This window comes from Melanerpes formicivorus, unplaced genomic scaffold (genome assembly GCF_026170545.1).
Source record: "Melanerpes formicivorus ecotype bairdi unplaced genomic scaffold, bMelFor1.0.p_v2 SCAF_135, whole genome shotgun sequence".
Taxonomy (NCBI): domain Eukaryota; kingdom Metazoa; phylum Chordata; class Aves; order Piciformes; family Picidae; genus Melanerpes; species Melanerpes formicivorus.
This window is the reverse complement of record NW_027142487.1, coordinates 522,430-652,910: the sequence shown is the minus strand read 5'-3', so window position 1 is coordinate 652,910 and position 130,481 is coordinate 522,430. Positions and strand designations below refer to the sequence as shown.

Here is a 130,481-nt window from a genome sequence, read left to right as displayed (position 1 = left end):
CTCCATCTGAAACTCCGGGAGGAATTTCAAGCAGGGGAATGCAATTTGCAGCCTGGAGCGCAGCCAGCAGCGCCCGGGCGAGATGTTGCTTAATATGGCTCTGCAGAGCTAGGGAGAGTTGCCCAGAGCTGTGGCAGCACCAGGAGCTCCAGGAAGGGAAGGCTTTGCACGGCACCAGGCCTCAGGAAAAGGTGGGTTGGGTGCTGTGGAAGTGGCAGAGTGCCCAGGGGTCCCGCTGGCAGCAGCTCTGCCTTCCCCGGGCAGGCAGGGAGCGAGGTCTGAGGCTCCACCTCGTTGTCAGCCTCCCTGACAGCCTCTCTGACACTCCTCACACCCCTTGCAGTAATTCCTGCATCTCTGCTCCATCCATCTGCAGGTCAAGTGATGGAGGGACCAGCCAGGGTGATCCTGACAGCTCCTTACCTGCTCTTTACACCGAGGTGATGCTGCAGTTAATGACCTGCCAAGCACAGCTCTCTGATTTGCTTGGAGGCAGCCCGGTACAGGCCCTGAGCACCCATCAGGATCTACCTGAGCACAGCTCTTCCTTCTGCCCAAGTCAGCTGGGAAGGGCAGAGAGCTGCTCCCAGATGGAGGAGTGAGCACTGCCTCACCGCCTGCTGGAGGTTCTGTACAGCGAGGGTGGTGAGGCACTGGAAGGGGCTGCCCAGAGAAGCTGTGGACACCATCCCTGGAATGTTTAAGACCAGGCTGGTGAGGCCCTGAGCAACCTGAATCAGTGAGAGGTGTCCCTGCCCACGGCAGGAGGCTGAAACTGGATGATCTTCAAGGTCCCTTCCAAGTGAAGCCATTCTGTGACTCCAGGCCCAGCCAGGGAGCTCCACAAGCTCTGCAGGAACCATTTTCCCCCCAAAAAAAACCCAGTTACAAAATTTCTCTTGCATAAAAACCACCCAAAAAGAGTCCAAAGCCAAGCCCAAGAGCATTTGGGGCAGGAGGTGCTGTGCTTGTTTGCCTTCAGAGCCCTAGTGTCAGCAGGGCCACACTTATGAGTCCCTGAGGCTCTGCTGGTTCCATGCACGGGCAGGGGCAGCTGGTCTCTGGCTCAGCCTTGCATTTGGTGGCCAAAGGGAGAGGGTGCTGTGGGATCAGGAACTCAAACACCTGGAGCAGGGCTGAGCAATCAGGCAAAGCAAAGTTTGAAAGCAAAGCTCTCAAAAGGGATGGAGAGGGAGGGAAAGTGGAGTGCAAAGGGCTGCCCACAAGGAGGGAGGCAGGCTCCTGAGTGTCCTTCTCTCAGGCATCTGGGTTTGGAGACAGGGAAAACATGTGGTGTTGAAAAAGGAGGTGAAAGCAAGGGCTGGGGGAGCCCCTGGGCAGTGCACCCCCAGCAAGGCTGCTCTGAGCTGGAGCAGTGTGGAGTTCGGAGCTCAGTGGCACAAAGCCTGCACTCCCCAAGCTGGTTGGGCAGTAGCAGAGGAATCAGGCTGTGACTTTGGGGCAGAATCCTGACTTTAACCCCTATGAGATCGGGAGGGTCCCTGGGCCAGCCCAGGTCTCTCCCTGCACCCCATGGGTGATGCTGGGCAGCCCCTGGTGGGGCGCAGTGGGTGCCGGTGCCCCCTTCAGACGGGCTCCCGAAGGGCACCCCCGAGGCTGTTGAAGTCCCTCTGGGGGTGATGCATTTTCCTTGTCTCCTGTCGTGATCAGTTCCAGCCTCAGCTCCGCAGAACCCTAACGCCAGCGCAATGTTGCACCATTAAGAGCAGCTAATGAGCAGCTAATGAATCGGGTAACGACCACAAGCAGCTAATGCTCTCATTCCCCCCAACCCCCAAGCGCTTCACCTTGGCTCTTCCAGCTGCCCGAAGCAAAGCCTGGGCTGCCGGCAGGACGCTGCTGGGGGCGGGGGGGCTGCGTGTCACAGGTGCTTCAGGGGTGAAAACCAAACCTAAGCAGGACACCCAAAACATTTTCCAGGTAAAGACAAAACAAATAAACGAAGAAAAACCCAAACCACCACCAACAAAACCAACCCCACAGCACAAATCCAAACAAACGCCAAACAACAAACCCAAACCAGGCAAACCCACAACACTTCCTAGGGGTAAATATAGACAGAAACCACTAAGCTTTTTTTTTCCAGGTGAAAGTGACCAAACCGAACCAGCAGCAACAAAAGGCAAGAGCAAACCCAGACCAAATCACAAAAACGACCAAACAAAACCAAACAAGAAACAAACAGCCCCAAACCAACCCAAAACAAAAGCCAAAGCAACCAAAACCTGCAACATTTGCCACATGAAACCAAAACCAACTACCCAGAGCCCCCCGAGTGCTGCAGGTGAAGCTGTTCCTTTTCCCTGGGGGCCAAACCCGAGCCCCAGCGCTTCCAGGGGACAGCCAGACCCCAGCCCCCTGCAGGGCAGCTTTGGGGGCAAGGATATTTCTGGGTGAAAAAAATCCATTTTCCAGAGAGGTTGCTAGGAGCAGGGAGAGGGGAGGGGAGGGGAGCGGAGTGGAGCTTTCTGGGTGACGATTCCCTGTTTTCCAGGGGGATTTGTGGGGCTAGCAGAGCGCAGCAAAGCCATGGGGAGCACTGCTGCCTGCCAGGAGCTGCTGCCGCTGCACGGGCAGGGTCCAGCCCGGGCTGCCCTGCCCTGCCGATCCTCATCTCCCTGCCTCGCCCAGCAGGCAGGGCTTGATCCTCATCTCTCAGCAGGTGTGATGCACATCTTGCAGTGATCGGTGGGGAAAGGCTGGAAAGGCTCCAAGCTGGGAGAGGGTGCAGGGTACAGCTCCAGGGCTGCAGTACCTCCCACCCCGGTGCAGTGCAGGTGCTGGGGCACTGTGAGCGCTTGCCTCACGCCTCCCAGGGGGCTTGGATCTCGTCTCCCAGCGCCTCAGCCCCTTCCCAGCTCACACACAGCAGGAGCCTGGAGTCACCATCCTCGGAGATGTTTGAGAGGCACTTGGATGAGGAGCTTGGGGACATGGTCTAAGAGCTGTGTAAAGGTTGTGGTTGGACTCGATGAACTTAAGGGCTTCTCCAAGCAGGCAGCTGTGTGATTCTGTGGGCAACAGAAGCCGACAGTGCCCCAAGAACACTCAGTTTGAAGAGCTGATGGATGAAGCACGGAGGAGCACGTTGCTGCAGAGGACAGAGTGTGTCCCGAGGCACAGGCGGTGGGGGTTGGTCTGCAGGGCCAAGCAGCAGGTGACAGAGCAAGAGGGAATGGCCTCGGGTTGCACCAGGAGGGGTCCAGGTTGGGTGTGAGGAACAATTTCTTCACTGAAGGAGAAATCGAATGAAGCAACTCAGGAGGAGGCTGCCGGCTCCAGCCTGGCTGTGCCTTCCCTGCATCCCTGCTGCCATCCCCACCTCTGACTCCTGCACTGTTGGAGCTTCTCAGAAGCTGGGGAGCACTTGGGTGCTGGGAGCCCTGATGGTACTCCCCCACCCCACGCAGAGCAGATACAGAGCCAAGCCATGAGGCCAGGTCCTCCCTCCAGCCCCTCTCCCACTGCCCCCCGCAGCAGGACCAGCCCCCAGGACCCAGCACCCCGCGGTCATCCTTAACCTCAGATCTCTGGCATCATTAATAACATCCATGTGGATCTGGCTTCCCCTCTGGGATAACATCTGGGGGATATTCATCAGGGCCACCGCGGGCTGCAGCCCCCCACCCTCCCCACGGAGCAGGATGGGTCACATCTGAGCAGAGAGCTGCTTGATGTGGAATCATTAGCATGCAGAGGCTTCCAGCCCAATTACTTGACAGATGAAATCAAGATCCGTTGGCCTTATTGTTTGCATCTGGAGAGCTGCATCCACACACTCCTCCTTCTCCTTCTCCTTCCCTGCCTGCCTGTGGTCTGTGCCAGCCTTGGCTGCATCTGCATGCTGCTTGCCATGGCTTGGTGCATGGGAAGGCATCAAACGCCCCGGGGCAGCCAGCCCTGCACAAGAGCCGTCAGCCACAGCTCCTTCCGCGGGGAAGGGATGCACCAGGTCCTGACCTCCCTTTCCCTGGAGCAGGGAAGGAGCAAAGCTGAGCACCACAGCCACAAATCTTCTCAATACCTCCAGGGATGAGGACTCCAGCACCGCCCCGGGCAGCCTGCTCCAGCGCTGGGCAACCCTTCTGGGGAAGAAAACGTTCCTCACATCCAACCTAAACCTTCCCTGGGGCAACTCCTCTCCCACAGGAGGTGGTTTGCTGTCCCAGGAGAAGGAAGGTCACACCCCAGCCCGTCTGCAGTTCCCATTTGGCAGCCAAGCTGCTGCTCTTCTCACACAAAGGACCAATTATGCTTCATCTCTGCCCATTAACATGTTCGGCAGCCTCCAGCTTGCTCAGGGAAAAAAGTTGCATCAGAGCTCTGCGAGGTGCTGAAGTCAGCACCAGGTGTTGGGGCTGACGTGGTACCCGGCTCGGCGCCAGCACCAGCCCGAGCAGAACACTCCCAGCCCATAACCGTGGGGCTGGGGCTCACAGCCCGGGCTGCGGGGTTTGGCTTCACCCTGCAGCCTCTCAGAGGCAGAGGAGGTTAATTCTGGCCGCGTGTCCCCCACTGCCCTTTGCTCTTCGAGGATGCTTCACTGAGGGCTCTGCTCTGCTGCAGGGTGCTGTGGTAGTTTTAGCCTCTCCAGAGGGATTACAGAAGGGATTGAGTTGGGAGGGACCTTTAAAGCCCCCCACAGTCAGCAGGGACATCTGCAAGTAGAGCCCCAAACAAACCTGATCCTTGGCCTCCTCTGGCCCTGCTCCAGCAGGTCCACGTCTCTCCTGTGCTGAGGACTCCAGAGCTGGCCCCAGCACAGCAGGAGGGTCCAGCTCTGGAGTCCTCAGCTCAGGAGAGGCAAAGAAGCCTCAAGTCTCCCCGGATCATCACCAGGAAGCAGCAAGAGTCAGCTTCAGCTGTGGGGATGGCCCTGGGTGCTGCAGGAGCACCATCCTCAGGGAGAGGTACAGCACTGGCACCACAGAGGCTCTGCCAGCAGGCAGGAGGATGCCCAGCCAGCACTCTGGGCAGCAGAGAGCCACAGCAGCAATGAGGAGCTGCCTCAGAGGCAGGGACTGAGCAGCAGAAGGAATTTGGGCTTCTTTTCCCCCCCTGTAACCCATCTGTCCTTAATTTCTTTGGGGGTTTCACTCCAAATTCTTCAGATTCTACAGCAAATGCTTTGCAGTCCTGGGCTCAGCAGCTCAGGGCTGTCTGCAACCAGAGCAGTGGGAAGAGGAAACATCAGCTCTGCAAAGCCCCCAACCCACCTCACCAAACCCCCAGCCCCATCAACCCACCCCTGACCAGCAGCAAAGCACTGGGAGCCCTTACTGGGGGCTGTGCCAGCCCCTCACTCCGTGCCTGGGACAGGAGGTTTTGTGCCAGCAGCCCACATCCATCCCCACACATGGAGCAAGAGCCCTGAGACCTGGGCTGGGTTTTGCCAGCTGCTGGAGCAGGGACGTGGCCACGCTCCTGCCCTGCATCCCTTCCTCTCCTGCAAAGCACAGCACCGGGAGGCAGAGGTCCTGCTGTGCCAGAGCTCTGCTGGGAGCTGTTTCCATCTGCTCTCATCGTTTGCAGCAACAAATCACTCGGGTTGCCCTAATTTTGCAGTTCCAAGACAGTAGCTCTGGGCTGCAAGCAGTAAGTCTGGGGCTGGGGAGCAAACCAGCGCCACACATGCACCCAGCCCTGCAGCCTGGCAGGATGTGCACTGCTGGGGGCTGCTAATTAGCTGCTAATTTCATAGACTTCTTTATGGCTGGCAGTGATTTCACCTTCCTCATGGGCTGGAGCCCTGCAGGCAGAGCTCTCCCGGTGGGCACCAGGATGGCTCTGCAGGAGATCCCACGGGAAAGCCAAGCAGCAGGGCTGGAGGTGGAGCAGGACACCTGGCGCCAGCCCTGGACGCTGGGGACAGCCTGGGAAGCGTCACAGCAGCACTTGCAGCCTGCATGAGGTCAGGCTCTGGGAGGTCACAGCTTCCCTGGGCTGCTCCCACCTCCCCAGGACACTGGGACCTGGAATTTCCCCCAGAGGTGTCACACAGGGCAGGAATCCAAGAGCAGCCTGCCCAAAGCCACACAGAGAGTCTCAGACTGGTTTGGGTGGGAGCCTAAAGGTCATCTCGCTGCAGCATCCCAGCCAGAGCAGGCTGCTCACAGCCCCAGACAGCCTGGCCTGGGATGGTGCCAGGGATGGGGCAGCTGCCTCCTCCCTGGGCAGCCTGGGCCAGGCTCTCACCACCCTCAGTGTAACAGATTCCTTCCTTCTGTCCCCTCTGACTCTCCTGCTCTTAGCTGAGGTTCAGTCTGGGCTCGGTTTGGGGGATTTCAGCAGTGTCTTGGCTAGACAGAGGCTGTCTGCAGGAGCAGGCTCCCTCCCCTGAGCCTGCATCCAAGCCAGGGGGTTGATAAGCATCAGGACAGGCGCTGGGCTGGGCTGGGGGAATCAGAGGAATGCTTTGCATATTTTGGCGACCAGCACAGGTGAGCAGCTGGAGCTGAGGGCAGGATCTGTCTCGCCTCTCAGCCCCTGGTGGCAGCTACAGCCTCCAGGTGCTCCTCCCAGTCTAAGCTGTGCTGCAGCAGAGGAGTCCACCCAGCTCCCAGCACATCCCTCAGAAACAAGAAGTGCTGCAAGCTTCCTGAACTGTTTTGGTTGGAAGAGACCTTCAAGATCAAGGACTCCAAGCCTGACCCCAGCACTGCCAGGGCAGCACCACCCCATGGCCCTCAGCACCACAGCCCCAGGGCTCTGAAACCCCTCCAGGCATGGGCACTGCACCACTGCCCTGGGCAGCCTGGGCCAGGCCTTGACAGCCCTCAAGGGGAAGAAATTGTTCCTGATGCCCAACCCAAACACCCCTTGGGGCAACTCGAGGCCATTTCCTCTTGTCCTGTCCCTTGACACCAAGGAGAAGAGCCCAACCCCCACCTGGCCCCAGCCTCTTTTCAGAGAGCTCCAACAAAGAGGTCTCCCAACAAGGTCCTGCCCAGGCTAACAGCTCTCTGGAAGTCTCTGTAGCCACAACCCACTGCAGGTGCAGCCCAGGCAGGCTGTGCAGGAGCCCTGCTGAGAGGCTTCACCATGGAATCCACCAGCCAGACCCAGCACCCATCATGGGACCAACCATCGTGTGCCATGGGTGCCAGGACAGACAGATGGGTGCATGGCCATGGCCAGGGGATCCAGCACCTCCTGCTCTGTCATGACCTTGCTGCTCCAGCCCTTGGAGCCAGGGGCTTCAGTTCATCCAAGATTAACTCATTTGATCCCTTCCTTGGAGTTTTCTGCCTGGGAGGTGGTTTGGAAGCCCAGAGCAGTGAAATTCCAGCGGAGCTGGAGGGCTGCTGGCAGGCACAGCCACGGCTGGAGAGCAGCAGCCCCGACCCAAGACGTCAGAGAGGAACAAAGGCAGCCTGTGGTGCAGAGCTGCAAGGGGGAATCAGCTCCCAGGAATGCAGCACAGCCTGGGCATGGCCACAGTGTCCCCCCCAGCTGATCTCCTCTTTAAACAGCCTGCTCTGCCTGTGCCCTCCTGGGGGCTTTCCAGGCTTTCCTACCCCAGAATCCCAGCATGGGATGGGGGCTGGAAGGGACCTCTGGGGATCACCCAGTCCAAGCCCTGCTCCAGCAGGGCAGCCACAGCAGCTTGCCCAGGGGCACAGTGCCCAGGGGGGTTGGAAGCTCTCCAGAGGAGACTCCACAACCTCTCTGGGCAGCCTGCTCCAGGCCTCCAGCAGCCTCACACCAAACAACTTTCTCCTCCTGCTCAGATGGAACCTCCTGGGTTGGATATTAGGAAAGATTTCTTCCCCCAGATGGTCACAGGGCACTGGCCCAGGCTGCCCAGGGCAGTGGTGGAGTCTTCATCCCTTGAGGTGTTTAAGAGATGTTTGGATGAGGAGCTTGGGGACATGATCCAAGAACTGTGTGCAGGGAGCTGGGAGGTTCTGGCCTGGCTCAGTCATCCTAAGGTGTTCTCCAGCCAAGCAGTTCTGTGTGAGGTGACAGGACAGAGGTGTTGGTGGAGGAGGAGAAGGAAGCTCAGCCCTAACACCATGGAGATGAGATGAGATAGGAAACACTCCAGCAGGAGGCTTCACTAAGCCCAAAGGGCTGTGCCAAGAGCCACACTTCCTACCTCGAGGCTGGGCATGGGAGACACGAAGAGAGCACTGTCAGGGTAGGCCAGAGCCAGCCAGCAGATACAGAGCAGTGAGAACATGAAATATTAATCACCAGTGCATAAAACAATAGGAAAAAGCTGCCTTTGGAGGCAGCCATCAATCCTCACTCAGCAGGGAACATCAAGAGACACTAATTCCACACAGGTTGTGCTCAAACATTCGCCTTGCTGAATGCTCAGGCAAGAAGCCTTTGCTTTGAAGTGGAGAATGGACTGTAAATGTCTTGTGTGAGAGATGAAACATGATAAGACATGAAACCAGGAGGCTAAACTGTGCTTAATCATGGAGGGGTTACAAGCAACAAATCATTCTGGAGACAGCAACAGGGAGAGCTTGGAAGAGCACTTCAGGAGGAGTGCTGAGGAGAGACCTGGCCAAGCATCGCCCACCACGGGCTGCGGCCCCTTGGGGTGGCCACAGGAGCTGCTGTGGGGCTGGAGCGGTGCTGACAGGGCTGGAGCAGTGCTGGTGCAGTGTGAGGGAAGGCAAGGATGGAAGTGGGGCTGATGAACAAACCAACCCTCACCAACTGCCTTTAAAACCTCAGATCTCAACAGCCAGGGAAGAGGAGGGGGAAAGGGAAGATTTGGCTTTTCCTTGGGCTAAACATTTTCCTGCTGTGCCCAGACTTGCCCTGAACCGTGGCAATCATTATCTGCCTCATTAACACCCCCCACAAACCAACAACAGATCTCCCCACCTGGTGCCAATGGAATAAACCAACCCCAGGCAGAAGGTCAATGACTGCTGCCCCCCCTGCGTGGTGTCCAGGGTGGGATGCAGCCTGCAGTGGGGGAGATGAAGCTTTTACTGCTGACTGAAGTGGAATAAGCCTTTAATTTCCTCCAGCTGCTGGTGGATGTGCTGAGGGACAGGTGAGCTCCTGGGGATGGAGGAGATGATGGGGAGGGACCTCATCCCCTGCATCCTGGGCAAGCTGGGGGCATGGAGCTGTTATTTAATTAGCATCACTTCTTTATTTTGTTTGCAGCTGGCACAAAAGCACTGCAGAAATGAACCAAACAGTCCCTTGCAAGCAAACTGCTGCTCCAGAGCCCCTGGCACAGCTAGGGCTGAAGGCACTCCCCTGCTGCAGGCAGACGCTGCAAGGACCAGCAGCACAAAGCAGGCTGTGCCCCCTGGGATAAAACCTCACAAAGTGCTGCTTTGGTGTCTTGGGGCATGGACAGGGAACTGCTGGAGGGAGCCCAGGGGAGGCTGCAGAGCTGCTGAGGGGCCTGGAGCAGCTCTGGGAGGAGCAGCAGAGGCTGAGAGCCCTGGGGCTGAGAGCCTGCAGCAGAGCAGCCCCAGAGGGGAGCTGAGCAATGCTCAGCAAGAGCTAAAGGCTGGGGGGCAAGAGGCTGGGGCCAGGCTCTGCCCAGTGGTGCCCAGGGACAGGACCAGGGGCAAGGGGCACAGCCTGGAACCCAGGACGTTGTGGAGTCTCCTCTGGAGAGCTTCCAACCCCCCCTGGGCACTGTGCCCCTGGGCAAGCTGCTGGGGGAGCCCTGCTGGAGCAGGGCTTGGGCTGGGTGATTTCTTCACTGCAGGAGAGGTCAGGGATTGGAACAGGCTGCCCAGAGAGGTGATGGAGACATCATCCCTGGAGGTATTCAGGAAATGTGTGGGCCATGACAGCTGGGGACAGGGTTTGATGGCTGTGGTGGTGCTGGGCTGATGGTTGGACTCAGTGATCCTGGAGGCCTTTTCCAGCCAAGGCAGTGCTGTGCTTCTGCAGCTCTGTGGATGAGGATTGCCCTCCTGGCTCTCCAGCTTGCTCTCCCCTCAGCACCAGCTCCAAGTAGTGCACTGATCCCAGCTCCCTGGTGCCTCCAGGACGTTTGCTGCTTTCCCCTTGCCACAACACGATTTCCCCAGGGCTGTCGTCTTTATGAGGAGAATTAGTCTAAATCCAGTGGCTGGAGCCATCCTGGGGAGGGTCAAAGAGGCAGCTCTGCCTGGTGGCATGCAAATAAAAACATTAAAAAAGGGAAAGAAGAGGTCAGCTGGAGGCTGGGGGCGGAAATGAAGGGGTTTGGAAGGAGCCTGGGAAGGCTGCGTCGGCCTGGAAACATAATCCAATTGCTGCCATTAAATCCATGGGGCTGGTGTGGGGCTGGCTCTGCACAGCTAAGCAAAATCCTCTCATCAAGGCAGGATTGTCATTAGTGGAGTCATCAGCTGAGGATGGATGGAGGGATGGGAGGGTGGGAGGAGGTGGTGGGGATGCCCAGCGCCACGGGGAGCAGGCTGCGTCCTGCCTGCAGTCTTGGACCTCTCACTACAAGAAGGACTTTGAGGGGCTGGAGTGTGTCCAGGGGGCAGCCAAGCTGGGGAGGGCCTTGGGTACAGGCCTTTGAGGAGCACCTTAAGGAACTGGGGGTGTTCAGTCCTCAGGAGGCTGAGGGGAGACCTTCTCACCCCCTACTGAAAGCAGGTCGGAGCCAGGTGGGGCTTGGTCTCTTCTCACATGCAACAAGTGGCAGACAAGAGGAAAGAGCCTCAGGCTGCACCAGGGGAGGCTCAGGCTGGATGTCAGGAACAATTCCTTCCCAGGAAGGGCTCTCAGGCACTGGCCCAGGCTGCCCAGGGAGGTGCTGAGTGCCCATCCCTGGAGGGGTTTAAAAGCTGCCTGGATGTGGTGCTGAGGGAGGTGGCTTCCTGGTGGCAGCTCAGCAGCTTGCTGCTGCCGGGGTGGACCCACAGGAAGGTGAGGACCACACCATGCCCCCCCGGCAGCCTCCTTCCCTCCCGGCAGCGCCTGCAGGAGGGTTAGGCAAAGCTCTTGCACCCTCCTGTGCCTGCATCCACGAACTGCAAGGCAGCGTGGGAGTGAGGCTGGGGGATGCTGCACAGCCCCCCAGGGGGAGGGACCACCACCCTCCCCTCACCCCTGGCACTCTCAAGGAGGTTTCCTTCCAGCCCAGCATCCCAGGGACAACCACCACCAAACCACCTTTCTCCCCAGCTCTGTGTGAGGGGCAGCAGGGCAGGAGGTGTCCCAGGGATGGGTGGGCCTGTGGTGCTCCAAGGTGGGATGCAAAGGAGCAGCTCCTGCTCTGCTGGGCTGGTGTGGAGGTCATCAGAGCAGAGGCACAGCAGCAGATCAAGGGATTAAGTGGTGGGAAAGCAGCTTGAGCCTTCAGGCTGGAGCCTGCTCAGTAATCAGAGCCAAAGGTCAACCTGCCCATGCATGGGGCAGGGTCATGCCATGGGGCAAGAGCCAGCAGCAGGGCAGAGACGTGGTGCAGGCTCCCATGCTCCAAAGGGGACTTTACCCCCTGGAGGAGGCAGCTGGAGCCCAGCAAAGTCCAGCTCCAGGCTCCAGCCTCTGTGAACACAGCTCCCAACCCTGCCAGGGCAAAGTACTCCCTGGGAGGCAGACAAGGGCTGCTTGCAGCAGCTTTGTGAGAGGCAAACTACAGGGAGACACTGAGGGACTGAGATCTCTTCTGCTCAGAGACCCCTGCCAGCCCTGAAGGTGCCAACAGCACTTCATGGAACAAGCCAAGCCCAGCTTCAGCTGGGCAGGACACAAGACATATGGCTGTGGTGCTGAAGGACGTGGTGCTGGGTTGTGAGCTCTAGGCAAGGGCTTGGACTTGATCTCAAGCATCTCTTCCAGCCTTAAGAGTTCTCTGATTCTGTGACTAAAAGTAGCCCTAGGAATGCCCAGGGGCCTCCAAGGCACCAGCATGGCAAAACCTGGGGCAAGAGAACAGATGGAGTTCAAGCTCCACACACCAAGCCCAGGCCAGGCCCTGTGAGGCTGTGCAGGACACTCTGCAGCCACATCTCAGGAGACAAAGACATCAGCTGAGATCTGCTCTCAGCATTCTGGCCAGGGCTTGGGAGACACAGACACCCACCCTAGCACCCTCACACACAGCCAGCCAGAGCAGCCTCCCCTCGCTCACATCCACAACCAGGAGGACCAAGCAGAGAAGGAATCCCAGGGCTGAGGGCCCCAGGTGCCAGCACCAGGGCTGTAAAGAAGAGGCTCTTTGTTTCTCCAGCACAGTGACTCAGTGCTTTATTCTCAGCATTGGGAGAGGTACCAGAGCAGCAGTGAGCTCCAGGCACCCAGCTGGTGCATGGCACTTTGGGTTGGTGTCCTCACACTGCTGGGGCTGAGGCAGAGAAAAGCCTCCACCAGCAGCAGACTCTGCCCCCCGGTGCCTTGCACCATCACCCAAAAGCCCTGTGGGGGTGGTTTGTGAGGGGATTTGGTGTGTGGGACAGAGGGAAGGCCACAGATCAGATGGTGAGTTGAGAGGACATCAGTGTCAGAGCCCTTTGGAGCGTGGAGGGAACGCAGCAGTGGCTCCTGAAGTCTGGGAGCTGTGCAAGGTGCAGCCCAGGGGCCTGAGCTGACCACCCTGCACCGGCCCAGAGCCAGCAGGAGCCACTGCTGCATTTACAGCACAGTGACAGCTCTGGTGTAAGGCCAAGTCAGAATCAAGCCCAGAGGGAAGTCCAGAACTGTGTCTGCTGCGTGCAAGGAAGGGCAGAGAGAGGAAACTCCTGGAGGCTGCCCACGGGGATCACAACAGCATCGTCGCCCTAGCGCCCAGCAGGGTTTGTGTAGGACAATTCATACCATGAGCCCAGAGCAGCCCCAGGCACTAGCCCAGGCTCTGACCCCAGCTAATCCAGCACTGCTGCCTGCAAATGCCAGCACAGGGACTCTGGGTGGCACCAGCACCGTGCCAGAGCCACCCTCCCTTGGCTGCCATCCGGAGGCTGCTCTGCCTCCTGCCTCAGCTGAGTCGACAGCGAAGCCACCTCAGAGCTCAGCAGAGGCAGGGCCACAGGGAAGGGCAAACCCAGCTCAGAAGCAGCTGCTCCCAGCAGGAGGATGCTGGGGAGAAGAGCTGGTTGGGGAGGGGGCGAGGGGGGGTGAGACAGCCCCAGGCACAGGTCACACAAGCCCCCAGCAGGCACACACCTGCAGCACCCCTGTTCTCCCCTCGCCTCCCCTGTCCTCCTGCTAGCATCCCAAACCAGAGCAGCCCTGAGAGGGAACCAGCCCAGGGGAACCAGGAGCTTCTTTGGGGTTTCTCTTGCTCCTGGTGCCCCTTTGACCAGAGGTGGTGCAGCCCAAGGTGTGAAGGCAGGATGAGGCCAAGGGCAGTGTGCCAAGTCGAGCAGCTCGCTTACTTCTCCTTCAGGTCTGTGTCTGCTTTGCCTAAAGGGGGAAGGAAAAGTCAGGGCTTGTGTTTCACATTCCAGAACCCCTCCAAGCCCCTCTCCTGGGCTCATTCTGCCATGTGCAAAGGTCTCACAACCACTGCAGTCCAGCAAGTGGGACAGCAAGCCATGGTTGGGGCCCTGCTCTGAATCTGCCCTCAGGAAGCCTTTGGCTGCATACCAAGGACAGGAGGATGCCTTTCCCCACAGACCTGCTCCCAGGGCAGCTGCAATATCCACAGCTCCCATGCAGCTCCTCCATGGAATGAAGCAGCTCCATTTATGCCAGCAGGAGAGCTGCCAGCTCTCACTTTGCACCGCCAGCCCCCGACACTCATCCCTCCTGGGTCAACAATTGCACCTGAGGACCTTCAAGGTCTTTTCCAACCCAAACAATTCCATGATTCTGTGCTTTCCAGACCTAAGGATGCATCCAGGAGCTCCAGCACACTCCCAGTCTCACTGTGGGAGGGCAGGGAGCTGCCAGCAAGCCAGCAGCTGAGCAGATTGCTGCAGGTTGAGATTTATTTAGGCTGCAAGTGGCTTATCTGCAGGGCCAGCTCTGCCCCACCCAGAGCAGCTCAGCACACCCAGCCCGGGGGGGCTGCCAGCTGCTTCCCCACAGCAACCACTCAGGCTGAAACAACCAGAGTCAAAAAGGCTGGAAGGGAACTCACTGAGTGCCAACCACCAACCAACACCACCACAGCCACTGAACCCTGTGCCCAGGTGCCATGGCCACAGGCTTTGCCAGGGCTGGGGACTCCACCACCTCCCTGGGCAGCCTCTGCCAGCCCCTGACCACTCTGGCAGTGAAGAAAACCTTCCCCAGGTGCAAGCTCACCCTCCCCTGGTGCAACTTGAGGTGCAAGGAGCTGCAGTGTACCTTTGGGGATGAACTTGAGCGAGCTGCTGAATATTCAGAAGCGGGACTGCCCCCTCTGGGGCCCGTCGTTGAGGAACTCGTGGCCCAGGCCATTGCCACACTTGCCACAAGTCACCTGGAAGGGCGAGAAGAGAGGGCTCAGGAGGCCTCCCTCAGCACAGGCTGAGGGAATGAATGCCTGGAGGAGTGCTTTGGGGTGTGCTGCTCCCCGAAGGCTCCAGCACCATCACCTTGAGAGCCCCGGGGCGCTCCTGGCGCTTGGCCACGCTGTCCTGGCGCAGGGTCTCGGTGAACGCCGGCCACGGCGAGGAGTGCTCGTACTTGGCACGGCTGGAGAACAGCTCATGGCCACACTTGGCACACACGTAGATGCCTGGGGAGGGCAGGGGAAGGGTCAGTGCGGGGGGCACCCCTCCGGACGGCCGCCAGCAGACGTGGGGATGTCAGCAGCGTGACGTGGGACATCCGCCCGCGCCGGACTCGGTGCCAATTGGCCGCTGCCAGCCGCTGCTGCCAGACCTGCAGGGCCAGGCAGGCGAGCAGGAGCTTTAGGGACGTGGGGCAGGACCCACACATCCTCTGCAGCCCAGCCCCAGCGGACACAACCCCTCCAAGGGGACGCTATGCAGACCCCACGCCCCAGCCCCACCGTTGCTGGTGGGATCCTTCCCCGACCCTCTCAGCAGGAGGATTCCCTAACTGGGATCCCAGATGCAGGATCCCAGGAAGGAGATCCCCGCAGGACCCCAGGGAAGCACCACCAGAGAGAGAATCTCCAGATAAGGACCCCAGAGAGGGGATCCTCAAGAAGGGGAGCCCCCAGCAGGGACCCCAGAGGGAGGTCCCCAGCCCGGTCGCCGCGGCTGGAGCTCGCCCCGCATGACGAACACTTCCTCCCCCCCCATTCCCTACCCAGCACGGGGAATTCCGGTTCTTCGGGAGACACCCCCTGCCCACCCACCCCCGACCCGACCCCCCGGCTACCCACAGCCCCTTCCCGGGCCCCCCTCGGTCCCGCTCACCCGGTTTGAAGTGATCCTTGAACACCTCGCCCCCGAAGAACGAGCAGAAGGACATGGCCGCACCGCCGCCCCGGCCCCGTTCCGCTCCCACCGCTCCCCCTCCGCTCCGCCTCCCGTTCCGCCTCCCGTTCCGCCCCTGCCCCGGTACCGCCCCCGGGAAGCCGCTCCGTGGCCGGCAGGGGGCGCTGTGGGGCAGCCGGTACCGGGCTGTGGGGGGGTCCCGGTACCAGAGGAAGGGGGAGTGGGACGACGGGACACGGGGGATGGACACACACGGACCCCACCCCCGTGGGACACCCCGGGCTTGTCCTCGCAGCCCCCACCCCGGATGATGTCCCCCCGGTAAAGGCAGGGGGGAGGCGGCGGGGACAGCCCCGGTGCGCTGCGGGAGAAGGGGGAGGAGCGGGGGGGCCGGCACCGTGCTGCGGATGCTCCGGCAGCTCCGGGTAGAACGGGGTGAGCTACACCCTCCCCTCCCGGCAGCGGATAGCCACAGCCGGTACCGGCATCAGGACGAAGCCGCTGCCTCCAGCACCGACTCTTCACCACCGCCCCCGAATCCGACCCTTCTCTCCCGGCACCGGCATCAGCCCTTGGATACCGGCACGGGTCGGCCTCCTTCAGCACGGGTACCGGCTCCTCTTCCGCGGCACCGGCACCGACCCTCTGATCCCTGCTTGGATCCCAGCACAGCCTCTCTGCCAGCGCAAGATCCGCTCCTCCCCCGGTACCGGGACCGCCCCTCCTGTCATCCCCCCAGCAGTTGCTCCCCGGCACGGGGACCGGTCCGTCTCCCCGGTAGCACCGGCACCGCTCGTCCTTCTCCAGCACCAGGACCCAGCGTTCCCCGGTGCCCCCGGAGCGCTCCCCTGGCCCAGGTACCAGCACTGCGGGAACAGCGCGGGGAGGACCCCGGCAGCTGCCCGGGGTGGGCTGATGGAGGCTGGGCAGCTCCGGGGTGAACTGCGGGAGGGGAGGGGGTCCCCAGCATGCCCAAACCTGGGCTCAGTGGGGACCACACACCCCAGCACGGCAGCGATGGGATGAGGACATCCGTGGGGATCCCCTCCATGGATCCATCGTGTGGGAAGGTGATGTGGGGTCTGAGCCCTGTCCTTCTTGGGGTGTGAGGGGCTGGGGGGAGGAGGGGGCAGCAGCTTGGCATGTGGCAAGCTAAGAGCTTTGAAGGTGAGCTGCAGGCTGGCAGTTCCTTGGCAGCTCCAGGAGGAGAGGAGCTGCATGCAGCTTCTGCCTTCCAAAACTCCAGGCACTGAGTTGCCCCAGGGCAAGATCAGGTTGGACATGAGAAACGATTCCATCCCCAGAAGGGTTGCCAAGGCCTGGCCCAGGCTGCCCAGGGCAGTGGTGCAGTGCCCATGCCTGGAGGGGTTTCAGAGCCCTGGAGCTGTGGTGCTGAGGGCCATGGGGTGGTGGAGCCCTGGCAGTGCTGGGGTAAGGCTTGCATTGGATGACCTTAAAGGTCTCTTCCAGCCCAACTGATTTTGTGATCCTTCTTCCCCAGTTTCATCTGAGGACCCTTGGATGAGTCCTCAAACAATTGGATCTGCCAGGAATTGGCCAGAGCAAAAAAGCCTTCTGAGCAGAAGCTGGGGACTGTCCCACAGCAGAGCCCTTGGCCTGTCCCTGCTGCCCCTCAGCCAGGAGCTCAGCCCGGGGCTGTGCCCAGTGGGGCACCCCTGGAGCTGGCAGTGCTCCTGCCCGCTGGATGCTGCCACTGAGAATTAGGTCAGGATTTCATCCTGGGCAGGGCTGAGCTCCGGCCCCAGGCCTGGGGATTGATGATCTGCAGCAGGCACCCAGGCACGGGGGGAGGAGGAGGAGGAGGAGGAGGAGGAGGAGAGGACACACCTGTGCCACCCTGGGGTGTCCCCATGTGGTGGTGTCCCTTGTGACCCAACAGGATCGTCAAGTGGGGTGTCAGGAAGGGCTCCAGAGAGACTCCAGCTGCTTGCTCTCCCAGTGGCAGGAAACCTGGCCCCAGGGTCCCCTGGTACCCCCTCGGAGAAGCATCAGTGTGGAGGATGGGGCTGGGATCCCATTTGTGGCCAATGCTCTCCTGGGGTGTGTGAAGAGTGTGGGCAGCAGGCTGAGGGAGGTTCTCCTTCCCTTCTGCTCTGCCCCAGGGAGGCCACAGCTGGAGTCCTGGGTCCAGCTCTGGGCTCCCCAGCTCAGTACAGACAGGGAGAGGCCATCAGAGCCTACAAAGCTGCTGAGGGGCAAAGGCTGAGAGCCTGCAGCAGAGCAGCCCCAGAGGGCAGCTGAGCAATGCTCAGCAAGAGCTAAAGGCTGGGGGGCAAGAGGCTGGGGCCAGGCTCTGCCCAGTGGTGCCCAGGGACAGCACAAGGGGCAGGGGGCACAAACTGGAGCCCAGGAGGTTCCATCTGAGCAGGAGGAGAAACTTCTTTGTTGTGAGGCTGCTGGAGGCCTGGAGCAGGCTGCCCAGAGAGGTTGTGGAGTCTCCTGGTCTGGAGAGCTTCCAACCCCCCCTGGGCACTGTGCCCCTGGGCAAGCTGCTGTGGGTGCCCTGCTGGAGCAGGGCTTGGACTGGGTGATGCCCAGAGGTCCCTTCCAGCCCCCCCATGCTGCCCTGCCCATCATCCAAAGCTACATTTGGGGATCACAGTGAGACTTCCTTCCAGGCCAGGTGCTCCTCAATCCCAGTCTGTGCCAGAGCTCTCCAGCTCCTGTGCCAGTAACCAGCACTTGGGTTTCTGTGGCAGTCCCTTGGCAGGTCGCTGGATGAGGGATTCCCAGCTCCTCTGGCTGGGTGAGGAGAGCCTCTTCTGCCCCTGGCAGAGCCATGCCAGTCCTGCCAGCAGTGCCAGCCCTCCACCACCCCCTAATTAACTGGAGAGGGCTGCTGGATCATTACTTTGCCAATGGCCTCTCCCTCATCCTACAACAAAAGCCAGGAGCAGAGGGGTGGTGCCCAGCTGGCACTCGGCCCCTGGCACAGCAACATTTCCTCTCTAAGGGGTCTGTAGGTGCTGCCCCTGGGGGAGCTCACCCCACACCGTGCAGGCTCCAGCTGCCCCCAGAGCACTTTGGGGAAAGAGCCTCCAAGGCAGCAGCCTGGCCCAGCCCACAGCTTGCCCCTGGGCCAGGTCAGCTCCAAGCCCCGAGTCTGACCCTGAGCTGAGAGCAAGGAGAGGGCACTGGGAGCCTGGCTGAGGATGAGAGCCACTGAATCCCTTTGGCTGGGAAAGCCTTTGGAGATCAGCGAGTTCAGCTAACTCTGCTGCTGAACCATGGCCCTCAGCACCACGGCTCTGTGCCCTCTGAACAGCCCCAGGGGTGGGGATTCCACCACCTCCCCAGGCAGCCTGGGCCAGGTGCTGAGCACCCTTTCAGTGACGAAGCTTCTGCTGATGTCCAACCAAACCTCCCCTGGGGCAACTCGAGGCTGTTTCCCCTTGTCCCCAGGCCCCTTAGCTGCTCCTCAGCTCTTCTGCAGGCCCTTGGCTCTGGTGTCTGCAAGAGCAGCACTCAGCAGGCACCTCATGCCCCCTTGCCAGGCCTCCATCCCCTGTGCTCAGAGGCACATCCCACCCAGCACTGGTCCCTTCTGGGTGCTCCTGGGGCTGTGTGGAGGCTGTGAGCTCAGAGCTCTGCCATCCCCCTTGCTCCATCACTGGGCCATGCCCCCCCAGCTACTTGATGAAGGGATTTGCAAGGACCTTCACACTCAATTCACCCTGTACAGAGTGGGAGGATGCCCCCAGCCCTGACTGCCCCCATGGTCACAGGCTGGGCACGAGCTTTGGGCTGGAAGGTTCATGCTGATGCTGAGCAGCCACCTCGGGGCCACCTTCAGCCTGGAGATTTGCTCTCTGAAGCTTGACTCAGCCACAGAGCCCTCAGCAGGGCTGCTCTGTGGGGAGATGGAGATCTTGGCAGGCTGGTGGCACCCAGCAGGGTCCCTCCTTGGTGCTTCCCTGGCACCCACGCTCCCAGAGGTGCTGGCTGAGGTTTCAGCAGCATCTCCCAAGCCCCTGCTGCTCCTGACATCCCTGCCAGGAGCAATCCCCCACGAGGCCCAGGCTATTCTTGTCTCTGTCTCCCACCCTGCTCACGGTCTCTCAGGAAACAGACTCCTGGGTGGTTCTTTTTCCCTTCTTTTGCTTTTATCTTTTTTGTAGCTGTCAAACCCCAGGAATCCCAGAGAGGTGGTGAGGCACAGGCAGGCACAGCAGAGCCCTAAGCCCTCACCAAGCACTGGGGAGCTGGGATCCTCCCAACCCAGCCGGGGTGGGGAGCGGCAGCCAGGCAGGACCGGCCCCAGGGCTTGGAGGGCAGCACTGGGGGTACTGGGAATGGCTGTGAGCTGGGGCCACTGAGAAAGCCACATGAGGGCCAAGCAGGGGTCCTGGCTGCCATCACAGAGTGGTTTGGGTTGGAGGGGACCTTAAGGATCACCTAAATCCATCCTCCTGCCAGGCTGGGCTGGGGGTGTTGGGGAAGGGCTCTCACCTCAGGCTCAGTTCTGTTGCTCATCTCCATTTTGCTCTGGGGGTGCTCTGCCTGCTGCAGGGTGCCAGCAGCCCTGCCCACAGGCTGGATGACACCGGGGGGGCTGCTGTGGGCTGGGTATCCCCTGGGCTAGTCTGGGGCTGGGAAGTGGCTCCTGTGACAGAAGCAGAGGGGGAGGCAGGGAAGGTGCCTGGCACTATGTAAAGGGAGCTGGTGGCAGCTGCAGCACTGCCAGTGCCGAGCCCAGAGCAGAGCTCCTGGAGGGAAGCCCTCTGAAGACCCAGGGCACAGCCTGAGGAGCAGCACCCACTGCAGGCAGGGTCCTGCCCAGCCAGGGATCCCCTGGGGAGGTGTTCCTGCTCCAGCCACAGAGACACTGTGAGGGGAAGAGGGTGCTTCAGCCCCCCACCCCCACCCCAAACCTGCTAGGTGCTGAGCTCAGCTCTTCATTGGCCCTGCAGAGCCTCTCCTGCAGCCTCCATCCTCCCTCCCCGGATCCTGCAGCCCTGCTGCATCGGCAGCAGAGCAGCCAGAGGGCTCAGGGGGGCTGCTGGGGACAGGACAGCACTTTGCCACGGCCAGGAGCAGGGTTGGGGGAGCTTGGTGTGATCAGAAAGCTTCTGTGCTCCTCCAGTAGAGACAGAAGTTGCCAAGCCCCTGCCTGCAGAGCATCCTCACTGGGGCTGCTGCACTCCAGCTTCAGGCAAGGCAGGAGGAGAGGGTCAGGCCACAGTTGGTTAAGTAAGCAACGTTCAGAGGAGTCAGAGCCCTGCCCAGTGGCTTTACACAGCATGGGGGGGCTGGAAGGGACCTCTGGGCATCACCCAGCCCAAGCCCTGCTCCAGCAGGGCACCCACAGCAGCTTGCCCAGGGGCACAGTGCCCAGGGGGGGTTGGAAGCTCTCCAGAGGAGACTCCACAACCTCTCTGGGCAGCCTGCTCCAGGCTCCAGCAGCCTCACACCAAAGAAGTTTCCTCCTGCTCAGATGGAGCCTCCTAGGTTCCAGTTTGTGCCCCCTGCCCCTTGTGCTGTCCCTGGGCACCACTGAGTCTCTTGCCCCCCAGCCCTGATCAGATCCCTCCTCACACCCCCACCCTGCCCTGGGACCAGCACCAGGTCCTGCTGTGGGAAGATGCTCCCTGCTTTGCTGCAGGCCTGGCTCACAGCTCCAGGGTCCTGGAGCCAGCACTGCCAACAGCCTGGCTGAGGCTCACCCTCCTCACAGGGTGGTTTCCCAGATGCTGTCACTGAGTTCATCTCTGTGGTGACTTCTCCCTCCCACCCTGCCAGAAAGGGGCTGGAGAGCCAGGAGGCTGCTGGCAGCTCAGGGCCCCAAAGGCAGCCTGAAGCTGGCTGGGAGGTGCCCAGCAGAGGGTGATGAGGTCCTTGGGGTCACCCTGCTCCTGCTCAGTGGCTCATCCAGGCCAACCCTTCTCTAACTCTGCCAAGGCTGGTGCTCAGCACCACGGCCCTCAGCACCACATCTCTGCCTCCTGGCAACACCCCTGGGGGTGGGGATGCCTCCCTGGGCAGCCTGTGCCAGCGTCTGAGAACCCCTTCAGGGAAGAACTTTCCTCTAATGTCCAACCTAAACCTCTCCTGCTGCAGCTCGAGGCCACTTCTCATCCCATCACTTGTGAGGGAGCAGAGCCCACTCCCCACCTGGCTCAACTCTCCTCTCAGGGAGCTGCAGAGAGCAGTGAGGTCTCCCTCAGCCTCTCCTCCATACTAAACACCCCCAGCTCCTCCTCCCCAGCCCTGCTCTCCAGACCCTTGCCCAGCTCTGTTGCCCTTCTCTGGCCCTGCTGGAGTGCCTCACTCACAGAGCCATGGCTGCAGGCTGACCTCCTGCAGGGAGCCTCAGGGAAGAAAGAAACTTCCAGTTCATGGAAGAAGAGGTTTGTCCCTTGGGAGCACTACAGGGAAGCTGTCAGGGCAGGTAGGAAGGCAACAGGGAAGGGCCAAAGCCCTCTTGGAGCTGAGCCTGGCAAAGGAAGGAGAGAGAGCAAGAAGAGCTGCTTCAAACCCATCAGTAGGAAGGAGAGGGAAGGTGTGGGGGCAGTGCCACTCCTGGCATCCTCTTCCTAGCTAACCGGGGGGCCACCAGGCCCCCCGGCCTTTTGTCACCACCACCATCACCCAGTGCACACCATGGGGAGGCCATGGGTACTCACCAGAGATGAGAGGAGGATCCTCCAGCCCCGAGGGGCTCAGCTTAGGGCTGCTGCCCTTCCTGGTGGGATTAAATAGGGGAGTGGGTGGGGAGGGCCAAGTGACCACAGCTGGGGAGGGAGGAGACTGCAGCAGAGCCCAGGTGCTGTGGGTCTGAGGGGGAAAAGGGGGAAAATGGGGCAGGTGGGGTGGCAAAGGGGCAGAGTGGAAGCAGTGCTGTGAGGAGGAATGGGGATGAAAATAACACTCAAACGTGAGTGGCTGAGCTTTAGGTGCCAGGTGCTGGCCAGGGCTGCTTCCAGCTTGTCCTCTGCCCCTGGGTGTTAGGCGATCTCTTGGCCGGGTGCTGGGCGCAGTGCCCCCGGCGGTGTGTAAGGGAAGCCTGCATGAGGCACTCGGTGCCGCGGTCTGGTTGGTGAGATGGTGTTGGGTGAGCAGTGGGACTTGAGCTCTCTTGCAGCCTGGTTGACTCTGTGATGCCTGCGTGCAGAGGCTGATGCCGAGGGGGAAGGCAGGGCAGGGCAGGGGCAGGGGCAGGACCGGGGCAGGACCGGGGCAGGGGCAGGGCCGGGGCAGGGCCGGGGCAGGAGCAGGACCGGGGCAGGGGCAGGACCGGGGCAGGGGCAGGACCGGGGCAGGACCGGGGCAGGGCCGGGGCAGGGGCAGGGCCGGGGCAGGAGCAGGACCGGGGCAGGAGCAGGACCGGGGCAGGGGCAGGGCCGGGGCAGGGGCAGGACCGGGGCAGGACCGGGGCAGGGCCGGGGCAGGGGCAGGGCCGGGGCAGGGGCAGGACCGGGGCAGGACCGGGGCAGGGGCGGGGCAGGGGCAGGACCGGGGCAGGAGCAGGACCGGGGCAGGGGCAGGGCCGGGGCAAGGGCAGGACCGGGGCAGGGGCGGGGCAGGGGCAGGGCCGGGGCAGGGCCGGGGCAGGGGCAGGACCGGGGCAGGAGCAGGACCGGGGCAGGGGCAGGGCCGGGGCAGGGCCGGGGCAGGGGCAGGGCCGGGGCAGGGGCAGGACCGGGGCAGGGGCAGGGGCAGGGCCGGGGCAAGGGCAGGACCGGGGCAGGACCGGGGCAGGAGCAGGACCGGGGCAGGACCGGGGCAGGGCCGGGGCAGGGGCAGGACCGGGGCAGGACCGGGGCAGGGCCGGGGCAAGGGCAGGGCCGGGGCAGGACCGGGGCAGGAGCAGGACCGGGGCAGGACCGGGGCAGGAGCAGGACCGGGGCAGGACCGGGGCAGGACCGTGCTGAGCTGAGCTGCCGCCTCGCGTTCCCTCCGCAGCCGCAGCCCCGCGGGCGATGCGAGCCATGGCAGACCAGGCTGCGGCGGCAGCAGAGGCATCTCCAGCCCTGGCACCGTCGCCAGGCTCACCGCAGCGGGGGCACAACGATGGCACAACGTCCCCTCCCACCGGCAGCCGGGAGGACAGCGGCGGCAGGGATGGCTGCGGACTCATTGCCACCACGGATGGGGACACGGAGCGTCCCCCCTCGCCCCCACCCGGGGGGATGCTCCTGGCTGACCTCCCGCGGGCCCCCCCGCCCCGGCTGAGCCCGGCCAAGTCCCGCACGGCGCCGTCCTCCCCCAGCGTGTCCCCCTCCGAGAGCCGAGCAGCCCTGCTCCGGCTGCGGGAGGCCAGGCTGGAGGACACCCGGAGGAGGCTCTCGGAGGCTGTGCAGGAGCCCCTGAGCCGCCTCAGCCGCCTCATGGCCGAGGAGAGCAGCCCGGCGCCCTGGGCGAGGGCGGGCACCGGCGGGCAGGAGCTGGGGGGCAGCCCCGGGCAGATGGGGAGCCGTGGGGCTGGGGGACACCAGGCACGGGACTGGAGCCCCTGGGAGCCCACCCAGAACTGCCGCTACGAGATCTGCTCTTACGGGGACGTGATCCAGGTGGTGGAGGTGGCACAGCAGGATGCTGAACCTCCACCGCCATCCCCTGAGGAGCCGCCGCCGGCACGGCCAGGGGGCACAGTGCCAGGCAGAGCCCTCACCTCCATCGCCCTCCTCGCCTATGGCTACTTCATCCTGCCGCTGCCACCCTACGCCGCTGGCCTCTGCCTGGGGCTCATCTGTGGGCTGGTGCTGGGCTTCCTCGCCATCCTCCTCCTCCTGCCAAAGGCTCCACCAGTGCCACGAGGACCATGGGGCCACCTCCGGCCCAAGCTGCTCCTGGGGGAGCCCCTGGAAACTCACCACCTGCAGGTAGGAGAGGGCTGAGGGGGCTGGGGGCAGCTGGATGAGGTGCTGGGGGGCAGCAGGAGTGGAGCCCCAAGTTTGGGCAGCACCGAGGAGGTGCTGAGCCCACCGTGGGAGCTGAGCCAGCTCCATCCCTCTCCCCCAGGGCTGGATGAACCAGCTGCACACCTACGACCCCGAGCTCTTCCACCCCTCGCTCACACACTCGGTGCTGGCCACGCTGGACGGGGCCACCCTGAAGCTCTCCTACCCCAAGAGCAACGTCCCACGCCAGGCCACCCGCGACGAGGAGCCCCTCGAGACCACCTTCGTCAGCCACCGCTGCTACGACCTGACCGACGCCGAGGTGAGGCTGGCGGCGCCGGGGGGAGGCAGCTCTCCTCTGGCAGAGCCTCGGCCTCACCAGGGCTCTCGCTGCCGCAGGTCCTGCTCTGCCCGCCCAGCCTGGCCCGCAAGCGGACGTGGAACAAGAAGTACCCGATCTGCGTGCGGCTCGCCGAGCCGGCAGCGCTGCGGCAGGGCGGCCAGGAGCAGGACCCCGAGCTGCAGGGGGAGGAGGGCAGGAAGGCTCCACCGGCAGGGCAGGAGGCGGCGGCGGGCTGCAGGGAGAGCTGTCTGTACCTCTTCGGGAGGACAGGCAGGGAGAAGGAGGAGTGGTACCAGCACCTTGTGCGAGCCTCCCGTGGGGCACCCAGCAGCAGCCACGGTGATGCCAGGACGGGTGAGAAGCAGCTCCTGTGGGCCCTGCTCTGCCAGGGCTGATCTAGGGGGGAGCTGAGTGTGTGCCAGGAGGACAAGCCCTTGGTAGGCAGCAGGGAACGTGGCAGGAGATGGAGAGCCAAGAGCAGAGCTTGGGGGATGTCCCCTTCCCCAGGGTGCTCAAGGCCAGGCTGGGTGAGGCCTCGAGCAGCCTGGGGGTGGTGGGAGGTGTCCCTGCCCACGGCAGGGGCTTGGCACTGGGTGGTCTTCAATGCCCCTTCCAACCCAAAACATTCTATGATCTATGTCCCTTGCCAGCAGCGGGTGGGTGGCACAGCACTGCCATCGTGCCACCCTGACCCACTCGTGTCCCCAGGCACAGGACCAGCTCTGCAGAGCAGTGGCAGCAGCACTGGAGGGAGCACTGAGGACATCCCCTCTGCTGTGCCACCCAAGGACCTGGCAGGAAGCATCCAGCAGGAGGTCTTCCTGGATTACAGCAGCTACATGGCCCGGTTCGTGCCAGCGCGGGCAGGGAGCAGCCCAGAGCAGAGCCCCTCTCACAGAGCCCTGGGCAGCCCCACGCCCACTAAGGTGAGTGGGACAAAGCCAGCAGTGGGAGGGGGACACAGGAGCTCAGCAGAGGCCGATGGACCTTGTGTGCAGCCCCCCCCAGTCCTGTGGCTCCCCTCTTGGCAGCCAGCACCGTGGGCTCACAGCCACAGCAGGGTGGAGGGGAGCCCCCAGCCAGCAGGTCCCAGCACTGGTGGGGGCCCTGGCTCCTGTGCCCCCACAGGTCAGCGAGGACAGGCTGGGGCACAGCCAGGCCTGCGTGGCCTGGGTGAACGCCCTGGCAGGACGCATCTGCTGGGACTTCCTCCGGGAGCCCTACTGGGCCCAGCAAGTGGCCAGCAAGATCCAGAAGAAGCTGAGCAAGATCAAGGTGAGGCAGGAGCAGCACAGCTGCCAGTGCAGCCCCTTCCCCCAGGCCCCAGGGCAGGGGCAGGCTGTGCTGAGCATCCCTTTGTGGCTCCAGCTGCCGTACTTCATGAACGAGCTGGCGCTGGCGGAGCTGGACATGGGCACAGCCATCCCCTCGGTGCTCAGCGCCTCCAGCCCCACCATGGACGACCGAGGTGAGAGCCCTGCACAGCAGCAGGGACCCCGGGGCTGCCTCCCCAGCAGCTGTTAGCAAGGTGCCAGCCTGGTGCCTGAAGCAGGGAGGCTTTGGCAGCCCTGTGGTGCTGACAGGCTTTGTCCTCTCCCTCTCCCTGGCAGGGCTCTGGGTGGACATGGAGGTCACCTACAGTGGCTCACTGCAGATGACGCTGGAGACCAAGATGAACCTCTGCAAGCTGGGCAAGGAAGGTGCTGCAGAGGAGAGCAGCCCAGCAGATGCAGGCAGAGAGGGGTGAGGAGACTGTGCCCGGATGGGTTCCATCCTCCTCCTCCTCTTGCCTGAGCGAGGTGAGCGGGTGCTGGCCCCGGGCAGCCCTGACGCCGCTGGGTGCTGGCAGGGCCAGGCCCCGGCTGCTGCTGCTGGCAGACAGCGACGCTGAGTCCTCCAGCGCCGGCTCCTCCGAGGAGGAAGAGGTCTCTGCTGCAGAGCCCATGGGAGCCCTGGGGGAGAGGGTCCCACCCCCCGGCACCGAGGGGTAAGAGGCTGTTTGGGGTCTACCATGGGGTGCGGGGAGGTCACAGAATGGCTTCAGTTGGAGGGGACCTTAAAGACCATCCAGTTCCAGCCCTCTGCCCTGTACAGGGACCCCTCCCACCAGCCCAGGCTGCTCAAGGCCTCATCCAGCCTGGCCCTGGACACCTCCAGGGGTGAGGTGCCCACAGCTTCTCTGGGCAAGCTGTGTCTCCCCCCCCGAGTGCAGAGCTTCTCCCTCATGGCCAATCTCACTCTCCCTGGCTCTAGTTGCAAGCCATGCTGTGGGAGGTGCCCCCAGAGCAGGGCCTTGGGGACAGCTCCCTCAGGGAGACACAGACAGGAAGGACAGGCAGGTGGTGATCGACCCTCAGGGGGGACCCCAGTCCCTGCTGGGTGCCGTGGCAGGGGGCCGGGGGGCAGCAGACCCGGCGAGGGCTGAGGCTCCTCTGGCTTTAGCCACGGCAGCAGCACGAGCAGGAGGCTCCTGCGCTTGGTGGACAAGATCGCCAAGTCCAAGTACTTCCAGAAGGCCACCGAGAATGAGTTCATCAAGAAGAAGATCGAGGAGGTCTCCAACACTCCCCTGCTGCTGACGGTGGAGGTGCAGGAGCTGGCCGGCACCTTGGCCGTCAACATCCCCCCGCCGCCCACCGACCGCCTCTGGTACCGGCCCCGCTCCCCTGCGCCTCCTGCCGCAGCTGCTCTGCGGCTCAGCCAGCCCTGGGCGCTCAGGGCGTGAAGCTTTCTGCCTCCCTCCTGCTCCCCACAGGTACAGCTTCCGCGGGCCCCCCCGGCTGGAGCTGAAGGTGCGGCCGAAGCTGGGCGAGCGGGAGGTGACCTTCCTGCACGTCACCGAGTGGATCGAGAGGAGGCTGCAGCACGAGTTCCAGGTGCCTGCCCTGCCCGGGGCTGCCCCGGGGGCTCCCCACGACCACCACCCACCTGGGGTCCTCTCTGCTAAAAGCCAGCACCCGGTCTGGTCTGTCCAGCTGTGCACAGCTAAGGAACACAGCCTAAGGAAGCACTTGTGAGGGCTCTGGGCAGGGGGCAGGAGTGGTCTCCTGGCACTGAGTGCGGCCCCAAGCAGGGCAGGAGGAGCATCAGCAAGCCTGGGAGAAGCACCACCCCCAGGCAGCTGCTGCTTTGTTTTCTGCCTCTCATCTCTGAGCATCCCAAGAGCAGAAATGTCCTCACAGAGACTTAGGAACCCAACCCCCAGCTCGAGCCTGCTCCCTGCCCTCTGCCATGAGCACTCTGAAGCCACACACAGGCAGGGCACAGGAAAGCTGCTCCTGCCTGTCCCCACCCAGAGCTATCCAGAGCTGCTCATCCTCTAAGACCAGGTGCAGTCAGCTGCTGCTCAGAGGATGGGAGCTCAGAACCTTCCCCTCACAATCCTGACCCGAGTCCAGCTCCTGTGGCTCCTGCCAAGGCCACTGCCAGCAGCTGTGGCAGGGGCAGGCAGTGGCATCCCCAAACCCCTCCCTTGTGATTCTTCTTCCCAGAAAATCTTGGTGATGCCCAACATGGATGACCTGATCATTCCCATCATGAGCTCCAGCCTGGATCCTCAGCCACCCACGGGGGCACTGCCAGCCAGAGGAGAGAAGAGGCTCTGAAATGCAGCCCCAGGGGCAGGGCAGAGACACTGCAGAGAGCTCAGGGACCTCGCTGGGACATGGGGACAGCCAGGGCCTGGCCACCAGATGCACCCAGGGCCATCAGTGGGATCTCAGCTTCCTGGCTCCTCTCAGCCTCAGCACCTCTGTGGAGGAGCCTCCTCCTGACATACTGCAAGAGCAGAACCAGGCCCAGGGCAAGGGCTTTGCTGGAGCCCACCAGGCCCTCAGGACTCCTGGTCAGGGGAAGCAGCTCTGGACCAGTGGAGGGCTGGGCTTCCCCTGCCTGATTCCCAAAGAAGGTGCAGGACACCCAGGTGGGTTCTGCACTGGAGGAGTCATGATCCCAGCTCCAGGACACAGCACAGACTCCCCCCAGGCAGCTGGACTGCAAGGAGCAGCTGGGTGGGAAGGAGTGCAAAGTGAATAAATCCATCCCTGGCCAGCCTTACCTAGCAGCCACCTTCTGTACAGCAGCTCCCACGCTGCTGGGGGCAGGGTCAGGAGCCTCGGGGCAGAGAGAAGCCCACAGGTCACACCACCAGCTCAAGACAAGGAGTGTCTGGCTGAGAGAGGTGGAGAGCAGACAGAGGTGGTAAGGCTGGGCAGAGGCAGGGCACTGGGAGGTCCTCTGTTCCCAGTGGGAACTGGGGCAGAAGCCCTGAGCAGCACCTCCTCTGGAAGGGGATTCACTGGAGCTGGGCTGAATGCAGGCAGGGGTGGGGAAATCCCTGAGCAAAGGGAGGATGCAGAGGACAGAGCAGATGTGGCTGTCCCAGTCGGTCCCACGTGGGCCAGGCCCAAGTGCTGCTTGTCTCAGGAGCCTCAGGGACAGGCTGCTGTGCACAGGCAGCAGTGAGCACAGGCAGGACACCCTGCAGAAGGAAGAGAGGCAGCAGAGACAGCTTGGAGCCCTTTATTGAGGGTGCCCAGGTGGGTGCCATCCTTACAGCTCTTCCTGGGCCCCTGGCTTTGCTTTCACCAAGTGCTTCTTCTGAGGGCCCTGGAAGAGAGCAGAGAGGAGAGGTCTCAGCCAAAGCACAGATCCTCATCAGCCAACTCCACAGAGCCTGAGGGGTCTCCAACAGCTAAGGAGTGAGGTCCTGTGGGAGCAGATGAGAGTTACTTCCCTCCCTCTGCTCCCAGACACAGCACAGAGAGGGTAAACTCAGCCTGCAGTAGGAGATGGCAAAGAGAAGAGCTGCAAGCAGGTGAAACCTCCTCCTGCCACTAAGCTCCACCTCACAGCTCCTCAGGCCCTGCAGTGACAGCCAGAGCAGAAGACAGTTCAAGCTGCTCAGAGGCAATCAGCTTAACCTCCCAAGAGCTCTGCAGAGGCACTGCAGAGCCAATCCCCCTGCCTGGGGCTAAGGAGGCTTAGCCACTTCCACGTGGGATTCCTGGCTGACAGGCCAGACCCAGCCCCACTTTAGGCCTGCCTGGGGCCCAGGCAGTTGATTCTTCCCAAATGAAGCCTTGGCATGCTCAGTGCTTCCTCCATGTCACCTCCAGGCTGAGGCACCAGCCTGCTGGAGCTGCCAAGCTGTTCAAGGAGCCCTGCTGGGGCTGGGTTTATCTGAGTGTATTTATACCCTGGATTAAAGACAAATATCCTGCTTGGCCTCTCTGAAAGCTTCCTGATGGCAGAACCAGCAGCTTCTGGCTGCATTTGACCCAAACTTTCCTTCTGAGGAACAGGAAAGTTCCAAACCACCCCAAGGAAAGCCAAGCAGCCATGCAGGCCAGGGGGAGGAACCATATGTCCCCAGGCAGCTCCTGCCAAGTGCTGGTGGAAAGCATCCCATGGGGAGTGGGAGCTGGTTGGCCATCTGCAGGTTATGTGCTGGTTGGGTTGTCCTGGGTCACTCACACAACCACCAGCTAGCACCAGGACAGACAGGGGCTGAGCTGCTGGAAAGCAGCTCCCAGGAGAAGGTCCTTGGAGTCCTGGGGGACAAAAGTCATCCACGGGACAGCACTGTGCCCTTGTGGCCAAGAAGGCCACTGGGGGCATTGAGAGTGTGGCCAGCAGGCCAAGGGAAGGTCTCCTCCCCCTCTGCCTTGGTGAGACCCCCTCTGGAGCACTGGGTTCAGTTCTGGGCTCCCCAGTTCAAGGGGGACAGGGAACTACCAGAGAGGGTCCAGTGGAGGCCACATGGATGGTGAGGGGCCTGGGACTTGCGTGGTGAAGAAAGGCTGAGTGCCCTGGGATGGCCTGAGGGAGACCCTGCTGATGTTTAGAAGCACCTGAAGGGGTGGGGGGCAGGGAGAAGGGGCCAGGCTCTGCTCAGTGGTGTCCTGTGGGAGGAGGAGGGGCAGTGGACACAAACTGGAACCCAATTAGTTCCACCCCAGGCTGCTGGAGGCCTGGAGCAGGCTCCCCAGGGAGGCTGTGGAGTCTCCTTGTCTGGAGACTTCCCAGACCCATCTGGATGCCTTCCTGTGAGCTCTGCCCTGGGTGATGCTGCTCTGGCAGGGCTTGGTCTGGGTGATCCCCAGAGGTCCCTTCCAGCCCCTGGCTCTCTGTGGCTGGATCCTGCCTGTCCCTCCTGCAGGGTGCTCCTGCCCCTCCGCTGGGCTGTGCTGGAGCCAGGGGGCAGGTGCCTGGCTGGAGTGGGCCAGAGCTGCCCTGTCTCAGCTGGGGGCATGGCCTGGGGCTGGAGCAGAGCAGAACTCACCATGAAGGCTCTCTTCTCCTGAGCTGTCTGGAAGCGGCCGTGGCCGAACTTGGAGGTGGTGTCGACGAACTTGAGCTCGATGGCCTCCTGGGAGCGGCGGCTGGTGTGCACCAGCAGGGACTGGGGGAGCAAAGGCACCCTGCAGCAGCCTCACCCCCCAGAAAGGCCACACAGGCACCCAGAGAACAGGAGCAGAGCAGCACCTCGCTTGGAAAGGACCTTGAAGGTCTCTGGCCCAACCCTTAGAACTAGCCAGCCTGCTGCTAAGCTGTGTCCTTCCTGCAGTCGCTGGAGTCAGGAAAGGCCTCCAAGAGCCTGGAGTCCAACTCCCCCCAGCACTGCCAGGGCACCACCAAGCCTCAGCACCACAGCCCCAGGGCCTTGAGACCCTTCCAGGGGTGGGCACTGCACCACTGCCCTGGGCAGCCTGGGCCTCATGTCCAGCCTGCACCAGCTGGTCCCACTGAGCACCACACTCATGGCCACGAGTGAGAAGGAGCCAGGCAGCCTCCCTGGCCAGAGCCTGGGGGCACTGCCCGGGGGGGAGCTGAGCCCAGCCCTGCCCAGCTCAGCAGCACTCTCACCTTGCGCAGGGTCAGCACTCGCTTCCTGGTGCCCATCACACAGCCCTTCAGCATCAGGAAGTCGTTGTTGACCTCCCCATAGTGAGGAAAGCCACCCTGCGAGGGGAGACAGAGAGGGCTGGCAGGCAGGAGAGCTGGCAGCAGATGTGCCCTCAGGTGGCATTTGCTAAGGAAGGAGACCACCACCAAAGCTCTGCACCCCTGGGGCTGCCTTCTGAGGACCACCAGAGCACAGCAACCACACTGAGTGCATGACCCCAGCTCAGGAGCACCCCAAGAGCTGGGAAAGCAGGAAGCCTGGAACCCCTTCCCTGCAGGACATGGGAGACAGGAGCTGGCTGGATGCCTGAGTCAGCAGCTTTTGGTGAGCAAAAGGGAATCCTTCAGGCAAGCATTTATCTGGGCCAGGTTTCTAACACACTTTAGGCTTCCTTTGCTTTTCAGAGCTCTCAGCTGCTGCCCAAGTTACCAACTGGAGGTTAACTCTTTGGGCCTAAAAACCACCTGAGGCAGGAGGCCTTCCCTGTCCCAGGCATCAGGAAACTTCTCACTGCTTTCAGTGGATTTCCTTCAGACCATTTCCTGTGCAGCTGTCTCCAAGCCAAGGAACTCCTTGCCTGGTCTCCTCAGCCCTTACCAGAGGTGTGATGGTCTTCTCTGTCAGGTCATAGTTGGTTGAGGCATTGTTCCTCACCACCTTCCCATCCTCCACGTGGACCCCACGCCCGATGCGGTAAATCTGGGAGCAGAGAGCACAGGGAGCTGGAGCTGGCCCTCTGAGGCAGGTCACAGGGGTGAGTTGGGTTCCAGACTGAGTCCTGTGGCCAGCTCTGGGGCACTCAGCACAGGAAGGACCTGGAGCTGATGGAGCAGGGCCAGAGCAGGGCCAGGAAAGTGCTCAGGGGGTTGGAGCAGCTCTGCCTGCAAGGCCAGGCTGAGGGAGTTGGGGCTGTGCAGCCTGCAGGAGAGAAGGCTCCAGGCAGAGCTCACAGCAGCCTGCCAGGACCTGAAGGGCTCCAGGAAGGCTGCAGAGGGACTGCTCCCAAAGGGCTGCAGGGCCAGGAGCAGAGGCAATGGTTTGAAATGAGAGCAGAGCAGATTGGGATTGGAGGTGAGGAACAAGTTGTGCCCCAGGAGGCTGCTGGAGCACTGCAGCAGGCTGCCCAGGGAGGTGGTTGAGGCTCCCTGCCTGGAGCTGTTCAAGGTGAGGCTGGAGAGGGCTCTGAGCAACCTGCTCCAGGGGAGGATGTCCCTGCTGCCTGCAGGGCTTGGCTGGGTGAGCTCTGGAGCTCCCTCCCAGCCCAAAGCCTTCCATAAGCTGTGACCTCTGTGATGTGTCCCTCGAGCAGGGAAGCACCAGGAGAGGCAGGGAGCACAGCAGCGCTGGGAAAGAGCTGGGAAGCTGTGGGGAAGAGAGCAGCCTGCAGAGGACGCAGCCAGGGCAGGCAGGAGGTGCAGCAGCGCTGCCAGGGCCAGCCGGGCCATACCTTCTTGTTGAGCTCGGTGCGGTGCTGGTAGCCCTTCTGGCCGGCGCGGGCGATGGAGTAGCCGACCCGGGACGGGTGCCAGGCCCCGATGCAGGCCACCTTGCGCAGCCCCTTGTGAGTCTTCCTGGGCAGCTTCTTGGTGTGCCAGCGGCTGGTCACCCCTGCAGGTCACCGCAGAGGCCGCTGAGCGCGGCGCGGGCGGGAGGCTGCCGCCCCCCGGCACGGCGCCAGGCGAGGAGGGGAGGCCCCAGCCCCGGGGAGGGTCTCCTGCCCTGCACCTTTCATGCCGTGCCCCTTGGTGACGCCGATGACATCGATCATCTCGTCCTGGCTGAAGACGCTGTGCACCGGCACCGGCTGCTCCAGCCGCTCCCGCGCCCAGTCGACCTTCTCGGCCACGCTGCCGCCGTTCAGCTGCACCTCCACCACGTGAGCCTTCTTCTGCCGCAGCGGCAGCAGCCTCATCTGCAAGGCACGGCAGCCCCGCTGCAGCCCCACCGCAGCCCCACCGCCAGCCTCATCTGCAAGGCACGGCAGCCCCGCCTGCAGCCCCACCGCAGCCCCACCGGCAGCCCCGCCTGCAGCCCCACCGCAGCCCCACCGGCAGCCCCGCCTGCAGCCCCACCGCAGCCCCACCTGCAGCCTCATCTGCAAGGCACGGCAGCCCCACCGCAGCCCCACCTGCAGCCCCACCGCAGCCCCACCTGCAGCCTCATCTGCAAGGCACGGCAGCCCCACCGCAGCCCCACCGGCAGCCTCATCTGCAAGGCACGGCAGCCCCGCCTGCAGCCCCACCGCAGCCCCACCTGCAGCCTCATCTGCAAGGCACGGCAGCCCCGCCTGCAGCCCCACGGCAGCCCCGCCTGCAGCCCCACCGCAGCCCCACCGCAGCCCCACCGGCAGCCTCATCTGCAAGGCACGGCAGCCCCGCCTGCAGCCCCACCGCAGCCCCACCGGCAGGGCACGGCAGCCCCACCTGCAGCCCCACCGCAGCCCCACCGCAGCCCCACCTGCAGCCCCGCCTGCAGCCCCACCGCAGCCCCACCGGCAGGGCACGGCAGCCCCGCCTGCAGCCCCACCGCAGCCCCACCGGCAGGGCACGGCAGCCCCGCCTGCAGCCCCACCGCAGCCCCACCTGCAGCCCCACCTGCAGCCCCACCTGCAGCCTCATCTGCAAGGCACGGCAGCCCCACCGCAGCCCCACCGGCAGCCCTGCCCGGGGCCGGCCCTGCGCCCCCCAGCCCCCTTCACAACCAGCTGCTCAGGCAGCCCAGCCAGCAGGCTGCACATCCGCTGGAGCCAGCTCCTGGCTGTGCCCTCTCCCAGGGCTCTGCCCTCTCCCGGGGCTCTGCCCTCACCCGGGGCTGCACCGCGGCTGGAGCACTCCCTGCCCCCCGGGGCACAGGCACAGATCAGCCTCAGCCCCCCAGAGCTCGGCAGAGTGGTTGGCAGCCCTGGCAAACGCTCCAGGGGAATCCATCACCAGAGCACTGCTGAGGCCTTTGCCTGTGCTCCACCCCTGCTTCCAGACTGAGCAGCCCAGGGGTGCCTCTGCCCTCTCCCAGCCCCAGCTCCCTCTCAAACCACCACAGCAGAGCTTGGAGGGCCTGTGCCAGCTGCAAGTGAAGCCTGAGCTCTGCTCCAGGCTCCAAAGCAGCCCTTAACTGCAGGGGCCAGCATGCAAAGGAGCCCTGTGCCACCGGCAAGCAGCATCTGGCAACCCTGTGCCTGCCCCTGGGTTATTTTTACCCCAAACATTTGACACCAGTTGCTAATTCGAGGTGGTCATGAGGCCTGAGGGCCCTTGCTGGCACAGGGCTCACCACCTGCTGAGGCTCTGGGCAGTCTGCTCTCCTCCATGGCTCTGTGGCCTCCTCAGTCTGCTGGAGCCACAGCCCCCTGCAGCAATCCCCCAGCCCCAAGGGACAGGGCTGGTGGCAGGAGGTAGCTGGAAAGGTCAGGCAGCACCTCCCACCCCCTGTGCAGCCTCTGGCAAGCATCTGCCACCAGGGCACCCCTGTGATGCCACCAGGGCACCCCTGTGATGCCAGCTCCCAGCAGGTGCTCCCCAGGCTGCCAGCAGAGCGCCACCCTGAGGCCAGCCCTGCCCGGTGAGGCTCTGACCTGCGTGTGCATGATGGCTCGGATCACCTTGCAGTACTTCTTCATGGCTGCAAAGTCCTTCTCCAGCTGCCTTTTGCCATCCTCATCCTGCCATTTCTTGCAGTACTTGCTGAAGGCCTTCTTCTTGCTCTTGTGCCTGCAGCAGTTGGGTGGGGAGAGCCTGGCACAGCTGCCCAGGGAGGCTGTGGCTGCCTCCTCCCTGCAGCTGGAGGAGGCCCTGAGCAGCTCGGTCCAGAGGAAGCTGTCCCTGCTCAGGGCAGGGAGCTGGAGCTGGATGACCTCTAAGGTCCCTCCCAGCCCATGCTGTGAATCTGCAGAGCTCTGAAAGATTCAGCAGAGCTGAGTGCTGCTGAGCTCTGCTCCTCACTGTGCCCCAAGACAGGGCAGAGGTGACCCCACCAGGAACCTCCCTGCAGGCACAAGGAACCTGTGGGTGCCTGAACCTTGCCTGCTCCAGGGCCAGGACAGAGGTTTGATGTGAGAGGAGGAATCACAGAATGCCAGGCTGGAGAGGAGCTCGAGGGCCCAGCCTCTGCTCCAGCCTTTGCAGGTGACAGTGAGGTGGAAATGAGCTGGCTCAGCACCCTGCCTGCAAGCTGTCTGTGCAGGGGGATCTCCACTTCCCTGGGGAGGCTGCTCCAGTGCCCACCTGCTCTGGCTGCCAGCACAACCTGTCCCCATCACCCCTTGTCTCCCCCAGGGGACTCCCTGTACAAAGGCAACCTCCCTCCTCGTGGCAGCCACCCTCTGTGTGCTGGGGCACGGTGAGAAGGTCTCCCCTAAGCCTTCCCTTCTCCAGGCTGAGCAAGCTCAGCTCTCCCAACCCTTCTTCAACTGAAATCTTTCAGTGTGAGGAATCCATTTGTCTCCCACTGGCTGGCCAAGAGCCATCCAAAACACCAGCACCAAACCAGAGCTGAAGAGAGAAAGGAGGAGCAGGCTGCAGCAGGGCTCAGGGAGGGTGGTGGCAGGAGAGGACTCCTGCAGCTGTGCAACTCATCTCTGCACTTCCCTCCCCACCTGATGGGCTTTGGGCTGCTGATGGTCAAAGGTCACATTCTGCACCAGCCTGGGTTTAGCCTCTTGGTGCCTCAGCTCCAGCACTGCAGCTGAGTGGAGAGCCTGCCCTGCCCCATGGGAAATGAACCCTGCCCGGTGAGGCCCTGGGAGTGCTGCCTTAGCTCAGCCATTAGAGTAAGCCTGCACATGCAGGGTGCTGCTTCCCAGCCCCAAGCTGCTTGCAGCATCCCTGTGTGAGACGGAAGCAGCAGCAGCCTCACCCCACGGCCAGCTGCTGGCAGCTGAGCTGTTGGCAGCAGCTGGGGGAAAGATCTGAGAGGAACCCTGAAGCAGGTTACCCAAGGAGGCTGTGGAGGACCCTCCCCTGCAGGTGTTGAAGGCCAGGTTGGAGAGGGTCCAGTGGAAGATGTCCCTGCCTGTGGCAGGGGGGTTGGAGCTAGATGGTCTCTGAGGGCCCTTGGAACCCAAACCAGTGTCCCCAGCCTGCAGACCCCTACAGACCACCACAGACCCCTCCAATCCCCTGCAGACCCCTACAGACCCCTCCAATCCCCTGCAGACCCCTACAGACCACCACAGACCCCTCCAATCCCCTGCAGACCCCTACAGACCCCTCCAATCCCCTGCAGACCCCTACAGACCCTTCCAATCCCCTACAGACCCCTCCAATCCCCTGCAGACCCTGGCAGACCCCTCCAATCCCCTGCAGACCCTGGCAGACCGCCACAGCCCCCTGCAGCCCCCTGCCCACCCCCAGGCCGCACCAGTTCCTGTAGAAGCGCCGCCGGCACTCCTCGCTGATGTGCTCAGCAAACACAGTCTTGAAGTTCCTCAAGCCCTTGGGGGTCTCTATGTACCCCACCACCCCCACCACCACCATTGGGGGGGTCTCAATGATGGTCACAGCCTCCACCTCCTCCCTCTTGGAGATCTCTGCAAGACAGTGAGGGGAAAGGTGCTCAGCATGGCTGCCTGGAGGCTCTCCCGGAGCCGAGTCACAGCCAGCAGGCAGCGTGCCGGGGGCAAGGCCAGGCTCTGCTCACAGCCAGCCTCTGCTCACAGCCAGCCTCAGCCTCTCCACAGGCTCAGAGACTCACTCAGGTTGGAAAAGGCCTCTGAGGCAATCAAGTCAAACCAGCACTGCCAGAGCACCACTGAACCCTGCCCCCGAGCACCACAGCTTTGAACCCCTCCAGGGGTGGAGGCTCTGCCATCCCCACCAGCTGGAGGGTTTGACCCCCCAGGCACTGCTCAGCCAGTAGCCTTCAACCCAACCTCCCCAGCCCAGGGGATGGTTCTTGCCCCAGAGTTTGGCTCTAATCCTGTGGGCACCACAGAGGGTAACGCTCTAAGCCTGCCCAGCAAGATGCCCCAAGCCTAGGAGGTGTGGGGTAGCTGCCCTGCAGGACCCAGCCACCACCAGGCACTGCATCAGTGCTTCCCAGGCAGCCCAGCGCCAGCTCTGCCCCCCCGGCCCAGCAGCGCCCCCCCGCGGCCAGCCTTACTGAGGCCAGGGCGGTGCACCTCCCGCAGCGTGTGTGTCATCCCCGCCTTGTAGCCCAGGAACGCCGTCAGGTGCACCGGCTGCCGGGGGTCGTCCCTGGGCCAGGACTTCACCTTGCCGCGGTGGCGCCGGCTCCTCCGGCGGGGCAGGAAGCCCAGGTGGCCGTGCCGGGGGGCGGAGAACTTGCGGTGGGACTGCGGGGAGCGAGAGCCGCGGAGAGCAGAGTCACTGCCACGTCCCAGCGGCTGGGACCCTCGGCAGATGCCCACTTGGAGCACCAGTGACCGACGGGGAAATGCTGCACCGCGGCTGCCAGGGAATCCTGCAGAGGCTTGGGCTGGAAGGGACCTTCAGGATGATCCAGTTCCAGCCCCCTGCCACGGGCAGGGACCCCTCTACCAGCCCGGGCCGCTCAAGGTCCCCCCCGGCCTGGGGAGGAGGAGTCCACAGCAGCTCTGGGCAGCCTGCTCCAGGGTCTCACCACCCTCATGGCAAAGAGCTTCTTCCTAATGTCCAATCTAAGCCTCCCCTGCTCTGGTTGCCAACCATGGCCCCTTGAGTTCCAGCCCAGGGGGAGCCCAGGGGGGTGGGGGCTGTTGGAGCCTCCATCCTGGGCATGGAACAGTTCAGCCAGGTTTTGGACAAAGTATGCCAGTTAAAAACCCAACAACCCTTGGGCAAGATCTTCCTCCTTCTGCTGGAGGACTCTGAAGGAGAAAGATGTCCTTTACCAGGCCTGCCCCTCTGTGACCTCTATTGTAAAGCCTCTTTTGTGTTCTGCCTGCTCAAGTCCCATGGGCTTTGGTTTGCCCAGGCCACTGGCCCCAGACAAGCACAGGAGTGGGAAGGAATGCCCAAAGGACTCACTAAGAGGAGCATGGGCAGGTTAGAAATGCACCTTGCAAACCAAATTAGAAGAGCTAAATATCCAAACCCCCACTGCAAGGTCATGCTGAGCCAGGCAGGGAACAGCAACAGCTCTCCAGAGACATGGGACAAGACCTCACACAGCTGGCATCGAGGCAGGGGGAGCTGGGGCTCAGCACAAGCAGCAGAGTTAGACCTACACCCACCACAACTTCCTTGCTAAGCTCAGTCCCAGCACCTGCTTACACTCTCCAGCAAGCTCTCTGCTCAGCCCAGGCGGAGCTGTGCTGAGCTCCAGCCCGCTGCAGCTGCAGTTCGGCTCACCCAGCCCTGCTGCGTCCCTCTGCACACAAGGGAAAGGTAGCAGAGCTGTACAAACCATGGGCTGCTTCCCCGGGGTCAGCTGCAGGAGGCTGTCACCCAGTGCCTCTCCTGCCTCTTAAGGTCAGGCTGAAGACACAAATTTAGCTGCTAGCTTCACCCGTTGCTATATCCACGCCCGAGTCAGCCAGGCTGGCAGGCTGTGGTGTGGTAAAGGTCAGGGGCCTGTGGCTCTCGGCTTACCCTCTCCCTCCTGGGCACAGCGAAGGCGAAAGGCAGCACTGGGGATCGCCTCCTGCCAGGGCACACCGCAGCCAGGGCTGTGAGCCTGGCAGCCAGCAGCCCAGGCTCAGGACGCTGCTCTGCACACGACAAGCCTGCCTGCATCACAGGGTGAGACCTGGGCAATCCTGTCCAACCCTCACCCAGCACCAAACCGTGGCCCTCAGCACCACAGCTCTGAAACCCTTCCAGGGGACTCCACCACTGCCCTGAGCAGCCTGGGCCAGGCTTGACAACCCTCTGGGGGAAGAAATTGATCCTCATGTCCCATCTTAACCTCCCCTGGCACAGCTTCAGGCCATTGCCTCTTGTCCTGTCCCTTGTTCCTAGGGAGCAGAGCCCACCCCCAGCTGGCTCCAGCCTCCTCCCAGGGAGCTGCAGAGAGCAGTGAGGTCTCCCTCAGCTTCTCCAGGCTGAACATCCCCGGCCCCCTCGGCCGCTCCCCCCCGGCCCCCTCGGCCGCTCCCCCCCGGCCCCCTCGGCCGCTCCCCCCCGGCCCCCTCGGCCGCTCCCCCCCGGCCCCCTCGGCCGCTCCCCCCCGGCCCCCTCGGCCGCTCCCCCCCGGCCCCCTCGGCCGCTCCTCCCCTGCCCTCTCGGGCACCTGGGCTCGCTCCGGCTGCTCTGCAGCCGCGCTCAACCAACAGCCCCCAGGGCTTTTCCCACCAGGCCACTCTGCCCCCAGCCTGGAGCCTTCAGGGGCTGCTGCGCCGCAAGCGCAGGAGCCAGCACCTGGCCCTGCTGCCCTCATCCCACCGGCCCCGGCCGCCCTGGGAAGCGCAGGGCAGCAGCCCAGGCAAGGACTGGGAGAGCCCCGGGAGGGGCACGGGAGCGCGGCTCCCAGCATGCACCGCGGCGGCAGAGCATGCGCAGAGCGCCGCCGCCGCCTGACCCTGCCGCTGGGCGCCGCCATCTTGTCCGTGCCTGCCGCCCGCAGCCGCCGCCATGCCCGAGGACTCGGTCCGGGAGGCCTACAAGCTGCCCCCGACCCGCACCCCCGAATCCGACAGGATCACATCGGTGCCCAACCCGGTCCAGTTCTTTCAGACCGTCTTCAACTATGTCGTGGACGCGCCCATCACCTTCGTCCGAGGTACCGGCGGCCCGGGCGGGGCCCTCTGTAGCGCCGGTCCGCGGCGGCCGCGGGAGCCGAGCCCCGGCATGGCACGGGAGCACTGGGGGGGTCGGGAACCGGGACGGTAACGTGCGAGTGGGGCACGGCCCCGGGGCTGGCCCGGGGGGAGGCGGGGGCGGCACACAGCCTGGACACCGGCACAGGGACGCAGGACGCAGCCAGCGCCGCACACAGGGATGTGGGGGAGAGCAGGGGAGGTGGGGCAGGGGACAGACAGCAGGGCACGGCGAGACCCCAGCGCGGGCACCAGGGCAGGCGCAGGGCCGTGAGGCGAGGGCGGAGTGCGCGGGGCCGCGGGGGGCAGCATCGCCTCGGGGAGGGGGCGGGGGGGGCAGGAGAGGGCAGGAGGGGGCCGGGTGCGAGGGGTAGGAGGGGGCCGGAGGGGGCCGGGTGCGCGGGGCAGGAGGGAGCCGGAGGGGGCTGGAGGGGGGCAGGAGGGGGCCGGGTGCGCGGGGCAGGAGGGGGCCGGAGGGGGCCGGGTGCGAGGGGCCGGAGGGGGCCGGGTGCGGGGGGCAGGAGGGGGCCGGGTGCGGGGGGCCGGGCGGGTGTGACCCTGGCGCCCCCGCTGCAGAGTGGATCGAGCGCCAGCACGCCAAGAACAAGTTCTACTACTACCACCAGAAGTTCCGCCGTGTGCCCGACCTGAGCGAGTGTCTGGAGGGGGATTACCTCTGCTACTTCGAGGCTGAAGCACAGTGGAGGAGGGACAGGTAGGGCTGTCACAGGGCTGTCCCCAGGCCAGGCCCTGCTGCTCCTCCCCTGGGCTTGAGGGGCACGGAGCCTGGGGTGCTGCAGCAGCACCTCCTGCCCACCCTGTTAGAGTCCTGCTGTGCCCTGCAGCACGCTTGGGCTGAGCAGGGTGGCACTGGAACGCGACCTTGCTGCACTGCTGGAGGGCCAGGTCCTGCAAAATCCCAGAGCTGACCTTGGCCAGGGCATCCCCAGCCCTTGCTCAGCTCCTCCAGCACCCCTTGGCTGTGCTCATGCCTCACCCTCCCCCCAGGATGGTCGACCAGGAGATCGTGGAGATCATCCGGGAGAGGCTGGGTGCCTGCAAGCACAGGGAAGGGCCCAACCAGTTCCAGAACTGTGCCAAGGAGATGGAGCTGCTGGCACAGGTCACCAAGGCCTACCAGGACAGATGTGAGTAGCACAGCAGCCCACACAGCCCTGACAGCAGGCAGGGACAGGAGGCTTTGAGCCTCATCCCAGACCCCCTCTGGAAACAGAAGGACTTTGGACCTTTATTTTCTGCCTAGATGGGGATCTTGGTGTCCATGGAAACGCAAGGACATGCCTGATGAAGCAGAAGCAGAGGATGATGGAGGAGAGGAAGGCACAAGCAAATGCCTCCCAGTAGGTGGAAGGGGCCAGCACCTCTGTCCACGGTGTCTGCCCAGTGCTGCATGTGGGACCTCAATAAACCTGCAGCCCCACGTTCTGCCATGCAGCCAGGCTCCAGAGTCATTCTTGGCAGAGTTCCTTTCCCACCTGTGAATTCCATCCTCTGAGCCAAGGTCAGCCCCTTGCCTCGCTCCAGGAACCAGGATTCTCCCTGTTCCTCTCCCCCAGCTCAGTAAACCAACACAAAGACCCTGCCCAGCCCCAGCAGGGACCCCCTCAGTCAGGGTGGAGGTGGCAGCACATCATCTTCAGAGCTGCTTCTGCACCCCCTCGGTAGTGACGAAGGCTCTCCATGAGACACAGGGGGGCTGGCCTGATGACCCCTAGAGGCCCCTTCCAGCCCAGTGTTTTCTGTGACTGTTTCACTCAGATGCTCAGACTCTGAGCCTAGCCAAGCCCCCAGCAGACTGCATCCCAGCACAGCAGTTTCTTGTTCACTGATCCTTTTATTCCCCTGCACAAACCCCGCTCATGTCGCCACGGCAGCCGCCTGGGTTCTCTGCACAGAGACTCTGGTGTGGGTCTTGGCCAGGTGATCAGTGAATTCCTGGAAGGCAACAACAAGGATGCTGGTTTCCCTTCCCAGCCCCTAGCAGAGGTCCCCAGCGCTCCTGTCCCAGCTCACGGGGGCTGCAGTTCAGACACAACTCATTCCCAAAGCTTTCTTCTCTGCTTTGCCCTCCAAGTGCCCTTCTCAAGCAGCACTCCGAACGATGCCCTGCAGAGTGCCCTCTGCCCCGGCCTGCTCTGACTGCAAATGCTTTGGCAGCAGCTGAGCTTTAACCACGAGGAAGGGGAAGGCCTGGGCTGCAGGTGGCAGCAATGCTCTTACCTGGTAAGGAGACTTGGTGAACACAGTCTCTTTCCAGAGGTCTGGGGTCAGGTAACTGTAGGTCTTGGAGATGGCATCGAAGGTGGCTTTAGCTGCGGGCAGAGGTCAGACGTTCACACCCCGGCTCTGCAGACCCACTCGGGACCCCCCAGGCAGCTCCAGGAGTGTAGAGCTCAGGCTGGCACAGGGAGGCCACGGCAGGTCTCTCTGATTCGCCCCCAGAGCTCCAGCTGCTCTCTCTCACCAGTTACGACAGTTGCACTACGGCCGCAAGGGCAACCGCGCAGATCGAGAGAGGTGCGGCACACCGCGCAGCCCTGCAGCAGCAGCACACCGCGCAGCACACCGCACAGCACACCGCGCGGCCCTGCAGCAGCGGCACACCGCGCGGCACACCACGCAGATCGGGAGAGGTGCGGCACACCGCGCGGCACACCGCGCAGCCCTGCAGCAGCAGCACACCGCGCAGCACACCGCACAGCACACCGCACAGCACACCGCACAGCACACCGCACAGCCCTGCAGCAGCAGCCCACCGCGCGGGCACACCGCGCAGCCCTGCAGCAGCGGCACACCACGCAGCCCTGCAGCAGGCAGCCCTGCAGCCCTGGCAAGGGGCAGCTCCCAGGCTGGTTTGGCTGGGAAGGGGCCTTGGAAGCTCCTCCAGTGCAGCCCCCTGCAGCCAGCAGGGACAGCCCCAGCCACAGCAGGCTGCTCACAGCCCCACACAACCTGGCCTGGGAAGGTGCCAGGGATGGGGCAGCTCCCACCAGTCTGGGCACCCTCAGAATAAACCAGTTCTGTATCTCCAGCTCAATCTCCCTCTTTCAGTTCAAGCCATCACCCCTCAGCCTATCACAGCAGGTCCTGCTCTGAAATCCATCCCCAGCCTTCCCATCAGCCTCTTGAAGCCCTGAAAGGCCACCAGAAGGTCTCCCTAGAGCCTTCTCTTCTCCAGGCTGAACAACTCTGACTCTCTCAGCAGAGAGCTTCCTGCCCTCCCATCACAGCTCTGGGCATCCTCTGGCCCCTCTCCAACAGCTCCCTCTCTCCTGTCTCCTCAGGACACCAGAGCTGGCCCCAGCACTGCAGGTCTGGTCTCAGCTGCCCTCCCTCCACCTGCACAAACCAAGCTACCAACCCAGGGCCTACATCTCCAGGCTGCAAGCCCAGCTCACCGAAGTTGCCGAGGGTGGCAGTGCAGCCCCGGGCCGAGGTGTAGCAGTCATCAATACCAGCCATCATCAGCAGCTTCTTGGGGACGGGGGCTGACACGATCCCGGTGCCACGGGGGGCCGGGATCAGGCGCACCAGGACGGACCCACAGCGGCCGGTGACCTGCAGGGACACAGCACCAGCTGGCGGCCGCCGAGCAGCGCGGCAGGGCCGGGCAGCGCCGCGGCTGGGCACGGAGCTGCGCTCACCTTGCAGGGCACGGTGTGGGGCTTGCCGATCTTGTTGCCCCAGTAGCCTCTCCGCACCGGCACGATGGAGAGCTTGGCCAGAATGATGGCCCCGCGGATGGCAGTGGCGACCTCCTTGGAGCACTTCACGCCCAGCCCCACGTGGCCGTTGTAGTCCCCGATGGCGACGAAAGCCTGGGGCCGAGGGAGAAGCTCAGGGGCTGCCTGTGGAACCCTCTCAGCACATCACCCTCCCGGGTCTCAGCAAGGACCCACGGCACCGAACAGACCCCGGCCAAGAAACCCACTTTCCAGAGCTCACCTTTCCGTCCAGCCAACGATGCCTCGGGCTGCTCTCCAGCCCTGCTGATCCCCAAGCACAACTCCTGGACACCCCAAGCTTCTCTTTCCACCATCACCCCCGAAGAGCCAACTGCTGCCCAAGCAAAACTTCCCTTTGCTAGGACACAAACCGACCCCTCCCCCCCGCCTCCAGGGGATTTATTGCGCCCTATGCTTCTAGACGTCTTTCTCATGTGACACCCAGAAGGAGCAGCAGGCCTGAGGGAGCAGAGGAGGATGAGGATGGCTACCTTAAAGCGGGTGCGCTGACCGGCACGAGTCTGCTTCTGCACGGGCATGATCTTCAACACCTCATCCTTCAGGGACGAGCCCAGGAAGAAGTCGATGATCTCCGACTCCTGCAGAGGTCAGCGGGCTGGTTACCCACCCGCGGCCACTCGCTGCAGCCAGAGCCACGCAGCCCAGGGGCCTCCTCCACCTCAACGAGCCCACACACATCTGTTTGCAGCAGGACGTATTTAAACGGTCAGGGACCCATTTCTTCGAGCTGACTCCGCAACCCAACCCAGCAAGTGGGAGCCCAGCAAGTGGGAGCCCAGCAAGTGGGAGCCCAGCAAGTGGGAGCCCAGCAAGTGGGAGCCCAGCAAGTGGGAGCCCAGCAAGTGGGAGCCCAGCAAGTGGGAGCCCAGCAAGTGGGAGCCCAGCAAGTGGGAGCCCAGCAAGTGGGAGCCCAGCAAGTGGGAGCCCAGCAAGTGGGAGCCCAGCAAGTGGGAGCCCAGCAAGTGGGAGCCCAGCAAGTGGGAGCCCAGCAAGTGGGAGCCCAGCAAGTGGGAGCCCAGCAAGTGGGAGCCCAGCAAGTGGGAGCCCAGCAAGTGGGAGCCCAGCTCTCCCCCGGCACTGAGAGGCACTGCCGCACCAACTCCTGCAGAGCCTGCTGCCACCTCCACGGGACGCAGGCAGCCTCCCCCCCCACTGCAGGCAGCTTCATGCGCCTCAGCGTCTGCTAGCGAGGGACCCGAGCTCAGGCAGGCGCAACCGGAGCACTTCCAGCGGCTCAGCCCAGGGCTCTGCGGCACGCCCCCCCGCACGGCCGCTCACCTTGATGGGAAGGGAAAAGAGATAGATCTCCTCCAGAGACTTGATCTTCATATCCTTCACCAGGCGACCAAGTTTGGTGACAGGAATCCACTAGGGAGGAAGCCACGACGCAGGGTCACGGGCAGCAGGGTCCCGGGCGGCAGGGTCCGGCAGCTCCGCCGGGAGCCAGCTCCCTGCCCAGCCCAGCTGCCAGCACGGAGCACAGCCCCGGCACTTACTTCCTTATCTTCGGCCTTGCCTCCACGGGCCCCGCGACCTCTCCCGCGGCCCCTACCGCGGCCACGCCCGCGGCCCCGCAGCCCGGTCCCGAAGCCGCCGCGGAAGCCCCCTCGGGCCGCTCCTGCACCTCCCGCAGCACCGGCGTCGTCCGCCATTTGCTAGAGCGAAGAGGGGCGCGTTAGGCAGGACGGCACCGTCGCTGCCAACGCGGCGGCGACCGATACGGCCGAGAACGGCTGTCCGCGGGCCACCGGCAGCCCCGATGGGCACGGATGCGGCGTAGGCCGCACCGCTCCGCCGCGGCTCCCTCCCGCCTCACTTACGTGATCTCGTATAGTAAAAGGCCGCGCAGCCCCCGCGCTCGCCTTTTATAGTGCGCGAGTATCGCGAGAGTTCATCTCCGAGGGCCCTGCGCGCTGGATGCCGAATACCCAGCGGCGCGGGCAAGGCCTCCTGCCTGCCCATACAGGTTGCGGGGCACGCACGCCGCCGGCAGCGCCGCCTGCGCTATTAAGCGGAGCGCAGCGGCGTGGCTGTGTCTGAGGCGCGGCGGCGGCAGGTGAGGACGCGCGGCGCTGCGGGGAGCCTGGTGTCTCTGCCTCATGCTCTCTGAGCTTTTAAAGATCGTTGTTGGGGAGCTCTGTTGTTCGAGGAGCGGAGACGAGCGTCTCGGGAAGTGGCCTAGGGCGGTGTTTCGGGGGTCTCGTTACTTGCGGGCACCAGGCGCAGTCTGAAAATCACTTGGGGTCTCCTGTGGCCCCTGGTGAGATAACTGTGCCGACAGCATCGGGAACATTAAGCTTATTACCCACGGCGAAGTGTGGGGAATGAAACCCGTGTTCCTATAGCCCCTGCACTGAGTGGGTGCCAGAGATCAATGCGTGCTGAGGCTGTCTCAGAGCTACCTTTCTCTTTGTTAGCAGGTGCTGAGCGCGGCCCGGGAGCGCAGCGCGGAGGGAACGGACCTGCGGCTGGGGCTGGTCGGCTCGGGCAGGAGGGATTGGCCTTGTCTCCCCTCTTGCCGCTAGTGAAAGCCTTGCTGGAGCGGGCGATGATGGGGTACTCACAACTGGACCCTTTTGAAGTGTTTACATTCCTTCACGTGCAATAAAGAGTAATTCTGTGAGAACTTGTTCGTCACGTTTATTTTCGTTCCCGTGCTCCGCAGTCCCGCTTCCCAGCGGCTGGAGCGGGGGAAGCCATCCGTGCGGTGAAGGGCTTGGCGGGGGGGACGCGCTGCCGGGCGGCGCTCTGGAGCGCTCGGCAGCTGCTCTGGCACCGAGCCATGGGGGTATTCCCCCGCCACGCCGGAGGCGCGTGGGGGGGCCGAGGCGCCGCGCAGCTGCCGCCTTGATGACGGCATCCGCCCGGAGTGAGTGGGGCGGCGTCTGCGCTGACGTCACCTGAGTGCGCCGGAAGTGACGCACTCGGAAGCGGGCGGCACGCGCTGCGCCGCGGGGTGAGCCATGGAGGCCGCCGCCGCCAGCCCCGTGCGCTTCAAGAGCAAGTGAGGAGCGGCTGGGACGGGCTGGGGAGGAGGGACCCATGGCGCTGGGTGAGCGTGGGCCGCGCCGCCCTGCGGCTTCGCTTGCAGGAGCCAGCAGGGCCCCGTGGGTGGCATCCAGCCGCCGGTACACGTGCGTCTGTCTGTCCCTTGCAGCTATGCCGTGTCGAGGAGGATTGAGCCCTTCTACAAAGGAGGCAGAGTGCAGGTAATGCTCGGCCTCGGGCGGCGAGGAGTGGGCTTGGAGGTGTCCCGTCCCGCGCTTCTGTAGCCTCCCTGGGTTTCGTTTCCTTTCTCTCCAGCTAAGCCGAGATGGGAAGTTTATGTTCTGTCCCTGCGGGACCAAGCTGAACATCATCGACGTGGAGACAGGAGCCCTGCGCAGCCTCCAGCAGGTGAGGACAGCCCGCTCTGCTCACGGGGAATGGAGCCACTGAGGGGCGTTCAGGGCTCTTGGGGTGCTTCACAGCTGTTGTTCCAGCGCTCCCACGAGTGAGAGGTGGAGGGAGGGATGAGGATGGCCGCAAACACCGACAGGTCGTGTTGGTGTGCTTTGAGTGCTGCTGACTCTGCTCAGTGTCAGCAAACCCACAAAGAATCAGAGTCCAGGGGCTGGGGGCTCACCCCTCTCAGTGAACAAATCTCTTCCATCTCTTTAGGCTGAATCTCTCTCTCTTAGTTGAAAACCATCACCCTGTGTCCTGTCCCTGGCCTGTGTTTAGGACCTTGAGCTTGGCTTGGGGAGCCCTGAGAGCACCCCACAGGTGGTTTAACCTTTAGCCTTTTTGCTGTCCATGTGCACAGGATGAAGAGGAGGATATCACTTCCTTTGTTCTCAGCCCTGATGATGAGGTATGTGTTTGCTTTGTGGCTCTCTGGGCTGCTCTCAGGCCTTCTGTGAAGCCAGTGAGCAGTGGAGGTTGTTCCCCATGGCACTGGTTTGCACTTCTGGAGAGCTCTGTTGAGGTCTTCCCTGGAGCCTCCATCGCTGTCCCCTTTCAGCTCCGAGTCAGAGGAAGGCTGAGTGTCACAGAGCTGTCTCTTGTGCTGTGTGCAGGTACTGAAGGGTCCATGGTGAGGGTTAAATTTGCTTCCCTTGTCTCTCCCCCAGATGCTGGTGACAGGGAGCAGAGCCCTGCTGCTGAGGCAGTGGAGCTGGCGAGAGGAGCGCTGCGTCCGCAGCTGGAGGGCTGTGCACACCGCGCCCGTGGCCAGCATGGCCTTCGACTCCACCTCCACTCTGCTAGCCACAGGTAGGCTTCTGCTGCAGCAGGGCCAGTGGGCAGCTCTGCACGTGGGGAGGAATAACCTCCTGCACAGCTGCAGGACCTGCTGGGAAGGAGCTCTCTGCAGGAGGACTTGGGAGCGCTGATGGTCAGCGCTGAGCCAGCGCTGTGCCCTCATGGCCAAGGAGGCCAGTGGGGTCCTGGAGTGCATGAGGAAGAGTGTGGCCAGCAGGTTGAACGAGGTTCTCTCTCTCCACTCTGTCCTACAGAGGCCATAGTTGGAGTACTGTGCCCAGTTCAAGAGACAGGGAACTGCTGGAGAGAGTCCAGGGGAGGCTCCAAAGCTGCTGAGGGCGCTGGAGCAGCTCTGTGAGGAGCAGAGCCTGGGGGAGAGCAGCCCCAGAGGGGAGCTGAGCAATGCTCAGCAAGGGCTAAAGATCTCCAGAGGTCCCTTCCCCTGTCACCATGCTGGGATTCTAGGGTGTCACTGTTGGAGTGGGGATGACACCAAGCAGCTCTGCTCTTGAATCAGTTAGGCTGAGGTCTCCTCAGCTTGGACAGAATCAGAGGAGGCTTCACTGAGATGGAAGCTGTGTGGGGGCAGACCCCAAGGGATGGGTTTCAATATTCTGCCTAAAATACCCTTAGTGAAATGCTGCTAAATGCCAGGTACAGCTGCTCTGGTGGAGAAGAGAGCCTCAGCAGATCAGCCATGACCTGGAATTTAACTGCCTCAGGTGTGGCTGTGCCCAGGAGGGGTTTGCCCAGCTCTCAACCTTTGAAGTGCTCTGTGAGCTTCTCCTGGGGTGGGCTTTTCACTGGATTCCTTCTATCTGCTGCTTTGGCTACCCACAAAGTTCTGCATGTTGGACACCTGGCTTCTGCTGCAGGCTTCATTCCTCTGTCCTTCTGTTCCCAGGTGGCTGTGACAGCACCATTAAGGTCTGGGATATGATCAAACAGTACTGCACACACAACCTGAGAGGATCCTCAGGAGTTGTACAGTAAGGCTGAGTCATTTCTGGTGCCAGTGGTGCTTGGCTGCTGGGGCTGCTGTGAGGTATCTTGGGTTGGTGCCCTGTAGAAGCCCACTCTGAGCAGGGGCTGAGCTCTTCTGCTTCCTGACCTTTGAACTGCCTGGTGAGGGAGCAGGGCTGGGACCAGTCTTAGCCTGGAGAAGAGCCTTGGGTTAAGAAACTTGCTGGGATGGCAGTGGGGTCCCAGAATCACAGAAGGTATCAGGTTGGAGACCCTCAGAGGTCATCCAGGCCAACCCCCTGCAGGGACATCTCCAACTGGAGCAGGGAGACCAGGGCCCCATCAGGGTTGCTCCTGAATGGCTCCAGGCCTCAGCCACATCCCTGGGCAGCCTGTTGCAGTGTTTCCCCCCTCTGCTGGTGCAGAGCTTTGGTGCTTGCTCACTGCTGAGCTCCCAGAGCAGGGAAGGGCTGGCAGAGGTCAGGGGAAACGTTGCTGCTGGTGCTGGAGGAAATGAAGGCCTCCAGAGTCCCCTTAGAATTTAGCATCACCTAATCTGTCAAGCTCTGTGTAGAATGAGTGCCAGGAGGCTGCTTCCTGTCCTGCTCAAGTGCCTCTCCCTCTGCAGCTTGGTGGAGTTCCACCCTGACCCCTCCTGCCTGCAGCTCTTCTCCTCCTCCATCGACTACAAGATCCGCATCTGGGACCTGGCCTCCAGCAAGTGTGTGGCCATGCTGGGTGGGCACTTCAGTGCTGTCACCTCCCTGGCCTTTGCAGATGGAAACACCCTCCTCAGGTAGAGCCTTGCAGGGCCTTTGCCTTCCTCTCTTCCCTCTGTTTCCCTGGGGTGGGCCTGGGAAGGCTCTGCTGGGAGGAGAGGCTTCGCTGCCTCTGTTTAACAGCCCAGGGGAGCGAGTGGGGGTGTCAGCTTGTGCTGCCACATGATGCTGTCCCACATGGGCCTCTGCAGAGGAGTGCTGGACTCCCCCAGCTCCAGATCTGCGCTTGGAGCTTGGAGGGGCTGAGCTCTGAGCTGCTCTCTTGCCTGCAGCTCTGGCCGTGACAAAGTCTGCCTGCTGTGGGACCTGCAGAGCAGAGAGAGCAAAGGGACTGTGCCTGTCTACGAGGTGAGGCTGCAGCTCCTTGGGCCCTTTGAGGTCTGGAGTGGGGTCTAGGTCAGCTTCCTACAGAGCCTCTCCCTCTTTGGCTGCTTTTCTGTTGTGCAGTCTCACTGCTCTTCCTCATGCTTCCCAGAGTGCTTAGATCCCTGCCTGGAGCTGGTCATTGTCCCTCTCCTGCTGTGGTTGTGTCTGGGCAGGTTGCACAGCTCTGGGTGCTGGAGTGAGGCTCCAGTCCCTCAGCTGCTGCCTGACCAACTCTCTTGCAGAGTGTGGAAGCTGCTGTCCTGCTGCCCAAGGAGGGAGATTTCTCTCAGCTGGGTGTCAAGAAACAAGGCCTGCACTTTGTCACAGCTGGCAGCAAAGGTGAGTGCCCTGGCACGTGGCTGCCACAGCTGGAGGCTGAGAGGACAGTTCTTGAGATGCTGGCCCTGGGGAGTGAGAGCTCTGGTGCAAGCCTGGGGCTGGAGAGCAGAGCCTTCCTTTGCCTTCTGCTAGCAGTGTGGGGCAGGGTTGATCAGGGGTGCTGGGGAGCTGCCTGTGCTTCCAAACTGCAGCTGGAAGTTGGGTTTGGGCTGAAGAACTAAAACCTTGTGGCCCTTCATGTCCCTTTGGTTGGATCTCTCCCCAGTCCTGCCCTGAGGCTGTGTCCTTTTCCAGGAGGCAGGGACAGAGCCTGGCTGGCAGCACCTGGATGATCACAGCTGGGACAGACAGTTTCTCCTCTTGTTTTCAGGTGTGCTGAAGGTCTGGGAAGCTGCCACAGCTGCTTGTGTGTACAGCCAGGCTGTGCCCTTCGAGCCCCAGGAGGAGGCCAGCGAGCACAGCCTCACCCAGTGCCTGCTCCTGCCTGGCAGGAAGGAGCTGGTCACAGTCTCTGTGGAGCACAACATTGTTCTCTATGATGCTCAAACTCTTCAGCTCAAGAAGCAGGTAACAGCCTCCAGCCATCATCTTCCTCTTCCTTTATCCACCCCTCAGGAGCAGCTTTGCCATGGGCTCCTTGTCTCCTGCCTGGGCTTGCACTGTCCCTTGCTCACAAGGCAGAAACCATTGTCCCTGGGGGGCTGTTTGCAGCAAGCAGGAGAAAAAGGAAGCAGAGCAGGCCAGGGGTCCCCTGTGCTGCAGCTTCTGTGCTGCAAAACCCAGCACTACCTCTCCCAGCACTGCATGAGAGTGACAGCAGCAATGCAGCCTGTGAGCAGGGAGCCACTCAAGACCTCTCACAGCAGCCCAGCATGGAAGGGGCTGGAAGGGACCTCTGGGGATCTCCCATCCACCCCCCTGCTCCAGCAGGGCACCCACAGCAGCTTGCCCCGGGGCACAGTGCCCAGGGGGGGTTGGAAGCTCTCCAGAGGAGACTCCACAGCCTCTCTGGGCAGCCTGCTCCAGGCCTCCAGCAGCCTCACACCAAAGAAGTTTCTCCTGCTCAGGTGGAACCTCCTGGGCTCCAGTTTGTGCCCCCTGCCCCTGGTCCTGTCCCTGGGCACCACTGAGCAGAGCCTGGCCCCAGCCTCTTGCCCCCCAGCCTTTAGCTCTTGCTGAGCATTGCTCAGCTGCCCTCTGGGGCTGCTCTTCTGCAGGCTCTCAGCCCCAGGGCTCTCAGCCTCTGCTCCTCCCAGAGCTGCTCCAGGCCCCCCAGGACCTCCACAGCCTCCCCTGGGCTCTCTCCAGCAGTTCTCTGTCTCTCTTTAACCAGCTGAACTGTTCCTGTTCTGCCACTCTCAGCTTGCAGGCTACAATGATGAGGTTCTGGATGTGAAGTTCCTTGGCCCAGGTGATTCTCACATCGTGGTGGCTACCAACAGCCCTCAGCTGAAGGTCTTTGAACTGGCCACATCCCACTGCCAGATCCTCTATGGCCACACAGGTGTGTGCTCAGCTCTGCCCCGGGGTGGGACATGGGTGGGCATTGCTCCCTTGGGCCCCAGCCAGCAGTGAGCAGGCTCAGGAGCCACAAGCTCTGGTGCCTGGCTGCAGCACTGCTTTGCTTGCATCCAGCCCTTGTGTTTCCTTCTCTGTAGAAACAGTTCTTGCTCTGGATGTCTTCAGGAAAGGTCTGATGTTCGTCAGCTGTGCTAAGGTCTGGCACTTTGTCTTCCTTTAATGAACCTTCACTGCCAGTCACCTTCCTGGCCCCTCAGACTCCTCCTTGGTGATGCAGGAAGGCTTTCCAAGCAGCTGGGGTCCTGTCTGCTACATCCCTCACATAGGATCAGGGAAGGCTTTGGGCTGGGAGGGAGCTCCAGAGCTCACCCAGCCAAGCCCTGCAGGCAGCAGGGACATCCTCCCCTGGAGCAGGTTGCTCAGAGCCCTCTCCAGCCTCACCTGCAACAGCTCCAGGCAGGGAGCCTCAACCACCTCCCTGGGCAGCCTGCTGCAGTGCTCCAGCAGCCTCCTGGGGCACAACTTGTTCCTCACCTCCAATCTCAATCTGCTCTGCTCTCATTCCAAACCATTGCCTCTGCTCCTGGCCCTGCAGCCCTTTGGGAGCAGTCCCTCTGCAGCCTTCCTGCAGCCCTTCAGCTCCTGGCAGGCTGCTGTGAGCTCTGCCTGGAGCCTTCTCTCCTGCAGGCTGCACAGCCCCAGCTCCCTCAGCCTGGCCTTGCAGCAGAGCTGCTCCAACCCCCTGAGCATTCTCCCGGCCCTTCCACTACCCCTGGTCCCTTGGGAAGGGAGGTTGGTTGTGTTTGATTAGCCTGGAAGGAGATGCCTTGCTCTTGCACCAGAGTTCAGGGATGTCTTTAGAGTGGGGGTGCTGAGGAGCTGTTGGTGAAGCTGTTGGGGGGCAGCAAGGATCCAGCTGCTCCCCAGAGCCCCCCCAGGCCGCAGTCCCAGGCCCTGCTGGGCTCTCCCTGCTCGCCAGCCCCGGTGGGCAGGGGCAGGGCTGCAGGCTTGAGGCCAGAGGAGCGGTCAGGCTGGTGGGTGGGCTGAGTCCCTGGGGGCTTGGTGCCTTGGCAGGCCCCCAGCAGGGGCAGAGGAGTGAGTGTGTGCCCCGACAGGACCGGAGCCTGCGGCTGTGGCGGCTGCGGCGGGACGGCAGCGTGGCCTGCGTGGCGCAGGGGCTGGGCCATGCCCACAGCCTGGGGGCTGTCTGCTGCTCCAGGTAAGGCACCCAGCTGGGGCTGCTGCTCTGCCCCTGGGGGTGACCCTCCTGCAGGGTGCCTGGCCCTGAGCCCTGCTCTGCCTCGCTGCTGCCAGCCTGCCCTGCTGCTCTGGGCTGCTGCTGCACCTCCCTGTGCCCAGCACCTGCAGGTCTGCACTGCTTTGGCAGCCTAACTCCTGCTCTCCCTGGGGAGGGGAGCTGCCAGACAAAGCCTGAGTGACCTGGAGAGAGGGGAGGGGAGGGGATGCCCCTGCAGGTGCTGCTTGAGGAGGCTCTGTCAGCTCCTCTCCTTCCTTCGTGCTGCCTGGCAGCCCAGCAGCCCAGCTTGGCTCTTCAGGGGCTGCAGTGTAGCTGTGGCTGGGAAGGGCTGGCAGTGCTTTGGCTTCTGGCTGACCTGCTGGAAGCCATCCCAGGCACCCAAATCAAGTGAAACTGCTTCAGAGAAGCACTGAAGCACTTTGGTGCAGGGCCCAGCAGGGAGGGAGCAGAGCTGTGTGCAGGGGGAGCCTCTGCTCTGCTTCCTTACCCTTAGCCTCCCTGTGCTCCCAGGCTGAAGGAAAGCTTCGTGGTGACCAGCAGCCAGGACTGCACAATCAAGATCTGGGACATCCCAGAGTCCCTCACTTCCAGAGCAAAAGCTGCTGTGGTCTGCAGCCCAGAGACCCTTCGTGCCAGAGTGACCCAGCGGGGCCACAGCAAGGTACAGCTGCCCCTGGGGTCCTGCCTTGGAAGGGACCCCAGAGACCATCCAGCCCCTGCCAGGGGCAGGGACCCCTCCCTGCAGCCCAGCCTGCTCAAGGCCTCATCCAGCCTGGTCCTGAACACCTCCAGGCAGGGGACAGCCCCAGCCTCCCCGGGCAGCCTGTGCCAGGCTCTCCCCATCTCCTCTCCAGACTCAATCTGCCCTCTCCCAGCTCAGAGCCATCCCCTCTCCTCCTGGCACTCCCAGCCCTTGTCCCAAGCCCCTCCCCAGCTCTCCTGGAGCCCCTGCAGGTGCTGGCAGGCTGCTCTGAGGGCTCCCTGGAGCGCTCTCTCCTCTGGGCTGCAGGTGCTTCCTCCCCCCTGCACTGCCTCTCTTCTGTGCCCGCAGGACGTGAACAGCCTGGCAGTGTCCCCCAACGACCGGCTGCTGGCCACGGGCTCGCAGGACCGGCTGGCCAAGCTCTGGGCAGCTGCAGATGGCTCCCTGCTGGGTGTCTTTGCTGGGCACAGGCGTGGCATCTGGTGTGTGCAGTTCTCCCCCGTGGACCAGGTGCTGGCCACCTCCTCAGCTGATGGCTCCCTGAAGCTCTGGAGCCTGCGGGACTTCAGCTGCCTCAAGGTGAGGAGCTGGGAGCCGCCCGGGGCCGGGGCAGCTGCGGGAGCCTGGGGTGCTGCAGGGAGGGCTCCCCGGGCCTGGCCTGGCTGCCCTGGGGTGCAGAGCTCCCTGCTGCAGGGAGGGCTCCCCGGGCCTGGCCTGGCTCCCCTGGGGTGCAGAGCTCCCTGCTGCAGGGAGGGCTCCCCGGGCCTGGCCTGGCTGCCCTGGGGTGCAGAGCTGTGACCCTGCTGCAGGGAGGGCTCCCCGGGCCTGGCCTGGCTGCCCTGGGGTGCAGAGCTCCCTGCTGCAGGGAGGGCTCCCCGGGCCTGGCCTGGCTCCCCTGGGGTGCAGAGCTGTGACCCTGCTGCAGGGAGGGCTCCCCGGGCCTGGCCTGGCTGCCCTGGGGTGCAGAGCTCCCTGCTGCAGGGAGGGCTCCCCGGGCCTGGCCTGGCTCCCCTGGGGTGCAGAGCTGTGACCCTGCTGCAGGGAGGGCTCCCCGGGCCTGGCCTGGCTCCCCTGGGGTGCAGAGCTGTGACCCTGCTGCAGGGAGGGCTCCCCAGGCCTGGCCTGGCTCCCCTGGGGTGCAGAGCTCCCTGCTGCAGGGAGGGCTCCCCGGGCCTGGCCTGGCTCCCCTGGGGTGCAGAGCTCCCTGCTGCAGGGAGGGCTCCCCGGGCCTGGCCTGGCTCCCCTGGGGTGCAGAGCTCCCTGCTGCAGGGAGGGCTCCCCGGGCCTGGCCTGGCTCCCCTGGGGTGCAGAGCTCCCTGCTGCAGGGAGGGCTCCCCGGGCCTGGCCTGGCTCCCCTGGGGTGCAGAGCTCCCTGCTGCAGGGAGGGCTCCCCGGGCCTGGCCTGGCTCCCCTGGGGTGCAGAGCTCCCTGCTGCAGGGAGGGCTCCCCAGGCCTGGCCTGGCTGCCCTGGGGTGCAGAGCTGTGACCCTGCTGCAGGGAGGGCTCCCCAGGCCTGGCCTTGCTCCCCAGGATCTGTGAGATCAGAGAACTCTTTGGGGTGGGAAAGGCCTCTGGGAGTGAGTCCAACCCTCAGCCCCACAGCACCACAGCCCCAGCAGCCCTGGCCACAGCCTCTGGAACAGCTCCAGGGGTGGGGACTCCACCACCTCCCTGGGCAGCCAGGGCCAGCCCCTGACCCCTCCTGCAGTGGCTCTAACCCTCTGGAGACTTCTCTCTGATTTCCAGACCTTTGAAGGCCACGATGCCTCTGTCCTGAAGGTCATCTTTGTGAGCAGAGGAACACAGCTGCTCAGTGGGTGAGGGGGGTGAGGGGCCCAGGGGGTGAGGGGCCCGGGGGGTGAGGGGGGGTGAGGGGCTCAGTGGGTGAGGGGGGGTGAGGGGGCCCAGGGGGTGAGGGGGCCCAGGGGGTGAGGGGCTCGGTGGGTGAGGGGCCCGGGGGGTGAGGGGCTCAGTGGGTGAGGGGGTGAGGGGCCCAGGGGGTGAGGGGGCTCAGTGGGTGAGGGGGGGGTGAGGGGCCCAGGGGGTGAGGGGCTCCAGCAGAGAGGCCTTAGCTGGTAGCAGCAGTGAGAGGGAAGGGTCCTGTGCAGGGGCTTGCTTTGGGACAGCAGGCAGGGGGCTGCTGTGGCCCTGCTTGGGGGAGCTGGGGCAGGGCAGGCTCTGCAGGGGGGGGCAGGGTGAGGCTGCATCTCTCCAGTGCTGCTCTCTCCCCTTCCCCCAGGGGCTCTGATGGCCTCCTGAAGCTCTGGACCATTAAAACAAACGAGTGTGTGAAGACCCTGGATGGCCATGAGGATAAGATCTGGGGCCTGCACTCCAACCAGCAGGATGATATGGTTGTGACAGCATCCAGTGACTCCTGCATCATCCTCTGGAAGGTACCAGGGGCTCTCTGTGTCCCCCCCGGGTAGGGCAGCTCAGGGGCTCCTCACTGCTCCACCCAGCAGCACCTCTGCTCTGCTCATGCTCTGCACTTGCAGTCTGGCTCACAGGCAACCCTGGGGGGGTTCACTTGACCTGGAGACCTTGCTGCTGGGCTCCTCATCCCCTGAGGGCTCTCCCAGGCTAGAGTCCAGCTCTGAGCCAAGCTCTCTTTGGGGTGGTTCTAGGATGTGACTGAAATGGAGCAGCAGGAGGAGCAGGCTAAGCAGGAGGAGCAGATTCTCAAGTAAGTTGGTGCTGTGCCCTGGGAGCTGTGAGGGGTGCAGTGCCTGAGGGAGCTCTGCACACCTGCAGCCATCCAGCTCTCTGATCCCAGGCTGCACCACAGCTACTGGGCTGAGCTTCAGCAAGGCCAGGGGCTGGGTGCTGCACTTGGGTCACAGCCACCCCATGAGTGCTGCAGGGGTGGGGTAGGGTGGGAAGGGACTTGGGGGTCCTGGTTGACAGCTGAAGATGAGCCAGGGGGGGTCCAGGTGGCCAAAAGCAGCCTGGCCTGGATCAGCAGTGGTGTGGCCAGCAGGAGCAGGGCAGGGACTGTGTCCTTGTGCTGGACACTGGTGAGGCTGCACCTTCAGTCTTGGGTTCAGTTTTGGGCTCTGCACCCCAAGGACTTTGAGGGGCTGGAGAGGGTCCAGAGAAGGGCAACAGAGCTGGGGAAGGGTCTGGAGAAGAGGGCTGAGGAGGAGCAGCTGAGGGGGCTGGGGGTGTGCAGCCTGGAGAAGCTGAGGGAGACCTCAGTGGTGGAGTCCCCATGGCTGGAGGGGTTTCAGAGCTGTGGTGCTGAGGGCCATGGGGTGGTGCTGGCCTGGCAGTGCTGGGGTAAGGACTGGACCTGCTCTGTCCTCCTGTGCCAGCCTTGCCCTGCTGCTCTGTCTGGCAGTTGCTCAGCTCCACGTTCCCTCACTGCTGGAGCAGGCAGAGTCAGACCCCCAAAGGGATTTTGCCTCCCTCCAGCCAGCCCTGGATGGTTCTGAGCACCCTTGAGGGTGCCAGGCCTGGGCCCTGAGGCAGGCACTGAGCTGCAGGCTGAGCTGGCTGCCAGAGCACTGCCTGCTGGAGTGCCCCAGCTGCCTGCTGTGTGCCAACCTTGCCTGCTGTTGCAGGGAGCAGGAGCTCTCCAACCTGCTGCAGGAGAAGAGCTTCCTCCGCGCCCTGGGCCTGGCCCTGGCCCTGGCTCGCCCCCACACCGTGCTGACCGTGCTGAAGGGTGAGTCCCTGCCTGCCCCAGGGGCTCTGCTGCCACAGCCCAGGCACCCCCACACTGGCCCAGGGAGCCCTCACATCTCCCTGTCATGACTGGGCCCTGCTTGCCTGGGGGCATGGGGCATTGCCCCCCCTGGGACCACCCCAGCCCAGGTGGTTTGGGCTCTGGTTGGGGCCCTGCTGGCTGCAGGGGGCTGGGTTTGGAAGGTCCCTTCCCACCTAAGGCACTCCATGATTCCCCATGTGAGGGATGTGCTGCCTGCTCAGCCTGGCTGTGGGCTGGGGTCTCCATGCTCTCCACTCCTCCTTTCTGCAGCCATCCTCAAGGAGCCTGATGGGAAGAAGCAGCTGGAAGAGAACATAGCTCAGCTGAGGAGGGACCAGAAAGGTTTGCACAGAGTGGTTTGAGGTCTTTCAGGCCTGGTTCTCAGCTGAGGTGAAAAGAGCCACCCCAGCATGGGGGGGCTGGAAGGGACCTCTGGGCATCACCCAGCCCAAGCCCTGCTCCAGCAGGGCACCCACAGCAGCTTGCCCAGGGGCACAGTGCCCAGGGGGGGTTGGAAGCTCTCCAGAGGAGACTCCACAACCTCTCTGGGCAGCCTGCTCCAGGCTCCAGCAGCCTCACACCAAAGGAGTTTCTCCTCCTCAAGCTGTGAGTGGCTTTCTCTGGCCTTTACCCCCCTTGCTTTGGAGCCTTTGGGGACAGCTCAGGGAATGGTTCTGCCCCTTCTGCCCCTGCCCCTTCTGCCCCTTTTGGCTCCTCAGGGGCAGTGTGCAGGAGCTGACTGCTCTGCAAGGCACCAGAGAGGTTTTCTGCCTTGGTGTCTCCTGTGTGCCAGCAGCAGTGGCAGAGCTGAGGGCTCCACACTTCCTCCCTCCTCAGAGGCAGTGCTGAGCTTCCTGGTGACGTGGAACACCAACTCCAGGAACTGCCACGAGGCCCAGGCTGTCCTGGAGACCCTCCTGAGGCATGAAGCCCCTGACAGCCTCCTGCAGTACTCAGGCATCAAGTCTGCTGTGGAGTCCCTGCTGCCCTACACTGGTGAGTGCTGGGAATGTGCCTTGGGCTAGAGAGGAAAGGCCTTGTGCCCCCCTCCTGCTGAGCTCTCCCTCCCCTGGTGCTAACCAGGGCATTGCCATCCAGAGGGACCTGGGCAGCCTTGGCATGTGAGCCTGGGTGAGCCTCAGGAGGGCACAAAGGCCAAGTGCAAGGAGCTGCACAGGAGCTGGGGCAGCCCCTGGCATCAGCACAGGCTGGGGAGCAGCCCTGTGGAGAAGGACCTGGGGGTGCTGGTGGGTGAGAAGCTGGACAGGAGCTGGCACCTTGTGCTGCCAGCCCAGAGCCAGCCCTGCCCTGGGCTGTCCCCGGCAGCAGGGGCAGGGAGGGGCAGGGAGGGGATGCCCTGCGGTGCTGGGGCAGCTCTGGGGTCCTCAGCACAGCACAGACAGGGAGCTGGGGGAGCAGGGCCAGAGGAGGCCACAGCAGTGCTGGGAGGCCAGGTTGGGGTTGTTCAGCCTGGAGAAGGCTCCAGGAGACCTCCTGGGGGCCTTGCAGTGCTTGAAGGGCTGAGCAGAGGGCTGGGGCCAGAGCTCTGGGCAGGGCCTGTGGTGACAAAGCAGGGGGGGATGAGCTGAGAGAGAGATTTGGACTGGAGAGAAGGAAGAGGGTGGTGAGGGCCTGGCCCTGGGAGCAGCCTGCTGAGGCTGGGGCTGTCCCTGCTGGCTGCAGGGGGCTGTGCTGGGGGTCCAGAGCAGCTCCCCAGGGTCCCTCTCTCGGCAGAGCGTCACTTCCAGCGGCTGAGTCGCCTGCTGCAGGCCTCCACCTTCATCGACTTCCTCTGGCAGAACATGAAGCTGGCTGAGGTGTCCCAGCAGGAGGAGATGACCCTGTGACCCCCTCCCCTCCAGCTGCCCGTCCCAGGGGGGCAGGGCCCTGCTCTGCATCCAGCTCTGGCAGCTGCACTGCTCCTGGGTTTTGCAGTAAACTTGGAACAGTTGAGTTTGTAAACCAAGTCCTCCCCTGGGCTCCTGTGGCTGAACCTGGGGAGGGTCCTTGCCCTGGCCAGACCCTGGCTCCCCTTTGGCTTTCCACCCCCAGGCATTTAAACAGCAGAACCTGGCCCTGGCAGCTGCTCTTTCCTGGGGCTTTAAAGGTGACTTGGAGTGGAGAGACAGCACAGCCCAGAGCCCAGCCAGGGCCTGGGGGCTGCCTACAGAGCTCTTCAGGTTGGGAAAGCTCTCCTAAGATCAAGTCCAGCAATCCACCCCAGCCCAGCCTGGCCCTCAACCAGGGCCCAGCGTTGCCCTCTCTTGGGCACAGCACAACCTGAGCCCAGCACCAAGGGTAGGAGCAGGGAGGGAGAGAGCCCATCCCAGTGCTCCAGGGGGCACTTGTGGAGCTCCAGGCCCTGGAGACCTTCCAAAGGGCTTTATTTTAAACGACCAAACTGTACAAAAGTGGAACAAGCTCAGCCCCTCCCCTGCCTGGGGCAAGGACCCAAGGACTCGACCCCCTCCTGCCCCCAGCAGCTGCCTCTGTCCCCCCCTGGCGCTGCTCCTGCCGCTGCCCGGGGCTGTGGCGAGGAGGGAGGGGGCTGTGGCGAGGAGGGAGGGGGCTGTGGCTTGTGCTGGGGCTCTAGTGCAGGGGGGGGCAGAGGCTGGGGGGCTGGGGGGCACTGCAGGGCACGCCTGGTGACGGTGCTGCAGCGCTGCAGGATCTCCTGGGCCGAGGGCCGGGCGGGCACCCGCGGCGCAGCCGGGGCCAGCTCAGGGCCAGCCAGGGGAGAGCTGAGGTCGGCTGCAGATGACTCCACGAAGCCAGAATCGTTCCTGTCCCTGTGGCTGAGGCCTGGGGCCTTGCTGCTGTGTGTGGCCAAGTGCTGGCCCAGGGCAGAGCTCCTGGCCTGCTCCACCTCTGGCAGAGACCTTGACAAGTTGGGCTGCCAGCTGAGGAGGTTGTCCTGCTCCTTGCTGCCCGAGCTGAGGGACAAACTGTCCAGCTCCAGCTCTGGGGTGGAGCTGGCTCTGGGCAGAGACCTTGACCTGCCCCTCTGCGAGCTCAGCTCCTCTTCAGTCTGAGCAAGGGAGGAGCAGACCTGCACCCTGGGGTGTCCTGCAGCCTCCTCCGGGGGGGAGCAGAGGCTGGGGGTGGAGGCGTTCAGCCCACAGTCTACAGCGGTGTGGAGCTTGTGGTGAGGGTTCCTGTAGGGCTTGAGGCAGATGCAGGGCACGTAGCCAGTGCTGCCATTGTACCTGGGGGACAGGGGGAAGAGCAAGGCTGAGGAGAAGCCTGCTCCCAGCGAGGGCAAGGGGCAGGGCAGCTGGGGAGGCAGGTGAGGACTCAGCCCTGGAAGGGAAACCCATCCCTAGGCCAGGGCAGAGAGCCTGGGGAGAGGCAGGCAGGAAGCCCTGCAGGAGGGCTTGGGCAGCCTCCTGCTCTCACCTGATCAGCCACCAGCCGTTGTCAGAGGTCCTGAGCACCTGCACCAGCACCCCGCTGCTCAGCGAGAGCTCGTCGGCCGCCTGGCACTCGTAGGCTTGCACCACGAAGTGGAGGCTGCCTGCAGGCAGGGGAGAGGCTGCCTGCAGCCCTGGGCCACAGCCTGGCAGCCCTGGGCCACAGCCTGGCAGCCCTGGGCCACAGCCTGGCAGCCCTGGGCCACAGCCTGGCAGCCCTGGGCCGCAAGCAGGAGCTGCAGGGCACTGTGTGACTGAGCTCAGGGCCCCACAGCCAGCTCCAGGAGTCAGAGCTGCAGGCAGGAGCCCCCAGAGAGGCTGAAGGGCTGGGGGGGTTCAGGACTCATTTCTTGAGGGAGGAGTGGCGGTGCCCCAGGGAGCAGAAGCAGACTCACCTTCCTCCTTGGAGGCCAAGGCACTCTGGATGTCCCTGTGGACATCAATCTCCTCCAGGTAGGAGGCTGGGAACCAGGCCAGCTGCTTGTCTGTGTTCTCCACCAGCCACCAGCCTGCAGAAACAGCAGAGAAAAGGTTTCCAAGAGGCTGCAGGCAGAGGAGTCTCAGAACCAGAGAACTGTTGCAGTAGGGAAAGGCATTGAGGAGCATCCAGGCCAACCACAGCCTCATCTGCCAAGGCCAGAAGGTCTCCCCCTGTGCCTCCTCCAGGCTGAGCATCCTCAGCTGCCCCTCCCCAGTCCTGTTCTCCAGACCCTTCCCCAGCTCTGTTGCCCTTCTCTGGACCTCAACAAGCAGCCCAAGAGCGAACCCAGGACTCAAGCTGCGGCCTCAGCAGTGCCCAGCACAGAGGCACAATCCCTGCCCTGCTCCTGCTGGCCACACCATTGCTGCCAGGCTGCTGGTGGCCTTCTTGCCCACCTGGGCACTGCCTGGCTCCTCTTCAGCTGCTCTCAACCAACCCTCCCAGGGCCTTTCCTGCTGGGCACTTTGCAGCCACTCTGCCCCAGGCCTGGAGTGCCCAGGGGGTGGTTGTGACCCCCAGCCCGTGGCAGTGCCTGGGAGGGGGCAGCTCAGCTCTAAGGCAGGAGCAGCTGACTTGGCTCCTGTGTGAATCCAGCTCCCTTTAGCCCCTTGCCAACCCCCAGCTCAACCTGCAGCACCTGCCCTGCAGCAGCCCTGTGCCACCTACCGCTCCTGTCCTTCATTAGCACTTCCAGGATGTCCTCCTGGCTGACCTGGAAGGCTTTGTTCTTTGTGTCTTTGGTTTCAAAGGCTTGGATGCATCTGTAGCTCTGGGTTGCTTGGGGGGCTGTGATGGGAGGGAGCTGCTTCCCTCTCTGGGCTTTCTCTCCTCCTCCCACCTCTGAAGGCATGATCACAAGGCTGCAGAAGTGAAGTTCAACATCAGCCCCCTGAAGAACTCCCGGGGGGGCTGAGGTTAGTGCTGGTTTGGGTCAGCTGCTCTGTGCAGGGGCCTGAGGGAAGCTTTGGGATCAGAAGCATTCAGCAGAGCTCCCTTGTTCTGCTGCCCTTTCCTTTTGTGTTCCATCAAGGCACCAACCCAGAGCAGAGCTGGGTCAGACCTGGCTGTGGCCACATGCCAGAGGTGATCCCTTACCTGTCTTTAGGAAAGGAGGGATCTAGGTCCTGAGTCTGTGCCTTGAAGAACTGAATCACCTCTTCCCCCTGTGAGATCTGAGCCTCTGTCTTCAGCAGCTTCTGGGAGTAGGTTTCCAGCACTCTCAGTACCTCCAGGCTCCTCTTTGGCTTCCCACCCTTCCTCTGCTTCACACTTGCATCTTCAAGGTACCAAGAGCAAAGCTGGTGTGAGGCAAGCTGGGTGCCCTGGGGGCAGCTCCTCTTGTCTGAGCACAGAGGTGCCCTCACCTCCCCCCTTCCCTGCCCTCACCTCCCCCCTTCCCTGCCCTCACCTCCCCCCTTCCCTGCCCTCACCTCCCCCCTTCCCTGCCCTCACCTCCCCCCTTCCCTGCCCAGGCTGCTGTGGGAAGCCTCAACAGCAGCTCCCTCTCCCTCCCTATCACTTTACCAGCACCTGATCAATTCTGTCAGAGGATTGATCATCAGTCACATTTAAGTGGTGCCAGGGCAGTGTTTGAGGAGTGAGATTCGTTTACCAAGTGCAATTATCCATGGGGAAAAGCCTCTCTGGGTTGAGTGTGGGACAGACCCAAGCACACTGCTGAGAGCCAGCAGGAGCAGAGCCAGGCTCAGAGGCAGCAGCTGCAGCTGTCCCCAGCAGCTCTGTCCTGCTGCTCCCCCAGGGATCTCTTCTCCTTACCTTTAAACCTGGGGATTTTCCTGACTGAGCCACTCTCAGAGGGGAATTTTCTCTTCAGCTGTTTCTAAAGGTGATCAGAAGAGAGCAGTGATGCTGCAGCAGCCTGGCACCCAGCTGGGCTCCTTCCCCCCACCCCCAGGCCCAGGATGCTGTTTGCAGGGAGATGTTCACTCACATGGAGCCTCCTAAAGTCCTCAAAGGTCCTGTAGATGAGAAGGTTGTTCTGGTCTGACCAGGACACGACCATCATGTAGCTCTGGGGAGGCAAAGGGGGCAGGGTGGGATTTAATCACCGTGCTCAAGGCTGGATGCTTCCAGGCACTCAGCTCTGAAGGGAGCTGTGGTTTAGCTCTGGCTTCAGGCTGCACAGCTGAGATTAAATACTTAAGGACCAGAGCTACACGAAGATTCCCTTCCCTGCAGGGGCCCAGGTAGGTCAGTGTGGAAACCAGGAGGCATTTGTGGCACTGAGCAGGAAGGCAGCAGAGGCACAGAATGGAGAAGACCTTAAAGATCATAGAATGGTTTGGGCTGGAAGGGACCTCCAGAGCCAGTCCAAGCCCTGCAGGCAGCAGGGACATCCTCCCCTAGGTCAGGTTGCCCAGAGCCCTCTCCAGCCTCACCTTGAATAGCTCCAGGGATGGGGCCTCAGCTCCCTCCCTGGGCAACCTGCTGCAGTGCTCCAGCAGCCTCCTGCTGCTGAACTTGCTCCTCACATCCAGCCTAGATCAGCCCTGCTGAGGAGTGGGCTCCTGGCCAACTGCCTGAGGGTTCTGCTCGCTGGGAGAAGTGCTGAATGGCTTTGGATAGCTTCAGCATCCAGGAGATCTTTGGGGTCCCTTCCAGCTCAGGCCAGGCTATGATCCATGATTCAGGAGCAGCTCAGTCAGCTCCAAAGTTTCCTCATGTTTAAGGAGCAATAATAATGACTGCTGTCATAGTTATTTCTGTTGTTGGCATCATCATCACCATCATCATCATCATCATCACCTAGCTGTTATTATCAAGAAGAAGGAGAAGAGGAGAACACTAAAAAGGAGAGGAAACAGAGAAAGGAGAAGGAAAAGAAGCAGCAGCAGCATTAAATTACCTTCTGCTTCCCCCACTGCATCAGGCCTACAGCCCTCACGTCCACGGGGTACCTGCAGCAGCTCATCCTCCCCAGCCTGCTGCAGCTTCCTCCCGGCGCGGCTGGGCAGAGCCTGGCTGCTGCCCGCGCTCGCAGCTTAAATGGCCTGGGGCAGGAGGCAGGGCTCCGGCCCCCTGCGCTTCCTCCCCCGCCCAGCAGCCGGGGCAGCGATGCTGCGCTGTGGCCAACCCCCAGCGCCCTTCCCCTGCCGCCTCCAGCACGCAAATCGTCCCAGCGCGGGCGGCCGGGGCAGAGTCCGGCGAGCTGGGCAGGAGAGCAGACTCTTATCACAGCCCTGCCGGGGTGATGCTGCTAAACCTGCCTGGCCCTGCTGCTTATCGTCCCGGGGGGTCGGGGGGCACTGGGGCACCGGCTGCGAGCTGGAGGACACTTAGGGCAGGGTTGTGTTTGCTTCCTGCCTGTGTTGGCTTACTGGCACAGGCTGCCCAGGGGGGTGCTGCAGTCCCCATCCCTGGAGGAGTTCAACAAACCTGTGGCCATGGCACCTGGGGACAGGGTTTGGTGGCCGTGGGGGTGGGGGTTGCTGGTTGGACTGGCTGAGCTTAGAGTCATACAATGGTCCAGGCCAGGGGGACCCCCAGAGCTCACCCAGGCCAAGCCCTGCAGGCAGCAGGGACATCCTCCCCTGGAGCAGGTTGCTCAGAGCCCTCTCCAGCCTCACCTGCAACAGCTCCAGGCAGGGAGCCTCAACCACCTCCCTGGGCAACCTGCTGCAGTGCTCCAGCAGCCTCCTGGGGCACAACTTGTTCCTCACCTCCAATCCCAATTTGCTCTGCTCTAGTTTGAAGCCATTGCCTCTGGTCTTGGCACTGCAGAGTTGTTTGGGTTGGAGAAGGCCTCTAAGATCATCCAACATCAACCCAACACCTCCATGGCCACTAAACCATGGCCCCAAGTGCCATGGCCACAGGTCTCTTACACAGCTCCAGGCATGGGGACTCCACCACCTCCCTGGGCAGCCTCTGCCAGGCCCTGACCACTCTGGCAGCAAAAAAATTGTTCCTGAGGGGGAAGGGAGATTTTGACAGTGAGCAGCTGAGTCCTGTGGGCAAAGCCCTCTGGTGGCATCCCCAGGCTGCTGCCTGGCTCCTGAAGCCACCCAGGAACTGTTCTGCAGAACTGCCCTCAACAAGCCCAGATCTGGACCCTCCATGCTGCTCTCACCAGGAGTCCAGGAGGGGCAGGGGCAGTGAAATCTGCCTGGCTTGGCAAGGCAGAGCTTTTATGGAGAGCCTGGCAGTCACTTCTTGCAGCCAGTGATTCCTTATCAGCAGGCTTATCTAGCAGCTGCCAGACTCCAAACCCCTTCATCTCACCTGCACTCAGAGGCTCCTCCTTGGCAGCCAGGCCAGAGCCAAGCTCTGTAGTGTGGCTTCCAGCAAGAGCTGGAACCCAAGCCTCTCCATAAAGCACTTCTGATTGTTTCCTCCTTCAGAGCAAACAGAGCCCACAAAGTCTGTCCAAGAGCACAAAGGAGGGGAAACACCAAAGACAATTAGGAGCTTTGAGGAGCTGCAACCTCTGCAGGCACAGGAGATGGCCAGAGGCACAGGAGACAGCCTGGGGCTTGGCAGCTCCTAGCTGCAGAGCCTTGGGGAGCTGTGCCCAGGGCTCTGCAGTGCTCAGGGCAGGGCTGAGGGCAGTGCTGATGTCAGGAGGCTGCCTGGCTCTGACCTCACTCCTGTGAAACAAAAGGTGCCTCCAGGTCACCACCAGTGCTCCTCCCTCACAAGCCCCTGCCCACTCAGGCTCATCCCAGCTGGGAAGGGTGGGCAGGAGAGACCCCCAGTGCCACTTCCTTCCCTGGTTTGGGCACACTTCCCCCAAGCCCCAAACCAAAGCCTTCTCCCTGACATCCCCTCAAGTTTGCTTTGTTCTTTCGATGGCTTCCACACCTCCCTGCCATAAATTGGTCTCTCCTGGTGCCTAATCATTAACTGGAGGGTGGGGGTGAGCTTCCCAGGGTGGGTGTGGGCTTCCCAGGACAGTAAAACTCGGCAGCTATCGCTGGCTGCTGCTGTTTCCTCCTCAGGATTTACTGACACCGGCTCGGAGGACCTGAGGACCTTTTTGTTTTGATCTGGAGTGGTTTTACAAGGCACAAAGGAGACCATAAATCAGCAGGCAATGCAGAGCAGGGGACTGCCCAGCTCTGAGAGGCCTGAGGAGAGCCAAGGCTTCCCCCCCGCGGCTGCAGGTGCCTGGCTGGACACCACGCAGCCCTTGCCAGGGAGCTCTCTGCCTGCCCCTCCAGGAGCAGCTCAACCACCACGGAGCTGCTGCTCTGGGCACTCAAAATCCTCTCTGTCATGGAGAGTGACTAAGCTGTAGCCCTGGGGAGCCACACCAGAGTCCCTGCCCCAAAGAACCCAAGGTCTGAAGGACAGGGAGGTCACCAGGGGTGCCTCTGGTCACCCAGGCTGCCTCTGCTGCTCCATTTCAAGAGCAGCTCTACAGAGCCATCAGCCACGGGGGCCCAGACTGCTCTGGCTGGGGAGAGACCTCCAAAAGTCCCTGCTGTGATTCTCTGACCCTTCCACTCCCACCTCTAGCCAGCAGTGCTCTTGTGCCAGCTCTCCCAGGGGCAAAAGCCAAGGAGCCTGCTGTGAACAGCCTGCCCCCCAGGCAGGACGTTCACCTCCTGGGCATCTCCTGCCTGGAGGCTCCAAGTCAGACCTTTCTCTCTCTGCCTTGAACAGGGGGAGCTGCTAGAGCTGGACTCACTGACCTCTGGCAACCCACCAGGGACAGGCAAGAGAGAAAAAGGTCTTGAACCACCCTTGAGAGATGGAAAGGAGCCTGGGCACCGCTGGGGGGGCTTGGCTCTCAGGAGAGCTTCTTCCTTCCCCATCACCCCCAGGATCAAACCCTGCCCTTTAATGCTGCTGAAGGTGCCCTGTGATGACACACAACCTATCAGCACCTCTAATGAAAGGGCCAGCTGCTGAAAGCTGATTGTGAGAACACAAAGATGGTTCAGACTTCAAATGGATGGAGGAACAGACCCTGATTTCCAAATAACCATCATCATCTTCATCAGCAGAGAGTGGAGCTGACAAAAGCCTCCTTCACCTGGGAGACAAAGGAAGCAGTTGAACCTCCACCCAGCCTGGGATGAGAGGTTTTGCAGTGTCTGACCCAGGAGAAGGATTTCAAGTGGCTCCCAACTCCAAGATGCAGTTTTTCAGTGGCTGAGGACTGGAGCTCAGAAATGCTCTGGGCACAGGCAGCATCTCCCCACCCCTGGGGCAGCTGCACTGCAGGAGCCTCAGAGGCTGTGTCCAGCATCAGTGCAGGGCATTCACTCAGCTCCTCAGGGGAAGAGTGTGGGGTGGAGAACAAAGAGCTGTGGCAGCTGGCAGTGTACATGCAACAGGGGAGCTGCACACCACAGGTTGGGTGGGGAATGGCTCAAGAGCAGCCTGCAGGAGAAGGCCTTGGGGGTGTCAGGTGGTGACAAACTCCCCAGGAGCCAGCAGTGGTCCCTGGCAGCCCAGAGCCAGCCCTGTGCTGAGCTGCAGCCAGAGCAGGGAGAGCAGCAGCACAGGGAGGGGATTCTGCCCCTCTGCTCAGCCCCCACCTGCAGCACTGCCTCCAGCTCTGGGACCCCCAGCACAGGAAGGACCTGGAGCTGATGGAGGGGCTCCAAAGGAGGCCAGGAAAGTGCTCAGTGGGTTGGAGCAGCTCTGCTGCAAGGCCAGGCTGAGGGAGCTGGGGCTGTGCAGCCTGCAGGAGAGAAGGCTCCAGGCAGAGCTCACAGCAGCCTGCCAGGACCTGAAGGGCTGCAGGAAGGCTGCAGAGGGACTGCTCCCAAAGGGCTGCAGGGCCAGGAGCAGAGGCAATGGTTTGAAATGAGAGCAGAGCAGATTGAGATGGGATGGCAGGAGGCTTCCAAGAGGATCCAACCCTCCAGGCCATTGTGGCTCCACGGTGCACAGCCTGCCCCACGTGCCTCACCTTCCACCAGGGGAAAATCCCAACAGCAGAATCCAGGCAGGCAGTGCTGGGGGGTGGGGAACTCTGGGCAGAATCTGACCTTGCCTCATGCTCAGTAAGGCAAAGTGCTCAGGGCCAAGGCTGTTGTGTTCCTCCTGGGTTAGTCAGAGAAGTGTTCCTGCTCTCCTAACCCCTTCCTCATTCCCCACTGCCATCCAGCAGTGTATGCAAAGTGCCTTATCTGCCCTGGGCTTCCCAGCAGCTGCTGCCTCACAGGGGAAGCTCACCCTGGCTTCAGAGAGAAGGAAAAACCTTTGTCCTCCTTGTGCCCCTCAGACCAAGCTAACCTTTCCTCTAAAGCCTGTGGGGAGAAGAGAGAGCTGCAGGGAGAGCTGTGGCTCCATGCCTGCCTGGCTCCATGCCTGCCTGGCTCCATGCCTGCCTGGCTCCATGCCTGCCTGGCTCTGCACAGCTCAGCACTTTCTCCCTGCACTTGCAGCCTGCCAAACTTCCACCCCTGACTGAGCCTTGCTGCGTTCTGCTTGCTTGGACCTGCTTCTTCTGCTGCTTCATCATCACCATCATCATCACCAGAGCCCCATAGAATGGTTTGGGTCACAGAACCACAGCATGCCTTCTGCTGAAGAGCTCCTTGAGTCCAACCCCCCCATGCCCACAAGCCCTGGCCCCAGGAGCCATGGCCACAGGCTCCTGGAACAGCTCCAGGCATGGGGACTCCACCACCTCCCTGGGCAGCCTCTGCCAGCCCCTGGCCACTCTGGCAGCAAGGAAATTCTTCCTTAACCTCCAACCTAAGCCTCCCCTGGCACAATTTCAGGTCATTTCCTCTCCTCCTATCACCTCAGGCTAGGGAGCAGAGCCCAACCCCCCCTGGCTGCAGCCTCCTCTCAGGGAGCTGCAGAGAGCACTGAGGTCTCCCTCAGCCTTCTCCAGGCTGAACCCCCCCAGCTCCCTCAGCTGCTCCTCCCCAGCCCTGCTCTCCAGACCCTTCCCCAGCTCTGTTGCCCTTCTCTGGACCTGCTCCAGCTCCTCAATGTCCTTCTTGCCATGAGGGGTCCAAAGCTTGGGCCAGGGCTTGAGCTGTGGCCTCCCCAGTGCCCACTCCAGGGGCAGGATCCCTGCCCTGCTCCTGCTGGCCACACCATTGCCTGGCCCAGGCCAGGATGCTGGTGGCCTTCTTGGCCACTTGAGCTCACTGCTGGCTCCTCTTCAGCTGCTGTCAGCCTCTGAGCACAATTCAACCACTGGATAAATCTGAGCTGAGATCCAGGCCCCCCCTGGTGCTGAAGTGCTGTGTGGCCTCAGGCTGCTTCCTGATGGCTGGGAGGTAGTTTCATGGCTGGGGAAGTTCTGCCTGCTGTGCAGCAGCCCTGCTCAGGGTGAGTCACTTCCCTGCAAACACATTTTGGGGCTTTCTGCTGCCATTTCCTACTTGACTGCAACCTCACAAACCTCAGAGTGACTAACTCCTGCTGCTGCCTTGCTGCCTGGGTGCACTTTAGGCTCAGGTCCTTGTCTGTAAACACAGCTCAGCTTCCTGCTGGTGCTGCCCTGGAGAGGGCACAGGGCTTTACCTGGAGCTGCCTACAAAACCATCACCAAAACCTGAGGGGTTCAGGGCAGGGCCTCCAAAGACCTTCTGTTGAGGAGACAGAAAATCACAGAAGGGTTTGGGCTGGGAGGGAGCTCCAGAGCTCACCCAGCCAAGCCCTGCAGGCAGCAGGGACATCCTCCCCTGGAGCAGGCTGCTCAGAGCCCTCTCCAGCCTCACCTGCAACAGCTCCAGGCAGGGAGCCTCAACCACCTCCCTGGGCAGCCTGCTGCAGTGCTCCAGCAGCCTCCTGGGGCACAACTTGTTCCTCACCTCCAATCCCAATCTGCTCTGCTCTCATTTCAAACCATTGCCTCTGCTCCTGGCCCTGCAGCCCTTTGGGAGCAGTCCCTCTGCAGCCTTCCTGCAGCCCTTCAGGTCCTGGCAGGCTGCTGTGAGCTCTGCCTGGAGCCTTCTCTCCTGCAGGCTGCACAGCCCCAGCTCCCTCAGCCTGGCCTTGCAGCAGAGCTGCTCCAACCCCTGAGCATTCTCCTGGCCCTGCTCTCCCTGCTCCATCAGCTCCAGGCCCTTCCTGTGCTGAGTGCTCCAGAGCTGGACCCAGCAGAGGGATGTGAATCTGGTCTCAAATATGGGTCTAGAGCACAAGTCCTGGAGGGGCAGCTGAGGGAGCTGGGGGTGTTCAGTCTGGAGAAGCTGAGGGAGACCTCATTGCTCTCTGCAGCTCCCTGAGAGGAGGCTGGAGCCAGGTGGGGCTTGGGCTCTGCTCCTGAGGAACAAGGGACAGGACAAGAGGAAACAGCCTTGGGTTGCACCAGAGAGGGCTTAGCTTGGACATGAGGAACAATTCCTTCCCCAGAAGGGTTATCAAGGCCTGGCTCAGGCTGCCCCAAGCCTGGAGGGGTTTCAAAGTCCTGGAGCTGTGGTGCTGAGGGCCACAGCTCAGTGGTGCCCTGGCAGTGCTGGGGTAGGGTTGGATTTGCTGATCTTCAAGACCCCATCCTGTGCCTCTATCATCTCTTTTCTGGCCCTCTTCTTCCTTCCTCCTGCACTCCCTGTGAGCTGCCAGCTCCCCAGCTGTTGTTTCTCAGGTGGCAGAGATAAGAGCAGAACATCAAACAGCAGTCTTCCTCTGAGAAAGGCAAACACAGCCCTGGCATCGCCTCAAGCCCAGCCTGCACCATCGCTTCCTGGTGGTTACTGTCACTGCCCTCCTCCTGCTCTCAGCCAGGGCTGAAGTGGCTGTCAGGCAGAGCACCTCCCTGGGGAGGGCTCAGTGCCCACTCACAGACACCAGTGACCAGGTGAGGGAGGTGATTCTGCCCCCCTGCCCAGGCCTCACCTGAGGGCTGTGCCCAGCTCTGGTGTCCCCAGCATAAGGACAGCAAACTGCTGGAGCAGGGCCAGAGCAGGGCCAGGAGAATGCTCAGGGGCTGGAGCAGCTCTGCTGCAAGGCCAGGCTGAGGGAGCTGGGGCTGTGCAGCCTGCAGGAGAGAAGGCTCCAGGCAGAGCTCACAGCAGCCTGCCAGGACCTGAAGGGCTGCAGGAAGGCTGCAGAGGGACTGCTCCCAAAGGGCTGCAGGGCCAGGAGCAGAGGCAATGGTTTGAAATGAGAGCAGAGCAGATTGGGATTGGAGGTGAGGAACAAGTTGTGCCCCAGGAGGCTGCTGGAGCACTGCAGCAGGCTGCCCAGGGAGGTGGTTGAGGCTCCCTGCCTGGAGCTGTTTGAGGCTCTGAGCAGCCTGCTCCAGGGGAGGATGTCCCTGCTGCCTGCAGGGCTTGGCTGGGTGAGCTCTGGAGCTCCCTCCCAGCCCAAGCCTCTCCATGATCCCATGGCTGGGCATCCCTGCTGTGGGAGCAAAGGGATCACCTTGTGCTGCTGTCTGCAAGCTCCTGAGCTGCTGTGCTTGTGTGCCCTGCTCAGCCAGGGTGGGCTGCAGCTGCTGTGCTGAACTGACACCACTGACCCAAACCCCTCCATGACTCTGGTGGGGCCAAGCTTCGCTCCCTGCCCCCAGGGAGCAGCCACTCTTCAAAGGGGTCTCCATCAGGAGCTGGTTTGCTATCAGCCTCCACCACACCTTTTGACTTTCTGAACTCCTATTTCAACTATCCCAGCAAATGAAATCAGTGAGGAGGAAGCAAACAGACAGCTAACAGCCAAGCCAGGAGATTGCTTTGCCTCAGAAACATCTCTGCAGCTCTTTAATTGCTTGAAGGCAAAGCAATAAAGCACTGGGGGAAATTCCCTGGGGTCCCTTGGCCAGATCCCTGCTCAGCCCTCTTCCCTGAACTGAAAAAACCAAAGGCATGAGGGCAGCAGCATCTTTTGAAGGTTCATTGGTTGCTGGTGGGTACAGAAAACAGCCAGAAGGTCTCCTGCCCCTCACTGATCTTCCCTTTGCAAGTGGAATTTAGAGACAGAGCTGTTTCATAAGAGGATGGCCTGGGGGAGAGCAGCCCCAGAGGGGAGCTGAGCAGTGCTCAGCAAGAGATAGAGGCTGGGGGCAGAGTCTGCTGAGTGGTGCCCAGGGACAGGACAAGGGGCAGGGGACAAGCTGGAAGCAGCCCTGGCCAGCACCTGGCACCTAAAGCTCAGCCACTCACGTTTGAGTGTTATTTTCATCCCCATTCCTCCTCGCAGCACTGCTTCCACTCTGCCCCTTTGCCACCCTCACCTGCCCCATTTTCCCCCTTTTTCCCCTCAAACCCACAGCACCTGAGCTCTGCTGCAGTCTCCTCCCTCCCCAGCTGTGGCCACTTGGCCCTCCCCACCCACTTCCCTATGTAATCCCCACCAGGAAGGGCAGCAGCCCTGAGCTGAGCCCCTCGGGGCTGGAGGATCCTCCTCTCATCTCTGGTGAGTACCCATGGCCTCCCCATGGTGTGCACTGGGTGATGGTGGTGGTGACAAAGGCCGGGGGGCCTGGTGGCCCCCCGGTTGTTAGGGCCAACATTGACTCCTCCAGGATCACAGAGTGCTCAGGAGAGGTTGTGGAGTCTCCTTCTCTGGAGAGTTTCCAAGCCCCATGCCATGGTGCCCCTGGGCAAGCTGCTTTGGCAGGGCCTGGCCTGGGTGATCCCCAGAGGTCCCTCCCCACCCCCCCGTGCTGGGGATCTGGGGCTCTGTGCCAAGAGCTTTCCCAGAGCCACCTCAGTGTCTGCTCTCAGGCACTCTGCCCCTCAGCAGTGTCGGTGGGAAGTGTTCTCCTGACACTGCAGACTGAAGAGGAGAAACCAAAGAGCTGTGAGGAGGAAGGTGGAGATCATCAGCTGGGTGCTGCGCTGCTCCCAGCAGCAGGCTGAGCTCTGACACCCTCTGGAAGGCAAGGGCTGGGCCAGCTGCTCTGGAGCCATGCACTGCCTGCCAGCCCCCTGCCCCTCTCTGTGCTGGGAGGCCAGAGGGCACCAGCTGCCAGCAGCAGTGTTGGCAGCTGGTGCCACACAGATGGTGGCTGCAGAGCAGAGGCACAGCAGCACAGGCGCAGGGGAGAGGCATTCCAGGCAGGCTCCCAAGCAGGGTGCAGGGAAGCATGGCTGGGGCAGGGGCAGCAGTGTCAGGGGGAAGGTCCCTGGAGAGGAGCAGGCAGTGTGAGCTTGCAGCACAGAAGGCCAAGGACAGCCTGGGCTGCATCCAAAGCAGTGAGGCCAGAGATGGAGAGAGGGAATCCTGCCCCTCTGCTCTGCTCAGCCCCCACCTGCAGGGCTGTGCCCAGCTCTGGGACCCTCAGCACAGGAAGGACCTGGAGCTGATAGAGCAGGGCCAGAGGAGGGACATGAAGATGCTCAGGGAGCTCATCCTGTCCCTGCAGCCCTTTGGGAGCAGTCCCTCTGCAGCCTTCCTGCAGCCCTTCAGGTCCTGGCAGGCTGCTGTGAGCTCTGCCTGGAGCCTTCTCTCCTGCAGGCTGCACAGCCCCAACTCCCTCAGCCTGGCCTTGCAGCAGAGCTGCTCCCACCCCTTGATCATCTTTGTGGCCTCCCCTGGCTCTGCTCCATCAGCTCCAGGTCCTTCCTGTGCTGAGGGCTCCAGAGCTGGGCACAGCCCTGCAGGAGAGGTCTGAGCAGGGCGCAGTGCCCCTGGCAAGCAGTAACTGCTTCCTCCAGGTAGCTGTGCAAGCATGTGGCAGGTGCTGGAAGGTCTGCAGCCTGCTCTGGGTGTGCTCTGCTGCAAGTGCAGGAGCTGCAAGTGCATGATCTGTCTGTTTGCTCTGCACACCACGCTGGTGACTGCCACTCTGCTGCGGATGATGCCAACCTTCATCGCCAAGGGCAGGCAGGGAGCTGCGCCGTGCCATGGGGCACACACACAGCAGCTGCTCACAAGTGGGGTCCCCAGCATCTGGGGCCAGCTCTCTTTACTATCTGCATCAGGGGATCCAGGCTGCCCAGGGCAGTGGTGGAGCCCCCACGCCTGGAGGGGTTTCCAAGCCCTGCTGCTGCGCTGCGCAGAGCCCTGGCACGGCGCTGACCTGTCAGTGCCAGGGCACCCGGCCCCGCGCCCTGGTCCTCCCCGTCGCTGGCTGCGCCCCGGCCCCGCGCCCTGGTCCTCCCCGTCGCTGGCTGCGCCCCGGCCCCGCGCCCTGGTCCTCCCCGTCGCTGGCTGCGCCCCGGCCCCGCGCCCTGGTCCTCCCCGTCGCTGGCTGCGCCCCGGCCCCGCGCCCTGGTCCTCCCCGTCGCTGGCTGCGCCCCGGCCCCGCGCCCTGGTCCTCCCCGTCGCTGGCTGCGCCCCGGCCCCGCGCCCTGGTCCTCCCCGTCGCTGGCTGCGCCCCGGCCCCGCGCCCTGGTCCTCCCCGTCGCTGGCTGCGCCCCGGCCCCGCGCCCTGGTCCTCCCCGTCGCTGGCTGCGCCCCGGCCCCGCGCCCTGGTCCTCCCCGTCGCTGGCTGCGCCCCGGCCCCGCGCCCTGGTCCTCCCCGTCGCTGGCTGCGCCCCGGCCCCGCGCCCTGGTCCTCCCCGTCGCTGGCTGCGCCCCGGCCCCGCGCCCTGGTCCTCCCCGTCGCTGGCTGCGCCCCGGCCCCGCGCCCTGGTCCTCCCCGTCGCTGGCTGCGCCCCGGCCCCGCGCCCTGGTCCTCCCCGTCGCTGGCTGCGCCCCGGCCCCGCGCCCTGGTCCTCCCCGTCGCTGGCTGCGCCCCGGCCCCGCGCCCTGGTCCTCCCCGTCGCTGGCTGCGCCCCGGCCCCGCGCCCTGGTCCTCCCCGTCGCTGGCTGCGCCCCGGCCCCGCCCCCTGGTCCTCCCCGTCGCTGGCTGCGCCCCGGCCCCGCCCCCTGGTCCTCCCCGTCGCTGGCTGCGCCCCGGCCCCGCCCCCTGGTCCTCCCCGTCGCTGGCTCCGCCCCCGGGCCGTGGCGCTCCGCCCCCGCAAGATGGCGGCGCCCAGCGGCCGGGCGGGCAGCGGCTCCTCGCCGTTCCTGAGCACCGAGAGTGCTCCTTTCGCCTTTCCCTCCGCCGCCCCGCACGGCGCCGCGGGCTCTGCGGCGGGGGAGGCGTCCAAGAGGCCGTGCCGAGCCTGCACGGACTTCAAGAGCTGGCTCCGCGAGCAGCGGCAGCGGGCGGCCCCCGGAGCCGGGGTAGGCACCGAGCGAGGGCCGGGGGTGGGGGGGAGCTGTCCTCGTCCCGCGGCTGCGGAGCGGTGCTCCAGCTTGCCCCAGCAGTGTGCCGCAGCCTGCGCCCCCCGCTGCAGCGTTCCCCCTCGCTCCGTCCCCCCCGTTACGGAGCAGCCTCTCCCCGCCGGGCCGCAGAGCAGCTCCGGCCTCGTCCCTGCCGAGCGTGGGGGTCTGTGCCCCTCTCGCAGCGAGTTGGGGGCCAGCTCCTGGCCCGGGTAGCAAGTGAGGGGAGGAGAACAGCCTCAGGTTGCCCCGGGGGAGGTTCCGGTTGGATTTCATGGTCAATCTCCTCACCGGAGGTACGGGATCAGGCTGCCCGGGGAGGTGGAGTCGCCCTCCCTGGAGGGGTTTGTGAGACCCTGGCTGTGCACAGGGAGATGTTGGGGTCTGGTCGGACTCGATGACCTTGAGCTGCTTTCCCAAACAAGCAATCCTGTGCTTCCCTCCCAGCCGGGTGCAGAGGCTGTTCCCCCCAGGGGCACAGCACATACCCAGCTGGAAGAGCCCTCCAAGCCCTTCCAGCCCAGCCTTAGCCCAGCGCTGAGGGGCAGCTGACAAAGCCTCTGTCCTGCTGCAGGAGCTGGCGGTGAGGGAGGACAAGGAGCCCCCCCCCAACTGTCCCCTGGACAGCGAGCAGCTGGGGCGCAGCGCCTGGGCGCTCCTGCACACCATGGCAGCCTACTACCCTGACCGCCCCTCCGGGGCCCAGCAGCAGGAGATGAGAGACTTCATCAACCTCTTCTCCAAGTTCTACCCCTGTGAGCACTGCGCTGAGGACCTGAGGGACAGGTGAGCTGCTGGGGGGGCTGCAGCCTGGGGGCGGCAGGAGGCAGGGGGGCTGCAGCCTGGGGGCGGCAGGGGCAGGGGGGCTGCAGGGGCAGCTGCTGGGGTCTGTGGGCTCCAGAGGTGCTGGCTTTTAGTCTTGCATAAGTCTGAGATGCTCAGAAAACCTCTTCCTTCTGCTGGTACCTTGTGTGCTGCCTCCAGAGGCACTCTGGGGGCTTTCTGCTTCAACCTGGGCTGCATGGCAGTGGTGCAGTTAGATTGGGACTTGCAGCAGGTTGGCTCTCCCCTGGAAATGCCCTTTGTGAGCAGGCAGGAAGGCCAAGGTGGCCTGGGCTCTGCTGCTGGAGACACTCCTGCTCCCTCAGCTTTGCTCTTGGAAGTTTCAGCTGCTCTGTTCTGGACCATGACCCCCCACAGGAAAGAGTCAAAGTGAGTTACTGACCCAGCAGGCCTCACATGGCTGAGGGGCTGCTCAGGCTTTCATTGATAGTTCTGCTTTGAGTTTTCCATTGGACTTCTGTGTGATGAGCTCATGGTGGTTGTTCTGAGCAGAGATAAGACTCCTGTGCCTTCCTCAGGTGATAAGAGCAGACAAGGAATGGAACAGAGGCAGCTGCAGCCATCAGCATTGTGGAGTGTCCCCTCTTCTGGGCTCTCTGTGGGATTCATTCTGCAGCAGTAGAAAGGATGACTCTGGGTCCCTCAGGTCAAGAAGGACCTCAAGGAACTGCTTGAAAGAGTATCCCAGAGCCACAGAGCTGCTGCAGGCAGTGTGAGGCCAGGCTGAGGCAGCTGGGAGCAGAGCAGCCTGGGGGCTGCCCTCAGTGCTGGGGATAAAGATGAGCAGGGCTGGAGCCAGGCTCTGCTCAGGGATGGCCAAGGGCAGCACTGGGGGCCAGCTGGGGCAGAGGAGCTGCCAGGGGAACAGGAGGGAAACCTTTGTCCTGTGAGGGTGGCAGAGCCTGGAGCAGGCTGCCCAGAGAGGTTGTGGAGTCTCCTCTGGAGCCTTTCCAGCCCCCCTGGATGTGTTCTGTGTGCCCTGCCCTGGCAGGGGCTGGACTGGGTGATCCCCAGGGGTCCCTCCCAGCCCCTGTGACTCTGTCTGTGTGGGGCTGAGGCTACTGCCCGCTGCAGGGGTCCCTCCCAGCCCCTGTGTCTGTCTGTCTGTGGTGCTGTCTGTCTGTCTGTGGTGCTGTCTGTCTGTCTGTGGTGCTGTCTGTGGTGCTGTCTGTCTGTCTGTGGTGCTGCCCGCTGCAGGGGTCCCTCCCAGCCCCTGTGACTGTCTGTCTGTCTGTGGGGCGCTGTCTGTCTGTCTGTGGGGCGCTGTCTGTCTGTCTGTCTGTGCTGCTGCCCGCTGCAGGGGTCCCTCCCAGCCCCTGTGACTGTCTGTGTGGTGCTGTCTGTCTGTCTGTGCTGCTGCCTGCTGCAGGGGTCCCTCCCAGCCCCTGTGTCTGTCTGTCTGTGGTGCTGTCTGTCTGTCTGTGGTGCTGTCTGTCTGTCTGTGGTGCTGTCTGTCTGTCTGTGGTGCTGTCTGTCTGTCTGTGGTGCTGTCTGTCTGTCTGTGGTGCTGTCTGTCTGTCTGTGGTGCTGTCTGTCTGTCTGTGCTGCTGCCTGCTGCAGGGGTCCCTCCCAGCCCCTGTGTCTGTCTGTCTGTGGTGCTGTCTGTCTGTCTGTCTGTCTGTGGTGCCCGCCCCGGGGCCTCACGCCGCTCTCCCGCCCGCAGGCTGCGCCGGAGCCAGCCGGACACCAGCAGCCGCAGCAGCTTCTCGCGGTGGCTGTGCCTGCTGCACAATGAGGTGAACAGGAAGCTGGGCAAGGCAGAGTTCGACTGCTCCCGCGTGGACGAGCGCTGGAGGGACGGCTGGAAGGATGGCAGCTGCGGGTAGCCCGGGCAGGCTGCCCTGGGAGCTGGCAGAGCCTGGCAGGGCCTGGCAGAGCCTGGCGGAGCAGCCCGGCCCTGCAGGCAGCTCTGAGTCAGCAGCTGGCTCTGTGCCTGCTCTGTGCCCCTGCTCTGGCTGTGCCAATAAAGGCAAAGCAAACTCTAACAGACACTTGGCAGTCTCCTCCCAGCAGGACTGTGCTCAGTGATGTCAGCAGTGCATGGCCTGAGTGGCTGAAGCCTTCCTCGCTCCTCCCTGGGGGTGTGCAGGGCCGGGCTGGATGAGGCCTGGAGCAGCAGAGTCTTGCTGGGAGGTGTCCCTGCCCCTGGGGGGGAGGTTGGAGCAGCTGAGCTCTAAGGTCCCTTCCAGCCTGAAGCATCCTGTGCAGGGAGGTCACTGCCAGGCTCCTGCAGGCTCGTTCATGAGGACCCTTCCTTATTTCAGGGGCATCTGCTCACTCCTGAGCGTGGAGTGGGGGCTGCCCTGCCCCATTTGACACTGCCCTGCAGGCCCTGGCCTTGCTTAGAAGCTGCAGCCAAGGGAAGCCTTCATTCCAGAGCAGCCTGCAGCTGCTGCTTGTGCCAGGCCTGCCCTCCTTCAGCAGGGCAGGGTCAGACTGGCTACGGGAAAGACACTTTTGGGGAGACCCTGGCACAGGCTGCCCAGGGAGGCTGTGGATGCCTCCTCCCCAGAGGTGCTCAGGGCTGGGCTGGATGAGGCCTTGAGCAGCTTGGTCTAGAGGAAGGTGTCTCTGCCTGTGGCAGGGGCTTGGAACTGGATGATCCTGGAGGTCTCTTCCAGCCCAACCCAATCTGTGAATCTCTTCTGAGACTCCAATTGTTGTGGAACTTGGATCCAGTTCAAGGCACTGAGTCTTGGAGCCATCAAAGTCTTGAGCCCAGGTTCCTCTCAGTCTTTCTGTTCCAGGTCAGAGAAGAAGACACTGCAGGAAGGGAACTAAAGAGATGGAGGCCAGCCCCTGGTCTGCTGAGGGAAGCAGCAGCTGGGGCAGATTCCAAGGGTTTAACTTGCTTTGGAGCCAGAAGTGGCAGGATGGAAAGTTCTGCTTGGAGCAGAAATCCTCTGCTGTGAGCTTGAGGTGCAGCAGGAGGAGGCACAGGCAGCTTGCTTTGGCACTTGTCTCAAAGCCTTGCTTTGGTGTTTGCTGACCTGGTTAGCCTCAGCTAAGACTCTCTAGAACCAAAGGACTCCACAGTGTCAGCTTCATGGAGGAGTTACAGCACAGGGGACTCAAGGGGGTCCCTGGAGTGAATTCCCTCTGACACTGCTCCAAACCCATGCTCTCTGTACTGCTAGGCCAGCTTTACTCCACCACTGTATTGATACCCAAGGGTGGATTTCAGATCCAAGAGTCCCTCAAGGGTCTGTGCTGGGCCCAGTGCTGTGCAGTGTCAGTGATGCAGTGAGGCTGCTGCTGTCTCCAAGCTGAGTGGTGTGGTTGGTAGGTCTGAAGGGTGAGCTGGGACCTGGGCAGGGGACCTGGGCAGGCTGCAGAGCTGGGCTGAGGAGATTCTCATCAGGGTCAGTAGGGCAAGGGGCAAGGTCCTGCAGCTGGGTCAGGGCAGCACAGAAGTGCTCAGGGCTGGAGCTCCTCTGCCAGGACAGGACAGCTTGCCAGCACTGAGGCCATCAGCTGTGGCTGCTGGGGAGGCACTCCATGAAGTGGCCACTTCCTAGGATCCTACAAGGGGTTGGGCTGGGAGGGACCTCAAAGCTCATCCAGCTCCAACCCCCCTGCCATGGGCAGGGACACCTCCACCAGCCCAGGCTGCTCCAGGCCTCATCCAGCCTGGCTCTGAGCACCTCCAGGCTTGGAGCCTCCATACCTTCTCTGGACAACCTGTTCCAGTGCCAGGCTGGATGGGGATTTGGTGCAGCACTGCTCCCTCATCTCCCTGGCTGTGCAGGGAGCTGCACTTGGCTGCCTCAGGCATCTGATGACCTCTGTGGGCTTGAGGGGGTGGGGAGGGGAGGATTTTGGAGTTGTACCAGATGTCAAGTTGCAATCTCCCAGAATGAATTGTTCTGGAAGAGACTTTGTGTGCAGAGCATGGGGAGCTCTGGCTGCACCTGGATAAACTGAGCTTGGAAATGTCTGTGTGCAAATGGAATTGTGGAGGTGAAAACAATAAAGGAACCAAGCACAAAGCTGCAGCTGACAGCAAGCTGAGTGGTGTGGTTTGTAAGCCTGAAGGGGGGGGATGGGAGCCATGCAGAGGGAGCTGGGCTGAGGGGGATCTCATCAGGGACAGTGAGGCAAAGGGCAAGGTCCTGCACCTGGGTCAGAGCAGAGATTGGAGGTGGGGCACAACTTGTTCCTCAGGAGGCTGCTGGAGCACTGCAGCAGGCTGCCCAGGGAGGTGGCTGAGGCTCCCTGCCTGGAGCTGTTCAGGGTGAGGCTGGAGAGGGCTCTGAGCAACCTGCTCCAGGGGAGGATGTCCCTGCTGCCTGCAGGGCTTGGCCTGGGTGAGCTCTGGAGCTCCCTCCCAGCCCAAGCCTCTCCATGATCCCATGGCTGGGCATCCCTGCTGTGGGAGCAAAGGGATCACCTTGTGCTGCTGTCTGCAAGCTCCTGAGCTGCTGTGCTTGTGTGCCCTGCTCAGCCAGGGTGGGCTGCAGCTGCTGTGCTGAACTGACACCACTGACCCAAGGACTGCTGGGGAATGAGGAGACCCTCTCTGGCCTACTCCCCACAGCCCTTCTAATCCACCCCAGGAGGCCTTTGGCCTTCTCAGCCACAAGAGCACATTGCTGGCTCCTGGGCATCCTGCTGTCCACCAGGACCCCCAGGTCCTTTTCCCCTCCACTGCTCTCCAACAGATCAGGCCCCAGCCTATCCTGCTCCATGGGGGTGTTCTCTCTCAGATGCAAGACTCTACCCTTGGCTGTGTTGGGTTTCAGTCAGTTTCTCCCTGCCCAGCTCCGCAGCCTGCCCAGCTCTGCCTAAGGGCAGCACAGCCCTCCTGTGCCAGCCACTCCTCCCAGTCTGTGCCATGCTGAGGTGCTGCTGGAGGCACTGGGGTCACCTTCCTCAGGAGCCTTGCAGCCTTCCCAAGGCCTCACTGCTTGCACCCAGAGCTGCAGTTCTGTTGCTCTTTTCCCCTCTCCCACAGCAGAGGGCAGGGAGGCTCCAGGGCTCTGTCCTCACCAACGGGAGCAGAGTTGCCTCAGCAGGAGCCAGGGGCAGGTGCTGGTGGAAGCACTGCTGTGCCTTAGCATTTTCCCAGGGATTAGCTGTTCCTTTGCAGTGTGCTGGGGCTGGCAGTCTCCTGCTTACAGGAGGGCTCCCGGGAGGCTCTTCCCCTCCAGCACGGCGCAGGCAGTGGCTGATGCTCCTTCCTGCAGGGGCTTCAGAGGCTTGGAGAGGGTAGGGCTCAGATTTCCCTTTGGGCTTTTTTGCCCTTTCCTATCAGCACTGATTTGTTTCTGTTGTTCTCTGCCATTCCTGGGGTGGTTGCTCAGGAGTTTGAGGGGAGCAGAGCAGCCCTGCAGTGCTTGCTGTGGGCAGGAGCAAGCACTGGAGGAGAAGCTGCCAACAAGGTGGTGTGAAGCCAGCTCTTGGGCTTGTAGGCTGATAGGAATAGACCAGACCAGGTTGGAAGAGACCTTCAAGATCATTGCATCCAACCTATCATCCAACACCACCTAATCAACTCAACCATGGCACCAAGCAGCCTATCAAGCATCCTCCTGCACACCTCCAGGGATGGGGACTCCACCACCTCCCTGGGCAGCACATCCCAAGGGCCAATCTCTCTTTCTATAAAGAACTTCTTCCTAACCCCCACCCTAAACCTCCCCTGGCACAGCTTGAGACTGTGTCCTCTTGTTCTGGTGCTGGTTGCCTGGCAGAAGAGACCAACCCCCACCTGGCTACAACCTCCCTTCAGGGAGTTGGAGAGAGCAAGGTCTCCCCTGAGCCTCCTCTTCTGCAGGCTAAGCAACCCCAGCTCCCTCAGCCTCTCCTCCCAGGGCTGTGCTCCAGACCCCTCCCCAGCTTTCCAAATCCCATCCCTGGAAACATACTGAGGGGCCTGGAGCAGCTCTGTGAGGAGCAGGGGCTGAGAGCCCTGGGTCTGAGAGCCTGCAGCAGAGCAGCCCCAGAGGGGAGCTGAGCAATGCTCAGCAAGAGCTAAAGGCTGGGGGGCAAGAGGCTGGGGCCAGGCTCTGCTCAGTGGTGCCCAGGGACAGCACAAGGGACAAGAAGCACAAAGTGGCACCCAGGAGGTTCCATCTGAGCAGGAAGGGAAAGTTGTTTGCTGTGAGGCTGCTGGAGGCCTGGAGCAGGCTGCCCAGAGAGGTTGTGGAGTCTCCTCTGGAGAGCTTCCAACCCCCCCTGGGCACTGTGCTGGAGCAGGGGTTGGTCTGGGTGATCCCCTGAGGTCCCTTCCAACCCCCCCAGCTGGCATTCTGGGATGCATCCCCTGGCATCCTGCTTAGTGGCTTCTGTGCTCTGTTACTGCTGTGTGCTTCCGAGGGATGAGCCTGGGAGAGTTTGCTTCGCACCGGGTCCAGGCCAGCAGCAGAGGGCAACAGAGCAGCTCCCTCCCTGCCTCAGCCGCTGAGAGCCAAGAGCTCCAGGCTGGCCAAGGGCTCCCTCCTGCTGGTCCTGCCCTGTGCCTCGGGCAGGAGCTGTCGGTGACCCCAGTTGCCCGCAGAGTGTGCAGTGCCTCTCGTCCAGGTGTCTGAGTGAGCGATGGGCAGCTGCAATCTGCCTTCCAGCTGTGGTGAGCCACTGGCTGGCTGCTTTCTCCAGCATGTTGCCTACCTGAGCTTCAGCTCAGGACTGCTCCTCCATGGGGAAGTGCAGGATGCTGCACAGCTGAGGAGGGGATGGGGAAGGATGAGTGGATTGTGGCTGCTGTACAGTCCCTTGCTCGACTGCAATCCAGGGCACTGCTTGCAGGAAGGCAGCCACAGCTGTGGGCAGCCCTCAGGAATCCCTTGGGTCAGAGCCTTTGCCTTGCACAGAAACAGAAACAGTTTGGTTGGAAGAGACCTTTGAGATTGTGGAGTCCAAACCCTACCCAGCACTGCCAGGGCACCACCAGCCCTTGGCCCTCAGCACCACAGCTCCAGGGCTTTGAAACCCCTCCAGGGGACTCCACCACTGCCCTGGGCAGCCTGGGCCAGGTGCAGATGTGAGGCAGATGTCTGCCTTGCTTAAAGGTGAGCTGCTGCCTGCTGGCACCACCCAGCTGTGCCACACATGAGCTCTGTAGGGGCTGCACAGACTCCTGAGGGCTGATGCACAGCCAGACACAGGCCAGGGGCTGATGCACAGCCAGACACAGGCCAGGATGGTGCACAGCCAGACACAGGCCAGGGGATGGTGCACAGCCAGAAACAGGCCAGGATGGTGCACAGCCAGACACAGGCCAGGGGATGGTGCACAGCCCAGACACAGGCCAGGGGGTGGTGCACAGCCAGACACAGGCCAGGGGATGGTGCACAGCCCAGACACAGGCCAGGGGATGGTGCACAGCCAGACACAGGCCAGGATGGTGCACAGCCAGACACAGGCCAGGGGATGGTGCACAGCCCAGACACAGGCCAGGGGGTGGTGCACAGCCAGACACAGGCCAGGATGGTGCACAGCCAGACACAGGCCAGGGGATGGTGCACAGCCCAGACACAGGCCAGGATGGTGCACAGCCAGACACAGGCCAGGGGGTGGTGCACAGCCAGACACAGGCCAGGGGCTGATGCACAGCCAGAAACAGGCCAGGATGGTGCACAGCCAGACACAGGCCAGGGGGTGATGCACAGCCCAGACACAGGCCAGGGGGTGGTGCACAGCCCAGACACAGGCCAGGGGCTGATGCACAGCCAGACACAGGCCAGGGGCTGATGCACAGCCAGACACAGGCCAGGATGGTGCACAGCCAGACACAGGCCAGGGGATGGTGCACAGCCAGACACAGGCCAGGGGATGGTGCACAGCCAGACACAGGCCAGGGGGTGGTGCACAGCCAGACACAGGCCAGGGGGTGATGCACAGCCCAGACACAGGCCAGGGGGTGATGCACAGCCCAGACACAGGCCAGGGGATGGTGCACAGCCAGACACAGGCCAGGGGATGGTGCACAGCCAGACACAGGCCAGGGGGTGATGCACAGCCCAGACACAGGCCAGGGGATGGTGCACAGCCCAGACACAGGCCAGGGGATGGTGCACAGCCAGACACAGGCCAGGGGCTGATGCACAGCCAGACACAGGCCAGGATGGTGCACAGCCAGACACAGGCCAGGGGATGGTGCACAGCCAGACACAGGCCAGGGGATGGTGCACAGCCAGACACAGGCCAGGATGGTGCACAGCCAGACACAGGCCAGGATGGTGCACAGCCAGACACAGGCCAGGGGATGGTGCACAGCCCAGACACAGGCCAGGATGGTGCACAGCCAGACACAGGCCAGGGGATGGTGCACAGCCAGACACAGGCCAGGGGATGGTGCACAGCCAGACACAGGCCAGGATGGTGCACAGCCCAGACACAGGCCAGGGGATGGTGCACAGCCCAGACACAGGCCAGGATGGTGCACAGCCCAGACACAGGCCAGGGGATGGTGCACAGCCAGACACAGGCCAGGATGGTGCACAGCCAGACACAGGCCAGGGGATGGTGCACAGCCAGACACAGGCCAGGGGGTGATGCACAGCCCAGACACAGGCCAGGGGATGGTGCACAGCCAGACACAGGCCAGGGGGTGATGCACAGCCAGACACAGGCCAGGGGATGGTGCACAGCCAGACACAGGCCAGGGGGTGGTGCACAGCCAGACACAGGCCAGGGGGTGATGCACAGCCCAGACACAGGCCAGGGGATGGTGCACAGCCAGACACAGGCCAGGATGGTGCACAGCCAGACACAGGCCAGGGGATGGTGCACAGCCCAGACACAGGCCAGGGGATGGTGCACAGCCAGACACAGGCCAGGGGATGGTGCACAGCCAGACACAGGCCAGGGGGTGATGCACAGCCCAGACACAGGCCAGGGGATGGTGCACAGCCCAGACACAGGCCAGGGACTGATGCACAGCCAGACACAGGCCAGGATGGTGCACAGCCAGACACAGGCCAGGGGGTGGTGCACAGCCAGACACAGGCCAGGGGGTGGTGCACAGCCAGACACAGGCCAGGGGATGGTGCACAGCCAGACACAGGCCAGGGGGTGATGCACAGCCCAGACACAGGCCAGGGGATGGTGCACAGCCAGACACAGGCCAGGATGGTGCACAGCCAGACACAGGCCAGGGGATGGTGCACAGCCAGACACAGGCCAGGGGATGGTGCACAGCCAGACACAGGCCAGGATGGTGCACAGCCAGACACAGGCCAGGATGGTGCACAGCCCAGACACAGGCCAGGGGATGGTGCACAGCCCAGACACAGACCAGGATGGTGCACAGCCAGACACAGGCCAGGATGGTGCACAGCCCAGACACAGGCCAGGGGCTGATGCACAGCCCAGACACAGGCCAGGATGGTGCACAGCCAGACACAGGCCAGGATGGTGCACAGCCCAGACACAGGCCAGGGGATGGTGCACAGCCCAGACACAGACCAGGATGGTGCACAGCCCAGACACAGGCCAGGGGGTGGTGCACAGCCAGACACAGGCCAGGGGGTGGTGCACAGCAGCCATGGACTCAGAGTAGGGATCAAACTCCCTTGCCATGGTTGTCAGCTGCCCTGGATGCTTCGTGGAGGAGGAGGAGGATGTGGAAGGAAGATCAGAGGAGAGCTGTGCCCTCAGCGAAGCTGTTCCTTTGGGGGTGCAGGGGTGCAGCCCAGCCTGGCTGCGTGGAAGAGGTAGGAAGAGATCCCAGAGAGTTTCTGGAGAGCCCTGCTCTGCATTAGCAGATCTCTGGGAAGGAGAGCAGCCAGGTTAAATCAATGTCCCTCCCACAGCAGGCACCCAGCAGAGACTTCAGTGCAGTCCCTAGAAATTCCCTCTCTTCCCCAGAGCATCCAGCACCTCAGGTCCCAGGGCAGGGACTTTCCTTGCACCTGCTGCTTGTGGTCAGGCCAAGCTGGCATCTCCCTGCTCCTTCCACCCCTGACACCTGGCCCAGGCTGCCAGGAGTGTGGCTGTGCCTTGTGTAATCGTTGAAGGGGCAGGAGGTAGGCAAGCTGTAAGACGAGGACTGTGGCTATGGGCTCAGGGGATCCCCACTCAGCTCTTCCTCAGCAGCTGCTTGCTGGCCTCCAGGTAACTCACTCCATGTGCTGCAGCTGCACTTCCCCTGCTGCAGAATGGGGATAAAAATAGTGGTTTCAGCAGCCCTGGGTTCTGGTGCCTGTTTAGATGGAAATAATCTTCCAGGGAAGCTATTTTAATGTTTGTTGTGCACAAGCCTGGGCCTGAGAGTGCTCAGAGTAACCACAGCACTCAGCTCAGGCTGCCCTCACTTCTCCTGCAGCCCAGCCTGCCAAGGACCTCTTCACTAGTTGATCACTTGAGAAACAAAACATTTCTTGTGTGCAGAGGACAAGGAAGCTGATGGAGGGTCTGGAGAGCAGGGCTGGGGAGGAGCAGCTGAGGGAGCTGGGGGTGTTCAGCCTGGAGAAGAGGAGGCTGAAGGAGACCTCCTTGCTCTCTGCAGCTCCCTGAGAGGAGGCTGCAGCCAGGTTGGGGTTGGTCTCTTCTACCAAGGAACAAGAGGAGATGGCCTCAGGTTGCCCCAGAGGAGGTTTAGGTTTGACATAAAGAACATTTTCTTGCTCAAAAGGGTTGCCCAGGCCTGGCCCAGGCTGCCCAGGCAGCGGTAGGGTCCCCATCCCTGGAGGGGTTTCAGAGCTCTGGAGATGTGGTGCTGGGGGCCAGAATCCCAGAGGTCTCTTCCAGCCTCCACAGCTCTGTGGTTCTTGAGCGGTGCCCTGGCAGTGCTGGGTTTGCAGTTTGGCCTCCATGACCTTGAAAGGCTTTTCCAGCTCGAACCCTGCTGTGGCTCCCTGATTTGCAGTCTCACTGCACACAGCTCACTCCTTCCACAGCCACCAGGACCCTTACTGCCCCCAGCAGCTGTGCTGTGGATCCTGCTGGGTGATGTGACACCAGCACAACGGAAGGCTGAGCTGGGGAAGCCCTTGGCTGCAAAGCTGGAGGTGGCTCTCCTGAGAGCTGCGGGGGCTCTGCATGTCAGAGCCTGGTGGAGCTGCTGGGCAGCTGCCCTGAGGCCTTGGAGCTGTCAGCTCTGCTCTCATTGCCACCCTGCTCAGCTCTGACACCGAGCAGGTAGCAGATGAGGAGCACCAAAGCCAACCTGCTGGCCAGGCCCTACAAGATGTGACTTGCTGCTGTGGTCCTAGGAGGTTGGTTTGGAAAGCAGCCAGGGATCTTCTTTCCCTTTCTCTGTCTCCTCTGAGGCTGCACCTTCCCAGGGCAGAATTCAGCCCAGGTTTGCCAAAACCCCAAATTTTCTGATGCTGCATTTCATCTTGATGCATCCTGGGCTGCATCCAAAGCAGTGTGGCCAGAGGTGAAGAGAGAGGATCCTGTCCCTCTGCTCTGGGGAGACCTCACCTGCAGGGCTGTGCCCAGCTCTGGGGCACTCAGCACAGGAAGGGCCTGGAGCTGATGGAGCAGGGCCAGAGGAGGCCAGGAAAATGCTCAGGGGGCTGGAGCAGCTCTGCTGCAAGGCCAGGCTGAGGGAGCTGGGGCTGTGCAGCCTGCAGGAGAGAAGGCTCCAGGCAGAGCTCACAGCAGCCTGCCAGGAGCTGAAGGGCTGCAGGAAGGCTGCAGAGGGACTGCTCCCAAAGGGCTGCAGGGCCAGGAGCAGAGGCAATGGTTTGAAATGAGAGCAGAGCAGATTGGGATTGGAGGTGAGGAACAAGTTGTGCCCCAGGAGGCTGCTGGAGCACTGCAGCAGGTTGCCCAGGGAGGGGGTTGAGGCTCCCTGCCTGGAGCTGTTGCAGGTGAGGCTGGAGAGGGCTCTGAGCAACCTGCTCCAGGGGAGGATGTCCCTGCTGCCTGCAGGGCTTGGCTGGGTGAGCTCTGGAGCTCCCTCCCAGCCCAAACCACTCCATGATTCATTTGGAGAGGAAGCACAGCAGAAGTTTACCAGGGGAGCCCTCAGCCTGCAGCTGCAGCTCTGGAAAGGGTTTTGAAACCTTATGAGGGTTTCTTCATCCAGTCTGACTCCCCTGCAAGTGCTGAGCTGGGACCTTTGTGCCTCAGGTCCTGCATTCCGCTCCCCAGGTTGTCTCCTGCTGACTCCTGTCACCGCAGGCTCCCAGCCTGCTTTCCTGCATTTGCCTTGCAGAGGAGCTGCTGGATCCCACCTGAGGCAGGGCTGCTGCTCAGAGGTGGATGAGTAACCAGCTGAGAAATGATCTTCCAGATATTTTTGGATCTCTTGGGGTGGAAGGCATTCAGCAGCTTTCTAGTGACGGTGTGCTAAGGCACTCCGAGCCCTGCTCTCTGCTGCTGGCCTCGCTGGGTCTCTGAGCTCCTCTCAGGGTTTCCATCAGCTCTTCTTTTCCTAGACACTAAGGGCTGCAAGCAGCAAGAGCCAGGCTGTAAGGAGCCTCAGGCAAAGCATTTAGCAGAATCCCAGCACGGGGGGGGTGGGGGTGTGGGTTGGAAGGGGCCTCTGGGGATCAGCCAGTCCCAGCCCCTGCCAAAGCAGCTTGCCCAGGGGCACAGTGCCCAGGGGGGGTTGGAAGCTCTCCAGAGGAGACTCCACAGCCTCTCTGGGCAGCCTGCTCCAGGCCTCCAGCAGCTTCACACCAAAGAATTTTCTCCTCCTGCTCAGGTGGAACCTCCTGGCTGCCACTTTGTGCCCCCTGCCCCCCAGCCTTTATCTCTTCCTGAGGTCCCCTCTGGGCTGCTCTCCTCCAGGCTCTCAGCCCCAGGGCTCTCAGCCTCTGCTCACAGAGCTGCTCCAGGCCCCTCAGCAGCTTTGCAGCCTCTACTGGACTCTCTCCAGCAGTTCCCTGTCCCTCCTGAACTGGGGAGCCCAGAGCTGGACCAAAACTCCAGCTGTGGCCTCACCAGGGCAGAGTGGAACACACTGAGGACTTCCCTTGTCCTGCTGGCCACACTCCTCACAGTGCCCCTGAGCAGCAATCAAATGAGGGCACTGCAAAGCCCAGCTCCAAGCCTGCTGCCTGGGGAATGTGAGGGCTGAGCCATTGTGCCACCCACACCATGTCCAAGTCAGCAGCAGGGCTCAGGGAGCTGGTGGGCAGCAACGGCTGGCTGGAGCCTGGCCCTGGTCCCCTCGGGCCGTGGGCTGTGCTCTGCCTGTGGGGGTTGCTCAGCCTGAGCAGCTTCATGAATCCCCTGGCAGAGCTGTTCAGCCTGAGCAGCTTCACCATGTATCCCCTGGCAGAGCTGTTCTGAGCACAGGGCAGTTTCACATCTCCCTTTTCTTCCAGGGACCTCAAGCAGACAGTGTGGCTGATTTGCCTGCTGCTTGCCCCTGCCCCAGGGAAGATTCAGCTGGTCCATCCCTGGGCCTTCTCCAGGCCAGGTCTGGTCCCAGGGCTGGCAGAGCTGGCAGTGGGAAGCAGGCTGTGATAGCCTCAGCCATCTGCCTGGAGATTATTGCTGCTTGACAGAGCAGAGCTGGCATCGCTGCCAGGCATTCAGCTGCCAACAGGTAAGGTGCAGAGCCCTCAGGTGGGCTCAGTCCAGACATATGCCCCTGAAGCACAGCTCTGCTCCCAGCTCTGGAGGGAGGGTGGAAATCCAGGGCATGTCAGGCACTGCAACAGGCTGCCCAGGGAGGTGGTGGAGTCCCCAGCCCTGGAGGGGCTCCGGAGCCGTGGAGCTGCGGTGCTGAGGGCCATGGTGCAGTGGTGCCCTGGCAGTGCTGGCTGAAGGGTTGGATTTGATGGTCTCAAAGCCCTCTTCCCACCAAAGCCATTCTGTGACCTACAAGCAGCAGGAAGCTCAGCTGGGATTTCCCACCACTTAATCCAACTCCTGCAAAATCAGCACAGAGGCAGAGCCCAGGCCCTGCCCTGCAGGGGCCCGGGGATGGTAACCACAGACAGAGCTTGTCCAGGCTGACCAAGCGCCCTGCAGAGAGCCAGAGGTCCTCTGCCCCCCGATGGGAGGGTGCTCAAGGTCCTTCCCCGCTCCTGGCTGCCTCCACCTGTCTGCTGAGCTGCTTTGCTTAGCAGGAAGCGCAGTCTGGGTGTGGGCTGAGAGGGCTCCTGTGCCGTAGCTGTGCTGTGGCAGGGGAGGAAGCAGGAGAGCTCACCCAGCAGGATGTGAAGGGCTGGGGCACAGGCTGCACACAGAAGCTGCAGAGCTGAGCCCTGGAGAAGGAGCATGGGTTTAGAAACAGGGACTGGCTGGGACAGGCTGCAGGGCAGGGCCTGTCGGGGCAGCGCTCGACAGTGGGAGGCACCCCCCAGGCAGCCCCAGAGGCAAGCAGGGGGAACCAAGCTGCCCTCTCCTCACAGCCACTGCTGTTGTGCACAGCAAGATGTGAGTGCTGCTGAGCTGGGCAGCCCCAGGGAGAGCTCTGCCCTTCCTGCTGAGGGTCAGGAGCAGACCTGGGGAGAGGATGACTGCCCTGCAGCAGAGAGAACCCGGAGGGCAGCGCCGCCGGCCCCAGCAGCCGGGTGCCCTCTGCCCTGCCAGGAACGGCAGCCCAGCAAAGCTGCCAAGGGCCACAGCCAGCTGCTGACGGGGCACAGCGGCTGGCACACCGCCTGCCACACCCCTGCCACACCCCTCCCTGCCCCACACCCCTGCCGTGTGCTGCCATGGGACTTGGCAGGGACACTGATCCCCACACAGCTGCGGTGCAGGGGCAGCAGGGCAGGAGGTGGTGCTGGGGCTGGGGGCAGGAGGTGGCACTGGGGCAGGAGGTGGCGCTGGGTCTGGGGCAGGAGGTGGCACTGGGGCTGGGGCAGGAGGTGGCACTGGGGCTGGGGCAGGAGATGGCACTGGGGCAGGAGGTGGTGCTGGGGCTGGGGGCAGGAGGTGGTGCTGGGGCAGGAGGTGGCACTGGGGCTGGGGCAGGAGGTGGCGCTGGGGCAGGAGGTGGTGCTGGGGCTGGGGGCAGGAGGTGGCGCTGGGGCAGGAGGTGGCACTGGGGCTGGGGCAGGAGGTGGTGCTGGGGCTGGGGCAGAAGGTGGCACTGGGGCTGGGGCAGGAGGTGGTGCTGGGGCTGGGGCAGGAGATGGGGCTGGGGCTGGGGCAGGAGGTGGTGCTGGGGCAGGAGGTGGTGCTGGGGCTGGGGCAGGAGGTGGTGCTGGGGCAGGAGGTGGTGCTGGGGTTGGGGGCAGGAGGTGGCACTGGGGCAGGAGGTGGCACTGGGGCAGGAGATGGTGCTGGGGCTGGGGCAGGAGATGGTGCTGGGGCTGGGGGCAGGAGGTGGCACTGGGGCAGGAGGTGGCACTGGGGCAGGAGATGGTGCTGGGGCTGGGGCAGGAGGTGGTGCTGGGGCTGGGGGCAGGAGGTGGCACTGGGGCAGGAGGTGGCACTGGGGCAGGAGATGGCACTGGGGCTGGGGCAGGAGGTGGCGCTGGGGCTGGGGCAGGAGGAGCCTCCCAAGGCCAAGTGCAGGCTGCTGGGTGCCAGCAGTGCCGGCTGCTCCCGCAGCTCCCGTCCGAGGCAGGATGATGTCAGGGTTGTCATGGCATCGGTAGCTATGGAGCCAGCAGCAGCACCCTGCTACCAGCACCGGCTCTGGAGATGGTCCTGCAGCCACGGGGGGAACTCCCTTTGCAGCAGTTGAGGGTTTCCCCCCTAACCTTCTCTTGTTCCTCCTTCCTGCTGTCCCTGGGGAGGGAGCAGGGGTAGGGTTTGGCCTCGGCCTCCTCCTGTGGCAGCTCTGAGGGTCTCCTTTCCTGCCGGTGGTACAGAAGAGCTTCTTCCCCCTCAGGCTTCAGGTCTCTGCTCCTGCAGCAGGAGCCCTGCCTGCACCTCTCACCTGCTGCGCTCTCGGGGGGTGACCCCAGCCCCTTCTGCTCTCGGGCTGCCGCTGTTAGGTCAGGCTGCAGCCTGCTCTGGTTGAGAATGTCCCTGCTGACTGCAGGGGGGTGGCACCAGCTGACCTTTAAGGTCCTTTCCCACCCAACCCAGCCGGAATTCCATGGTCTGCCCGCACCAGAGGGTCTGGGTGGAGGAAGGGTCTTTGTCTTGGGGGAGGCCAAGATGTCCATCAGCAGCAGAGGTGAGCTGCACAGCGTGGTGACCTCTGGGCCATGGCATGTCCCTCCTGCCGACAGCCCAGGTGTTACAGCCACGTGGGTAGCCCTTTGCTATGGCACAGTGGCACTGGCAGGGCAGCCCCTGCACCACCACCATGCCCTATCCCCACCCGGTGACTGTGGCCACAGCACAGTAATCCTCAGAGCACGATGCCCCTGGCTGCGGAAAGGCATCCTGGGCACACCACGGTGTGCCCAGCCACGGCACAGCGACTGTGCCCATAGGGTGGTGACCCTGACCACAGCGCAGTGACCACGGCCATAGCCTGGTGTGCCCAGCTGCAGCGTGGTGACACTGCCTGTACCAGTGCCCGCAGCTGCCCCATGGTGCCCATGGGCACGGCACAGCAGCAGTGCATGTCCACGGTGCCCACGGCCACAGCACGGTGCCCGTGCCTGTGCCTAGTGCCCAGGGCTATCCCACGGTACCAACAGCCACAGCACGGTGCCAGTGCCTGTCCCTGGTACCCACAGCTGTCCCACGGTGCCCACGGCCACAGCACGGTGCCAGTGCCTGTCCCCGCTGTCACCTGCCGCTCCCGTCCGTCTGTCCGTCCCTCCCCCCTCCCTCCCCCCCCCGGTTGGTTCCTCCCGCTGCCCGCACGCGGTGCTGCGGACGAGCCCACGCGGGGGGGTGGGGGGGAGGTGGGGAAGTGGGGGGCGCGCGGCCGGCGCGGTGCGCGCGCGGCTGGGCTCGGAGCGGTTCGGCTGGGTTCGGCTGGGCTCGGAGCGGTTCGGCTGGGTTCGGAGCGGTTCGGCTGGGCTCGGAGCGGTTCGGCTGGGCTCGGAGCGGTTCGGCTGGGCTCGGAGCGGAGCGGCTGGGCTTGGCTAGGCTCAGGGCGGCTCGGCTCGGCTGGGCTCGGAGCGGAGCGGGCGGCGGGGGAAGATGGAAGGGGCCTCGTTCGGAGCGGGCCGGGCCGGGGGGGCCATTGACCCTGTGGATTTCGTGAAGCAGCCGCAGACCATCCTCCGGGTGACAACCTGGGTAAGGAACGGGCGGTCCCGGCCGGGAAGCGGCGGCGCGGGGCTCGGCACCGGGCAGCGGCTGTGCCGTGGGCAGTGCCCGCTGCAAGGTGCGGTGCTTGTGCAGCATGCAGCTCCCATTGCAAGGTGCGGTGCCCGTGCAGTGCCCGGGCGATGTGCGACGCCTGTCTCGGCGTGCCCTGCCCTTTGTAGGGTGCCGTGCCCGTGCAGTGCCTCCCGCAGTGTGCACTGCCTGTGCCGTGCCCATTGCAGGGCCAGTGCCCATGCAGCGCCCGGTGCAGGGTGGCAGTGCCCGGTGCAGCCGTGGCGGCCGGCAGCCAGCTGTGCAGCGTGGGGCTGGCAGGGGTGCCGGGGCTCGCAGGGGTGCCGGAGCTCGCAGGGGTGCCGGGGCTGGCAGGGGTGCCGGGGCTGGCAGGGGTGCCGGAGCTCGCAGGGGTGCCGGGGCTGGCAGGGGTGCCGGGGCTGGCAGGGGTGCCGGAGCTCGCAGGGGTGCCGGGGCTGGCAGGGGTGCCGGGGCTGGCAGGGGTGCCGGGGCTCGCAGGGCTGCCGGGGCTGGCAGGGCTGGCAGGGGTGCCGGGGCTGGCAGGGCTGCCGGGGCCGCCTGGGCGTCTGCAGGGAGATCCCATGGGAGCGGGGCAGGGTGCGGCGGGTGGTGGTGCCACTGCCCCTGGTGCTTGAGGAAAGGATAAGGGGATGGGGTGGGAGGCAGAGGACATTTTCCTTCCCTCCATGCTCCGTGCCTGTGACAGCAGAGCTGGGAGCGCCAGCCCTGCCCAGCTCCCTTCTGCTTCTGGAAGCATGTCCTGGGCCTTTGGGCTGCTTCCCGTCTCCCAGCCCCTGCGTGGAGCAAAGAGCAGGAGCTGGACTGTGTCCTGCTCCCTGGCAGCAGCACAGGAAGCTGCTGGGGACCACGCTGGGACACCAAGGACAGCCACGAACTCATCTCCCCCAGCTCGGCTGCTACCTGCTGAGGTCTGGAGTGTGGCCTCAGGAAGCTGGCAGTGCCCAAAAGCCTCCGGTGGGGAGGGTCTGCCCAGCTCCCACTGTGGCCACCTTCTGGCTCTGGTGCTTGGGCAGAGGCTGTGGGTGGGCATGGCGGGGCTTGTCCTCACCCATCTCATACCTCTGCTGTGCCCAGAGGCCCTCAGCCCCCCTTGCTGGCTCTGTGTCACCTTCAGCAGTGCCACATCCAGGCAGTGAGTGAAGGGAAGGTGTGATGAGAAGGTGCTGTCCTGCCAGCTGTGCTCCTGCCAGCCAGCACAGCAGGTGCCATCGCAGGCTCTCCAGGGCAGGGTGTGCCAGCCAGGGCCCTGGGCAGCAGAGGGTGGGGGGCTTCTGCTTGCCTGTGCACAACTCCAGCTGCTCTCACAAGCCGAAGTGTTTGGCTGGCTGGGGGGCAGTGCACGTTCCAGGGCTTTGGGAAGCCCCCAGCTCCGGTACTGGAGGAGGCTGGAGGCCAGGCATGGGTCTGGAGCATCCTGGGGTGGATGGGGCATTTGGGGCAGGATTAGGGCACCTGGCAGCAGTTACTTCCTAGAGGCATAGCTTCAGTCATAGAAATCTTGGTCAGGGTTTGAGAGGCAAACTTGGCAGTGGTGTTGGTGCTGGGCATGGTTAGGTGAGCTGTTGGTTGACCCACAGGTGAGTTGGGCTCCTCACAAACTCAGTCTGCCACGGTGCAGGCTGAGAGCTCAGCACCCTTGTTGTGCAGCAGGGGATCAGATGGTGCTGGGGCAGCATGTGGGCATGGAGACCAGCTGAACATCCCAGCTTGGCAGATGCCCACCTGTGTGTTCTCTGGCTGGCTGGGGCAGTGGGGAAGGGAAGCCCTGGAAGCCAGGTGCCTCCAGCTACAGGAGCACAGCAGCTCAGCTCTCCTGGGCCATGGCTGGGCACTCACTGTGCTGTCCCTGCTGCAAGTGCCTGCAGAGCCCCCTGAGCCCCAAGGGAGGGGTTGCTGGGGAAGCTCATGGTCCAAGCCCTTTGGTCTCTCATCTGCTGGGGACCCTTCTCCACCACTGCTCCAGCTTGGAGGGTCAGGGCCCTGCCTGGCCTTTGTTTAGCTGTTGCAGTCCAGTTGCCTGTGCCTGAAACCCTTCCACCTGTTCAGCTCCCAGCTCCCTTCCAGTGTGAGCAGGGACTCCTGAGGGCTGAGTGGAGGTTTCCTGCCCAGCTGCCTTCGTGGCCATCAGCTTCTCTTCCAGGTGCTGTGCCACAGCACAGGCCTGGGCTCCCCTGGAGGGGCTGCTGTGCTGCTCTTGCCAGGTGGGACCCACGTCAAGATGGAAAGCTGGGATGGGGCAGGCAGCCAACAGGGCTTGCCTGAGAGGTCTCTGTCTGCCTTTCTGCTCTGCCCTGGCACCCAGAGTCGCTGCCCCAGGGGAGCATGGGCAGTGCTGTGCTGGTGACAGGGACCAGTGTCCTGCCCTCGTTCCCAAGGCAGACAGAAACCTTCCTGGGCTTCCCTGCCTGGCACCATGGGGCAGAGGAGCTGCCTGTGCCTGCAGGATGGTTGCCCAGAAGGCTGCTGAGGTTCCTAGGATGATTCTTCAGGGCTGGGGGTCGGTTTTCTCCTCCTGTGCTTTGTTGTTGCACCTTTCTGAGCTGTGCCTTTGAACCAAGCCCTGGAGCCATAACCCTTGCTGTGTCCTCCTGTGGCGTGGGCAGCGGGGAGCTGCCTGGGGGGTACTGGTTTGGGTGGGAGTGTGGGTGATGGACAACCAGTGTGAGGCTTTGGGGCCAGCCTCAGGTGCCTGTGGGGTGTGAGGGGATGCTGACCCAGCTGGGGGCCCCTGCTGGGGCTTTGTGCTGGGGTACCAGCAGGGGAGGGTCCAGCTCTGCTCTGTGGCTCCTGCAGCTGCTGCAGAGTTCAGAGCCTGGGAGCTCAGGCGCTGGCAGGGGGTGGTGACTGCAGAGTGTGAATCCCCAAGTGTCAGTGGTGCTGAGAGGGGATTCCTGAGCCTGCCTCAGGACTCCAACCTCTCCCTGCCAGATGCACTGACTCTGTGTGAGGGGCAGCAGAGGCCTCCTGGCTCGAGCTGTACTCACGCTCTGGAAAGAACCCTGTGCCAGTTCCTCATTCATCTCTTCCTCCTCTGCCTGCTGCAGTCTGTCAGATGGAGATGTGATCACTCTTGTGGTTTCTCTCTGAGAGGTTGTTCTGTGCAGCAGACCAAGCTGGACATGCAGAAGGGCTGCTGGTGAAAGCATGAGTTCCTCTCTCAGGGGCTGCCAGCACCAGCTGGGCTTTCAAGGGGCTGTGCAGCTCCTCAGGGCCTTTCTTGCTTTCATGCAGGTTTGGGTTTGGTTTTTAAAAGCAGTTCTGGGAAGTATTTTCAGCAAGTCTGATGAATTTCAGGAGGAGCAGCAGCAAAGGCATGAGGGGCTGGGCCACCCTCACCCCCTTCCACCCAGCCAGAGGCCACCCTGTGGATCTCAGCAGGAGCTCAGGGAACATGGAAGAGTCCTGGAGTGCTGTCTTGAGGATGCCTCTGTCCTGCCCCACTGACCCCCAGCTGCTGCCTGCATGACCTCCACCTGGACAGCCCTGCCTGACCCTGTCTGCTGCTGCTGCCTTCAGGCTGAGAGGCTTGGGGTTGTTCAGCCTGGAGAAGGCTCCAGGGAGACCTCCTGGTGGCCTTTCAGGATGTAGAGGGGGCACTAAGAAATCTGTGGACAGACTTTAGAGCAGGAGGTGTTGTGACAGGAGCAGGGTGGTGGTTGGAACCGAGAGAGACATTTAGACTGGAGAGAAGACATTTTCCGTGGTGAGAGTGGAGAGAGCCTGGCCCAGGCTGCCCAGAGAGCTGCCCCATCCCTGGCACCATCCCAGGCCAGGCTGTCTGGGGCTCTGAGCAGCCTGCTCTGGCTGGGGCTGTCCCTGCTGGCTGGATCCAAACCATTCTGTGATGCTCTCTCTTGTTTCTTGAAGCTGAAAGAGTTTGTAGCTCATCACTTGGCTCTCTGAAGAGAGCTTTCCCTCTGCAGTGTTTGATCTCCTAAGGACCAGCATTTTGTTTGGGTCTTCCTTGCAACAGCCTCATGCTTTTAAGAGCAAAACCTTTCTTAAGGGCCTCAACTGGGGCAGCCAAACCTGCTGACTTGGCAGAGTCACAGCAGCAGAGCCACAGTCCCTGCAGCCTTTGCTATGCCATTAAGGAAGATCTCTGAGCAGAGGTCCCTTCAGCTCAGAGCCAGCAGAGCCTTTATGTGCTCCCCTGTCGCTGGTCAGGGTCTTGGACCCTGTTGCAGCAGATCTGTGTCACCCAGCAAGCCAAATGTGCTGAGCTGGGGCTTCAGTGGAGGCTTTCCCAGCTGGTGGTTTGCTCTGCCAGGAGCAGGTGGTGATGCCTGGGGAGAGGAGGGAGAGTGTCTGTCCTGTCCTGGGCTGGCTCTGTTCCTGGAGGTGGGAGGGGAGAGGTCTCTGCTGGTGCTGAGAAGGTGTTGAATTTCCTCAGGAAACCCCAAGCAAGCTCAGAGGCAGAGGAGGCTGCAGGGTTGTTGCTACCCTCAAGCCAGAGCACTTCTGAGGAGTGGAGCTGCAGAAGTTTGGGCTGCAAGGTGTCCTCTGGGGAGTGCAGGGCTACAGCTCACAGTTCCTGCAAAGAGCTGGGGCTGGAGCCTGCAAAGCTGCTTTGCCCAAGCAGGTTTGGCCTGCTGCAGATGTCCTGCAGCCTCAGGTGGAGATGGCTGCTTGGTGTAGCCACCACTGGGCTGAGACATCAGTGAGAAATGGGAGGTAGGAACCTTGGTGCTGCCAGCTCCAAACAGCTCCCACAGCCTCAGGGACTTCACTGCTGCTTGAGCACTTCAGGCTCTCAGAGGAGAGCTTCAGGGCTGGCTGGCACTTCAGGAGCCTGCAGTGGTGCTGAGGAGCAGTGGTGTGACCCTAGCTGCCCTGGACATTGTCTGCTTCTTGGCTGCTCTTCAGCAGGGTCACCACATCTCTGTCCTGCTTCTGGCTTTCTGTGGGCTGGAGGTTAAAGCAGGGCTGAAACTGAACGGGTTTGGTAATGGAAGGATGCAGAAGCATTGCTGCATTATCATCTTCCTGTCATCACTGCTCCCACAGGCCGTGCCTGCCCATGTGCTCAGATGGCCTTGCTAGATGAAGAGCTTAGAATGGAGTCAGTGTTCCAGCCAGCAGCTCTCCTGGCATCACACAGCCTCTGCACTTCGGTCCTTGCACCAGCTGCTGGCATGGCCATGAACCTCCTGTGGAGTCCTGCTCCATGGGCCTCACCTCCACAGCTCTGAAACCCCTCCAGGCATGGGGACTGCACCACTGCCCTGGGCAGCCTGGGCCAGAGCTTGGCAGCCCTCAAGGGGAAGAGATTGTTCCTCATGTCCAAGCTAAACCTCCCCTGGTGCAGCTTGAAACCATTTCCTACCACCCATTCCATGGGAGCAGACTGCCCCCCCAGGGCAAGTCTTAATGGCAGGGATGGGAGAGGAAACTTCCCTCCTGCCCATCCCTCCCTGCAGCTGGGTGTGGAGAGGGTCACCAATGGTCAGTGCTGCTGGGGCCATGTGCCAGCACCTCCCAGCTGCTCTCTGGCACAGGGAAGGGGCAGGGCTGAGCCACCTGCTCTGGTGGCCAGGAGAAGCCAAGCTGCAGCCAGGTCTGTGTGCAAGCTTTGGCAGGCAGGAGGCATTTCCAGCTGGGGCTGCTGGAGGTGGCCCAGGCTTGCTCCTGGGTCTTGCAGCAGCTCACCCGTGAGAGGAGAAGTTGCTGCTTGGTGCATTGGGTTTTCAGCTGGGAAATGGAGTCCTGTGGTGCTCAGGCTGCTCTGCAAAGCCTGGAGGAGCCCTCTCAGGAGGCTGGTCGGGGTTGGCACACACTCACTGCCTTGTGGGGCAGATGCCCCTGTGCTGTGTGTGCCAGCACCTTGGCACGTGGTCCTGAGTGCTGTGACAGCCCTGGGCATGGGCATGGTGCTTTTGGGGACCAACCTGATGAGCAGCTGTGGAGAGCAGGATCTCTGCATCCTTCTCAGAGCCATAGCACCTCAGCAGTGGTGGAACCTCAGCTGCTCCTCCCCAGCTCTGTTCTCCAGACCCTTCCCCAGCTTGGTTGCCCTTAGGTCCACAGGCAGCACCCAGCTGAGGAGGTGTCCTGGGCTGACCTGGTACCATGGCAGGGGCTGGAGCAGCTCTGCTGTGAGTGCAGGCTGAGGGAGCTGGGGCTGTGCAGCCTGCAGGAGAGAAGGCTCCAGGCAGAGCTCACAGCAGCCTGCCAGGAGCTGAAGGGCTCCAGGAAGGCTGCAGAGGGACTGCTCCCAAAGGGCTGCAGGGCCAGGAGCAGAGGCAATGGTTTGAAATGAGAGCAGAGCAGATTGGGATTGGAGGTGAGGAACAAGTTGTGCCCCAGGAGGCTGCTGGAGCACTGCAGCAGGTTGCCCAGGGAGGTGGTTGAGGCTCCCTGCCTGGAGCTGTTTGAGGCTCTGAGCAACCTGCTCCAGGGGAGGATGTCCCTGCTGCCTGCAGGGGGTGGCCTGGGTGAGCTCTGGGGATCCCTTCCAGCCCAAACCATTCTGTGATTCCTAAAGCACAGAGAAGTCATCCAGGTTGTTGATCCTGGGAGGACCAAGTGCAGACTTCTCCGGGAGGCTGAGCAGCAGTTTGCTGTTGTGCCAGAGGAGCAATCCCATGGGATCAGAGCTCCTCAATTATTCATGGCTGTATTTTCTCCTTCCAGAGTCCCATTGCTCCTCCCAGGGCCTGTGTCATAAATGCTGCTGCTATTTCTGAGGGTAAATAACAATTTTGCATCATTTATGGAGAGAGTTTCCACAACTGCTGAGCTTCCAGCTGCTGCCAGGCTGGGGAGATGCTGAGGGCTCTTTGGTGTTGTTGCTTCCTTGCAAGCCCCCCCTGCTCTTTGCCTGGGGGTGGTGGTGATGATGATGATGGAATCACAGAGTCACAGAACTGGTTGGCTTGGAAAAGACCTCAGAGATCACCAGGTCCAACCATCCCCCTGAGGCCACCATGGCCATAGGGTGATAGAATGGGTTGGGTTGGAAGGGGCCTTGAAGGTCATCCAGCTGAAGGTGATGATGATGATGATGTCCCCATGGTGCTGTGACCCCCAAGTGCTCTGTAAGCAAGGAAGAGGCTGCAGGTGCAAGGGGCTGAGCTGAGCTGTCCCTGAGCTCGTGGCTCATCTGTGGAGCTGAGGTGAGGCAGGGAGGGATGGGGACAGCTCACCGTGCCCTGGGACTCCAGCTGCCTGTGGGCCTGCTGGAGCAGCCTTTTGTCTCTTCTCCTGCTGCATGGCCTCCAGCTGTGCCCTGCAGGGCTGGTGCTGGCAGCAAGGGAGGAGATCAGAGGTTCCCAGCCTGCTGGAGGGGTCTGCTCACCTTGATCCCTCACTGCTCACAGCCTGGGGATGCAAACAGGCCAGAGCTGGGCTCTGTCTGACAGCTGCCCTGCTGCCAGGGAGCCAAGGGCAGGCTGGAGTGCAGCACTGCTGGGCTGGGAGCCAGGCTGGGGGCAGCAGGGCTGGGGGCAGCAGCAGCAGGGCTGGGGGCAGCAGCAGCAGCAGGGCTGGGGGCAGCAGCAGCAGGGCTGGGGGCAGCAGCTGGGGGCAGCAGGGCTGGGGGCAGCAGCTGGGGGCAGCAGGGCTGGGGGCAGCAGCAGCAGCAGGGCTGGGGGCAGCAGCAGCAGCAGTGGGGGGCAGCAGCGGGGGGCAGCAGCAGCAGCGGGGGGGCAGCAGCAGCAGGGCTGGGGGCAGCAGCAGCAGCAGCGGGGGGCAGCAGCAGGGCTGGGGGCAGCAGCAGCAGCGGGGGGCAGCAGCAGCAGGGCTGGGGGCAGCAGTGGGGGGGCAGCAGCAGCAGGGCTGGGGGCAGCAGCAGCAGCAGCGGGGGGGCAGCAGCAGGGCTGGGGGGCAGCAGCAGCAGCGGGGGGCAGCAGGGCTGGGGGGCAGCAGCAGCAGGGCTGGGGGGCAGCAGCAGCAGCGGGGGGGCAGCAGGGCTGGGGGCAGCAGGGCTGGGGGCAGCAGCAGCAGCGGGGGGCAGCAGCAGGGCTGGGGGCAGCAGCAGCAGGGCTGGGGGCAGCAGCAGCAGCAGCGGGGGGCAGCAGCAGGGCTGGGGGCAGCAGCAGCAGCGGGGGGCAGCAGCAGCAGCGGGGGGCAGCAGGGCTGGGGGGCAGCAGCAGCAGCGGGGGGCAGCAGGGCTGGGGGCAGCAGCAGCAGCAGGGCTGGGGGCAGCAGGGCTGGGGGCAGCAGCAGCAGCAGCGGGGGGCAGCAGCAGGGCTGGGGGCAGCAGCAGCAGCGGGGGGCAGCAGGGCTGGGGGCAGCAGCGGGGGGCAGCAGCAGCAGCTGGGGGCAGCAGCAGCAGGGCTGGGGGCAGCAGCAGCAGCGGGGGGCAGCAGCGGGGGGGCAGCAGCAGCAGGGCTGGGGGCAGCAGGGCTGGGGGCAGCAGCAGGGCTGGGGGCAGCAGCAGCAGCGGGGGGCAGCAGCAGCAGGGCTGGGGGCAGCAGCAGCAGCAGCGGGGGGGCAGCAGCAGGGCTGGGGGCAGCAGCAGCAGCGGGGGGGCAGCAGCAGCAGGGCTGGGGGCAGCAGCAGCAGCAGCGGGGGGCAGCAGCAGCAGGGCTGGGGGCAGCAGCAGGGCTGGGGGCAGCAGCAGCAGCGGGGGGCAGCAGCAGCAGGGCTGGGGGCAGCAGCAGCAGCGGGGGGCAGCAGCGGGGGGGCAGCAGCAGCAGGGCTGGGGGCAGCAGCGGGGGGCAGCAGCGGGGGGCAGCAGCAGCAGCTGGGGGCAGCAGCAGCAGGGCTGGGGGCAGCAGCAGCAGCGGGGGGCAGCAGCGGGGGGGCAGCAGCAGCAGGGCTGGGGGCAGCAGCGGGGGGCAGCAGCGGGGGGCAGCAGCGGGGGGCAGCAGCAGCAGGGCTGGGGGCAGCAGCAGCGGGGGGGCAGCAGCGGGGGGCAGCAGCAGCAGCGGGGGGGCAGCAGCAGGGCTGGGGGCAGCAGGGCTGGGGGCAGCAGCGGGGGGGCAGCAGCAGCAGGGCTGGGGGCAGCAGCAGCGGGGGGCAGCAGCAGCAGGGCTGGGGGCAGCAGGGCTGGGGGCAGCAGGGCTGGGGGCAGCAGCGGGGGGCGGCAGCAGCGGGGGGCGGCAGCAGCAGGCTGTGTTCCTGGCTCCCTCCTGCAGATCTTCTCCATCGTGGTGTTCGGCTCCATCGTCAACGAGGGCTATGTGAACCAGGACGGCCGCGGCCCGGAGCTGCTCTGCGTCTTCAACGGCAACGACAGCGCCTGCGGCTACGGCATCGCCGTCGGCATCATTGCCTTCTTCGGCTGCATCTTCTTCCTCGTCCTGGACCTCTACTTCCAGCAGATCAGCAGCGTCAGGGACCGCCGGCGCGCGGTGCTGCTCGACCTGGGCTTCTCCGGTAGGGCTCTGCCTCTGCTGGGGGCGCCCTGGCAGCCTGGGGGCGCCCTGGCAGCCTGGGGGCGCCCTGGCAGTGTGGGGGCGCCCTGGCAGTGTGGGGGTGCCCTGGCAGCCTGGGGGTGCCCTGGCAGCAGTGTGCCCTGGCAGTGTGGGGGCGCCCTGGCAGCCTGGGGGCGCCCTGGCAGCCTGGGGGTGCCCTGGCAGCAGTGTGCCCTGGCAGTGTGGGGGTGCCCTGGCAGCCTGGGGGTGCCCTGGCAGCAGTGTGCCCTGGCAGTGTGGGGGCGCCCTGGCAGTGTGGGGGTGCCCTGGCAGCCTGGGGGTGCCCTGGCAGCAGTGTGCCCTGGCAGTGTGGGGGTGCCCTGGCAGTGTGGGGGTGTTGCTGTGGCCTGCAGCTCCCTCTCCTCACATGGTGTGGTGTCAGTGCTGGGGGGCAGGAGGGGCAGACAGGCTGTGCCATCCAGCTGTGAATCCAGCACGGGCACAGGCTCACACAGGACCTCTGGAGATCACCCAGCCCAGCCCCCTGCCAGGGCAGGGCACCCAGGGCAGGGCACCCAGGGCAGGGCACCCAGAACACATCCAGCTGGGCCTGGAATGTCTGCAGAGGAGGCTCCACAGCCTCTCTGGGCAGCCTGCTCCAGGGCTCAGCACCCTCACAGTGACAAAGTTTCCCCTTCTGCTCCCATGGCAGCTCCTCTGCTCCAGCCTGCCCCCAGTGCCCCTTGTGCTGTCCTTGGTGAGGGGGGCAACCCCCACTGGCTCTGGGGCTCTGTGTGCAGTTTAGATCCTGCTTAGCAGCAGCTGGCACTGGCACAGGCTGCCCGGGGGGTGGTGGAGTCCCCAGCCCTGGGGGGTTCAAGAAGGCTGTGGGCATGGCACCATGGGCCATGGTTTGCTGGCCAGGGGGGTGCTGGGTTGAGGCCTGGGCTGGATGGGCTTGGAGGCCTTTTCCAGCTGCAACAACTCTGTGACTCTGCCAAGGGGAGCAAAAGAAGCTCCCTGCTCTCCCTGCAGCCAGCCCTTGCCCTGCAGCCAGCTGCCCCTTGGGGCTGGCAGTGTGGCTGCCCAGACTGCTTGGCTCTGCTGGCCCTTGGGAATGGCAGAACCATCCAGGCACAGCCTGGTTTGGGTTGAAAGGGACCCTTAAAGGTCATCCAGTCCAGACCAGGGCTGGGTCACTGGGGACCCAGGCAGGGAGCTGCTGGGTAGCTCAGCATCCTGCCAGTGCCCAGCATCCCCACTGACTCCCAGAGCTGGTGGGGTGGGAGGGAACCTTTGTGCTGGGGGTGCTCAGGAGAGCTGCAGGAAAGCTCCAGGGTGTGCAGCTCCTCTTGCCAGGGCTGGGAGGCTTTCCTGCTGCTCACACTGGGTGCCTGGGGCCTGGCTGCTTTCTGAGCTCCTTGGCACCAGGCAGTGCTGCTGGCTGGGGATTGAATTAGGGAGCTGCAGCCCTGTCCTGCTCAGCCAGCTCTGGTTCCAGGAAGGAATAATCCCCAGGGTGGTTTGGTTCAATCCCCCAGAGCCTGGGGAGGATGGGGAGCAGGAGCAGAGCCAGGGCTGAGCTGAGCTCTCTCAGGTGAAGCTCCTGCTCCATGGACAGCTCTGCTCCATCCCTGCCCTGGGTGTGGAGCTCGTCTGCTGTCCTCATGGCATGCATGGACACCCCAAGGTCACTTGCCACCCCCATGCCTGGGGAGGGCTTCCTCTCAGCCTCCCCATGCCCCTGGCTGGTTGTTCCTTGCTGGCTCTTGAGCTCTCTGGCTGTGTCCTTGGGAAGGACCAAGGCATAGCCCAGCACAGAGGAGCCATGGAGCCATCTGCACCAGGGTGCAGGCTGCTTCTGGGGAGGCCTGCAGTATCCAGCCCCAAGTCTCTAGGAGCTGGTGGTGTGCAGGGAGCAGAAGGAATGGTGGATCAGCACCCCAGGGTGCTGGCACTGGGTTGGTGGCACCTCGAGGCCTGCAAGCAGGCTGAGATCCCTGCAGGGCACACATCTGGAAGGGCTGTGCTGTCCTTGGAGGTCTCTGAGAGCAAGCTGAGAGGTGAATGAGCTGAACTCCAGCCAGGCAGCCCTGCAGAGCTCCTTGCAGCCTTACAGAGCTCCTTGCAGCCCTGCAGAGCTCCTTGCAGCCTTACAGAGCTCCTTGCAGCCCTGCAGAGCTCCTTGCAGCCCTGCAGAGCTCCTTGCAGCCTTACAGAGCTCCTTCCAGCCCTGCAGAGCTCCTTGCAGCCTTACAGAGCTCCTTGCAGCCTTACAGAGCTCCTTGCAGCCCTGCAGAGCTCCTTGCAGCCTTACAGAGCTCCTTGCAGCCCTGCAGAGCTCCTTGCAGCCTTACAGAGCTCCTTGCAGCCCTGCAGAGCTCCTTGCAGCCTTACAGAGCTCCTTGCAGCCCTGCAGAGCTCCTTGCAGCCCTACAGAGCTCCTTGCAGCCCTGCAGAGCTCCTTGCAGCCTTACAGAGCTCCTTGCAGCCCTGCAGAGCTCCTTGCAGCCTTACAGAGCTCCTTGCAGCCCTGCAGAGCTCCTTGCAGCCCTACAGAGCTCCTTGCAGCCTTACAGAGCTCCTTGCAGCCCTGCAGAGCTCCTTGCAGCCTTACAGAGCTCCTTGCAGCCCTGCAGAGCTCCTTGCAGCCCTGCAGAGCTCCTTGCAGCCTTACAGAGCTCCTTGCAGCCCTGCAGAGCTCCTTGCAGCCCTGCAGAGCTCCTTGCAGCCCTACAGAGCTCCTTGCAGCCCTGCAGAGCTCCTTGCAGCCTTACAGAGCTCCTTGCAGCCCTGCAGAGCTCCTTGCAGCCTTACAGAGCTCCTTGCAGCCCTGCAGAGCTCCTTGCAGCCCTACAGAGCTCCTTGCAGCCCTGCAGAGCTCCTTGCAGCCTTACAGAGCTCCTTGCAGCCCTGCAGAGCTCCTTGCAGCCCTGGCCTTCCAGTGACTGCAGATCAGCTCCTTGGGGGCCCCAGCTCAGGGCAGAGCTGCTGGTGGCAGCAGCTTGTGCCAGCAGGGGGTGGTGGGCAGGGGCAGCCCTGAGCTCTCTTCTCTTGCAGGCTTCTTGTCCTTCCTGTGGTTTGTAGCCTTCTGCTTCCTGGCAAACCAGTGGCAGAGGACGACGATGAGCAGGGGAGCTCGGCAGGGCGCTGATGCTGCCCGGGCAGCCATCACCTTCTCCTTCTTCTCCATCATTGTCTGGGTGAGTGCAGCCTGGGAGCCCAGGGGCAGCAAACCAGCGCGGGGCAGGGCTTGCAGAAGCGATGTGCAGCGGAAGTGATGCTGCTGTGCAGCAGGGGCCGGGGTGAGGAAGCTCTCCAGGAGAGATGGAACTCCTGGGTTGTGCTGGGAAGCCTCAGTGCATTCCAGACTGCCCCTGCTGCTGCTGGAAGGCTGTGTGCCACCAGCTGCCCTCGCTGCAGGGCCTCAGGAGCGGCTTGGCCGGAGGCAGAGGGGTCCCAGGAGCGGATTGCTGTGCTGACCTGGCCTCAGGGGGTGGCAGGGGGGTTTGGGAGCCCTCAGGAGCTCATCAGCTCAACCTCAGGAAGTGTGGATGGCCCACCCTGAAGGCAGGGGCTTGCAGAACCCCCTTTGGCTCCTGCCTGTAGGCTCTGTGCATCCCTAGGGCCATACAGAAGCAGAGGGACACCTGCCAGGGGTGGGCAAAACACCTTGAGGCCCTTGGACCACAACCACAGGACCCCAAATGGGCCTGGGATGGCTGTGCTGCTCAGGGGCTCCTGCTCTGGAGGCATGGAGGAGCAGGGATGGTTGCTTCATCACCACCCCCCCTGTGGGCACAGCACCCAAGATGTGCACTCCTGAAGGCCCAGACTGGAGAGCAGAGGAGGCTCTAGGGAAACCTGGTGGCCTTTCAGGGCCCAGTCAGAGAGCTGGGGACAGATTTTGAGCTGGGCCTGTAGTGACAGGACAGGAGAGGATGGTTTGAACTGAGAGAGGCAGATTCAGACTCCAGAGAAGGGAGAAATGTGAGAGCCTGGCCCAGGCTGCCCAGGCAGGTGGTTGATGCCCCATCCCTGCAGCCATCCCAGCTCAGTTGGTTGGGGCTGTGGCAGCCTGCTCTGGTTGGGGCTGCCCCTGCTGGCTGCCAGGGGTGAGCTGTCAAGGTCTGGGATTCCATGAATTCAGTGTTGCCTTCCAAGGGCTGGGGCAGCAGCCAGGCAGGGCCCCCAGCAGCAGGGCTGGCTGCAGGCATTCAGCACCTTCAGTGCTCCCCACTCTTACTACCCAGACAAATCCCTTTGGTCCCAGCTCCCTCACCACACTGCCACACTGCCTGCTCCCTGCAGGAAGGCAGCTGGCTGGGATGCCCTCACAGCTCCCACTGCAGAGAGGGCCCTGGGGACACCAGTCCCTGCCAGCAGCACAGAGCATGGCTGGGAGCTGAGGCCCCACCAGCAGCCCTGCGCTGGCACCGCTGCTGCCCCAGAGCCATGGTGTGGGCAGCACTCCACCAGCACCAGGGAGGAGGGGCAGAAGCTGCTGGGGGGTCTGAGGGTGGCTTTTTCCCCCCTCCCTGAGCCTGTCATTTATGAACTAATTGCATTGTGGATGAAGCCTCCTGCAGTGTGCCCCCCGCCCTGCCCACCCCTGCTGACCTCGGTGCTGCCAACCTGCCAGAGGCTGAAGGGCTCTGGGCACAGCTACCTACGTCGCCTGGCCCCGGGGCGCAGCAGCTTTCCCCTCCCAGCAGCAAATGGGTTTTAATTGGTGCCACTGGGGCCAAATCTGCACAGCCAAGGGACCTGAGCCCCAGCTGTGACCTCCCAACCGCAGGCAGAGCGCCGAGAGCCAGCCTGTGCTGTGGGCTGGGCTGCAGGGCTGTGGGCTGGGGCCAGCAGCTGCCTGGCTGCTGTGATGTGCTCAGTGCTTTGCAGTCAGCTGGGGGATGGAGGGGCCTGGGAGGAACATGGGGTCTGGAGGTGGCACCAGGGGCTGTGAATGAGGGGTGCTGGGTGGGGGGAAGTCTGGTGAGGAGCAGCTGAGGGGGCTGGGGATGTTCAGCCTGGAGAAGAGGAGGCTGAGGGAGACCGAGTGGGGGCTGGGCTCTGCTCCCAAGGAACAAGGGACAGGACAAGAGGCAATGGCCTCAAGCTGCCCCGGGGGAGGCTTAGGTTGGACATGAGGAACAATTTATTCCCCAGAAGAGTTGCCAAGGCTTGTCCCAGGCTGCCCAGGGCAGTGGTGCAGTCCCCAGCCCTGGGGCTGTGGTGCTGAGGGCCATGGGGTGGTGGAGCCCTGGCAGTGCTGAGTTGGATTTGGTGGCCTTGAAGGTCTCTTCCAACCCAAACCGCTCTGTGCTCCTACGACTGCATCGCCCGGGGGGCTGGGAGGGTGTGGGGTCCTGGCGGGCTGTGGGGTGCTGGGAGCATGCCGTGGGCACCCCCCTGAGCCTCCTGCCCCCCTGCAGGTGGCTCTGGCGCTGAAGGCCCTGCAGCGGTACCGCCTGGGCACGGACATGTCTCTGTTTGCCACCGAGCAGCTGGCAGCCGACGCCGGCGTGCCCTACCCTGGCTACCCTGGCGGCAGCGGCGTGGAGAGCACAGACACCTACCAGAGCCCTCCCTTCACCGACACCTTAGAGCCCAACCCTAAAGGCTACCAAGTGCCAGCGTACTGATGGGCAGGGCTCAGCCTGGGCAGCGCCCGCGCCCGCGGCGGCACCGAGCCGGCTGCCCCCCGCACCTCGCCGGTCCCTTCCCTCCCCTGTGGCGGCTCAGTGCCGGGGTCCTTGCTATTAGCTAGTCGTGCAGTGAGGTCTGTACAGTGGTATTGGTTCTTGTCTTGCCTTGTCCAAGGGGTTTCTAAAAGCAGTGTTCCCTCTAAGTCCCCAGGAAGGGAGGGTGGTGGCTGCCACCTCACCCACGCGCAGCCAGGGGCGACCGAAGGCCTTCGCTGCGGCTGGGCACCGAGCGCGTGGTGCTGGGCCCCGCCGAGCACCCAGGAGAAGCCAAAGTACCTTTGCCTGTTAGGGGGCTGAGGAGCTGCTGCTGCTGCTCGCCCGGAGTCGAGCAGTGGGGGTGAGGGTTAGACGCCAGCAGGCAGCTCCTCGCCGTGGGGGTGGTGGAGCACTGGGACAGGCTGCGCAGAGATGTGGTGCAGGCTCCGTCTCTGAGGACACTCGAGGTCACACTTGATGGGGAGCAGCCTGCCCTGCTTGGAGGTGTCCCTGCTGCCTGCAGGGGGGCTGGACAAGGCTGCCCTTGCTGTCTGTGAGGGTGGGTGGCAGAGCCAGCCCCCTGCTGCTCCTGCTGCAGGGCTTCCCTCTCTCACCTTCCATGGAAGGTGCCAAGGTGAGCGGCAGGGCAGCAGGGGCTGTGCCTCTTTGTGTCAAGGTCTTGCTGCACAAAAACCAAAAAGCCAAACAGGTCTTTGAAACCTGAGCTTGGGATCAAGTGAGGTGGGGAGTGGTGGGGACAGGGTGGGCTGGGGCTCTGCTGAGCGTCCAGAATGACTTCTGTGCTTCAGCAGAGTTGAGGGAGTCAAAGAACATGGAAACCAGTCCAGCTGTGGCTGGCTGTGAGTGCAGGGACAGCCCTTGAGCAGGGACAGCACAGCACAGCACAGCACCTTGAGCTGCTGCTCCTGCACCCAGGCCTTCCCTGGCAGAGCTCTGCAAGGAGCTGCTGGTTGGCACTGCTGAGCTGGGGCTCAGCCCCAGCGCTGCCAGCACAAGAGTCTCAGTCACCAAGGTCAGGAATGGCTTTGACCCTGTGGTTTCAAACTGGGGACAGCCCCCAGCTGCCTCCAGGTGCAGCAGAACCTTTCCCCCTGTGCTCTAGGAACTCAGGTGGAAGGACCTTGTGCTGAAGGTGCATCGTGTGGGGAGCTCACAGCCCTGGGTGTGCAGGGAGGGGAGAGAGGGCTGAGAAGCAGCCACGGAAGAGGCTCAGGTTTGGTGTTCAGCTGCAGAAATCATCCAAACAGGTGTAAAATCCAGCAGGTCCCTGTGAGGAGCCTGCCTGCTCTCCATGCCAAGCTGAAACTTGAATTCCCACCCCTCACTGGCAGCTCCATCCTCAGAGGCCCCCAGGGGGCTGGGTCTCACCTTGCTGGTTTCACACCAGCACAGGTTGTGTGCTGCCTTCTGACCTCGTGCCAAGCAATAGCCACCCCCTGCCCCAGCTCTCCCTGTAGCAAAGCTACCCAGCAGCCACCATCAGGACAGCTCCTGCCTGCTGCTGAGTGCTAGCTGGGCAGCAGAGCTCACCAGGAGCCACCTGAGCAGTGGCAAAGGGCAGGTCTCCACTCCTCTGCTCTGGGGCTGGCTGGCAGCAGTCTGTGGGCCCTGAGCTCTCCCTGCTCCAGCTGATTCCTCTGAGGGCATTTTGCAGACAGTGTTTTGCCCAAGCTGCTGCAGCCTTGGCCACACCTGGTAGCACCAAGGAGGGGGCTACAGGAGAGCTGGAGAGGGACTTCTGCCAAGGGCATGTGGGACAAGGAACAAAGGTTTGAAAGCAGAGCAGGGCAGCCTGGGGAACTTGTGGACACCTCATGCCTGGGAATGCTTAAGGTGAATCTGGATGAGGCCTTGAGCAGCCTGGGCTGGTGGGAGGGGTCCCTGCCCGCAGCAGGGGGGTGGAAACTGGATGAGCTTTAAGGTCCCTTCCACCTCAGCCCACTCTGTGACCCTGGGCAAGCTGCTGTGGATGCCCTGCTTCAGCAGGGGTTGGACTGGATGGTCCCCAGAGGTCCCTTCCACCTCCCCCCCCCGTGCTGGGATTCTGGGCTAGAGCAGAGCAGGGAATCCCCAGGCCCTGAAGGGATGCTGCAGCCCTTGTGGAGTCAGCTTGCTGGGGCAGAGGGGCTGGGGGCAGAGGGGCTGGGGGCAGACCTTGTAGCAATATTTTCCTTGGAGGGAACACTGCAGTTTTAGCAGCACAACCAGGACTTGTGTTCATATTTTAGCCACAACTATAATCAATTTAAATGTTTAAATTGATTGTCTGTGAGGATGTTTGTTCCTTGTACAGTTGAGTTCTTGGCATTTTTGGGGGGGTTGGGTTGGCTTTTGGTTGGTTTTGTTTGTTTTTCCTAACTATACAAAAACTGTTCCAGAGTTTTTCCTTGTATCCAAGCTCTGTCCAGCTGCAGGATGTGTCCTGAGCCCTGCTGTAACCATGCTGAATATTACAACATCTGAATGTACCCCAGGCCTGCCTTGCCTTTCTTTCCTCCTCACCACCCCACCCCTGGGGCGACTCTCACAGCCCCTCTGGCCCTCTGCTGGGACTCACCCCAAGAGCAGCGATGGTGGCAGGGGGAGGCCTGCAGCACTGCTTCACTGCCCCCCAGGATAAGGCTCTGAAGCTCTTCTTGAGGTCAGCAGCTTCTGGCAGCTCCCCAGAGGCAGTGTTACCAACTTGCAGCTGGCACAGGGTGAGTGGAAGCATCTGGTTGAGAAGAGGAGGGGAAGGAGAAGGATGAAGAGAAGGTGGTGCAGGAGAAAGGCAAAGGAGGAGGAGAAAAAGGTGGAGGAGAAGGAGGAGGAAAAGGAGGAAGAGAAGGAGAAATGAAGGAGGAGAAGGAGAAAGAGAGGAGGAGGATCCTGGGCATGCAGGACTCTTCCTGGCAGCAGCAAGGCAGGACAGAGAGCTCCTTGGCTCAGCTGGAGCTGGGAGTAGCTTGCCCAGCACTGCAAGGCTGCAGCAGGAAGTGGGCTGTGAAGAGAACCAAGGTAAAATGCTTACAACCTTTTGTACCTCTGCTCTCTCTCCACCTCCCCTTGAGAGAGCACTCTTGGGGCCCTGGGCTGTCACTGTGCCTCTACCAACTGCAGCTGGTTTGCAATAAAGGGGTACAAAAGCCAACCATAAATTGCCTGAAAACCAACCAACCCCCAGGAACGTTCATTTAAACTGGGTGAGCAGGGGGAACCTTCAGCAGCAGGTCAGAGATCCACAGCACCTGAAGGAAACTCACAGCAGCTCCCTCCTGGTGGGAGCCAGGGAGATGCTGAGGCAGGAGAAAGGGAGGGAGAAGCTAGGAAGGATGGGAGCTGCTCCTGCAGAGAAGTTGAGTGCCCCTCAACTCCTGACACCAAGGGGAGAGGCAGGGAAGAGCTGACAAGGACCTGGGCTGGTTGATTTCCTTTCAGCTTCAGCCTGGATGTGAGGAACAAGCTCTGCCCCAGGAGGCTGCTGGAGCACTGCAGCAGGCTGCCCAGGGAGGTGGTTGAGGCTCCCTGCCTGGAGCTGTTCAAGGTGAGGCTGGAGAGGGCTCTGAGCAACCTGCTCCAGGGGAGGATGTCCCTGCTGCCTGCAGGGCTTGGACTCTGGAGCTCCCTTCCCACCCAACCCATCCTGGGATTCTATGAGTTCAGAGAGGTCAAGCAGAAGGGAAGCTGCTTCAGACCACTGCCACCAGAGGAAGTGTCAAGGGCTGAGTCTGAAGGAATGATCCTGGTTAACCAGAGATGCACCCAGAGGCACTGCAGAGACCCAGAGTCAGTGAGCAGCAGCATTTAATGTCCCAACAGGCTGTGGTTTGGAGCTACCACCAGCAAATACATCCAAGGAATGAGAACCATGGCAACCCCAGACCCCTGGGAAGTGAGCTTCACAGCCAGGACAGAGCCTCCCTCTTCACATGCAGTGCTACAAACCCAGTACAGAAAAGCCTCAGAGGCAGCTTCCCCTCTCCTGGCATGCAGCAGAGTGCAGCTCTTCAAGGAGAATGAACTCCCCCTTGCAGCCAGGCATTCTCCTGGCTTGTCAGCAGCTCCCTCCCTGTGTTGGCAGCTCTGGAAGTGTTGAGAGCAGTGAGGAGCATCTCCTGCACCTCTGTGCCCTCCCCTGACTGCTGCCACCTTCAGCACAGCAAAAGTTAACTCAGGACATTAGAAGGGAACCAACTTTGCTGCTGGTTAGTGCAGTGGTTCTGAAGCTTCCCCCAGCTGCCCTGACAAAGACCCCAACCCAAAGAGACACAGCAGAACTCCAACCCCAAACCCCAACCCAGCCCAGCTGAAACCCAGCCCAACCCAAAACTCTGACCCAACCAAAAACCCCAACCCCAGACCCTGCCCAGCCAAAATCCCCAACCCAGGACCAGCCCAACTAAAGCCCAGCCTGAGCCAACCCTGCCCCTGCCCCAGGCCAACCCAACCCAACGCCCCAGAAACAAAACAGAGATCCCCAAGGCAGATCTTTATTCCCCTATCAGCCCCCAGAGCAGAAAGCATCTCCTCAGCTGTGTGTTCCAGGAGCAAGGTGGCCCCAGCCTGTGCCCCCTGCCTCTCCCTCCCACCCCTTCAGCCTAAACTCTACCCAAGGCCTTTTGGAAGCTCAACCTTTTTGGATGTCACCATGAACTCACAGCCCCACCACCCCTTTTGCTTTATTAGTGAACAGCACTGAGGGGGCTCTCTCCCAGGCCCCCTCCCCAGCTCCACATCCAGCTCCTGGCCCAGCACTCTGGCTGGCAGCAGAGCACCACCACACCTCCAGCCCAGAAAGTGCAGGTTCCTCGCCGCGGTGCCTGGCTCCTGGGCACAGCTAACTGATGATTCTGCTGATGGCCTGCAAGGAGGGGAACTCCTCATCCTCCAGGTGCAAAGCCTTGTGGGTGCCAAGGTCCTGCTGAGTCAGCACCTGCTGGCAGGTGGGGCAGATGCAGCAGTCGAGCTCGGGGCTGGAGGCCGTCGCCCAAGCGTTCTTTCTGCTCTTGGGGGGCTTGCCGGAGCTCTGCTTCTCCCTGCCCCTGAGGTCGTTGTGAGCAGCAAGCAGTTCCTGTTGTTTAGCTGTGTCAGGCAGCAGCACCAGCAGCTCCCTGAAGATCTTCCTGAAGTTCTCCCCCAGCAGCTCTCTGCAGCTCCTGTAGTACTGAGCTGCAGAGATCAGGCCCTGGCGTGGGAGAGAGCCCAGGTGAGCAGAGGCAGGAGAGGGGCCCAGAGAAGCCTGGGGGAGGGCAGAGTCAGGCTGCCCTCAGCAAGAAACTCTTTGCAGGGAGGCTGGGGACACTCTGGCACAGGCTGCCCAGGGAGGCTGTGGCTGCCCCCTCCCTGCAGGTGTTCAGCACCAGGCTGGATGGGGCTGGGACTGGATGAGCTTCAAGGTCTCTTCCAACCCCCTGCAGGCTTCCATGAGTGGTGAGAACCTGCCCCCTGCTCCAGCTGGCAGCACTCTGAGCCAACACTTCCTTTGCTAACTGTGATCATCCTGGTGTGCCCTGCTCCAGGTGATGCTGCCCTGGCAGGGGGCTGGGACTGGGTGACCTCTGGAGGTCCTCTCCATGATTCTCCCAGAGGAAGGCTTTGAGAGCCCCAAATGCACAGAGCCATGGATTGGGTTGGGTTGGAAGGGACCTCAAGCACCCAGCTCTGCCCAAGGCCTCTTGGCCACTCACCTGCCTGAACTGCCCAGAATGAGTTTTGAACTTGTTGAACTTGGACTCATCACTCTGGAGGAACTCTTTGATGGATTGTATGAGTTGGATGTTCCTCTGCTGGAAGTTTTCAGGTATCAGGTAGGAGCCATGGCAGGATTTGGGCCTGCTTTGGGGAGACCAAGAGTGAGTGATGGTGCTTCATGCTACACAGACACTGCAGGGTGCAGGATGTGCCTGTTCTCCACTCCTCCTCCCAACTATAAGCAGCAAGAGGAGTACAGGATGTGTCCTGTGGGATTGCAGGCTCCAGCCCTAGCTGGACAGAGCACTTACAATGCCACTTGAACAGTGCTGACCACCCTCTTTGCAAGGCTGTGAGCAGAGACCATGCCCTGAGCAAACCCAGCAGCTTACCCTCCCCTCTCCCCACAACTCCTCTCTCCAGCCCAGAAGGGCCCTGGCCAAAAACCAGCTCCTGGAAAGATCAAGAAATGAAGGTGTTCAGAGGTCACCAGGGAAGACAATGCTGCAGCACCCTGCTCCTGAACTGGAGTCAGTGCAAAGGGTAAGAGAAACAGGTTGAAGCTGCAAATGGCTCTCAAACAGAATGTGATGCAGGGAAGCTGAAGGTCTGAGCTGCCTCAGCTGCTGCCACACAGCTCTGGTGCTCTGTTCACCTCTCCTGAACCCAGCCCCAGAGAAGCCATTCTGTGGCAGCACCTGTTGAAAATCAGCCTCTTGGAGCATTTCCTGTCTTGGCTGGACCTCATCTGACACAACCAAGGCTCATGTGTGAAGCATCTCCAACCCCAGGGATTTGTACTTACTCCTTCAAAGCTGCAGTGAGAGGTTCAGAGACACTGGGGGATGGGATGACAGCAAAGCCTGGGGGGGGCTTGCTGACAGGCACCGACAGCCCTGGAGGTGGAGGAGGACTCTTCAATAGCACCACAGTGTTAAAGCCTGCAAGGGAAGCAGGGAAGGGGCAGGAAGTTAGGTCAGGCACCCATGGCCCTCACAGACCACCACCCAAAATTACACAGGGTCACAGAATGGGAGGGGCTGGAAGGGACCTCTGGAGATCATCCAGCCCAGCCCCCTGCCAGAGCAGGGCACCCAGGGCAGGGCACCCAGGGCAGGGCACCCAGAACACATCCAGCTGGGCCTGGAATGTCTGCAGAGGAGGCTCCACAGCCTCTCTGGGCAGCCTGCTCCAGGGCTCAGCACCCTCACAGTGACAAAGTTTCCCCTTCTGCTCCCATGGCAGCTCCTCTGCCCCAGCCTGCCCCCAGTGCCCCTTGTGCTGTCCTTGGACATCCCTGAGCAGAGCCTGGCTCCATCCTCCCCACACTGCCCTGCACCAGGATATTTCATAGAATCATGGAATGGGTTGGGTTGAAAGGGACCTTAAAAAGCTCCTCCAGCTCCAACCCCCTGCCATGGGCAGGGACCCCTCCCACCAGCACAGGCTGCTCAAGGCCTCATCCAGCCTGGCCTTCAACACCTCCAGGGAGGGGACAGCCACAGCCTTCCTGGGCAACCTGTGCCACCTTCACTGCAAGGAACTAAATCTGCCTTTCTCCAGCTTCAATCTATTTCCTCTTGTCCTATCACTGCAGAAGTCCCTCCCCAGCTTTCTTAGCCCACTTCAGGTACTGCAAGGCTGCTCTAAGGTCTTCCCAGAGCCTTCTTTTCTCATGCTGAACAACCCCAACTCTTGTGAGCTCATCCATGTCACCTAGTCTGCCACTTCAAACCTCAAAGCCTAACCTAGGTGGCAGAGCAGCTGCTCAGTCAGAAGGGGCTGATGCACCTCCCCCTCATGCCAGGCTCCCCCGGTGCTCACCTGGTGGTGGGGGCATCCGAGCGGACCCTGAGCTCCCAAGAGCTGGGAAGTCTTCCTGAGGTAAAGGGCATTTGTTAGTCACTGTGGGCTTTTTAAGGCCAGGAGGCTCTTTGGGGGTGCTGCAGCTGCTCAGTGACTTCTCCAGATGGCCATTCATGAGGGCTGGGGGTCTGTCAGAGGCGTGCAGGGCTGCGGAGGCACTCGGGGGCTGCTCCGCCTCGGGCAGCTTCTCGGCCGCTGCCCTGGGAGCTGTCTCCTGGGGGGTGTGTGGGGATGATGGTCTCTGCTTCTCCACCAGCTTCTTCTTCTTGCTCACCTTGGTAAAAGTTTGTGAGGTAGAAGCTGCCAGCAAGGAGGAAACATCAAACATGGTTGGGGTGTTCCTGATCTCCTGGGTGGTCAGGCCAGCGCCGCCCTCTTCCTCGTCGGACTGGGAGAGCTTATTGCTCCTCCTGCCTCCCCTGGAGGTGCTGAGGGAAGGCTTCCTGGCAGCCTGGGTGCTGCAGGGCGTGCTCATGGCTTTCACCACGCTCTTACTGGAACCACTGCTCCATGCAGATGTGATGCTGGGGACTGTTTTGTTGTTGGGCCTCATCCTGGACACCAGGGCTGGAAAATCCTCTTCCTGGAAGGCAGCTCTCCTGGGGGTGGCTGTGTAGGTCAAAGAGATCCCAGAGGAGAGGGTGCTGGGTGCTGCAGGTGACAGGCTGGGGAAATCTTCCTCTTTGAGCTTAACTGCTGAGGGCTGGGCAGGGCTGGGAGGAAGGAAGAACACAACCAGACTCAGCAGTGCTGCACAGGCAGAGTGAGCTCCTTGCCCCAGCCCTCACGCTGCCACTTGGTGGCACAACTGCCCCAGCCAGCCGCCTGCTCCCTGGAGGTGTTCCAGGCCAGGCAGGACGAGGCCTGGAGCAGCCTGGGCTGGTGGGAGGTATCCCTGCCCCTGGCAGGGGGTTGGAGCTGGATGATCTATAGGGTCCCTTCCAACTCCAGCCATTCTGTGATGATGATGATGAAGTGTTAACAGGGGGAAGAGGCACCTGGGCTTGCAGACTGTGTCTGGGATGGGGCTCCTTAAGATGTCACAGCAGCCTTGCTGTGAGAGCAGAACTGCCTCAGCACACCCCAGAGCTCCACACAGGGCTGCATCTGAGCTGCCACAGCTTCCACAGACATCATTCTGATCAGGATGCTTCAGGAGATGAGTTTTAGAGCCCACACTACAGGGCTCCTCCAGGACCAGCCACCAAGGCTGATCCCCACTCTGGGAGTCTGAAGTTGCCCCCCCCAGGATCCAGCCATGGCCTGAAGCCACATCTGCCCCTGCTCATGCAGGTGACCAGCACAGGAGCAGCCTGAGGCAGAAGGGGGCCAGGGCAGCAGGGGAAGCATTTGTGGTTTAAATGATCTGTAGGATCCCTTTCTCCAGGGATGGAGAACATCAGGGAGTTTCTCAGCCTGCTCTCTGGTCACTGCAGCCCTCCCTCAACTTACCCTGGTAGAGCTCCCACTGCTGCACCGATGGCTGGGAAGTCCTCTTGGCTTAGAGCACCGTTGGCAGCTGCCTCTGGAGGAGTGACAAAAAGAGCAAGGAAATGGTTACAGCTAAAATCCTCCACTCCAGAGCAGGAGCCACCAGTCAGGATGACAGCACTGCTAACAAGCCCTATTTTCAGCAGCTGATGTCAGCTGTGACATTCCAAAAGGACACTTCAAGCCCATGCTTCCCCATCTCCCTCAGTCACCCTGATGTCATCCTAGCCTGGCTGCAGCACACAGGCAGGACACTGCTGAGCAACACACTGCCTGGCAAGCACTTTGGGAAGGCACCTGCCCAGGCCCTCCCTGGGGGGCACCTTCCTCCAGGCCCAGGCCTCCATGTCCCCAGCTCTTCACTTCCACTTGATCTTCAAGGTCCCTCCCAGCCTAAACTGCTCTGCAGCTCTCTGATTTCTCCCTCAGCCCAGGGCTGAGTCAACTCTCCACAGCTCCATCCAGGATGCTTCCACTCCTCCAGACCCACCACACCCCCTGCAGCTGCAGGCCTCATGCAGCACTCACCTGCAGCATCATTTGAAGACTTTGGCACACGCTTGGAGCCCAGCACCTCGGGGTCCCTCAGCTCCTCCTTCCTGCCTCGGCTGCTGCTGTCCTCTTTGTCCTCCGCGCGCTGCTTCTCCTCCTGCCGTCTGGCTGCCACTGATGCCCTGACTGCTGCTGCCACATCTCTGTCTTCCTCCTCCCTGCAGGACAGGACACCTTCCCTTGGTCAGAGAGCATGGAGCAGCTTTGTCTCACTCCAGCTCTCCCCTCCCTCCCTGAGCCAGCGCTGCTGCCTGCTGAGGCCACACCAACCCCACCACACCGAAGCACCTCCCTGCTGGTGAGGCAGCAACCCCCAGGGGCTGCAGGTTCCAGGTGCTGCTGACAATCCAGGCCAGAGGAAACAGGGGGTGAACTGGGAGAGAAGGCAGCAGGGATGCATGGGGACCCCTGACTCCCCTGTTGGAGTCCAAGCACATGGAGTCACAGCTGGGAGCCACAGGCATCCTCTGAAGCGTGGCTGGTCATGAACTCCCAACACATGCACCCCCACGTGGGGAAGGGCTTCAGGATGGACTTTTGGCCACCAGTGCTGAACCAGCAAGGGAAAGGAAAGGAGAGAGAGATGCAGCATGTGTTTAAAAAGGAAAGAAGGTTAAGGTCTTGTGTGGATGGAGAGGTGGAGATGCAGAGTTTCATTTCAGAACCTAGCCTTCCTCTTCCCCCACAGCACTCGGTCTGGCCACACAGCTCTGTCAGCTCAGTGGGGAGCGTGGTGCTCAGAGAGCAGCTCCACCACTGCCCACAAGCGAAGGGCAAGCACTCAGCACTCACTTCAGAGCACCCTGAGGGGGAGTGGGCTTGTGCTGAAGAGGGAGACTGAGACTCACCTCTTGTACCTCCAGCTGCCTCTTCTGTTCTGCTGGCTGCCTCGGCCTGCCAGCCTGCTGGCCCTCCCCTGCCGGTTGTACCTCTCCACCTCTTCGTAGTCCTCTCCACCTATGACACCTGGACAGGAGGGAGGGGGCTCAGTTATTTGGCTAATCCTCACCGTCGCGGCGGCGCAGGGCAGTGGTGGGCACGGGCAGTGGTGGGCACGGGGCACTCACCGTCACGGCAGCACCGGGCGGCGGGCACAGGGCACTCACCATCGAGGTGGCACCAGGCAGCGGTGGGCACAGGGCACTCACCATCGAGGTGGCACCAGGCAGCGGTGGGCACAGGGCACTCACCATCGTGGCTGCACCGGGTGGCAGGCATGGGGCAGTGGGCACGGGGCAGTGGGCACAGGGCACTCACCGTCATGGCCGCACCGGGCGGCGGGCACAGGGCACTCACCGTCGTGGTGGCACCAGGCAGTGGTGGGCACAGGGCACTCACCGTCGTGGTGGCACCAGGCAGTGGTGGGCACAGGGCACTCACCGTCGTGGCTGCACTGGGTGGCGGGCACAGGGCAGTGGGCACGGGGCAGTGGGCACGGGGCACTCACCGTCGTGGCTGCACTGGGTGGCAGGCACGGGGCAGTGGGCACGGGGCAGTGGGCACAGGGCACTCACCATCGTGGTGGCACCAGGCAACAGCGGGCACAGGGCACTCACCGTCGTGGTGGCACCAGGCAGCGGTGGGCACAGGGCACTCACCGTCACGGCCGCACCGGGCGGCGGGCACAGGGCACTCACCATCGAGGTGGCACCAGGCAGTGGTTGGCACAGGGCACTCACCGTCGTGGTGGCGCGCGCGGCGCGGGGCCAGGCTGAACTGCAGGTCGATGTGGCGGTGCTGGCGCGCCTCGGCGCGGCTGCGGCTGTGGCAGGCGCTGCGGTGAGCCTTGTAGTCGATCTCGCTGCGGAAGGCGTGGGTGAACTGCTCGGAGCTGCAGCGTCCCTCCTCGCACAGGAAGTGCTGCTCCCGGAAGTGCTCCCGCAGGTACTCGTAGTCACTGCCACACAGAGGGGCTCGGGGTGGGCATGGGCGCCGCCGCGGCGCTGCCAGAGCGGGCAGCGCCGGCACAGCCTGCCCGGGGGTGCTGGAGGCAACGTCCCAGGGGCCCCTGGGGACAGGGTTCAGAGGCCATGGTGGCCTCAGTCTGAGAGCTTGGAGAGCCTCTCCAGCCCAAACAGCTCTGTGACCCGGGAGGAAGCTCCTTGGCACAGGATGATGAGGCGCTGGAGAGGCTTGCCCAGGGGGGCTGTGGGTGCCTCACCCCTGCAGGTGCTCCAGCCCAGGCTGGAGGGGGCCTTGAGCAGCCTGGGCTGGTGGGAGGGGTCCCTGCCCGTGGCAGGGGGCTGGGACTGGATGATCTTGAAGGTTCCTTCCACCTCAAGCCATTCTGTGACTCTCAACCTGCTAAACTTAACCTGCTCCCCACGCTCAGCTGCACCCAAGGCCTGCAGAATCAGAGAATCACTGAATTATTTAGCCTGGAAAAGCCCTTTAGGAGCATCAAGTCCAACCCTTGCCCCAGCACTGCCAGGGCACCACCACACCATGGCTCTCAGCACCACAGCTCCAGGGCTTTGGAACCCCTCCAGGGATGGAGACTCCACCCCTGCCCTGGGCAGCCTGGGCCAGGCCTGGACAACCCTCATGGGAAAAAATTGTTCCTCATGTCCAACCTAAACCTGCCCTGGGGCAACCTGAGGCTGCTTCCTCTTGTCCCATTGCTTGTTCCTTCATCGAAGAAACCAAGCTCCACCTGCCTCCAACCTCCTTTCAGGGAGCTGCAGAGAATGAGGAGGTCGTAGGGAGCAATGCAGTTCAGTAAAGAGCAATCTCCTCCTCCCTGCTCTGCATTTGAGCTGTGGAGCACGGGAGTTAACACAGCAGACATCCTGCTGCCAACCAGCAGCTGGCCTTGATGGACTCGGCTGCACAGTTGGACCTGGTGGCCTTAAAGGTCTCTTCCAAGCAAAATGGTTCTGTGATTCCAGGGAAATGTAACTTTGGATGTTGAACATTAATGAAGAGAACTTCAAAACATGAAGAACACTTCAAAACCAGGAACAAGAAAATGTGAGTCACAGGACCCTAGAATGGGTTGGGTTGGAAGGGAGCTCAAAGCCCATCCAGCTCCAAGCCCCTGCCACCAGCCCAGGCTGCTCAGGGCCTCATCCAGCCTGGCCCTGAGCACCTGCAGGGAGGGGGCAGCCCCAGCCCCCCGGGCAGCCCCAGCCCCCCTGGGCAGCCTGTGCCAGGCTCTCCCCAGCCTCTCCATGGCTCACAGAGCAGGAATAGCGCAGCCAAGCTGCCTCCGCCTGCCACAGCTGCTGCCCCAGGCCTCTGCAGGCAGGGGGGAGGCGCTGGCACCAACCTGTAGTACTCCTGAGCGCCGTCCGAGTCGCAGAAGTGGCAGAAGTAGTGGTCCCTGCGCAGGTGCTTGAGCAGCTCGTCGTTGTCCAGGTAGCGCTCGTCGCAGAACTTGCAGAGCGGGTGGCCGCGGTGCGAGGTGTCGTCCGGGTCCCCGTGGATGCGGTGCCTGGCCAGCTCCTTGCGCGAGTACCACTTCCGCTCGTGGCTGAAGATCTGACAGCAGAGGCTCTGTGACTCCCTGGCTGAAGGGGGCCCGGGGCAGAGGGCCACACGGTGTGTGCCTTGCGACGGGCCCCCGAGACCGCCCGGCCGTGAACCGCGGCAGTGCCGGCGCCGCGCGCCCCGGCGCGGAGCTGGGCTGTGCCAGAGGCTGTGTGCCTGTGGCACTGCAGGCTCTGCTTCCCCAAGATGCAGCCTGACAGCTGACTCCTACAAATCTGCAGGGAGCTGTGTGGGTGAGAGGGGCTGAGGGTGCCAGATCAACACAGAGTGTCCTCGACCAAGCACAGCACGGGGGCTGGAAGGGACCTCTGGGGATCATCCCGTCCAAGCCCTGCCAAATCAGCTTGCCCAGGGCTTGGAAGCTCTCCAGAGGAGACTCCACAGCCTCTCTGGGCAGCCTGCTCCAGGCCTCCAGCAGTCTCACACCAAAGAAGTTTCTCCTCCTGCTCAGATGGAGCCTCCTGGGTTCCACTTTGTGCCCCCTGGTCCTGTCTCTGGCAGCACTGAGCAGAGCCTGGCCCCAGCCTCTTGCCCCCTGCAGCTCTTGCTGAGCAGCTCTTGCTGACAGTTTCCTGCCTCTACTGCAGCTGTGGCCTCCCCAGTGCAGAGGTAACTCATCTCCCCAGGAACTGCTTTCCCTTCACCATGTTGTAACACACATTTCCAAACAGCCCCTGGGCAGGGGCTAGGTCTGGAGAGCAAACAGAGTGGACCTTGAGTGCAGGCAACGGTGAGTTTCATTTTCCAGTCAAGTGAAGAACACACAGGAAATGTGCTTGAACAAATAAGGAAGGTAATGAGGTATAATTATCTCTCATTAGCCCAGCAGGATGGGCTCCCATCCTGTCCAGGATCCAGCTGGAAACATGGCACTGGTCTGAGAGAAATCCACCCCTCCACAGAGCCCTCTGCCCTCTGAGCAGGCACCAAGCAGTTCCTTCAGGTGCACCTGGAGCTGTGGAGGCCATCAGGAGTATAAATCTTAATCAATATCAAATCTCTGCGGTTCCAATGGTAAGAGAGTCTGCCTGGGACTCTGAACCATCACCAGAGAGGGAGGCTGGGTATCCCCTGGGGCAGAGGAGCTGACATCAGAAGGGTTTTAATCTGATTTGTTTAAACATAATGCACTGAGAACCTCCAGGCCTCTTCATTAACCAGCTCCTGCAGGTAGAGAGAACCTTGGAGAGTAACTCAGTGCTGTCAGCCCCTCCTCCTCCCCACCTCCCCAGGCACTGTCTCAGAGAGCAGCAGCACCCCTGCCCACAGACAGACAGGTGGAATTCCCTCACCTTGAGGTGCTTCACACAGAGTTTACAACAGAAGAGTTCATGCTGCTTCCTCATGTGCTGCTCCAGATCTGCAAAGGTGTTGAATGGCTTCAGGTCTGGACACAAAGAGCATTCATGCTGCAGCAGCTTCCTGGGGGACAGGAAAGACTCCCTGAAATCACCTCACTCCCTCTCCCCAGCCAGATGCTTTAAGTGCAGCCCAGAAGCTCCTTTGGTGGCAGCAGGGAGGAGCTTAACAGTGGACTGCCAGCAGGCTCAGGCAGCAAACCCCTGCTCCCTGAAGACTCCACTACAGCTTCCACAGCCCATCGCAGTCCGCTTCCTGCTGCCAGACACTGAAGGAGCCAGCAGGGAGAGATAAGAGCTGTGGCAATGGTAAGTGCTGCTGAGCCCCTGTCAGGCTGTGCTGCCACAGAGACCTGGACAGGATGGAGAGGAGGAGGTTGGAAGGGACCCCTGGGGATCACCCATCCACCCCCCTGCTAAAGCAGGGCAGCCACAGCAGCTTGCCCAGGATCCAGCTGGGGTTGGAAGCTCTCCAGAGGAGACTCCACAACCTCTCTGGGCAGCCTGCTCCAGGCCTCCAGCAGCCTCACACCAAAGAAGTTTCTCCTCCTGCTCAGATGGAACCTCCTGGGGTCCAGTTTGTGCCCCCTGCCCCTTGTGCTGTCCCTGGGCACCACTCTGCATGGGTTCTTCTTTTACTCTTTTCCTTTTATCTGCTTTTAATTCTCTTAAAGCTTCTCAAGTGGTTCAGAGGAGGCCACAGCAGTGCTGGGGGGCTGGAAGCCCTCTGCTGTGAGCCAGGCTGGGAGAGTTGGGGTTGTTCAGTCTGGAGAAGAGAAGGCTCCAGGAGACCTTCTGGTGGCCTCTCAGTGCTTAATGAGGACAATCAGAAAGCTGGGGACAGACTTCTGAGCAGGGCCTGAGGTGACAGAGCAAGGGGGCAGGGCTGGGACTGACAGAGGGAGATCCAGACTGGAGAGAAGGAAGCAACTTCTGCCCCGATGGTGGTGAGAGCCTGGCCCAGGCTGCCCAGAGGTGGGAGCTGCCCCATCCCTGGCACCTCCCCAGGACTCTGAGCAGCCTGCTGTGGGTGGGGATGTCCCTGCTGGCTGCAGGGGGATGGATTAGGTAACCTTGAAGTGCCACTTCCCCCCAGACCAGCCTGGGATTCCATGATGAAGAACACTTTCAGAGCATGGTGCTGGTGCCAGAGACTCACTCTGCACTGCCTTCTGGCTTCCCTCTTTGGAGCTAAGGTCTCTGCAGGCAGGCAGGCAGGGCTGCTCCCCCTTCCATCCAACATCTGGTACAGCTGGTTTTGGTGGCTGCTGCTGCAGCACAGCAACAGACACAATCATGGCAGAGCCTCACTGGAGGGCTGCTGCTCCTAAAGCAAGAAACACCCAGAGCAAAGCTTCTGTGCTGCACATCAATGCCCTGAACACCTCAGCCTTCAGCAGCTGGCCTCTTTGCTGGCACCAACCAGCCTGCCCCAGGCTCTCCTCCTACCACTGCCACCTGCTCAGGTGACTAACACATGGCAGCCACTCAGCTCCCTGGAACACAGCCCCTCTGCACTTCCTGCCACGTCAGGCTGCTGAGGGCCTGCTGCTTGAGGGGCAGGCTAGAGACAGGGCTGCAGGGCTTACCTGTACAGTGCATAAACATCTCCATCCATGAAATAAATGTCATACTTCTTCTCATGCTGCAGCTGGCTGAGTGCTATGCTGGAGAAGGAGGTCAGCTTGCGGCCGAAGACAACCTGCAGGCAACAGGAGAAGCACTCAGAGCACTGAGCCTGCACAGGGCCCTGCCTGGAAGGGAGCTCAGAGCTCCTCCAGCCCCAACCCCTGCCCTGGGCAGGGACCCCTCCCACCAGCCCAGCCTACTCCAGGCCTCATCCAGCCTGGTCCTGAGCACCTGCAGGGAGAGGACAGCCCCAGCCTCCCTGGGCAGCCTGTGCCAGCTCTCACCACCCTCACTATAAACAATCTCTTCCCCATCTGCACTCTCAGTCTCTCTCCCAGCTCCAAGCCACTGTCCCTCAGCCTGGCACTCCCAGCCCTTGTCCAGAGTCCCTCCCCAGCTCTCCTGGAGTCCTTCAGGTACTGGAAGGCTGCTCTGAGGTGTCCCCAGAGCCTCCTCTTCTCCAGGCTGCACAGCCCCAACTCTCCCAGCCTGGCCCCTCAGGAGAGCTGCTCCAGCCCTTGTGGCCTCCTCTGGAGCCCCTCCATCAGCTCCAGGTCCTTCCTGTGCTGAGGGCCCCAGAGCTGGAGGCAGTGCTGCAGGTGGGGGCTGAGCAGAGCAGAGGGGCAGAGTCCCCTCCCTGTGCTGCTGCTCTCCCTGCTCTGGCTGCAGCTCAGCACAGGGCTGGCTCTGGGCTGCCAGGGGCCAGGGCTGGCTCCTGGGGACTTTGTCATCCCCAAGTCCTTCTCCTCCAGCCTGCTCCATAAACTCCTTGGCACAAATGCTGCTGGAGAGGGAACTCATCACAGCATGAAGTTTGCAGAGCTTTGTGTCAGCCCCAGCTGCTCATCACCACGCCCAGTTCTGCCCCCACAAGTGCCAGCCAGGCCAAGGTGACTGCTCCCTATCAGCTCCCAGCTGGACTGGAAGTGGCTTGGCCTGGGCTGGGCTCTGGATTTTGAACCAGATTGGGCAACTCTCTTACAGGAGGTTTTGATACCACAGCTGGGCTAAGCATAAAGACCTCCAGCCAGTTCCACCCCTCCTGCTGCAAATGCCTGGCAGGAGCCCTGTGCTCAGCTCCCTCCTGGTCAGAGGTCACACAGAACTCTGTGAGCCTGAGGTGACAGTACCCAGAGTCTGGCCAGGAAACCTCTCTCCAGTCTGACTTTCACTGCCAGAAGAGGACAAGCAGAAGAAATGGCCTTGAGCTGCACCAAGGAGGTTTAGGTTGGGTCTCAGAAGAAAGTTTCACTGACAGGGCTCTCAAACTTTGACAGGAGCTTGAGTTTACTGGGGAGAAACCTTTCAGCCCAACTCCTCTCTGAGCCTGCCAGGGCTGGCACTGAGCCATGGCCCTCAGCAGCTCCAGGGGTGGGGACTGAACCCTGGGCAGCCTGCTCCAGGCTTTGAGAACCCTTTCAGCCAAGATGGTTTTTCCCCAATTCTGCCTAAAGCTTCCCTGGTGCAACCTGGGGCTGTCCCCTCTTGTCCTGGCCCTTGCTACTGGGGAGGGCAGAACAGGGAGAACTCCCCTGGCTTCTGAGGAAGCAGCAGCTCTGCCTCCCTGCAACAGGGAAGAGAGAGAATTGGTTTATCTAGCACAGGAGCTCAGCAGCTTCATGGAAGAGACCTCCAGAGCTCACCCAGCCAAGCCCTGCAGGCAGCAGGGACATCCTCCCCTGGAGCAGGCTGCTCAGAGCCCTCTCCAGCCTCACCTGCAACAGCTCCAGGCAGGGAGCCTCAGCCACCTCCCTGGGCAGCCTGCTGCAGTGCTCCAGCAGCCTCCTGGGGCACAACTTGTTCCTCACCTCCAATCTCAATCTGCTCTGCTCTCATTTCAAACCATTGCCTCTGCTCCTGGCCCTGCAGCCCTTTGGGAGCAGTCCCTCTGCAGCCTTCCTGCAGCCCTTCAGCTCCTGGCAGGCTGCTGTGAGCTCTGCCTGGAGCCTTCTCTCCTGCAGGCTGCACAGCCCCAGCTCCCTCAGCCTGGCCTTGCAGCAGAGCTGCTCCAGCCCCTGAGCACTTTCCTGGCCCTCCTCTGTCTCTGCTCCATCAGCTCCAGGCCCTTCCTGTGCTGAGTGCTCCAGAGCTGGGCACAGCCCTGCAGGAGAGGCCTGAGCAGGATCCCTGCTCCTTTTCCACCAGCAGCCCCAAGGACAACAGCAGACAGAGAGTACCACAACCAGTGACAGACCCTCCCAGCCTGACCCACGTCAGGGGGAGTTTCCAGGTCAGTCCTGCCCAGCTGCCCTGCCACCACTACCCAGGGCACACAGCACTGCTACCATAACAAGCAGATCCTGCTTGCTCCTCCCTCATGCCCTGTGCTGCCACTCACTCAGAGGCAGATTTGCATCACAGTTTTCTGTCCTCTGCTCCAACACCCATCAGCTCATCTGCACTGCTCTGCAGAGCACCAGCTGAGACCTGGCAGTGCTGTACCTGCTCATTCCACAGCCTCTGCAAACTGAGAGACCTGGTTTTAGGTCCTACACAAACATCAGTTCATTCAGCTGCAGATTTGGGAGGCTTTGTGCCACCCAGGGCCTTTAACCAGACAGACCAGCAGCAGGGGGGGAGAGCAGAGCCATCCCAAAGGACCTCTCAGGTGACTGCAACAGAAGGATCACTTTGAACAGCTACCCAAGAAGAAAAATGGTCAAATGAGGCAGAGTTCAGGCCCCAGAGGGCACCAAGACTACAGCACTGTGGAGCACTCCTGACTCATGGCCCAGCCATGGCCCAGCAGGCTGAGGGAGGAGAGGCAACCTCACAGCCTGCTTCTTCCAAAGGCAGCAGCAGAGCAGCAGCTCCTCACAGGTGACCAAAGCTGCTCTCTCAGGGTCTCCTTCTGCACACAGAGGCTGCCCACGTGCCAGGAAGCTCCACCTCAGATCCACACTGACCCTTCCAGCTGCCACAAGGGCTGAGCAGCTCCAGCAGCCAGCACAAGACCTTCGCCCCCTCCCCCCATCTGAGCAGTGTGCAGAGCAGCCGGGGCAGGGTAGCTGGGGCCCTTCCTTCATCAAGGGGAGAGCCTCCTCCCCTGATGTATTTGAGAAGAACTGAGGAGTTTCATGCCTGGACTCATTGCTTGGGTTGGAAAAGATCTCCAGGATCACAGAGAGCAACCTAAGACCACCACGGCCACTAAAGCATGTCCTGAAGTGCCACATCCCCTCCTTCCCTGAACACCTCCAGGCATGGGGACCCCACCAGCTCCCCGGGCAGCCTCTGCCAGTCCCTGACCACTCTGCCAGCAAGGAATTTTTTCCTGATCTCCAACCTAAACCTTCTCTGGAACAGGTTCAGGCCACTGCCTTTTGTTCTATCAGCCGGTACTCTGGAGGAGACCAACCCCCCCGGCTGCAGCCTCCTCTCCAGGAGCGCAGAGCAAGGAGGCCTCCCTCAGCCTCCTCTCCTCCAGACTCAGCACCCCCAGGTGCCCCGCACAGCCCAGCCACAGCCTCGGCGGCGGCCAGGCAGGAGGCGCACAGAGCAAAGGACTGGCGAAGCAGGCGCCCCGGAGCCGGCGGCGGGGAGGGACGCTGGGCATGAGCAGGCAAAGCATGTCCTGCCCGCACCGCCGGCTTCAAACAGTCAGGCACTGGGCAGGACGGCCGAGTCATCGCCGACACGTCACACCAGCCCCGGAGGGCAAGCCCTGCCGACTGGGAAAAGCACCAAAATACTGCTTTTACCCTCCCCTTTCATCCTGTTTAGCTCCCGACAGGGCTCCCGTTCCTCCCCCGGCGCCGCCGGCAGCCGCGCGGCCTGTGGACGCTCCCCGCCGCGGCCCCGCTCAGCCGATCTGCGCCCCGGCGCGGCCCCAGGCCTGCCCCCGCTCCCAGGCCCCGCTCCCCGCTCCCCGCGGCCCGGCACCCGAGCCCTGCGCGCTGCGGGGGTCGCGGCCGCTGCCGGCCTCACCTGGCCCAGCTCCTCTCGGCACACGGCGCAGTAGCGCACGCCGCACAGCGCCCGCATCCGCACCGAGCAGCGGTAGCAGATGGGGTGATCGCAGCGGCCCAAGGCCACCACCTCCAGCTCCCCGCAGCACAGCACGCACGGACCGTCCGCCGACCCCGCCGCGCCGGAGGCCATGGCGGCCATGGCGGCGCCGACCCGCCGCGGCCTAGGCCCCGCACCGCCTAGCAACAGCCAGTGCCATAGAGAGACAGCCTAGAGCGCCGCCCGGCCTGCGACTCTCCGCCCAGCGCCTACCACAGACACCAGCGCCGGCCGCGCCTGACCATAGAGGAGCCTGGCCTAGAGCGGCGTCAGCCGCTAACTACCGCTTCCGACGGGTAGAGCGCCGCGGCGCTGACGTCACTCAGCGTCCTCCAGCTCCTGACCATAGAGTGGCATGCGTAGAGCGTCGCCCGGCGCCGCGCCGCTCTAGCCAGCCTCTCGCCGGCCTCGCAGCATAAACAAGCGCAGCCGGGGGCGTCCTGCGGCTGCTCTATGGTCGTGGCCGGGCTGGCGGCGTGTGGTATGCGGCCGCCCCTTGCCTGATGGCAGCGGAGCAGGGCCCGGGAGAGGCCGAGCGGTGCTGAGCGTCTGCCCTGCGGAGCTGGAGGCCGTGGTTGTGGGGAAGTGGGCGGCCCCCGGCGCCTGTGGTTGCACTGCAGACCCCAGGCCCATTCCCGGCACCCCCGAGCGCTGCCCTGCGGCTGGGCGGGGGCCGAGAGGCAGCCCGGCGCTGGCTGTGTGCGGGAGGTGTTGTGGCCGCGAGTGGTGTGGTTGGTGCCCTGCAGGGCTGGCAGCGTGCTGAGACGGCAGCAGAGGGGCCGGGGGGTGCTGTGCGTGGGGTCTGAAGGGCAGGGCGCGAGAGGCTGCGGCCAGACCCTGCTCAGCGGTGCCCAGGGACAGCACAAGGGGCAGGGGGCACCAAGTGGAGCCCAGGAGGTTCCATCTGAGCAGGAGGAGAAACTTCTTTGGTGTGAGGCTGCTGGAGGCCTGGAGCAGGCTGCCCAGAGAGGCTGTGGAGTCTCCTCTGGGGCACTGTGCCCCTGGGCAAGCTGCTGTGGGTGCCCTGCTTTGGCAGGGCTTGGTCTGGGTGATGCCCAGAGGTCCCTTCCAGCCCTCCCTGCTGGGATTCTGGGATTTTTCCTGGGCATCCTCTTGATCTGATGTTGTAAAGCAGCCCCCCGGTACCCGGTGTAAACTGGGTGCAACTGGAGCAAGGCCTTGAACAACGTGCCTGAAACGGGGGGAAATCGGCTGCTGCATCCTTCAGAGCAGTGCCAGAGAGGAGCTCTGTGAAGAGCAAAGTCAGAGCAACCTTCCCCGTGTGTGCACAGGGGTGGTTCACAGCCTTGGTGTCTGCGCGAGGGGCAGCTCAGGCTGCTGGAGGGAGCTGGGGCGAGCCTGCGGCTGAGCCCTGGGCTCCGGGCTGCTCGCTGGAGAAGTGAACGTCCTGTGCCTGCTCTGCGGGCGGAGAGCTGCTCCTCACGGCTGGCGGCGCGCCGCTGGGGCGCGGGGGTGAGAGCTGCAGCTCCTGACGGGAGAGGGCGCTGCGGGAGCGCGGCGGGAGCGCGGGGAGGGGAGGGGCGCGGCGCGGCGGGAGCGCGGGGAGGGGCGGGGAGGGGCGCGGCGGGAGCGCGGGGAGGGGAGGGGCGCGGCGGGAGCGCGGGGAGGGGAGGGGCGCGGCGGGAGCGCGGGGAGGGGAGGGGCGCGGCGGGAGCGCGGGGAGGGGAGGGGCGCGGCGGGAGCGCGGGGAGGGGCGGGGCGCGGCGGGAGCGCGGGGAGGGGCGGGGCGCGGCGGGAGCGCGGGGAGGGGAGGGGCGCGGCGGGAGCGCGGGGAGGGGAGGGGCGCGGCGGGAGCGCGGGGAGGGGAGGGGCAGGGCCCAGCGCCGGCAG

General features: G+C 62.7%; 10 protein-coding genes, 1 long non-coding RNA gene and 1 other non-coding gene across 16 annotated transcripts; 7 read left to right on the top strand and 5 right to left on the bottom strand.

Moving 5' to 3' along the window:
• Window positions 1-13,230: 13,230 nt before the first annotated feature.
• Window positions 13,231-15,358, bottom strand: LOC137456720 (methionine-R-sulfoxide reductase B1-like). The gene is made up of 4 exons (XM_068168307.1): window positions 15,264-15,358; window positions 14,472-14,614; window positions 14,242-14,356; window positions 13,231-13,353 (listed from the first exon to the last, which is right to left on the bottom strand). Exons 1-4 carry the CDS (start codon window positions 15,316-15,318, stop codon window positions 13,322-13,324), a joined length of 345 nt encoding a protein of 114 aa, XP_068024408.1. The 5' UTR covers window positions 15,319-15,358; the 3' UTR covers window positions 13,231-13,321.
• A 350-nt stretch (window positions 15,359-15,708) lies between these two features.
• Window positions 15,709-29,684, top strand: LOC137456716 (testis-expressed protein 2-like). Its single transcript, XM_068168302.1, has 12 exons — window positions 15,709-16,141; window positions 23,208-24,127; window positions 24,267-24,467; window positions 24,545-24,842; window positions 25,197-25,414; window positions 25,617-25,763; window positions 25,857-25,956; window positions 26,099-26,231; window positions 26,338-26,475; window positions 26,931-27,137; window positions 27,244-27,364; window positions 27,980-29,684. The coding sequence occupies exons 2-12, from the start codon at window positions 23,225-23,227 to the stop codon at window positions 28,091-28,093; spliced, it is 2,580 nt and encodes an 859-aa protein (XP_068024403.1). The 5' UTR covers window positions 15,709-16,141; window positions 23,208-23,224; the 3' UTR covers window positions 28,094-29,684.
• LOC137456717 (large ribosomal subunit protein uL3-like) lies at window positions 28,994-39,733 on the bottom strand. 4 transcript variants are annotated; one of them, XM_068168304.1, is made up of 11 exons: window positions 39,562-39,733; window positions 38,922-39,059; window positions 37,492-37,684; window positions 36,751-36,919; window positions 34,967-35,102; window positions 33,121-33,307; window positions 32,843-33,003; window positions 31,993-32,094; window positions 31,356-31,451; window positions 30,772-30,891; window positions 28,994-29,096 (listed from the first exon to the last, which is right to left on the bottom strand). In XM_068168304.1, the coding sequence occupies exons 1-11, from the start codon at window positions 39,706-39,708 to the stop codon at window positions 29,040-29,042; spliced, it is 1,506 nt and encodes a 501-aa protein (XP_068024405.1). In that variant the 5' UTR covers window positions 39,709-39,733; the 3' UTR covers window positions 28,994-29,039. The 4 variants fall into 4 exon arrangements, with proteins under 4 accessions (XP_068024405.1, XP_068024406.1, XP_068024404.1 ...); XM_068168305.1 differs by lacking the exon at window positions 38,922-39,059 and having other exon boundaries at window positions 39,562-39,731; XM_068168303.1 differs by lacking the exon at window positions 39,562-39,733 and having other exon boundaries at window positions 38,922-39,080.
• A 112-nt stretch (window positions 39,734-39,845) lies between these two features.
• LOC137456743 (NADH dehydrogenase [ubiquinone] 1 beta subcomplex subunit 10-like) lies at window positions 39,846-41,542 on the top strand. The gene is made up of 4 exons (XM_068168338.1): window positions 39,846-40,050; window positions 40,664-40,802; window positions 41,096-41,235; window positions 41,352-41,542. The coding sequence occupies exons 1-4, from the start codon at window positions 39,903-39,905 to the stop codon at window positions 41,450-41,452; spliced, it is 528 nt and encodes a 175-aa protein (XP_068024439.1). The 5' UTR covers window positions 39,846-39,902; the 3' UTR covers window positions 41,453-41,542.
• Window positions 41,543-41,922: 380 nt separating this feature from the next.
• Window positions 41,923-45,546, bottom strand: LOC137456742 (small ribosomal subunit protein uS5). The gene is made up of 7 exons (XM_068168337.1): window positions 45,351-45,546; window positions 45,133-45,222; window positions 44,325-44,432; window positions 43,753-43,926; window positions 43,507-43,666; window positions 42,329-42,420; window positions 41,923-42,043 (listed from the first exon to the last, which is right to left on the bottom strand). Exons 1-7 carry the CDS (start codon window positions 45,504-45,506, stop codon window positions 41,966-41,968), a joined length of 858 nt encoding a protein of 285 aa, XP_068024438.1. The 5' UTR covers window positions 45,507-45,546; the 3' UTR covers window positions 41,923-41,965.
• A 226-nt stretch (window positions 45,547-45,772) lies between these two features.
• LOC137456744 (uncharacterized) lies at window positions 45,773-46,480 on the top strand. The gene is made up of 2 exons (XR_010991098.1): window positions 45,773-45,910; window positions 46,275-46,480. It is a non-coding gene; the product is annotated as an uncharacterized lncRNA (long non-coding RNA).
• On the top strand, window positions 46,077-46,201 carry LOC137456752 (small nucleolar RNA ACA64). The gene has a single exon (XR_010991102.1). It is a non-coding gene; the product is annotated as a small nucleolar RNA ACA64 (small nucleolar RNA).
• Window positions 46,481-46,769: 289 nt separating the features above from the next.
• Window positions 46,770-59,808, top strand: LOC137456711 (transducin beta-like protein 3). The gene is made up of 22 exons (XM_068168298.1): window positions 46,770-46,858; window positions 47,012-47,063; window positions 47,158-47,250; window positions 47,660-47,707; window positions 47,967-48,108; window positions 49,001-49,085; window positions 49,688-49,855; window positions 50,111-50,186; window positions 50,447-50,543; window positions 50,914-51,110; window positions 51,906-52,047; window positions 52,202-52,260; window positions 53,180-53,283; window positions 53,833-53,983; window positions 54,374-54,604; window positions 55,772-55,842; window positions 56,265-56,421; window positions 56,653-56,711; window positions 57,589-57,692; window positions 58,005-58,076; window positions 58,572-58,730; window positions 59,469-59,808. Exons 1-22 carry the CDS (start codon window positions 46,818-46,820, stop codon window positions 59,579-59,581), a joined length of 2,421 nt encoding a protein of 806 aa, XP_068024399.1. The 5' UTR covers window positions 46,770-46,817; the 3' UTR covers window positions 59,582-59,808.
• Window positions 59,809-60,107: 299 nt separating this feature from the next.
• Window positions 60,108-64,640, bottom strand: LOC137456712 (NADPH oxidase organizer 1-like). The gene is made up of 8 exons (XM_068168299.1): window positions 64,492-64,640; window positions 63,577-63,657; window positions 63,402-63,465; window positions 62,721-62,901; window positions 62,292-62,485; window positions 61,540-61,653; window positions 61,131-61,248; window positions 60,108-60,940 (listed from the first exon to the last, which is right to left on the bottom strand). Exons 1-8 carry the CDS (start codon window positions 64,555-64,557, stop codon window positions 60,157-60,159), a joined length of 1,602 nt encoding a protein of 533 aa, XP_068024400.1. The 5' UTR covers window positions 64,558-64,640; the 3' UTR covers window positions 60,108-60,156.
• A 10,773-nt stretch (window positions 64,641-75,413) lies between these two features.
• On the top strand, window positions 75,414-80,492 carry LOC137456729 (FAD-linked sulfhydryl oxidase ALR-like). The gene is made up of 3 exons (XM_068168318.1): window positions 75,414-75,617; window positions 76,231-76,442; window positions 78,163-80,492. Exons 1-3 carry the CDS (start codon window positions 75,414-75,416, stop codon window positions 78,323-78,325), a joined length of 579 nt encoding a protein of 192 aa, XP_068024419.1. The 3' UTR covers window positions 78,326-80,492.
• A 12,693-nt stretch (window positions 80,493-93,185) lies between these two features.
• LOC137456728 (synaptogyrin-3-like) lies at window positions 93,186-111,697 on the top strand. The gene is made up of 4 exons (XM_068168317.1): window positions 93,186-93,503; window positions 102,647-102,887; window positions 105,926-106,068; window positions 108,298-111,697. The coding sequence occupies exons 1-4, from the start codon at window positions 93,405-93,407 to the stop codon at window positions 108,505-108,507; spliced, it is 693 nt and encodes a 230-aa protein (XP_068024418.1). The 5' UTR covers window positions 93,186-93,404; the 3' UTR covers window positions 108,508-111,697.
• A 635-nt stretch (window positions 111,698-112,332) lies between these two features.
• Window positions 112,333-128,871, bottom strand: LOC137456700 (E3 ubiquitin-protein ligase ZNF598-like). 2 transcript variants are annotated; one of them, XM_068168276.1, is made up of 12 exons: window positions 128,550-128,871; window positions 124,583-124,695; window positions 122,928-123,057; window positions 121,415-121,626; window positions 119,826-120,043; window positions 118,995-119,112; window positions 118,123-118,304; window positions 117,556-117,628; window positions 116,062-116,816; window positions 115,043-115,178; window positions 114,234-114,381; window positions 112,333-113,731 (listed from the first exon to the last, which is right to left on the bottom strand). In XM_068168276.1, the coding sequence occupies exons 1-12, from the start codon at window positions 128,730-128,732 to the stop codon at window positions 113,384-113,386; spliced, it is 2,616 nt and encodes an 871-aa protein (XP_068024377.1). In that variant the 5' UTR covers window positions 128,733-128,871; the 3' UTR covers window positions 112,333-113,383. The 2 variants fall into 2 exon arrangements, with proteins under 2 accessions (XP_068024377.1, XP_068024378.1); XM_068168277.1 differs by having other exon boundaries at window positions 114,234-114,378.
• Between the last annotated feature and the right edge of the window lie 1,610 nt (window positions 128,872-130,481).

What these genes read in the sequence shown, in the direction of transcription:
- LOC137456717 (XM_068168304.1), bottom strand. Translation starts at nt 39,708, where the DNA reads ATGAGGGCAGCAGGGCCAGGTGCTGGCTCCTGCGCTTGCGGCGCAGCA. An exon ending in GCACCGAGCTCAACAAGAAG is followed by an intron (nt 32,095 to 32,842) that starts GTATGGCCCGGC and finishes CTCTGCTCCCAG; the next exon opens with ATTTACCGCATCGGGCGTGG. An exon ending in AGAAGACCATCACACCTCTG is followed by an intron (nt 31,452 to 31,992) that starts GTAAGGGCTGAG and finishes CTCCCCTCGCAG; the next exon opens with GGTGGCTTTCCTCACTATGG.
- LOC137456716 (XM_068168302.1), top strand. Translation starts at nt 23,225, where the DNA reads ATGCGAGCCATGGCAGACCAGGCTGCGGCGGCAGCAGAGGCATCTCCA. An exon ending in GCAGCCCCACGCCCACTAAG is followed by an intron (nt 25,415 to 25,616) that starts GTGAGTGGGACA and finishes GTGCCCCCACAG; the next exon opens with GTCAGCGAGGACAGGCTGGG. An exon ending in CCCCACCATGGACGACCGAG is followed by an intron (nt 25,957 to 26,098) that starts GTGAGAGCCCTG and finishes TCTCCCTGGCAG; the next exon opens with GGCTCTGGGTGGACATGGAG.
- LOC137456742 (XM_068168337.1), bottom strand. Translation starts at nt 45,506, where the DNA reads ATGGCGGACGACGCCGGTGCTGCGGGAGGTGCAGGAGCGGCCCGAGGG. An exon ending in GTCAGCGCACCCGCTTTAAG is followed by an intron (nt 43,927 to 44,324) that starts GTAGCCATCCTC and finishes CCTCGGCCCCAG; the next exon opens with GCTTTCGTCGCCATCGGGGA. An exon ending in TGCCACCCTCGGCAACTTCG is followed by an intron (nt 42,421 to 43,506) that starts GTGAGCTGGGCT and finishes CTCTGCCCGCAG; the next exon opens with CTAAAGCCACCTTCGATGCC.
- LOC137456729 (XM_068168318.1), top strand. Translation starts at nt 75,414, where the DNA reads ATGGCGGCGCCCAGCGGCCGGGCGGGCAGCGGCTCCTCGCCGTTCCTG. An exon ending in GGGCGGCCCCCGGAGCCGGG is followed by an intron (nt 75,618 to 76,230) that starts GTAGGCACCGAG and finishes GTCCTGCTGCAG; the next exon opens with GAGCTGGCGGTGAGGGAGGA. An exon ending in GCTGAGGACCTGAGGGACAG is followed by an intron (nt 76,443 to 78,162) that starts GTGAGCTGCTGG and finishes TCCCGCCCGCAG; the next exon opens with GCTGCGCCGGAGCCAGCCGG.
- LOC137456743 (XM_068168338.1), top strand. Translation starts at nt 39,903, where the DNA reads ATGCCCGAGGACTCGGTCCGGGAGGCCTACAAGCTGCCCCCGACCCGC. An exon ending in GCCCATCACCTTCGTCCGAG is followed by an intron (nt 40,051 to 40,663) that starts GTACCGGCGGCC and finishes CCCCCGCTGCAG; the next exon opens with AGTGGATCGAGCGCCAGCAC. An exon ending in GCACAGTGGAGGAGGGACAG is followed by an intron (nt 40,803 to 41,095) that starts GTAGGGCTGTCA and finishes CCCTCCCCCCAG; the next exon opens with GATGGTCGACCAGGAGATCG.
- LOC137456711 (XM_068168298.1), top strand. Translation starts at nt 46,818, where the DNA reads ATGGAGGCCGCCGCCGCCAGCCCCGTGCGCTTCAAGAGCAA. An exon ending in TGTCACAGCTGGCAGCAAAG is followed by an intron (nt 50,544 to 50,913) that starts GTGAGTGCCCTG and finishes TCTTGTTTTCAG; the next exon opens with GTGTGCTGAAGGTCTGGGAA. An exon ending in GTCCCTGCTGCCCTACACTG is followed by an intron (nt 58,731 to 59,468) that starts GTGAGTGCTGGG and finishes CTCTCTCGGCAG; the next exon opens with AGCGTCACTTCCAGCGGCTG.
- LOC137456712 (XM_068168299.1), bottom strand. Translation starts at nt 64,557, where the DNA reads ATGAGCTGCTGCAGGTACCCCGTGGACGTGAGGGCTGTAGGCCTGATG. An exon ending in TGCAGTGGGGGAAGCAGAAG is followed by an intron (nt 63,658 to 64,491) that starts GTAATTTAATGC and finishes TTGCCTCCCCAG; the next exon opens with AGCTACATGATGGTCGTGTC. An exon ending in CCCTCCTTTCCTAAAGACAG is followed by an intron (nt 62,486 to 62,720) that starts GTAAGGGATCAC and finishes TCACTTCTGCAG; the next exon opens with CCTTGTGATCATGCCTTCAG.
- LOC137456728 (XM_068168317.1), top strand. Translation starts at nt 93,405, where the DNA reads ATGGAAGGGGCCTCGTTCGGAGCGGGCCGGGCCGGGGGGGCCATTGAC. An exon ending in GCTCGACCTGGGCTTCTCCG is followed by an intron (nt 102,888 to 105,925) that starts GTAGGGCTCTGC and finishes CTTCTCTTGCAG; the next exon opens with GCTTCTTGTCCTTCCTGTGG. An exon ending in TCTTCTCCATCATTGTCTGG is followed by an intron (nt 106,069 to 108,297) that starts GTGAGTGCAGCC and finishes GCCCCCCTGCAG; the next exon opens with GTGGCTCTGGCGCTGAAGGC.
- LOC137456700 (XM_068168276.1), bottom strand. Translation starts at nt 128,732, where the DNA reads ATGGCCGCCATGGCCTCCGGCGCGGCGGGGTCGGCGGACGGTCCGTGC. An exon ending in TCTGTGTGAAGCACCTCAAG is followed by an intron (nt 121,627 to 122,927) that starts GTGAGGGAATTC and finishes CTCTGCTGTCAG; the next exon opens with ATCTTCAGCCACGAGCGGAA. An exon ending in GTCTTCAAATGATGCTGCAG is followed by an intron (nt 117,629 to 118,122) that starts GTGAGTGCTGCA and finishes TCACTCCTCCAG; the next exon opens with AGGCAGCTGCCAACGGTGCT.